General features: G+C 36.1%; 9 protein-coding genes across 13 annotated transcripts; 6 read left to right on the plus strand and 3 right to left on the minus strand.

The window, feature by feature from the left end:
• Positions 1 to 2265: 2265 nt before the first annotated feature.
• Positions 2266 to 11358, minus strand: LOC147537582 (uncharacterized). Of its 3 annotated transcripts, XR_015226364.1 has the most exons (3): positions 10210 to 11358; positions 3246 to 3329; positions 2266 to 2831 (listed from the first exon to the last, which is right to left on the minus strand). XR_015226364.1 is itself a non-coding variant. In XM_086644674.1 (2 exons), the coding sequence occupies exons 1-2, from the start codon at positions 10901 to 10903 to the stop codon at positions 3298 to 3300; spliced, it is 726 nt and encodes a 241-aa protein (XP_086500800.1). In that variant the 5' UTR covers positions 10904 to 11358; the 3' UTR covers positions 2266 to 3297. The 3 variants fall into 3 exon arrangements, 1 of the variants encoding a protein (XP_086500800.1); XR_015226365.1 differs by lacking the exon at positions 10210 to 11358 and adding an exon at positions 4461 to 4683 and having other exon boundaries at positions 2266 to 3329; XM_086644674.1 differs by having other exon boundaries at positions 2266 to 3329.
• Positions 11359 to 17469: 6111 nt separating this feature from the next.
• Positions 17470 to 20764, plus strand: LOC147537583 (zinc finger protein GAI-ASSOCIATED FACTOR 1-like). The gene is made up of 4 exons (XM_086644675.1): positions 17470 to 18352; positions 18457 to 18853; positions 18946 to 19187; positions 19614 to 20764. Exons 1-4 carry the CDS (start codon positions 18211 to 18213, stop codon positions 20360 to 20362), a joined length of 1530 nt encoding a protein of 509 aa, XP_086500801.1. The 5' UTR covers positions 17470 to 18210; the 3' UTR covers positions 20363 to 20764.
• Positions 20765 to 36005: 15241 nt separating this feature from the next.
• Positions 36006 to 40122, plus strand: LOC147537584 (uncharacterized). Of its 2 annotated transcripts, XM_086643522.1 has the most exons (7): positions 36006 to 36318; positions 37129 to 37227; positions 37389 to 37476; positions 38264 to 38328; positions 39195 to 39263; positions 39339 to 39388; positions 39816 to 40122. In XM_086643522.1, exons 2-7 carry the CDS (start codon positions 37150 to 37152, stop codon positions 39925 to 39927), a joined length of 462 nt encoding a protein of 153 aa, XP_086499648.1. In that variant the 5' UTR covers positions 36006 to 36318; positions 37129 to 37149; the 3' UTR covers positions 39928 to 40122. The 2 variants fall into 2 exon arrangements, with proteins under 2 accessions (XP_086499648.1, XP_086499649.1); XM_086643523.1 differs by lacking the exon at positions 36006 to 36318 and having other exon boundaries at positions 37021 to 37227.
• A 22229-nt stretch (positions 40123 to 62351) lies between these two features.
• Positions 62352 to 64302, plus strand: HAM4 (GRAS family transcription factor). Its single transcript, XM_086640636.1, has one exon. It carries the CDS (start codon positions 62580 to 62582, stop codon positions 64251 to 64253), a length of 1674 nt encoding a protein of 557 aa, XP_086496762.1. The 5' UTR covers positions 62352 to 62579; the 3' UTR covers positions 64254 to 64302.
• Positions 64303 to 65644: 1342 nt separating this feature from the next.
• On the plus strand, positions 65645 to 69262 carry HVA22K (HVA22-like protein K). Its single transcript, XM_086641337.1, has 8 exons — positions 65645 to 65943; positions 66292 to 66350; positions 66608 to 66705; positions 67110 to 67161; positions 67470 to 67533; positions 68260 to 68355; positions 68530 to 68602; positions 68709 to 69262. Exons 1-8 carry the CDS (start codon positions 65911 to 65913, stop codon positions 68822 to 68824), a joined length of 591 nt encoding a protein of 196 aa, XP_086497463.1. The 5' UTR covers positions 65645 to 65910; the 3' UTR covers positions 68825 to 69262.
• A 6852-nt stretch (positions 69263 to 76114) lies between these two features.
• On the plus strand, positions 76115 to 78577 carry LOC147537587 (arabinosyltransferase RRA3-like). The gene is made up of 2 exons (XM_086640638.1): positions 76115 to 76773; positions 77078 to 78577. Exons 1-2 carry the CDS (start codon positions 76591 to 76593, stop codon positions 78194 to 78196), a joined length of 1302 nt encoding a protein of 433 aa, XP_086496764.1. The 5' UTR covers positions 76115 to 76590; the 3' UTR covers positions 78197 to 78577.
• Positions 78578 to 79280: 703 nt separating this feature from the next.
• On the minus strand, positions 79281 to 82354 carry LOC147537588 (serine/threonine/tyrosine-protein kinase HT1-like). Its single transcript, XM_086640637.1, has 6 exons — positions 81916 to 82354; positions 81402 to 81537; positions 80649 to 80844; positions 80448 to 80566; positions 80218 to 80376; positions 79281 to 79986 (listed from the first exon to the last, which is right to left on the minus strand). The coding sequence occupies exons 1-6, from the start codon at positions 82311 to 82313 to the stop codon at positions 79645 to 79647; spliced, it is 1350 nt and encodes a 449-aa protein (XP_086496763.1). The 5' UTR covers positions 82314 to 82354; the 3' UTR covers positions 79281 to 79644.
• Positions 82355 to 86302: 3948 nt separating this feature from the next.
• On the minus strand, positions 86303 to 87382 carry LOC147537589 (homeobox-leucine zipper protein ATHB-40-like). The gene is made up of 3 exons (XM_086640639.1): positions 87191 to 87382; positions 86761 to 87077; positions 86303 to 86651 (listed from the first exon to the last, which is right to left on the minus strand). Exons 1-3 carry the CDS (start codon positions 87285 to 87287, stop codon positions 86397 to 86399), a joined length of 669 nt encoding a protein of 222 aa, XP_086496765.1. The 5' UTR covers positions 87288 to 87382; the 3' UTR covers positions 86303 to 86396.
• Positions 87383 to 115652: 28270 nt separating this feature from the next.
• LOC147537590 (uncharacterized) lies at positions 115653 to 119580 on the plus strand. 2 transcript variants are annotated; one of them, XM_086641743.1, is made up of 5 exons: positions 115653 to 115860; positions 115953 to 116453; positions 118069 to 118210; positions 118302 to 118443; positions 119045 to 119580. In XM_086641743.1, exons 2-5 carry the CDS (start codon positions 115964 to 115966, stop codon positions 119396 to 119398), a joined length of 1128 nt encoding a protein of 375 aa, XP_086497869.1. In that variant the 5' UTR covers positions 115653 to 115860; positions 115953 to 115963; the 3' UTR covers positions 119399 to 119580. The 2 variants fall into 2 exon arrangements, with proteins under 2 accessions (XP_086497869.1, XP_086497870.1); XM_086641744.1 differs by having other exon boundaries at positions 115655 to 115872.
• Positions 119581 to 129368: the final 9788 nt, after the last annotated feature.

Below are 129368 nucleotides of genomic sequence, written 5' to 3' on the forward strand. Positions count from 1 at the left end.
CCAACTCTAAGTCATGAGTTGGATAGTTTTGCTCATGTGGCCTCAACTGCCTAGAAGCATAAGCAACCACTTTATCTTTTTGCATCAATACACACCCTAAACCCTGAATAGAAGCATCTGTATAAATCACAAATCTGGTGCCACTCTCTGGAATGACCAACACCGGTGCCGTAGTCAACTTCGTTTTAAGTTCTTTGAAAGCCTCATCACACTTCGTATCCCATGAGAATGTCACTCCCTTCTTTGTAAGATTCGTCAAAGGTCCTGCAATACTTGAGAACCCCTTGATGAACCGTCGATAATACCCAGCCAATCCCAGAAAACTGCAAATCTCAGTAACCGAGGTAGGCTGCTTCCAATTAAGCACAGCTTCAACCTTAGAAGGGTCAACCAATACTCCGTCCTTCGAAATAACATGGCCTAGGAATTTTACTTCCTTTTGCCAAAAATCACATTTCTCGAACTTTGCATATAACTGATGTTCCATCAGTCTCTCTAACACTAATCTCAAGTGATCTTCATGATCCTCCTTAGTCTTGGAGTAGATAAGAATGTCATCAATAAAGACAATGACAAATTTATCCAAGAAGTCCCTGAACACCCGATTCATGAGGTCCATAAACACTGCAGGAGCGTTAGTCAAACCGAAAGACATAACAAGAAACTCATACGAACCATAACGTGTCACAAATGCCGTCTTAGGAATGTCCTCCTCTCGGACTCGTAACTGATGGTACCCTGACCTCAAGTCAATCTTAGAGAACCACTTGGTCCCTCTCAGTTGATCGAACAGATCGTCAATCCTTGGTAAAGGATATTTATTCTTCACCGTAACCTTATTGAGCTCTCTATAATCAATACACAACCTCATTGACCCATCTTTCTTTTTAACAAAAAGAACGGGTGCACCCCAAGGGGAACTACTCTGACGTATGAACCCCTGATCTAGTAATTTCTGAATCTGGTCCTTAAGCTCTCGCAGTTCTATCGGAGCCATTCGATAAGGAGTTCGGGCTATAGGTTTAGTACCCGGTTCCAACTGAATGCAGAAGTCAACCTCTCTGCGTGGTGGCAACCCTGGTACATCTCTGAACACATCGTGGTACTCACTAACCACATCAATACTATCAAGCCCCTCACTCATTACCGGATGCTCTTCTAGCTCTACGTGACTCAGGTGAACCTCTCTCATCTGACAAGTCAACGCTGACACTGTAAACACTTCTTCCCCTGGAAGAGAAAATGTGACTGTCTTGGCATAACAGTCCACAAGTGCATGGTATGAGGCAAGCCAATCCATGCCTAAAATCACATCATACCGCACCAACTCAAGCACAAAAAGGTCTGCAGCGAAATCTCGCTCACCCAATCTAATGATACACCCCTTACAGATGTAGTCTATCACAATCAAACCACCCCAAGCAGAAGACACCGAAAAAGATCTCCCACATCGATCTAACTCTATGGGTAACTTACGAACAAAAGAAACAGAGATAAATGTGCCCATGGCACCAGGATCAAATAAAATTTTACCCATTCTAGTATGAATAAGGAATGTACCTTCCACCACATCAGTAGGTGCGCGGTCATCTCTAGGAAGGATGGCATTCAACTGTGGTTGTTGCCCACGTCCCTGTGGTCTGCCCTGTGGGTTACGCTCATGATGGCGCCCCTGATTTCCTGTTTGAGCTCTAATCCTCCTCGGACAATCAAAAGACCTGTGTCCTACTTCCTGACAATTAAAACAAACTCCTCTAAATGGTCTCTGTTCCACACCATCAACACTAGCCACTGGCGGTTGCCTACCTGTAGTCACCACTGTCATATCCCTGTTGCCTCCCTCGATCCGAGGCCTCTTACCATCCCGTTGACCATTATAGTTGTTGCGCTGATTCCAACCAACCTTCCCATAACTGCTACTGTTCCCCTTTTGTTCACCCTTGCTTTGCACTTTGATTCCTCTCTGCTTCTTTGCCTCCTGTATCCGAGCATCGTGAACCTTAGCACAAGAAACCACCTTCTGATAGGTGTCGAAACTAGGTTGCCCTGCAATGTACCTAGCAATGTTGTCACGCAACCCATTGACAAACCTCTCAATCTTTTCCTCCTCTGTGGGAATTAGTTGAGTAGCGAAGAGGGAGAGTCTGTGAAACTCATTCTCATACTCCAAAACTGATTGATTCTCCCCTTGCTTCAACTCCTGAAATTCCCTCTTAAGTGTTTGTTGTGCCGAGAAAGGAATAAAGTTTTCCATGAATACCTTCTTAAATTCTTCCCAGGTGAACCTCAACGGATCCACTAGCCTAGACTGAGTGTCCCACCAAGTAGCTGCATTATTCTTCAACTAGAACACTGCCATCCGCTGCTTATATTCCTCAGAGCAATCAAACGCCACGAACATCCTCTCTATCTCCTTACACCATTCATATGCCTCTACCGGTCCTCCAGTCCCATCAAATGTCGGCGGTTTCATTTTCATAAACTCATGGTAGTACTTCAACCAGGTCATCTCAGTCGGTGGCCTCAGATTCACAGCAGGACCTTCCGTCTCTAGTGTCGGATTCTGCGTCCGAGTTTGTTCCCTTGTTTGAGCCTCTGCTGCGATGTTAATCAAATTTTGCAATGCGGCTGCATCAATTGTCACTGTCTCTCCTCCGTTCAGATTAGGATTTGTAGTCTCATGACCCCCTGACTGTCCATGTGTACCCTCTGGTGCTGTGGAACCCCTTTCCTCAGGTAGGACACCTCGACCTCGACCTCTACCACCCCCTCGGGTGCGAGCACTGCGACGACCTCTGCCACGACCAGTAGCCCCTTCGCTAACCATAACTCTATTCAAATCCAAAAGAGAAACCAAGTCAGAACTTAGACAGTCAAGAGCTCCGTACAAAAATTTACTACGTACTATGCGCTTAGAGGGGTTGAACCCTACACACTGATCCTAGGATTTATGAACCTAGAGCTCTGATACCACTTTGTAACGCCCCAAATCTAGATTTCCACGTCGGCCGCCATGAAAACCTAAACTCAAAGCATTTCTCCGCAGAACAGTAAACATAGTCGATATATCCATCAAAAGAGACAAATAATATCAAATGTGAAGCTCATAAGAATCAATAAATCATCTAAAAGAAATCCATTAAACTGTCTTAACTCAAACAATGGTTCTGAATCATCGACACGTAGGTCGGACAATAACGAATGAAACAAATAACTATCTAGAAAGTGAAACTCCAAATAACAACCTAATCTCGAAAGCGAAAACTAAGAAAGAAGCTCTGAGCTGACGAACTGGGATCAAGCTGGTGGCGCTCCCCGATCTCTATCACCTGAAAAATAGTAGGCTGGGTCAGAACCCAGCTAGTAGATTTCTAATTACCTAAGGTCTAAATAGACCAATTCAACACAAAACCAAGTATCGAACAACAGAACAATAATAACAGTCCATTATGTTACACCTTTCGTGCTAACACAATTGAAGTCAACCTGTTACATGGTTGAAGAGATTCATACAATACAACTTCCCTTTTGGAGGGGCATAACCAATTTTGAGGTCCACAAGATAGCGTCACTTACCATTCGTGTTTGCATCGACTTAAACCTCTCAATAGACAAAGGATACCACCCAAAAAGGGAATCCGTGCAACACGAGCACAGTGCAACACGAGCACTTTACATATGAGCAGGAGGCGAGCCAACCTCTAGTTGGTAGATTACTTCTCAAACTAGAAGTATGTGGTCCACACGAATGATCTTGTGTTTGCATCGATCATCCTGTCGAGCCAACCACCTATGGATTACAACCGTCAATCCATATTAGAACCCAAGCCCCTGGTCCACTAGGTTGTCCAATATCAAATCGACAAACTCGTGTTTGCAATCGACCCACATGTCGAGCCAACCAGTCTTAGTTCAATCCATTAACGAAACTCAAGATCATGGTCCACCAAGTTATCCAATATCGTAATGGTAACTAGTGTTTGCAATCGACCCACATGTCGAGCCAACCATTCTTGGTTCCGACTAGCCTATGCTTTCTAGGTTAACAACCTAAAGCAATATATCACACACAACTATTGATAGCACTTATGCTCCAATATCATACACATCATCTCATACAATCAATTATCAACATAAATAACATAAACACAAACAATTCTTAATATCTAGGCTGCTGTCCGGGTGTATATATATACCATATTTATATAACCTAAATAACCTAGGTTGCTGTCCGGGTATATGTATACTCCATTAATATAACAATAATGATCTAAGGTTACTATGTTGTTGTTGTAATTAGTTTCTAATCATAATATATATCTATGGTATCACTAATTAGTACTAATTTGATGATAACCTAACACAAATTCATGGCTTAAAGTTGTTATTGTTCTAACCATTCAAATCTAGGTTTAAAATTAAAGAGGGCTATATAAACCCTAGGGAAAAAAGAAACCTACTTGATAATGAAGCACAAAGATGAAGAAACCAAACCCTAGCAAAGCTTTTTGATCTTCTTTATCCTTCTTCTTCACTTTCTCTCTCTAAACCCTACTCTCTCTCTAAACCCTTTTCCCACTCAATCACCTCCCCACTTCACACTCTCGGGTAAAGGAACAGGGAAAAAGAAAATAAAAGGGGGGAAAGGGTTAAAGTGGTTTAAGGGTTTATAAGGGTGCTGCTATTTGCACCCTCGTTTTTGCTAGCAGCACCCTTATAAAGTAAGGGTGCTACAATCTCCCCTCCTAAAAGAAAATTTCGTCCTCGAAATAAATGTACCTGTCGAGAGAAAAAGGTGAGGATAATGAAGTTGCATATCATCTTCACGCTCCCATGGGACTTCCTTGTCATTGTGGTGATTCCACTGAACCTTGACCATGGGAATCGTATTTCGTCGAAGGACATGCTCTCTACGATCAATAATCTGAACTGGTTCCTCTTCATATGATACATTTGGCTGGAGCTCCAAATCATGGTAATCTATCACTGAATGTTGATCTCCATCTCTCACATGTTTTCGAAGCATTGAAACGTGAAAGACATCGTGGACCCCTGTGAAGCTTGCAGGCAAGTCAAGACGATAGGCTACTTTTCCCACCTTCTCAACTATTCTGAAAGGTCCAATATATCTAGGAGCCAACTTTCCTTTCTTACCGAATCGTAAAACACCTTTCATAGGTGACACCTTCAACAAAACTTCATCTCCAACAATAAACTCCAAATCCCTTCGTCGGTTGTCGGCATAACTCTTTTGACGACTTTGAGCTGCTTGGAGCCTACTTCGAATTAAAGCAATTTTCTTAGAAGTGTCCCGAATCACCTCTGGTCCTTCTAGTTTAGCGTCACCTGCCTCTGTCCAACACAATGGTTACCGACAAGGTCTCCCGTATAATGCCTCAAAAGGTGCCATGCCAATACTAGATTGGTAGCTATTATTATATGCAAATTCCACCAAAGGCAAGTGATCTTGCCAACTCCCTCCAAGATCTAGTACTGAATCGCAACATATCTTCAAGTACTCTGTTAACTCGCTCTGTCTGCCCATCAGTCTGAGGGTGAAAAGCTGTACTGAAATGTAAAGATGTCCCCATAGAAGTTTGGAAACTCTTCCAAAACCGTGAAGTAAAGGACGAATCTCTGTCTGAAACAATAGACACCAGAACTCCGTGTAACCTGACAATCTCCTTAATGTAAAACTGTGTCAGTCGGTCCCCACTATCTGTCGTCTTCACTGGTAGGAAGTGAGCCGACTTCGTCAACCTGTCAACTATCACCCAAATAGCGTCAAAGCCTCTACTAGATCGCGGTAAACCCGTGATGAAGTCCATTGATATATTCTCCCATTTCCACTCCGGAATGGGTGATGCACCCGAAAAGGTTGCACACCCATGCGGAGGTATCAAGTAGTAATCCGGCAAAGCCGGGATCGATCCAAGGATAGGAAGGTAGTTTGGATATCGAAGGGTCTTATCCCTCGGTCTAGATATTAAACGCCAACTTAAACTAAAAAAGGAAAGGAAGAAACATTAATAAGGGGTTTTGATTGAATAAGCAATAAAGAAAACAAATAAAACTACTAAGCAATCAAAAGTAAAACGGGCGAGAGAGATTCGAGAGAAGAGTCGAAGGAACAAGAGTCGGGAGGCAAATAAGACTCGATTCGGGCAACAATAAGTGATAGAGGTGTCGAACCGGGAATCCATAATGATAAATCTACAACTATGTATGGTCCGATCTAATGTGCCTAATTATAATCGATGTTCGACTCCTAAGGTGATGTCTATAAGCACTACGTATATCCGGAGATCATACTTAGTCAAACAAACATCATAATCGGTTTATCCCGAGTCAACGAAAGTGTTGTCTAGTCGCCTAACTATGTGAAATGCATGACAAGACACATGAAATTATGACTTAGACTACAATCGATATCGAATACTTCGTTTCGTCTATTAACTATGCGAAGTGCTTGACAAGACACATGAAAATACGATCAAAACGATAATCGAAATAAATGAACATCAATTTATAATCAAAACATCAAATCATATTAAATATAATCACGAATTCATCACATTTCATCTCATATAATCGACAAACTAAAGTTAGCTAAATATGGTGATTGAATAAGAAATGGAAAGGAAATGATAAGAGAATCCCCCTTTTCCGATATGGTTCAAGGATAGGTTCGTCGGAAAATTTGAGTCTTTAAGGTGCAGCCGATCTCCCCTTAGCAAATTCTGGGTTCCCCATAGCGACCACCATCATCTTCTCCATTTATCACAAACCTCCATTAAAGCTAAACCTAGCTTTCTCTCTCTAGAAATTTGTAGCCCAAAATCAAATCAAATCACATGGGAAGCTAGCCAAGGACATGAGAAGTAAAAGCCCCATGGTTTCGGATCAAGAAGGTTGCCGGAAAAATCAGAAAATCCGGCCAAGTTTCCGGCCAAAAATGCATAAAATCCGGCCAACACAAGCTTCTCCCGAGCCGGTAGCTGCTGTCCCGAGCATGTCCGACCTGCAGCCGCGTCCCATGAACAGTCCGAGCTACAGCCGCACGTTCCCGAGCTTGGAACATTGGACCCGAGCTGCTGCCGAGTTCCGGACAGCTGCTGTTCCGGCCGTGCTGTGAATCCCGAGCAGCAGCTTCCTTGCGTCCCAAGCTGCTGCTGCCGGCTGGTGCTGTGGATCCCGAGCAGCTCCCATGTAGTCCGTGAAGTGTGCGCGTCCCTTAATCTCCCGTGCATCCTTCCCGAGCAGCTGCCGGCCAAGGCTAGGCCGGCCCTAGTGTTGGCCGGCCTAGCTTGGCCGGCCACCTTCTTCTTCTCTCCTTTTCTCTCTCTAGCAACTCTTTGAAACCCTAGATCTCCAAGAGCCCTCAAACCCTAGCCTCCTTCTCTCTCTCCCCTCTTCGTTGTTTAATGAAGAAGAAGATGAATAGTGTATTTGACTCAAACCCTAGACTTAGTCAACCTTGACTTTGACTCAAACTTGAGTCCATTGGGTGCCTCCAAAATCTCTTCCTTCTTTCATCTTCTTTGGGCTTGGGTTTTAGACTTGGGTTTTAATCTTCACTTGGAAATCAAGAGGGTGTCTTCTAGAATTATAACCAAAGGAGGGTGCCTTTATAGCATCTTTGTTTTAAGACCGAACCTCGACTTCTTTCTTTCACAACTTCCCCGTCCGAACTCGGAATTGACTTCCGTTTTCACCGTTGGACTCGTCTTTGACTCCTCTTCTCATTTGATTTGTTTGAAGTCTTTTTCTCTCGTTTTGGGTACATGAAATGATAGTGATGATTCGCTCCCTTTATTCCGATTTTCATGTCTAACTCCAAAACAGGTACCTAACATGAAAAACACATAAAATATTATTGATAACACTCGAAAAGGAATAATTAGTCTAAGTTAGGCTCTCCAAATGTGACATTTTAGTGTCACATCAATGGGCAACGGTTCCAAGAGTCCGGATGGATGTCGATTTTCCGCTTTCACCATCTGACACACATTACACTTCCTCACATACTCCCAACATCTTTCTTCATCCCTGACCACCAGTACTGCCTCTTCAAGTCTTTGTACATCTTGTTACCCCCGGGGTGAACTGTGTACTTACTTCGGTGTGCTTCATCTAATATATCCCGTCTCAAGACCGGATCTGCCGGTACATATAATCTCCCTCGAAATCTCAATACGCCGTCCTGCCCGGTACTGAACTCAGTCTCAGTCTCTTGCATTAACGAAACCTGTTTCTGGCACCACTCATCATCAATTTGGGCATCCACAATACGATTCAACAAAGATGGTCTAACAACCATACTACCCAGAAATAACGAGTCAATTCCTGACCCAACCACGTCAATGTCGTATGTTGCTACATCCTCCAACATCTTCCACTGGTTCATCATCAATGTTTCCACGATACCCCTCGGTTGTCGGCTTAGTGCATCGGCTACCACATTTGCCTTACCCGGGTGGTATTGCAACGTGAAGTTATAATCCTTCATCAACTCCAACCACCTGCGCTGACGCATGTTCAACTCCTTTTGTGAGAAGAGATACTTGAGGCTCTTATGATCGGTAAAGAGATCGAACTTCTCACCATACAGATAGTACCTCCAAATCTTCAAAGCAAACACTATAGCTGCCAACTCTAAGTCATGAGTTGGATAGTTTTGCTCATGTGGCCTCAACTGCCTAGAAGCATAAGCAACCACTTTATCTTTTTGCATCAATACACACCCTAAACCCTGAATAGAAGCATCTGTATAAATCACAAATCTGGTGCCACTCTCTGGAATGACCAACACCGGTGCCGTAGTCAACTTCGTTTTAAGTTCTTTGAAAGCCTCATCACACTTCGTATCCCATGAGAATGTCACTCCCTTCTTTGTAAGATTCGTCAAAGGTCCTGCAATACTTGAGAACCCCTTGATGAACCGTCGATAATACCCAGCCAATCCCAGAAAACTGCAAATCTCAGTAACCGAGGTAGGCTGCTTCCAATTAAGCACAGCTTCAACCTTAGAAGGGTCAACCAATACTCCGTCCTTCGAAATAACATGGCCTAGGAATTTTACTTCCTTTTGCCAAAAATCACATTTCTCGAACTTTGCATATAACTGATGTTCCATCAGTCTCTCTAACACTAATCTCAAGTGATCTTCATGATCCTCCTTAGTCTTGGAGTAGATAAGAATGTCATCAATAAAGACAATGACAAATTTATCCAAGAAGTCCCTGAACACCCGATTCATGAGGTCCATAAACACTGCAGGAGCGTTAGTCAAACCGAAAGACATAACAAGAAACTCATACGAACCATAACGTGTCACAAATGCCGTCTTAGGAATGTCCTCCTCTCGGACTCGTAACTGATGGTACCCTGACCTCAAGTCAATCTTAGAGAACCACTTGGTCCCTCTCAGTTGATCGAACAGATCGTCAATTCTTGGTAAAGGATATTTATTCTTCACCGTAACCTTATTGAGCTCTCTATAATCAATACACAACCTCATTGACCCATCTTTCTTTTTAACAAAAAGAACGGGTGCACCCCAAGGGGAACTACTCTGACGTATGAACCCCTGATCTAGTAATTTCTGAATCTGGTCCTTAAGCTCTCGCAGTTCTATCGGAGCCATTCGATAAGGAGTTCGGGCTATAGGTTTAGTACCCGGTTCCAACTGAATGCAGAAGTCAACCTCTCTGCGTGGTGGCAACCCTGGTACATCTCTGAACACATCGTGGTACTCACTAACCACATCAATACTATCAAGCCCCTCACTCATTACCGGATGCTCTTCTAGCTCTACGTGACTCAGGTGAACCTCTCTCATCTGACAAGTCAACGCTGACACTGTAAACACTTCTTCCCCTGGAAGAGAAAATGTGACTGTCTTGGCATAACAGTCCACAAGTGCATGGTATGAGGCAAGCCAATCCATGCCTAAAATCACATCATACCGCACCAACTCAAGCACAAAAAGGTCTGCAGCGAAATCTCGCTCACCCAATCTAATGATACACCCCTTACAGATGTAGTCTATCACAATCAAACCACCCCAAGCAGAAGACACCGAAAAAGATCTCCCACATCGATCTAACTCTATGGGTAACTTACGAACAAAAGAAACAGAGATAAATGTGCCCATGGCACCAGGATCAAATAAAATTTTACCCATTCTAGTATGAATAAGGAATGTACCTTCCACCACATCAGTAGGTGCGCGGTCATCTCTAGGAAGGATGGCATTCAACTGTGGTTGTTGCCCACGTCCCTGTGGTCTGCCCTGTGGGTTACGCTCATGATGGCGCCCCTGATTTCCTGTTTGAGCTCTAATCCTCCTCGGACAATCAAAAGACCTGTGTCCTACTTCCTGACAATTAAAACAAACTCCTCTAAATGGTCTCTGTTCCACACCATCAACACTAGCCACTGGCGGTTGCCTACCTGTAGTCACCACTGTCATATCCCTGTTGCCTCCCTCGATCCGAGGCCTCTTACCATCCCGTTGACCATTATAGTTGTTGCGCTGATTCCAACCAACCTTCCCATAACTGCTACTGTTCCCCTTTTGTTCACCCTTGCTTTGCACTTTGATTCCTCTCTGCTTCTTTGCCTCCTGTATCCGAGCATCGTGAACCTTAGCACAAGAAACCACCTTCTGATAGGTGTCGAAACTAGGTTGCCCTGCAATGTACCTAGCAATGTTGTCACGCAACCCATTGACAAACCTCTCAATCTTTTCCTCCTCTGTGGGAATTAGTTGAGTAGCGAAGAGGGAGAGTCTGTGAAACTCATTCTCATACTCCAAAACTGATTGATTCTCCCCTTGCTTCAACTCCTGAAATTCCCTCTTAAGTGTTTGTTGTGCCGAGAAAGGAATAAAGTTTTCCATGAATACCTTCTTAAATTCTTCCCAGGTGAACCTCAACGGATCCACTAGCCTAGACTGAGTGTCCCACCAAGTAGCTGCATTATTCTTCAACTAGAACACTGCCATCCGCTGCTTATATTCCTCAGAGCAATCAAACGCCACGAACATCCTCTCTATCTCCTTACACCATTCATATGCCTCTACCGGTCCTCCAGTCCCATCAAATGTCGGCGGTTTCATTTTCATAAACTCATGGTAGTACTTCAACCAGGTCATCTCAGTCGGTGGCCTCAGATTCACAGCAGGACCTTCCGTCTCTAGTGTCGGATTCTGCGTCCGAGTTTGTTCCCTTGTTTGAGCCTCTGCTGCGATGTTAATCAAATTTTGCAATGCGGCTGCATCAATTGTCACTGTCTCTCCTCCGTTCAGATTAGGATTTGTAGTCTCATGACCCCCTGACTGTCCATGTGTACCCTCTGGTGCTGTGGAACCCCTTTCCTCAGGTAGGACACCTCGACCTCGACCTCTACCACCCCCTCGGGTGCGAGCACTGCGACGACCTCTGCCACGACCAGTAGCCCCTTCGCTAACCATAACTCTATTCAAATCCAAAAGAGAAACCAAGTCAGAACTTAGACAGTCAAGAGCTCCGTACAAAAATTTACTACGTACTATGCGCTTAGAGGGGTTGAACCCTACACACTGATCCTAGGATTTATGAACCTAGAGCTCTGATACCACTTTGTAACGCCCCAAATCTAGATTTCCACGTCGGCCGCCATGAAAACCTAAACTCAAAGCATTTCTCCGCAGAACAGTAAACATAGTCGATATATCCATCAAAAGAGACAAATAATATCAAATGTGAAGCTCATAAGAATCAATAAATCATCTAAAAGAAATCCATTAAACTGTCTTAACTCAAACAATGGTTCTGAATCATCGACACGTAGGTCGGACAATAACGAATGAAACAAATAACTATCTAGAAAGTGAAACTCCAAATAACAACCTAATCTCGAAAGCAAAAACTAAGAAAGAAGCTCTGAGCTGACGAACTGGGATCAAGCTGGTGGCGCTCCCCGATCTCTATCACCTGAAAAATAGTAGGCTGGGTCAGAACCCAGCTAGTAGATTTCTAATTACCTAAGGTCTAAATAGACCAATTCAACACAAAACCAAGTATCGAACAACAGAACAATAATAACAGTCCATTATGTTACACCTTTCGTGCTAACACAATTGAAGTCAACCTGTTACATGGTTGAAGAGATTCATACAATACAACTTCCCTTTTGGAGGGGCATAACCAATTTTGAGGTCCACAAGATAGCGTCACTTACCATTCGTGTTTGCATCGACTTAAACCTCTCAATAGACAAAGGATACCACCCAAAAAGGGAATCCGTGCAACACGAGCACAGTGCAACACGAGCACTTTACATATGAGCAGGAGGCGAGCCAACCTCTAGTTGGTAGATTACTTCTCAAACTAGAAGTATGTGGTCCACACGAATGATCTTGTGTTTGCATCGATCATCCTGTCGAGCCAACCACCTATGGATTACAACCGTCAATCCATATTAGAACCCAAGCCCCTGGTCCACTAGGTTGTCCAATATCAAATCGACAAACTCGTGTTTGCAATCGACCCACATGTCGAGCCAACCAGTCTTAGTTCAATCCATTAACGAAACTCAAGATCATGGTCCACCAAGTTATCCAATATCGTAATGGTAACTAGTGTTTGCAATCGACCCACATGTCGAGCCAACCATTCTTGGTTCCGACTAGCCTATGCTTTCTAGGTTAACAACCTAAAGCAATATATCACACACAACTATTGATAGCACTTATGCTCCAATATCATACACATCATCTCATACAATCAATTATCAACATAAATAACATAAACACAAACAATTCTTAATATCTAGGCTGCTGTCCGGGTGTATATATATACCATATTTATATAACCTAAATAACCTAGGTTGCTGTCCGGGTATATGTATACTCCATTAATATAACAATAATGATCTAAGGTTACTATGTTGTTGTTGTAATTAGTTTCTAATCATAATATATATCTATGGTATCACTAATTAGTACTAATTTGATGATAACCTAACACAAATTCATGGCTTAAAGTTGTTATTGTTCTAACCATTCAAATCTAGGTTTAAAATTAAAGAGGGCTATATAAACCCTAGGGAAAAAAGAAACCTACTTGATAATGAAGCACAAAGATGAAGAAACCAAACCCTAGCAAAGCTTTTTGATCTTCTTTATCCTTCTTCTTCACTTTCTCTCTCTAAACCCTACTCTCTCTCTAAACCCTTTTCCCACTCAATCACCTCCCCACTTCACACTCTCGGGTAAAGGAACAGGGAAAAAGAAAATAAAAGGGGGGAAAGGGTTAAAGTGGTTTAAGGGTTTATAAGGGTGCTGCTATTTGCACCCTCGTTTTTGCTAGCAGCACCCTTATAAAGTAAGGGTGCTACAATGGCCACGTGTGGCAACTCAATTTTGTTTAAAATGAAACCCTCTGCATGTGTACCCACGTCCTCACCTCATTCCATGGTATAAACCAAACTTACATTTGATTTGAAAATCAATTTCAAAAAGGAACCGAGCCTTAGAGGAGAAAAGTGGGTTATGGTCGTGAAAAGTTCTCGAGTTTATTTCGTCGATTTCTTCGCGCTTGGTCGTCAGAATTTAATGAAATTTCTTCCAGGTAATTCTATTCGACTTGTTCTACATATCTATCCGTTCAGAATTTCCAATTTCGTCCAAATTTGATGGTTATTAAATGGTTATTTTCATAACTGTATAGTTGTACTAATTTCATTTGGAATCGAAATTTGGAGCTATTTAGATAATTATTATTCGATTTCTTCTAATGATTTATGTTCAGGATCGTGTTTAGAATGTTATGGACTATTTTGGGGTGACCATATATAGACGAGGTGCTGCCGAATTATTTTACGACTCAAATTTCAGATTTGAACTAGTTTTGGGAATGAATTGGAATAGAGATGGTTACACAAATTTTGTCGTATTTCATATAAATGGACAATTTCGGTTATAAATTTATATTATAAAGTTCATTATATGATTTGTCAGCTTATGAAGACTCTAACATGAAAAATAGAATTTATGGGAAGTCGGTTGGTCGGTTGGTATGCATTTCAAGTATTCTGTGGACATGGCTATGAAAGTTATAGATCAAATCGATTATTCGAAGTCTTCCAGAGTTATTGATTGTTTTTGTGTTTTAAGTTTTCATCGTTTTCTCTTTGATATTGTCTTTATTGTACGAAGGTTCTTCGTTTAGAACCTAACGTTTCTATTCGTTTTTGTTATCCTTCCTTATCCCAGAGTATGCGAATGAGGAGGAATAGGTCACTGGTAGACGGGAGGTCTTTGGTTATGTAAGGACTGAGGTAGGGGTTTTGAATCCTTTATCCAGCATGGTTTTATAGATAATGAATATGCTAGATTCTATAGTTATATATGCACCATTATAACTAGAGTTTAAGTAGCATGAAACTCGATTTATGTGATGAACTGAAATATGCTTGAAATGGTTTGATGCGATATGAGAAATGTTTTCGAACTGATTTAACGATGATTGTGACCTACTGGGGATTTTCTTGTATGTACTCGACTGCGGATTATGTCAACCTACGGGCACGTAGCCATTGAGGATAGGTGACATGTGGACACGGGTGTGACCCGTGTGAGATCGGTGAGGTGGGCGACACTAGTCATGAGACCTGTGGGAGTAGAGTGCTTCACTTGCTGGCCATTGGTGTTCGTGCCTCCAGTTCGAGGCTCAGGGACGTACTCCTGACCGCTCGTTTGGGAGGTGACATTGATTGGGAATCCCTCTGCTTTATGGCGATATGACTCTTGGTTGTTCCACTTCCGTGTTTGATAAGATAATGAATCGAATATGAGAATGTGGTTTTGAAATACGAATGAAATTAATTTTGAAAGATCGCATTAGATGCATGACAGGGTACCGAAGAGAATGAGGTTCAGGTCCTTCCATGGTAATTGGGGGACGGCTATCTTATTCGAACTCGGTGATCAGAAAAATGTATTTAGATACTTAAGGTATATATGTATCATGAGGTAAACTCTTCAATGATTGCGGAGTCCCTTAATGGGAGAGAGGCTTACCGGCTAGGCGTAAGTTTCATTCTCGAGGAGACGTTAGTGCATTAGCTAATGCCATAAACGAGCTGGTACTATCTAACGCACTCTAGGTTCTCCTGAGGAACTCTCCTCTTATTGGGAACGCACCATGGGTGAGCAGCTAATCACTGCTATTGCTTGCTAGATTAAGGAAAATGGTTTTGTATATAGTATATACAGTAACTGGTTTGATAACTCATTTTGTCATAATGTTTACAACTTATTAAAGGAACTTTTGAAAACGTGATGGGTTTTGGATTGGTCTTCTACCAGAATAACTCGTGTCGGTGAGTATTCTGACCCTCTACCAGTTGTTAGTGTGCAGGTGCTTGGTAGTAGTCTCGAGGCGGAGTTGTATTCCAGCCGGTGACCTTGTCTAACGAGGCTAGAGGTGTTGCGTCGTTTTCTTTAGTTTTCGTGTATTGGCTTTCCATTATTTTAAAGTTATGTAGTTATTGCAGAACTGAACTCTCATATGTATATAATATATAAGACTTAGATCTGTTTATAAGTTGTATCGTTGTTTATGAGGCTTTTATCTTTTTGTGGTTCGGGTTTCGACCCGAAACTGAGTTGAGTTTGTTTAGCTTCCGCTCCATAGTTTATCTTTGGTGTATGCGAATGTATGGTTTGCATGACAGGTTTACAGGTGCAACCGGTTCGATTTACAGAGGAGACTCTGTCGGATTTTTGTCTCGTCTGTGAGTTGTCGGGGCGTGGTCGTGTCTATTTTGGGACACGGAGCGTCACAAAAGGTCTGCGAACAGACTTCTCTCTAGATCTATTTAGAGAGAGAGAAGAAAAAAAAACTTTTTTAAGAAGTGAGAGGAGAGAAGAACAAAAAAAAAATTTAATGTTTGAAGGTCGCCGACCAACAAAGTGGTTGTCGGCGACCTTTGTCGGGGAAGATGATGAGGTGGCGATAAAATGAGGTGGTAGAGAAAGGTGATGAGATGGAGGAGAGAAGGTGATGACTAGTTAACAGAGTTATAACGTTAACTGAAAAAGGGGGCCATCTAAGTATTTTTGACAAAGTAAGGGGCTAGACAGGAAGCTGGTCACAAGGTCGAGGGCTATTTGGGAAATAACCCTAACTTAAATCGGCCTCCCCAAAATAAACTTTCATCATAAAACAGAATGACCAATTCGACATTCGTAGTGAACCTAAGCAGTAGTAATAGTTGCAAAACCCTAAAATATCATTATCAATTTATCAGAACTTAGGAAAAGAAAATATTGAGTGAAATACATAACTAGGTTGCATTTAGAAATTCTGGATTACACAGTAGTTGAAGGGAAAAAAAATTGTGTTAACTTTGAATGTATTAAGATTTTGCTAACTTGAATACTTAATTGAGTTGCCGACGACGAATATGTGTTTAGGGCTAAGCAAACAACAAGCTTAATACAGGCTCCTAAGAAAAAAATTAAAACATAGAGAAATTACTTAACTACCCTTATTACCATATTTTTTTTACAAATTCTGGACCCGACATTAAGGGTGGGAATCGATCCGAACGGGCGGGAAACGGACACTAACTAAACCGGTCCGGACGAGCGGGAAACGAACACTAACTAAACCGGTCCGGACGGAACGGGCATAAGTCCTAGTGTCCATTCGGACATCTGGACAAAACGAGCAGACATTTCAGATTTTTCTCCAATAAAGTGTCCGTTCGTGACCGTTTTGATAGTCGGACAAACCGGGTATCGGTCGGTCGGACATTGATCACTAATGAACAAATAAACAAATTTTTATTCGAAACTAAAACTGTTTAATAGCTAAATACAACTTTCTCTACTTTACAATTCCAAAAAGTAAATGAATACAAAATTAAAAAATATCATTGAGATTTCTCATGGATTACGATTAGTTCTATTCTTCTTCTCATGGATTATAATCGGTGTATTGCGGATTCTTGGGTTACTGATGAGATATTGAGATTTTTGAGAAGAGAGACTAGAGAAGTGGAGAGGCGAAGACAATATTAAGAAAAGTGATTTCAAGGGTTATATATTTTTACTCTTGATATCTAACTGTTATAGCTAAGCCTACAATTCTAAAGGCTTAAAATCAATCATATAGGGGGCGGGTATAACGTGTAGGATAAACGGACGGGTTCAGTCAGACGGACTATATAAGCGGGCGGACTCGGTCGGATCACCGGGTAAGGACCTTTGCCCGCGTCCGTCCACCTAAGCTCTTCGGTCGGGCGGGTACGAACCGATTCGGACATCGCACAGTTACGGATCCTTCGGACGGTCACGGATCCTTCGGACTCGGACGGTCGTGGGCGGGTTCCGGATTTCCGGGCGAATATCCCGCCCCTACCCGACATCTGCCCCGTCTGGTATCTTAATAGGTTTCCCATGCCGTAAAGTGTTTTGGATGCGTCAAAGCCAGCCTTTCTAAATCATTTTTTTTTTACCATTGGTAGACCGTTAGCTTAATGGAGACATTCATACGAATCGTGTCAAATTTAGGTCTACCTAAGCTTCTTCCGTAAATTGTTTTTTCCCGTTTCAAACGTGTATTCTTTCTCTCTCTCTCTCTAGTCACTAGACTCCACTACTCCAAACGAGAAAAAGACCAAAACTTATTAGAGCCGCGTTTTCGAGCACCATCAATGTCGTACTGAAACCTAATCAATCTCAATTTCTTCCCAAAGATTTATCATCTGAATTTGAGTGAGTTTTGTGTTTTTGTTGTATGGGAAATGTTGATTAACTGAATCAGGTTTAGGAGTTCTTCGTTTTCCTGGTGATTTTTCAAGCTTTTTTCACGGGAATCTGATCTTAACTTCGCTAGGGTTTGACTTCTTTAGATCATTGTATCAAGGTTATTGTAGCTGGAAACAAGATTTAGAACTTAATTAGGTCACTAGAATAAGGTACTTTTTCAGTTTGGCTAATCGATAGTCAATTAGGGTTTTCAATTTAGAGTATTGGGATTTCAGTATGTGTTTTCAGCTTAGAGTAAACAGAAATGGAGATTGGTGGTTTGAGATTTTGAGTATTGAAATTTGAAACCCTAAAGTTAGAATCTAGTTTGAGAATTGAAAACCCTAGAATTTTGAGTCGAGAGGTATTTGGTACTTCTTTGAAAACCCTTAAATTTGAAGTTAGATATGCCTGTTGATTTGGAGAATTCGCCGGCAGTGAGTGTTTCTACAGCTTCTGGAGAAGCTAGTGTATCTTCTTCTGGTAATCAAACTGCACCTGTAGCGATTACAACTACGAAGAAGAAGAGAAATCTCCCTGGTATGCCGGGTAAGATCAAAATTTCAAAAACCCTAAGAAAATAATTTATATTCTCAATTTGTGTTTTAACAGTTTTTGCTAAATTAGGTTAGTTTTTTCATCTATTGGTGCAGATCCAAATGCGGAAGTAATTGCCTTATCTCCAAAAACATTGATGGCTACTAACAGATTTGTGTGTGAGATCTGCAATAAAGGGTTTCAACGAGATCAAAACTTGCAACTTCATCGCCGTGGACATAATCTTCCATGGAAGCTCCGGCAGAGAACGAGCAATGAGATTAGGAAAAGAGTATATGTTTGCCCTGAACCTTCTTGTGTTCATCACGATCCATCCAGGGCATTAGGCGATCTTACAGGAATCAAGAAGCATTTTTGCAGAAAACATGGAGAAAAGAAATGGAAATGTGAAAAGTGTTTGAAGAAATACGCAGTTCAATCTGATTGGAAAGCTCATTTGAAGACTTGTGGTACTAAAGAGTCCAAATGTGATTGTGGAACTGTATTCTCCAGGTCTTTCTCTCTCTCTCTATGTCTATGTCTCGCTTTAGATTTGAGTTCTGAATTTAGGGTTTTTATTGAAAGGGGTTTTTGGTTTGTTGAAGGAGGGATAGTTTCATAACACATAGGGCTTTCTGCAAAGCTATAGCAGAGGAAACTGCTCAACCTCATCCAGTTCAGAATTCGATATCTCAAGAAGTTCCCAAGATTCAGGCGGCTGTTTCTTCACCATCTCCTCCTCCTCCTTCACCACCACCACCTCCTCCTCCTTCACCACCACCACCTCCTCTTTCTCCTTCTCCTCCACCATTAGCCACAGTTCTGCCGGATCAGAATCAAAATCCAGGTGAAGTTATTAATTTTGAAGTAGGAAATGGGGCTAACTTAGAAATGTTTTAGACTTTTAGTTATTTTTTGACGGATTTGCTTTGTTCAAAATTTTAAAAAATTGATCTTGGGGTTTATGTCTTGGTTTTAGTTAACAGTCATTTCTAGGGATTCAAATTTTGGCTTAACACCCACCCTCTCTCTCTCTCATGTCCTAGTTAAATAATTCAATCTTTGTAATGGATAAAAGAAACCCACTTTTGTCTATGTATATGTAGACTGTAGAGAGAGAGAGAGAGAGAGTCCAAGTCCCCCACCCTCTCCGCCGACCTATTAGAAATCAAACTGAATAGAAAGAGAAAGCTACTTTCTTTCTGTTTCTTTCTAATAATTTAAAGTTTCTCTTGGCGTTTTCTTCTAGCTAATATGATTTGGATTTTGACAGAGTCACCAAAGAACTCCACCGGAAGCTTACAACAGATTCCTCCTTCAACCTGTATTGTAAGTAATTCCAGCTCAAGTAATGTTAGTAGCAGTAGTAGCATCATGTTCAATAGTATCTTTGCATCTTCAACAATGGCTGGACCTCTACAACCCCAAACTTCATCATTTTCCGATCTTATCTGTGCAATGGCACGATCAGAGCGTTCAACCAATCTGCCATCAACTTCAGCCATAGAACCCACATCTCTTAGCCTCTCCAACATTGGGTCTACAACGTTTGCACCATTAAAACAAGATTGTCAACAATATCCGACACCACCACAGCCCATAATGTCCGCCACCGCTTTACTTCAGAAAGCAGCACAAATGGGTGCTGCTGCAACAAATGCTTCATTGCTTCGTGGATTTGGGCTATCAGTGAGTTCATCATCGATTGAGCAAGAAAACTTACAATGGAGTCACCGAGTAACTGACAATGAGCCAGGCCCTGCAGCCACAGGGCTTGGACTTGGGGAATTGATGATGGGTCCATCTTCATTCTTTGGTCCTACACCGACGACTCTTGATCTTCTTGGTCTTGGAATAGGTAGAAGTGGTGCTTCTAAAGGTGGGCTTTCAGCTTTGATTACAACAATAGGTGGTGGTGGCGGTGGTTTTGACGTGGCTTCTGCATCGACGGAGACATTTGGAGGTGGGAATATTGTGGAAAAGACATGGGAAACAGATGAAAGAAATTCCAGCATGCCATAAACTATAATTTTGTGCAGGATAGAAGGTGTTGCTATTTATGTTTTCACCCTTCTTTACAGATCTTTCCTTTAGTGGTTTTTGCTTGTTTCTCCTTTAAAACAGAGGAGAGAGAGCTAGATAGTAAGGTCACTGGTCACCTCCTCCATGTCCCCTTCTCAGGTAAACTAATTTCATTTTGTGGATATAGATGATGGATGGTTAAGTAGTTTGTCTTGGCTGTACTAACTGGAGTAGTGGTTATTAGTAGTCATGGAAAGTCCGAAAGAAGTTGGATGTTATGTGGACTGGTTATTTCAACTTTTATTGTAGATGTTTGTAGGTATCTCTCTCTCAACTGTTGTTATAGATGTTCAACCAATTTACCGAGCATTTAAGAGCAATTTATAGAGCTGGTTATTTAAAGAGCGTATTTTTTTTTTGGTATTTACAGATATACACAACTCAAGTTATTTCGTATTTAAAAGTGGTTAACTTCGTTTTGGTCTCAAATTTGTGACCAAGGGGTCGATTTGGCCACCAATTATGTCCACAACTCAAAAGTTATTTCGTATTTAAAAGTGGTTAACTTTGTTTTGATCCTTGTTTTGATCTCAAATTTGTGACCAACGGGTCGATTTGGCCACCAATTGCGTCCTGGAGTTTAATTTGACTCCCAAAATTTGTCAAAGTCTTCCAATTCCACCATCATGCCATGTTTAGCTTACCTTTTATTTGTGATGTGATCGAGGACATTCAAGCACTTTAAGGATAAATACAAGATGATTAGATAACTATATCAAAACCAAATCAAGCAATTCTGCACATGATTTGTTTGGGATATTGAGTTTACATTATTTTACATACAAACATGCTTCAAATAGTTTATGTGTTATCTAACCAAGAATATAAAAACACTTGGGAGAATTCCACAAGGAAGAACACAATTTCAATAATATTCCATCTCACCTGATTGCCCATTGCTGTAGCCTTCATGATCTTCAAAGCTTTCAATTTGGGTATACTTTCTTGACAGACTACCGTGGTTGAGACTTGAGAGAAATTCCCAAGAGAGTTTCTGCTGATTGAGGATTTAGTCCAACCTCCATCCATCAAAATGAGGTGTAAATAAAATTTGAACTTTTTGGGTGGATGCCGAGAAAAATGAACCCAACAAATTCAACCCACTTGGTTGACAATTAAGTTCGTCACTTTTAAGAAAAAAGAAATTAAAACTAAGATAAAATTCAACCCACTTTGTTGACAATTACAACTCGTCAGTTTTAAGAAAAAAGAAATTAAAATTAAGATAAAATCCACGCCAAATACAAATCATACACTCATGTTTCATTTTCCTATATGAATCTTATTGGGTATAACCAATAACCCGTGCTAAGCTTGATAAAAAATCCTAATCTTCTATCTTTCTGGTTTCGCTTTGGTCTTCGGCAACTCACAAAAACACGTCAAAAAAGTGAAAGAAGATATAAACACAATATTATATGGAGACGTATAGTTTTCTTTTATTTAATTGTCAGCGTGCCTCGAACCCTTGACCTCTAAGGTGGAAGGTTAAACTTCTTACCACTCCAACCAAGGGTTGTTGCCGAAACGTATAGTTATTGAGGACGGAGTAGAAAAATATAAGAACAGTTAAAGAGAATAATGTGAAGAGGAATTGTTGGATATGTGAGTTAATGCACTAATTTTTAGGAACATGTCAGTTTAACTGTGAAGTGTAGAATTTAATAAATTTAGTTTTGGAAGGATAAATGAAGGATTCATCTACCAACATCACGTATGAGCCTAGTTCTACATCATGTTAAGTCTCCTAGGCATCGAATTCAGAACCAATTGATGGAATATTATATAATTCGTTACATGACTCCCTTGGTTCATGTTGGACTGTAACTACCAACTTATCCTCATAATTCTAATAAAATTCTTCTAATCAAGACAAAATTGTAATAAATAATCTTAATTTTTTTTTCCTAATTGAACTGTTGTGCAAAAAAGCAAAAATTAGAATACCCCTTTTTCAACGAAAGGATGAGTCTGATGTCCCTTGAGGAACAAAACAAAAAAAGCAAAAATTAGAATACTCCTTTTCCAGCGAAAGGATGAGTCTGATTTCCCTTGAGGAACAAAACAAAAAAACCACTTTGGGGTTCCTAAGAGCAGCTCCAACGTGGGTGGGGCTGGGGCTCCCAATTCAAATTTTGGGAGCCCCAGCCCCAGCCCTCCAACCCGGGAGCCCCGGGGCTGGGCTCCCGGTGGGGCAGGGAGCCCCATGCTCCCGGGCTCCCAAATGGGAGCCCGGGCTGGGGGGCTCCCAGCCCCAAATATAGCCGTTGGGGGTCTCCCAACGGCTATTTTGGGGTGGATCCCCTAAAAAGGGGATCCACCCCACCTTATTTTATTTTTTTTTAATTTTTTTAATTTTTTTTTAAACTAATTTTTTTTTTAATATTCTTATTATTTTAAATACTACTTTTTTAAGTATTTTTCTCTAATTTTTATTTTTGTGTTATCTTTTTGAAATTATCTCTCTCGAATAATATCACATTTTAATTCATAGTCGAAATCTAATAATTTATAGTCGAAATTTAAAATCAAAATTTCGCACACATACTTCGCACACGTATAATATATTGATTTGGGAGCCCCGGTTGGGAGCCCAACGTTGGAATTGAGGAAAGCCCCGGGGCTCCCAAAATTCAGGGGCTCCCAAAATTGGGAGCCCGAGCCCCACGTTGGAGTTGCTCTAAGGAGTTATCATTAAATTTCAACAAAAAAAAAAAGAGGTATCATTAACCTATTCTTACCTCGTCTAAGATAAAAAAAAAACATTATATTCATTATTGTCAAATTCCGTCATAAGATTATTAAATTGTAACTATATCATTTTAGATTTGCAACAATAATGTCTCTCATTTCTCACTATATATTGGATAAACCCACTTCCAAGTAAATAATGAAATCCAATACAATGCCAGCTTACTTCTTAAAGGTAAATCAGATTAAGAAAGGGACGGGAGATTTTACCTACCATTAGTATGAAATTAACTCTGGAAACCTGTCATAATCAAATGTTTAAGAATAGTTACATGACGAAACAAATTCAAATCTAAGAAATACTCGCCTTGACAAGTAAAAAATGATTGAAATTCAAGAGGGATAAAGTATTTACTAGATTCCAAGATAATACCTTGATAGAGTGACCATGTGGTTACTACGTTTTTGGTTCTTATTGATTTTAGGTTTCGACGACATCTTCTTGTGTTACTGTGAAAAGGATTTTCGTATGTAGGTCTTCGTGTTTCGGCGACTTCATCATCTCGTATTACTGCAAAAAGAAATTTTATAAATAAGGTTTTTGTATCCGAGTAAGAAACGAAAATTGAAATTCCTTCTCACAATTAAGGGGCAAGGCTTGATTCAATGTAAATGAAGAACTTGTTTCTCCTTTGTCTTATTTATAAAAAAAGGAGTAGCATAATATGGTATTTAAGTCAGAGTGCATTTACACTTCAAAATTATTTTTCTTCCAAATGAGACTAAATCAAATTATTTGGTTGATTATCAGTCAATTGATTTATGAAATGTTTCTTGCAAGGTAATCACTAATGTTTTGACAAATTGGTTGAGATCATACTTTCTGTGAAACTATCTAACATCAGAAATAATTGACTCTGCCCTCAAAATGGATGTGACTAAGGTTTATTTATTTATTATTTTTTTTTTGTTGAGAATGTGACTAAGGTTTATGATTGAATGAATTGCAAGTTCTTAAATTGTACTCTTAATTTTTTTTTTTGGTCTAATGCACAAGTCGTTCTATCAAACAATGCATGAGATTGCGCAAAAATACAAATAATTAACTAAGCGGCATCTATAAGTCTCTTCTATAATACCTTTGTACAGGGCTTTTAGTAATCAACTTTTAACATTTCCTACCAACTTAAAAATAGGTAAATACATTTAATAACCCGTTCAATAAAATGTTTTCTCTCAAAAATCAATTTTTCACACAACAAAATTTAGTAATGAACATAGTTGTCTGAGGCTATTCTTAGATTCTTCATAATAAATGCAGCTATTTACTGAAGCATAACGAATGAATTTATGTATTGCTTCCCTTAACGACGGTTGCCAAATATTTTAATAGATGTCTCTTCTTCTTCATCCAAATTTGTCTTAGCTTTAGTAACTTTGGGATAAGTTATCCATAGCCTGAAATTCATTGAAAGTTATAGGTTGAAAATAATCAAATAAAAATTTACACTAATTGATCGGTATTAGAGTACATCAAGATTGAATGCCAAACTTCCAATTTGTTTTTGGGGGTGATTTTTTGAAGAAACCGAGGCTCTTTTTAGTTGTTTTAACCATCCTTTAAGATTCACCTCTGCTTAAAAATAAAGTAATGGTATTATTAATAATATTTCCAACCACTTCTTTTGGGAAGCTGGAAAAATTAATCCTTATAATTCAACCCATTTCAAAGTTCATTTTAGTTGAAATTCATCATAATTCTTAGACCGAATAGATCCCTTGTTGTACATTTTTGGAATAAATCAAGAGACTGAAACAAATGATAAATCTGTAAGAAACTTCGGTTAATGAAACATTCATATTACTACAATCTATTATACAAAACAGATCCTTGTGACTGGGACACAATTAATACAAAAGAATGTGACTAGGATATGTGATTAGGACAAAATTAATATGATTGGACCTATGATATGTGATTATGTGATTAGGACATGAATTAAATTACTTTTAATTTCTTAATAATTATTATCCCTCCATCTTTATCTCTCCCTCTTCCATTATTTTTTATTTTAATATCTACTTACTCCTCCCACATTATATCAAATTTTTATCCTAATTTGTCTATTTCTCCCTTAGTTTAATTTCACTGTAATTATTTCTCATTTTAATATCTACTTACTCCTCCCACATATATCAAATTTTATTCTAATTTGTCTATTTCTCCCTTAGTTTTTTCAATCTTGAAACACCGGCCATTTTAGTTTCTTTGGATTTTAGAATATATAAAACTTCATATGAAATTTCTCATATATAAAACTTCATTCGAAATTTCTCACTACATCTTTCTATCTTTGCACAGTCTGCTTGGGAAAATTTCGAAGTGAAAAAATTAAATATGTTCTGATGGATAGTTGTTATATCAATAACTCCAAATCCCTGTTATGTCGAATGCTATATTGAAGAGTCAAAAGATCTAGATGAATTTTTAATCGATGAATTACAAATTTCATTGTTGGTGCATGGACAAATAATGATAATAGGGTCAAGGCTTCCAACTCATGTGAAAAATTCTACAGGAGAATACTAAGAGGTTGTCGTACAATTAATACTAATTAACTCGTAAGAACCTTGAAATAATAATTGATTTCCATGTATAACATGATATGAACTAAAAATCTAAAAAAATTATATATGTTTGATCGAGTTAACTCTTATGCTGCGAGACTAATGTCTCTATTTTCCCACTTTCATAAATCATACCATATAATACGCCACCTCGAGTAAAATCCAACCGTATTGGTCCTTCATTTCTCTCAAATGTCACACTTCTCACAAATCAAATTCCCACGTTGTCACAACTCTTTCGTTTTTATCTTTTCCTCTTCTCCTCCGTCATGAATCTCAAATCTGTAGATCCCAGTTTGAAACCCAACTCTATTTCTCCTCAAAATCAAACATAATTTTCAAGTAGTCAAAGTTACACTAACAAAACTGTCGTCATCACCAGTTTATAATGACAAAAAATGACCAACAGGTGAACAATTTTTATTTCTCACAAATCAAATTCCCACGTTGTCATTATTTTTTAGTTTTTCCTCCTTTTTTTTTCTCTCATGAATCCCAAATCTGTAAATCCGAGAGTTCGGAACCCAACTCCATTTCTCCTCAAAATTAAACACAATTTTCAAGTATTCGAAGTCACACTAACAAAACTTTCTTCATCGCCAATTTAGAATGACAAAAAATTACGAACAAGTGAACAATATCTATTTCTCCTTTCTCCCGTGAAATAAATTGGTCTTTGATTCATTGCATGCATGACAATGCTTTCTTCGAATTTCTTGGCACCAAATCCTTCAGCTTCTTGTTTTGTTACAGTTGAAGTATGCAGATAAGAAAAATAGAGATCCTATCAGTGAAGTACATATCAAGATTTTCAATTCGAATTGAGTTATCATTTTTTTAGCTTAAAGATTAAATATGTTTGTTAATATCCTCCGCCACTAGGCTTACCACTTTAACTCGTAGAGAAGGATTCAATTACTAAGATGTACAACGGGAAGACGATAGAGTGTGTGGCCAGTTACTTGAAATTTTGTAGAGGTAAACTTAGCGCTGTATAAAGAAGATATGATCTTTTTTTTTTGCACTTTAAATTCCTTATACTAAACATTGTTTTCCTATCGTTGCAGGATTATCCAGGTTGGTAGTCGTATCTTAAACCCATCTTACCGTGTGAGTGAGACTCTTTGTTTAGCGAAATTGTTATGTACAACAAACGCAACTAAAATTTCTTATACTAAGCTTTTTCTTCTTGTTGTTTTAGACCATTTTGTTTTGTAATATAGTCTAGGCAAAAAGAACACCAAATACGGAAACATTCAAAATTACCTTGGCAAAATGAGCAACAAATACGGAAACATTCAAAATTATCTTGACAAGACCTATTAACTTGTTAAAGTTGAAAATGTTGCAAGCATTAGATTCCTTGAAACTTTAAAAATTAGGAGCTTGGCAAGTAAAAGGTAGAAACTAAAACTGGGTAAGCCATCTGTTATAGGAGGATCACTAGAGATATCATTTGTTCTTTAATCAAGAGTGTGCATCTCTTGCGAAGAAATTAAAAGACACCCCTACAAGGTTCTCCCGCAGTGTAATTTCTCAATTCATCGCCTTTCGCAACCTTTTTCTTTCTTTCCCTGCAAGCTTCTTCATTACTTTTCGTTTATCTGAAACTCTCACTTATTATCATCCCCTCCTAAGAAATTAATTAGTTTAGTTATGGAGTTGTCACAAATTAAGTTCAGTACGTGTTCTTCTTCAATTTTTAGCCATTTGTTTGAACTTATGGTTGGAATTTCCTTGATTAAATGTTACATACAAATTAGTTTGTTCATTCTTTAGACCGTTGACTGTAATTTTGGTTTACATAGAGCTTATTCATGATATACCAACTTACCAGGTCAATATATTTTCTCATAAGTCTTTCTTGCATAATTCCATTTGTAGTTTATGTCTTTCTCATGTTCTATCCTTGTTTTTATTTGTAACTCTTTCTTTCGATCTTTCTCTCACTCTAATTGTCTTAAAACCATTTACATCCATATACTTAAAAACTCAGTTTTTCCTAATAATTATACATTTCCTTTTGTTGTTTTAGATGTATTAAACAAGTGCAACATATTCAAACCCATGTTCGTAAATTGGTTATTTTTAATGATAGTATTTATATTCAACATTCTATCTTCAATCTTTACTCATTTTGTGGTGAATGGGTAAATGTCACGAACTGTGTGTTGAAATACCACAAAGAGATTTTGAATCATGAACAACGTTAAATGAAGCTACTATAAATGTTGTTGGTGTTTTGTTTTATGTTGAACATATGATACTTTCAGGAGTTTAACCTAATTAAGTAACAATTAGATTTAGGTTTTTATTCGATCGTCATGGTTGTTCATATTAGTTTGCGTATATATGTCAAACAAGATAATTTAACACAACAAATAGTTTTGTTTACTTTGATCGTCATGGTTGTGCATCTTAGTTTGCGTATATTAGATCAAAATTTGTGACTTTCGTCTATAGGGTGGATAAATAGGACTAACAACATCGGTCTAAGAACTTCATTTAATTAGCATCTTGCGTTAACTCGATCTTTTATGCTGAAAAACTTATTTTATCTTTCCCTTTTAGTAAAAAAAAATACTCCACAGGTAACAAATGGATAAATGTTATTCGATTTCAGGTATTTTGATCTTTAAATTTTTAATCAGAATCCTAACATACTTATATCAATATATGTCAAACAAGATAATCTGATCAAAAGGAACGTTTCTATTTACTTCGATGTAAGTTGTTGTTCATATTTTTGAATAAGTTTGATACAGTTTCGTGATTTTCTTGTATATGGTGGATTGATAGGACACGGCTGATGTTGATTCAGATGCACGTGGTAAATCAAGTATGTTCGTTAAGCAATGGTATGGAAAAATTTCATCATTTATGTTGTAATGAGCATTACGGTAGCGAGAAATATATTTTCTTAACAGATTTAAGAACGTCAAATGGTTTTGTAGGCTCAAATTAAACCTTAAATACCTTAAGATAATTACGACTTATACTTCTAGAATACTACACATATATTTAGACGATCTGAAAAGTTAAAAATTACAATGAGAAAATATTAAACGCGGAGAAAAAGAGCAAAGTTAAATATTCAAATATCGCTTCTATATTTGGCTTAAAAGGCATTTCCCCGCCCGTAGGGCGGGGATTATGCCTAGTCTATATTACAAAACAACTTGGTTGTGACTAGGACAATCTGACTGGGACAATCCTTTGATTAGGACAAGCTGACGGGGACAATCTTGTGACTAGGACAATAGCCAAACTTTACTTTTGACCGTAAAAACCTTTCACTTCCCACCCAAACTTTACCTTTTCTTTAAAGTAAAAAGCCCTTCATCTTTAACCCACCCTTCACCTCCAACCAAAACTTTGTCTTTTTTACATTCAAAACAAGTCATGTAACTTCTGAAATTAAGAATCAGTTACTGAAATTGTTATCTACCTTCTCATTTGCCATCAAAATCACTATCAAACTTCTCATCTTACTCTATAATGGTTGAATCATATCCATTCTGACCTGTTTTAACTTCTCTAACACTGTATTGAGATACGTGTGTAAACACGTGCTATAAGAGACGGATCAAGATGAAGAGATCCGACTATCAAGACTATTCCGAGATATTTGAAGATATGTGAAGATCCACAATATTTACTTTCATATGTTTGGAATATCTCTGTATATATCTAATATTATTATTAGATAAGTTTTATATTATTTCCTAGTTTAGTTAGGAGAAACTAGGAAACCCTGAACCCTAATTTCTCTATAAATAGGAGAGGGTTGTAGGGAATCAAATTCATCGAGTTATTGAGTTATGTAACCGATCAACCCCACATACAATTGTATGTGATGATTATTAATAGTGAAAGTATTTCTCAGTGGATGTAGGTCTTGAGTATTCGACCGAACCACATTAAACATTGTGTCTTTCATTTATTTTTATATCCCCGATTGTTATATAATCGTGATTTTAACACACTGTTAATTGAATTGTTATTTTCATCTTCCTCCACAAATGTCATCTTCCTCCCATGATTAGCTATGTCTTATTAATTTACTGTTTGACTTGTTATAGAAGTTGCTTTACTTCTCCAATTTTTGTGAATGTCTTGAAACAGATTTGCGTCAAAGCCTAATTCCAGGAAATTCAAATTTGTGTTGTAAGTTTGATTCTATTTAATCTGTTTTTTGGCAATGAATAAAAAGTAATGCATCCATTAACTAAATTAGTTCTTTTGTGAGAATATGATTCTTTGATTTCGGACTAAATCCGTGCAGATAAAAAAATTGTTCAAACTTTTGAATTGTTTCTAGATTTCATATTCATTTCTTAATCTGAGTCTAAATGAAAATTAGCTACTTCCAGTCAGTAAAATCTTTAGTACGTAAATTCTAGGTTAATTTTTTGAGTTTACACATTTAAAGAATTTTCAGCTATTTATGTTTATTTGGTTAATCAATGGTTATGTTTAGTTTTTGGTTTTGAGTTTGATTTGTGAAGAATTCATTGAGGCATCGTTTTTTTTTTGTATTGGACTTGTTTAGAAAACATTGTCATTAGTTACGCTTGAGGTATCAAAGTCCCCTTACTCGCCGCACTTCCTTCATAGTTTGTAAGCTTCTCCGACTGCTTTAAACAATAACTTTAAATGAACGGAAATCCAGCCAGTCTTGCAAATTCTGAATGTCACATTGAGCAAGTTAGTCATTTATTGATTGTTATCATTGTTTATCTAAGTTTTATTCCTTTGAAGAATTTACTATCTTCTGATTTATATCTCTACATGATATTATGATTTATATCTCTACATGATATTATGATTCATATGCTTTGTCATAATTCTTTAGTGATTCTTCATAGTTGAAACTTGTAATTTATTAAATTTCATTTCTTTCTTATGTTAATTATTGATTGTTAATTTTGAGTATCTGAGTTGATAGTTTAATATCTTGAAGGTTGTTCTCCAATTCTGATAGATAAGCTTAGGAGCTCCTTCCCTTCCAAGAGAACCCCGATTTTGAGTAATTCAAATCTTTTGAAAAGGCTACTAATGGGGTACTCATAAGTAATTCGATTTTTTCCCCTTGTTTTGATCTTAGAATTAACCTCTTTTAATACGGTTTACGGTCATATATAGGTTTTAGTCTCATTTGTTCATCTTTAATTTCAGTTTAACCAAGTGAGTACTTGTCTGATTTTTTTCATTTCTCTACTTGTGCTTATATTTCTGTTCTATTTTTTTTTTGTTTTATCAGAACTATGAAGCAAATAAAGAGAACTATGAAGCAAATAAAGCAAATTGCTTCTTCCGTTGCTGCTCATACTCTGACACACTTGTCAAGCATCCATCTTTATGTAAGTTATTTAACTTTTTTTTTTCTTTTCTAGTTATCGATTCAAAATTTACTTCTTATATGTTGATTTTCATCTATTTTGAATTCTTTTTTTTTCAAAATGTCAGACAGAGTTTAGGAAAACATTTAAAGAGGATCATCCTAATAATAATTCAATTACTTTACTAAGATTTTAATAAAACATTTAAAGAGGATCATCCTAACAATAATTCAATTACTTTACTAAGATTTTAATATCTGGCTCCATTTTTAGTTATTGTGGTATATTCTATTTCATATATATACCTTCATTTCTTGTCATTAGTAGCTATTGGTTTGGTGTATAGCCGTATAGGGATGTCATAATCAACCATTACTTACCTTTATTTTTTAGTCTACTTAATGGCTCTATCAAGAAATAGAAACATAATATTCTGGAAATTGTTATGATTTTGGTGATTGGAGTTATTTGCACTTACCCACTATTCGGTTTATTTAACAAATAATGGCGTTCAATACATTGCTTCTCTTGTAGATTATGGTTGATGTTAGTTGTCTAGTAACTGATGACCATACTTGTTTCAATAGTTGACATAAAATGCAATATAGAGGTTAAGTTCACTTGAGCGAGACCTCTAACAAACAATTTAGCAGTAAAATATGTTGGTGCAAGGACATGAAATAGCTCGTGTCGGAGGCACGGGTCATGCCTAGTCTATATAACAAAACAGAACGGGTGTGACTGGGACAAAGTCTGATTAGGACAAAATAAATGAAGTTGACTGGACCAAATAAATGACATCAATAGTTGGCAACCAATTTAAATGTTTTCATCTCTAACCTTTTGAATCCTTCGTCTTCCCCTCACTAAACCCTTTATTGCCCATTAAGCCTTTACAACCCATTAAGTTTAAAACATCAATTTTTCTCAAGTTTCTTCGTCTTCCCACATGATTTCTTTCTTTTTTTCACCTTATGGATCTTTCTATTTTTTAGATTTTTTTAATTAATAGTTTCAGTTTAATTTTTCATATTTGTTGTTTTAGATCTCTCATGGGTTTTCATGGTTTGATTTTTTGGCAGAAATATGTGAAGATTCATTGTACCTAGAAAGCTCAATAACGGTAAATAGATTTCAGCAAAAAACGAAAGAGATTTCTCATAGTTGATCCTCAGTTAATACACTAATAATTGTTGATTTCTTTTCTTGATGTTATGGTGGATGCAAGGCTTTCCATCTTAAGGTAAAGTTGATACCAAAATATATCCTTCTAAAATTCTCTCTCTTACCACGATCACATCTCTCTCTAAATTTGTAAAGCAAAAGATCAAATATGGATGTTGGGTTTTTTAATTGTTCGTTACTCCCTCAGTCCCAAAAAGAATGACCTATTTTGAAAACCCAACTTTTTAAGGGAACATCATTAATTGGAGTTTGACTTTAAAAAATAAAATGGTTTTTCCAATTGTAACCTCATTAACTTTTGTAATTTACAATGAAAAAGTTGAATTTACTTTTAAATAAAGTTGTCATTAAATTTATAGTAATGGGTATTGTTGGAAAGAGCGAAAAGTTCTTTTCTTTATTTTTAGAAACAGGACACTAAAATGGGACAACCCAAAATGAGAGTGAAACAAAAAGATCCATATGTCTAATTCGTCTCTTGTCGAGTAATCTATTTTGTTTCACTCTCATTTTTGCAGAAGAATGTGGTGGTTAAAGCATTTGTATTAGCTTTAGCCGCAATCGAAACATCTTTATTACTCTCTATAGGTTTAGATTTTGGAGTCCGACAACCTAACGGCACTTTAGATTCTCTGCAGATCAACTACAATGATTTAGTACCTTTTTTCATTCTCTCACTCATTGTTACCGTATTTCTTATTTAATAATTTGGTGGGTATTACGAAGAGACTGTTGGAGGATGATAGATATTTAGAATCAAGAGACAAGAATAGGGAAGACAATTATATTGTTCAGGAGACATCATATGAAGTTTTCTTCTATAGCCAATCAAGAACGAGCTTTGTTTATTCTGAACAAATATCTCTAAAATTACTTATTTTCTATAAAATTTTGAACGCTTTCAACCTCAACTTTTTGTGAGTTCAGTAGTTTTTGTCCTAGGGTAATATGAAAAAAACTTATATAGAGATGATAAAACAAAGAAAAAAAATCAATGTATACAAATTCATGGGAATTAAGAAATGTAGAAGTTTGTTTGTTTTCCTAAGGTAATGGAGAACCTATATTTGTATATATTAGTAAAATCCGAATTTGCAAGATAGTAATTTCGCAATTGTACAACTCTTCTGGGATTTCTTATAGTGTGGATATCTTGTTTTTGGGTCAATAAGAATAGGGCTACATCGTTACCATTCATTCACATTGCCAACTCATTGAAGAAGCAACCTAAAACATAATGGTAACAAATTATGCTTATACTTTTTATGGCTCCTTCTTTCCCCCCAACAAAAAATCAACTTAATCATATTTTTTTGTCAACTTTATATTCTTCACATTTACTATAACTTTTTTGCCTATTACAATCAACAGATATTAAACGAAGTTGAAGAGAGAAATTCGAAGAAGCTGATGAAAAGTATCTGACCATGATTTGTTACACATTGTGTAGAACTTTTTATTTTTTGAAATCTATAATTACCGCAACTATTTCTAATTTTTGAGAAAACTTAATTTCTTTGTTTTTTATTATTTGTTTTTGAAGATCTTCTCCTAAATCTTTTGTTTGATTTATGTCAGTCAGAGAAGATACAATAATTGTGATAACGGAAAGATCACCGATGCAAATTAAAGACCACCCATTTTGATGAAGGAAGGTCCACCACTTTATAACAAGTAAAGTGTTCAACGGAAGCGTCCGTGTCGGAGGCACGGGTAATGCCTAGTGAATTCATAAACCACAACTCAAAATTTTGACTTCAAACTCAAACGGTCTTCACTACCATGTTTACATATGTTTGCATAAGAGTGATTAAAACATTCATATTATTCGAATATCTGATGGCAGTTGCTATATTTAGTGAGAAACAGAAACTTACCAGGACGAAAGATCTCACCTTATAATGACTTGATATGCTAAACTGAAATCCTAAAAATGTTATGAAGATAAAACCCCAAGCTATGCTTTATCTGTCAATCCTGCGACTCGCGTCTCCTGCCTACATTTGAACAAATAGGAATACTTTATATCAAATACATAGTTATTTCAAATGAAGGTAGAAGAATATGTAATTGATTTGATATAAAAAATGAAGATATGCACACGACTATGAGACGACTTTTGAAACTACTCCTTTCATTTTTTTTCTTCCCTCTTTATTGATACTTATTTCTCTCTCTAAAACTACAGTCCGTCTATTCTTATTCTCTCGTTTTGAGGCCTTCCGCACCCTTGGTTTCTTTTGCCGATAGGAAAGTTTTGGTAACTGAATGAGAGAGTGGAACAAAGAAAAATAGTGGGCAGAGATTGTGAAGATTGTTGATGAAGGTAAGTGAAAGTGGTGTAATACGAAAATTAATGGAAGAATACGAAAAATGAGAGATGGGAAAACCGTTTAATAGAAGGGAGAGAAAGTAAAGGAATGTGGATGATTACTGGAATGGGAAGATAAATTGTCTGCACCTAATTAGTCTTCTCTTTTAAAGATATAGATTGAGGTGGGATGGTGGAGACGATTGAAAGTTAAGGGACATGGTGATTCATCCTCTTAAGCATCGACCTTGTCCTTGTAAGCATGGAATTCATCTTATTAATCATGGAAATGCATTTATTTTGTCCTACTCAATTTGCATTCATTTTATCCTAGTCATCAAAAACCCATTCGGTTTTGTTGTAGAGATTGTGTTATAAATGTAAGCTTTCAACAAAGAAAAAAATGTGGGTGATATGGGAAATAAGAAAATTATGCAGGGTACAAAGTTTTGAGTGGAAACAAAAAAAAAAATTGACATGTTTTGCTTACTCCAAACACTTCAACCTGTCAACTTCTTCCTCAACTAAAATTCTGGCAACCCCCATCATATTCCGGCGACGTCCACCATTAACGCCGACCACCACCATGACTCTTCTTCCTTTATCTCTCTCTATTTTCTTCCCTCTTCCTTTTCGCTTTCTTCTTTCTCTCTCTCTATCTCTTATTGTGCTTTTATTCCGGCAAAGGAGCTCTCCCCTTCGCAGGAAACTCGTTTAGTTTTCCAGGCGAGCTTGCTTCACCTGGATCTGGAAGAACCAGATCTGAAATTCAGACGAAGGATTTCGGGCGAAGGGGCTTTCCCATTCGCTAGAACTTAGAGAAGCAAAGAGAGAGAATCAAGGAGAGGGATGGAGAGAAAGATAAAAAAAAGAGGAGTGAGAGAGAGAAAGAAAGAGGATGGAGAGAGAGATAGAGAAAGAGAGAGAGAGAGGAGAGATGTTTCCGGTCGTCGCCGACTAAGAGGCAAGAGCTGTGCCGACGACTCTCTGCGGACAACATGGGAGGGTGTGTTTGGCTTTTTCCTTCACCCTTTAAAAATTTGCACTCCGGACACTTTTTTTGTTTTCCCAAATCACCGGTACAAAAAAAAGTAGGAAATTAAAAAAACTGGTGAAGTTCTATTTTTTGTCAAAAGCATCCCTCAATCTTCAACTCTTAATAGAAATAACATAAAGTAAAGTTTTCCCGAGTAAATTTTGTACAAATTCGCACGTATTTTGCATTTTGTAAAAGGCGACCAAGCTAAATTTTTTTATTAAAATATCGTTCTAATCTAATTTTTGGGTGCAAAAATTTTGGATACCTCTCTCCGGCAACTAATGGAGTCCGTGAAGACGGCCCCAATTCTAAAACTTTTATAAAAGAGTATGGATAATTTGGGTATTTTACCGCCTTAAATTTCTTACATTTTTCTCTTTTGAGGACGGGCAAGAAAGGGAGAGTTTCAACTTCTCATATCGAGAGTCAAGCCTAACTGGTCGCCTAAGTGATTCCAAGGTGTTGACATAAACTCCAGAAAAGCCCTCGAGGTCCCAAGTTCAAACCGGAGAGTACGTTGATCTTAAAAAAAAAAAAAAAAAACTTCTCATATCCACAACAGCAAGAAGGAACCGAGCAAAGCAAGCGAAGTGTGCAACTCAAGCATTAGGGTTTTATCTTAAATCTTCACTTTCTCAAGGATTCGGTTAAACCTTTTATTTTGGAATACTCTTAACGTTTGGGGATACTCAGATTTCTGGTAATTACTCATACTTGTTCTGCTTCTAACCTCTTTGATGTGCCATTTGTAAAAGATTCTGAAATCTGGACGGTCCTACTCATAGAGATTATTGATCCTTATTCCTTTAAGTCTTAGATATAATTTTGCTTCTACTTTTAAGAAATTCATCAAGAATTTGATGAGTCTCTTTGAGAATTGTAGAGATGGTTTAGGTTGTAGCCCAACTGTTTGATGAAATTCCTCTTTTAAGTTCTTGTTTGCAGATCACTTGAAGGTTAGAGAATTGCAAATTAAAGACTTCAGTGTTCAATTGATTGATGATTATGATCTATGAACTGTGATTCTTAGTATCTTATAAGTTATAAATCTTGGATTAGTTCAAATTTTTGTTAATTTGTCATTTATGAATTATGGTTTGTACATTTTCTATAAGTTATAAATCTTAGTTAAGATCAAATTTTGTTAATTTAATCAATTATGATTCTTACGTTCTTATAAGTTATAAATCTTAGTTCAGTCCAAATTTGTTAACGAGTCGATGTTCATTTGTCGATTGAAGGTTATTATTTATGAATTATGGTTTCTTTACTTTCTTATAAGTTATAAATCTTAGTTACGTTCAAATTTTGTTAATGAATTGATGTTTCTTTGTCGATTGATGGTTATGATTCTTACTTTTTTATGAGTTATGAATCTTAGATAATTTCAAATTTAGTTAATTAGTTGATATCTAATTGTCAATTCCACCACCTAGATAACAATTGGTTTTCTCACTCACTCTTCCCCTCTCTTACTTGCATTCTCTCTCTCTTCTTTCTGCAACTTCAGTTTATCTCTACTACTCTGCATATGGGGGAGCAAAAAACAAACCCTTCGCTGCAACATCAGGACAACTCTACTTCCGACAACATCGACGCCTTACTTGAAGTACTCTCTCTCTCCCTCTCTTTAGATGTCGACCTTGTATCATTGATTTAGGGTTTTAGCTCTATTATATTACTTCAAATCTTAATCAAAATGTTCATATTCATAAATCCTTAACCTGAAGTATTTGTGTGTATTTTTTTTTTTCATTTGCCTTTAAACAGGCAGCTAGATACAATGATATTGAAGATGTCATAAGCTTATCATCTCTCGGTGTTTCTCTTGATTCTAAGGATTCTCAAGGCCGAACAGGTTTTTTTATCACTCATTTCCTATAATTTTTCCCCATTAGCTGCACGCAGCACGCCTGCACAATTCATATATCTCATCATGGTAATGTTTTTTTTTTATGGTTTTAGACGTTTAGTTTTCAAGGTTGAATTTTTAGACCTATTTATCCTTGTTTATTTGTCTGCTAATTAAATTAGTTAATACTTTTAAATTCCATCTTCTTCTATGAAAAATGAAGAATCCTCCACTAATTTCATTCTTTGCAATCAGGTAGAATGTTCAATTTGTGACTATTTATTGAACATTAGTGTTACACGTTCCTCTCGGCAATGTGGTTTATAGTGCTTAAAAGTACAAAAAGGGATGCGCAGAGCCGTCTCCGGCCGATACGACCCGTTAGTGACTTTTTCTTTAAAGTACATGATCACGTGCAAAATAGACATCATACATCAAATGGTCTGGATACATCATAAGGATGGAATGCTTGTTTTGAATCCATATGCATCTTATAAATGAAGCTTGTACAAAATCTGTAGACGATATTGTTTCCCGGTTTTCCTATGTCATTAGTTATAGGTTCATTAGCAGGAAGTTGCACATCTCCTCAAGAAGGCGTAGGAATTGTGATCATCTTTTATGTGTAGGTGGTCTGTCATGTACACATTTGGACCTTATTTGCCATCATGAAAACTAGGTTTTGTTGTGAACAAATATACTGGAATATATATTCAATGCTCGTTGCCATAATCACTACATAAACTGCATGACTTCGGTATTCTTTTAACTTGGTTTTGCTGCCAACTTTCAGCACTTCATATGGCTGCTGCTAATGGGCATCTTGACGTTGTGGAATATCTAATCAGAAATGGAGTGGTAAGGAGTTTTGATGCAAAAAATTCATGTTTTTACAGTTATGAACTTCATTTCGTAGTTGCTGGCATTGTGTGGGAAAAGTCGATGTTTGTATTTGTATATTTTATGTTTTAGTTTTTTCTTTCTCTTCTCTTAGAATTGTTGTTCCTTTTTGTAAATAAGATGTTGGTTGATTCTAATTATCGGACTTTCGGTCCACCAATGGACAACTTTCAATGCCTTAGAGGGTATTCCCTGACACTGCCTGGGACACGGGCTCCTCTGAGCAAACATGTCCTAACTTTTCAGAGAAATTTCGACAAACAGGATGAAGTGCATACGGTATACCACTATAAAGCTAGTTTATGATTTTACGAAATAGATGAACCAAACCGTGGGTTATGATTAACTTCTTTTCCAAATAAAGGATGCTTACTAAATACTAAATAAGAATGAAGCTCTCCAGAACCAAGCTTCAAAAGCTTTCGTCAAATTTTTTTACTTGCTAATTATTCTCATGCCTATGCTATGATTTTTATTTGTTGCAAAACGCTGTGGTGCTTTGTTATAGTGACACATTTTTCTAATCTCAATGCTTTTAAATTTTAATACATTCCTTGATTTTCAGATGAATATATTAAATGTAAAATTATGATTCCCCCGGTCATTTGCCTTACGTTCTTCTTTCTTATTTACCTACAGATATTTGATATAACCTAAAGTATTGTGCTTATCATAATTGTCAAAAAATTTAAAATCTGTATGTGGAGCTCTAATAGAATTTCTTGGCTATTGATATTGGAGGATATCAATTTGCATCTAGTTCCAATTCAAACTCGTTAGAAACATCCTATACAACTCCTCAATCTAGTGTATCTCCGATGCAGGATATAAATGCTACTAATGTGGAGAAAAATACACCTCTTCACTGGGCTTGTCTGAATGGACGTGTCGAGGTGATAAATCTGCATCCTAAGTTATATTGAATCTGCTAGTATATCACGAAACTCATAGACAAGTGACCTATCCAGGTGGTTAAGAATCTGATTTTGGCTGGAGCGGATCTATCTATTCTTAACAGGTGAATGGTTTTTAACTTGTAAATTAGTATTATTCTCGATTTCTTGTCACTGTTTTTTTAGTTGTTGAAGATGTTTCGAGAATAGGTACATATAGACAGAAGGAAATCTTATGACCTAGAAAACATAATATCTGGACCTAATCCACTCGTAGTCAATTGCATGTGAGTTGGGCGCTCGCGGACTTAATATGATATCAGAGGTTGGCCCAAACATGTTATGCTCAGTAGTGAGACGTGCTCCACGTCACCCAAGAAAGAAATGGATGTGTGCTGATAGTCCTACATAAACCAAAGCAGAATCTCATTACTGTTGAATATAATGTCTAAGATCTCTCCACTCATTTCTAGTTGGTTTTAAGTTGGATGTGTACAAGTTTAACAGATGTTTGTGTTTTACTAAAATGCTTGGGTCATGGGTTTTGTTTAGTTACGAAAGGACTGCAGTGGACGAGGCTGTGAGCTTGGGTAAGATGGACGTAATGGACGCAATCAATCTTGCGGTTGCGCAGCTAGAACTTAACGGGACTGCAGTGGCCTAATATGGATTACAGCTCCAGACATATATCTTTGAACAACTCATAATTTGTGACTTCTGTTCAAGTAGAAAATATGCTGAAATTTTGGGTTATAGCAGTTTCATAAATCTGAATTACCGTTACTTTTGGTGATTGTTTTCATATTTCTTTTGCTGGAAAGTAGTGAAATCTAAGTATAAATAATACGTTTTTGTTTCACTTGACAGATCTATATTGTATAGTGAAAGAAAGAGTGGAGAGCAGTTAGTGAGAAAATGTGTTTTTTTGTTGATGAAAGGAAATGTGGGTGGTTGATTCATATGAGAATGGCCAGTCTCGTTTCTTTATTTCTTTTTTTACAAGAATAACTCTTGTAATACTTCCTACTCCAAATCTCTATCAACAATAAATATCTATTTTCTCATGTTAATAGAATCAATTTAAACCACGGAATAAAATGTCAAAAAATTTCGACCATTTCGATTTTAGAAACAACTTACACGAAAGGTAACTAAAGTATATTTCTTGCAAGATTTCGGCTGAACATAAATTTCGGCCAAAATTTTCAGATTTCTGCAAAACGCATAAATAACCAAAAATATATTAGAGATTTGAATCGTTTCTAAATATGATTGATTTCTTCTTTACTTCATCTTCTTTTGGGTGTAATTGTCAGCATACTTTAAGGGGTATGCCGTCGTGTCTCGAACCCATGACTTCAAGAGTGGAAACCAACTTGGTAACCATTCCAACCTAGGGTTGTTGACACATCATCATGTGTTCTTCTTCATCGAATCATTTTTTTCTGATTTATTCTTTACTTCATCTTGATTTCTTCTTCTTTAAGAGAAAATATAATTGATTTGAGGAGAGATTTGGAAACCTTTGAGAGAAAGGCGACAGATTTTTGTAGTGAAGAGGGAAAAGTGGGGAACCTTATCTTTTAGGGTTTCTAAGGATTATATAAAGGGGAGATAATTTTTACTGCAGGTGCTTCATGTGTTATTTCAGATTAGCTCCCTAACTCTTATTATTTATTGCAGATTAGACCATTTACACTTGTATCAATAAAAGGTTACGAAATTTATTCTTATATTTTATTGAGAGAGAGATTTTTATTAGTTATTATTTTTTGTATTGTTTTTTTGTTTTTTTTCTCTTAAATTAGTTATTATTTAATTGAGAGAGAGAGATTTTAATTTCTTTTCTTAACCTTTGAAATTTATTTTGTTTCTTTTTTTCTTAAATTAGTTATTTTATTTCTAAGAAGGAAATGATTATTGTTTTTTAAATAGGTAACTTTATTTCTACGAAGGACTATATTTTAAATTTTGAGAAGGACTTCTAGACAATATGCTTTATTAAAAAAGGATGTTTGTCCCAGTCATCGTTTTCCCTTCTGTTTTATTATATAGATTATTTTTTTTTTTCTGTTTTCTTTATAGATTTTCTACTCAAAATCCTTCCATCTCTAGAACTTGATCTCTCTATAACTTCACTTCTTACATCATCTCTCTACAACTTCACCTCTCGGATCATCTCTCTATCTACAACATCACCTATTGGATTATCTCTCTATCCACAACTTCACCTCTTGGATTATCTCTCTCTTTGCAATTTGATCTCTTGGATTGTCTCTTTTTACCACTTACTCTTAGATCATCCATATCCTTCTATCTATAACTCCACCCCATAGATTCTAGACCTGATAATCAAATGGTCTATCTTTTAGATAACAACTGTAAATGTCTCTTTGCAATTTCACCTCTTTCTTTTTCTTCTACATGATAAGGTGAGGTTGTGAAGAAAGACAATGTGGCTATATCTAATAGAGGTTTTGTCATCTACTTTTGAAGAATAGAACAATCTAAAGAAAAATAAAAGTCTGTAAAAAAATAGTCGAGTAATCGAAAATACTTTCTTTCGTGTTTCTAATAGAGATCTCGTATGGATTAGTGTAAATCGCAGATAGTGGACAACAACTTTTATTTATATATTTATAAAGTTTTTTAATTTGTTGAAATTATTAAGATCTACTGTTACTTATAAAACTTTTTTAACTCTCAAGATGATTATGTATTAATGTCTATAACTGAGTTTGAATAACTTAGACATATCATTTTGGTATATCTGATCTAGTCCATGTTTTCTAGGCTAGCCAGGCCTAGGTTTGGATTCTGGCTCCGCCCTTGGTTATTAGGGTTAAATAATTCAACTTAGCCCCTAAATTAATTGTTTTATTGCAAAAGTTTATTATATTTTAGGGTTATTATGGTTAAATAATTTAATTATGGTTAAAGAGACTTATTATGCACAATTGCATCATATTTATGTACGTTCACAGATTTCCAAAATTTTCATACTAATAGAAACGTTTCCACGTAGCGTTTCCACTTTTGGACTAACACGAATTTCCACCGAAATCGACATTTCATTCCTTGATTTAAACTTAAGTTTTTTGTTTTCTATAAGAACCTCAATAAAAAATTTGAGTTTTAATTATGTGTAGTTTACTTATATGCTTTGAGTTTTGTATATATTTATCTTTCAAATAATATTATATCAGAATGTAAGCTTCTTTTCACTTCTAGACTTATTTTTTGTACAAATACTTGTTATATGATTTAACTTTAGGGTTTAAGATCCAAACTTAATGTAATAAGTCCAATTTTTTTAATACTAGGTTTGCTACGGACGCGACAGATCGCTCTTGATTAATGTCGGAGATGACGTTTAAATCATAAATAAGGAAGGAATATTAACCAACTCATAAATAAGTTGTAAAAATCTGAGTAGGGAGAGAAATACTTGGGTACTAATATCCTAACCGATTTTGGTCAATTTACACTAATACCTCTCTGTTTTGATTTAATCTACATAAAGAGAATTTTATACCAGCCGTCGGATGTAATCTCTATCAAACTCTCAATAAAAATAGACAGTCGGACTTATCCCTCAACTAACCGACTGACCTGTTTTATTATATAGGATATTTACCTTTCAAATAATATTAGATCAGAATGTAAGCTTCTTTTCACTTCTAGACTTATTTTTTGTACAAATACTTGTTATATGATTTAACTTTAGGGTTTAAGATCCAAACTTAATGTAATAAGTCCAAATTTTTTAACACTAGGTTTGCTACGGACGCGGCAGATCGCTCTTGATTAATGTCGGAGATGACGTTTAAATCAAAATTCCTAAGAACAATCCTCTAGAGATGAAAAAATAGAGAACAATTAGTAATAAAGATAATGTTGATCTGGGAAAGAAAATAAAGAAGATAAGGGAGAATAAATAGGGAAAGAACATTAACCAACTCATAAATAAGTTGTAAAAATCTGAGTAGGGAGAGAAATACTTGGGTACTAATATCCTAATCGATTTTGGTCAATTTACACTAATACCTTTCTGTTTTGATTTAATCTACATAAAGAGAATTTTATACCAGCCGTCAGATGTAATCTCTATCAAACTCTCAATAAAAATAGACAATCGGACTTATCCCTCATCTGACCGACTGACCTGTTTTATTATATAGGATTTGTTTTTGTCTCGTACAAGTATACAAATGTATCACTAATGTGTTGATTGTTTCGTGAATGTATAAATATGTATAAGAAAAGGTTTCTTTTGTATGCAACACAAACAAATTGTGTGAACTTCAAAAGTAAAATGTATAGGGTTATGTATGTTTGTTTAATACAATAAGATAACTATGTCCTACAAAAATGATTTCTTTGGTGAGCCCCCAAAATGGTATATACAAAAATGATTTGTTTAGTACATTTTAAAATTTGTAATTTTTTTGGACTTTTAGTCTATTATATGTTAATATTGGACTTGTTGTGCTATTAGGGTCTATATTTTGGACCTTCCACCACTACTTTGTTAACTTTATTAGGTGGCTAAAAGAATGTCAACCAATTAATACACTGAATTTCTTCCTTCAGCTAAAGAGAGCGAATGATGCATGAACTAGCTTAGGTTTGATTAAGCTGATCACAAACATCCGTAGCTCGGGTTAAGCCTATAATATTTGTCGTTGCCTCTTTGGAGAGAACATTACAAATGATCGACAAATTTAGGTGATTTATAGTTAACCGAAATTCATATAGAGCGTTAATAGTTAACGAACCTGTAGGGGAAGCAAGCGTGGGTTCAAGTGGAGAGACCTTGTTATCAAGATATGACGAACCAGACGTTGACTTTCCAATAAGAATAAAATTTAAGGACGCTATAGCAAAAAAATAATTTGAATCAAGTTCAAGTTGATCATAGAGCTAAGGTGCAGGTAGGATTTCATAGTTGGTGCCGAGGGAGAAAAAGTTGCACTTGAAGTAGAAGCCCTTGTGAAGATTTCATTACAAACAAATCAATAACAAAATCTTGTGAAGGGATTAACCCAAAACCTCGATATTAAATCAGATAGAGAAATAACTCCAAACACTAGAAGAAAAAGAAGACCTCGGTAAAGATAAACCAGACAATATAGTAGTGATGTCGGTTGGAGATAACTGGGGAAAAATCTGCAAGGATCGAACTCGTTAGAAAACAACTCTCACTACCACAAAAAAAAATATGAATAGGCTTTGTGTATGAGTTAAACCATGAACCTCCCTTATGTATTTATAGTGTTAACAGTTTACATAAATATTAATTTATACTAGATAGATATTACATAAGAGAGGAAAGAATATACAAGGTAAGAAAAAAGAAATACAAGATGTTAATATGCTGGAAAATATGGAGTTAATCTTCACAATCCTTATCAAATATTCTCTTGAATTTTACTGTTGTTACTTCTGTTACGTGTTTATCTGCCACTGGTGACTTGCATGCTCTTTTGTGGGCTTCAGACGTACTCGCTCAAAGCTTTATGTCTTCCTTCCATGAGACGTGTTCGGAAACAAGTTTTTCATCTTGGTCAGGCTTCCTAACTTCGTCTTTCCACAGGGCCACAGTAACAAATTGCTTGAAGCCCAATTGCACGCAAACTGGTCAAAGATTTAAAGCTTATGGATTCAGGATATATATATTTTCTTTGGGGCTTCTCGAAGAAGTTTATTTTTATTTATGGGAAGCTAATTGGATTTGGCTCTTTTTCAGTATGGGTAGGCTTTTTGACACAAGGGAACTCCAAAGGATTAAAGAACAACTACACTCAAGAGCATCTGTTATTATCATGGCAACATCAGACGATCAGATAGTGTGACGCCCCTGGCCTTAACAGTTAACGATATTGTTTCTGTTTTGGCACCTCAGACCCAAGCTCACAGATACGGGGGTTTTTTCTTGGTGAAGGCTCCACGAGCCCACCCACAAGACTTCTCCACTTACCAAGCTTAGGAGTATATTTATAGTCCTGACTCCAGGCGCTCTTGTAAGTGATGGCAGACTTTCACACCTAGCATCAGTCTTCTGGGGGGGGGGGGGGACTTTCATAGACAAAATGTCTCGTAGACATTTCAAGACATTTCAGATGACTTATTATAGACAACATGTCTTCATAGTCATTTTCAAGACATTGAGTTTGTAGACAAAATGTCTTTATAGACATTTCAAGACATTTGATCCATAGACAAAATGTCCTGGGGACATTTCAAGATCTGCAGTCCAATTGACAAAATGTGTAATGCATATTGCATTATATTTGTACTAATCAAAAATATATTTTTCGACTTTCATAGACATCTGTGAATATTTGTGGACATTGGTGGACATTTGGTAGACATTTATTATTTTAATATTATTATTATTGTTTAATCACATGAAATAATATTTTATACTAACATTTCAAAAATATATTTTTCGACTTTCGTAGACATCTGTGAATATTTGTGGACATTTGGTAGACATTTATTATTTTAATATTATTACTATTGTTTAATCACATGAAATAATATATTTATAATAAGATTTCACATATATATTTTTCGACTTCCGTAGACATCTGTGAATATTTGCGGACATTTGGTAGACATTTATTATCTTATTGTTATTATTATTATTATTATTATTATTATTATTATTATTATTATTGTTTAATCACATGAAACAATATATTTATACTAACATTTCAAAAATATATTTTTCGACTTTTATAGACATCTGTGAATATTTGTGGACATTGGTGGACATTTGGTAGACATTATTATTTTAATATTATTATTATTGTTTGATCACATGAAATAATATATTTATACTAACATTTCAAAAATATATTTTTCGACTTTCGTAGACATCTGTGAATATTTGTGGACATTGGTGGACATTTGGTAGACATTTATTATTTTAATAATATTATTATTATTGTTTAATCACATGAAATAATATATTTATAATAACATTTCAAATATACATTTTTCGACTTTCGTAGACATCTATGAATATTTGTGGACATTGATGGACATTTGGTAGACATTTATTATTTTAATATTTTTATTGTTTAATCACATTAAATAATATATTTGTATAAACATTTCAAAAATATATTTTTCGACTTTCGTAGACATCTGTGAATATTTGTGGACATTGATGGACATTTGGTGGTCATTTATTATTTTAATATTATTATTGTTGTTTAATCACATGACGGATTTCAAATGTCTCTTGTTTTTGTAAAGACATTTTGGGTTCCAAATTTGTCTCAAATCCTTCACAAAATCCATCAAACTATGAAGTCTACCAAAGTCTGGGATATTTTGTCTATAATCGAATGCCTCAGACTTTCGTAGACCGTCAAATGTCGGGATTTGAATACCTCAGACTTTCGAGGTCTTTCAAATGTCTGAATTTGAATGCTTCAGACTTTCGTAGACTCTTAAATGTCCGGATTTAAATACCTCGGACTTTCGCGGACACTCAAATGTCCAAGAAAGTCCCAATGCACTGCCCCTAACAGGCAACTCATGAAATACGTTGCCTCCTTGACTGGAGAAAACTTGACTTGGAGGTGGTGTTGGACATGGATTTTAGGAAAGGAAGAAGGAGCCGTTTTAGGAAGGGAAGCCGCTGACTGCACTCCCCCTAATTGACCCAAATGAAATTCGTTTGCTTGATACGTGTGCGCATGGGACCCAGCTGATCGTGTTAAAACCCTACTGATTATTTTGAATAGGACCCACACGTCGGCTTTTGTCGGTATGGTCTGAACTTGAGATGCATGTGGCCATCATGCATATGGAGCTCTTGTTTAATATCATGAAGTAATTTTGCGCGTAGATAGTACGCCGATGTCACAAAAAGGAAGTCCTTAAGAGAGGAAACAAAGAGAGAGAAACCAATGAAAGAAGAGAGAGAGAAAGCAAGAAAGTGAATTTTTAGAAAGAGAAAGTGAAAGAGGAATATGTTCTTTCATGGACATTAAGTTATGAAATCAATGAATCCAACCCCTACGTTTAATAGATCTACGTGCAACAAGTAAATAAATAAAATGAAATGGGCTTTTAAAGAGAGAAAGTGATTTTAATACTAAAAGAGTATCAAAATTATTTAGCACTCATGTCCTTATCATGATTGTAGTTTTTATTTAGAATTTATTTTTAATGGGAAACTCCTTTTTGTTAATATAATTTATAATGCCAATGATTTAGTATTTTTCTAAGTTTTCCTTTTTATTTGTTGTATATTCAATGTACTATGTGTTTTTTTTTTACAAAACCAACCAAGAACTTTCTAGGGATCATAGTTTAGTACTAATTAATTGTATGTGAGATTAATCTAAAATCTCTAGAATATACAAGTGTTAAATTAGTGTTTTCGTTTGTAGGTTTGTAGACCAATTTTGTTGATATAATTTTAAAATTATAAACCATATTATTCAAATTTAAGTTTCTTAAGTCAACCATTATACGTAACTTTGTCTTTTAGTATTGACAATTGTTGTGCAATTCTTTTGTTTGGAAAACGATTAATTCTTAGTATCATAATCCCCTTTTTCTTGATATTTGTCTTTTTTCTTCATATGCATGAGGACATTGGAACACAAATGAACATTTGTTCTGTTATTACATTCCTTTTTCGGATATAGATGTCATTGACTTCTTTTCAATGGAAAAAAGGCAAATGTCAGACGAAGTTGCATAATTGTGAAGAGGTACTAACCTCTTGATGATCGACTCGGATGAAGCCGAGGGTGATGTAGCAATATCTCGGTTGAAGCCGAGAAGTGGGAAGGAGATGCTCTCGGTGTGAACCGAGAGGAGGAGAAGTAACTCTCGGCTGAACCCGAGAGCTATGATAATGGCTCTCGGGTGAAACCGAGAGCGAGAGAAAGAGTAAACTCGGTTGAATCCGAGAGGACTGTGTAGCAGCTTCGGGTGAGACCGAGAGATGGAGTGAGAGAGCTTCGATGATGTCGAGAAGAAGAAGATGTTGATCGTGAGAGAGATTAGGTAAAACCTTTGTTTATTCACAATAACATGATTATTACATTATGGTTTGATCTCTTTATATAGGTTTACATTGAAGAAGTTTTAGAAATAGAAAATAGAAATAGAAAAACTAATTACTACAACATTCCTAATTAAACTAGGACTAGGATTCCTAATTATAGTAGGAAACCTTTTCCTAATCAATGGACTAATCCACTCGGTTTAGCCGAGTGGAGTAGACTCTCTAACACTCCCCCTCAAGTTAGAGCGGGAATGGAAGTAACGCCTAACTTGCCAATAATGTTCTTGAACGGTTCTGCCCCAAGTGGCTTTGTGAAGATATCCGCTAACTGATTTTCTGTACTGGTGAAGCGTGTGGCAATGACGTTGTCTTTAATCTTTTCACGAACGATGTGGCAATCTATCTCAATGTGTTTTGTACGTTCGTGGAAGACGGGGTTATCAGCAATGTGGAGAGCGGCCCGATTGTCACAGTAAACTGTCATCGGGTCAGAGTGATTGATTCCAAAATCAAGTAGTAAATACTTGAGCCATTGTAATTCGCATGTGAGGATGGCTAAAGCTCGATATTCTGCTTCTGCCGAAGATTTTGCAACTGTGGGTTGCTTCTTTGATTTCCAGGAGAGGGGGCTGGATCCCAACATTGTGAAATACCCAGTAGTAGATCTACGGGTTGAAGGACAGCCAGCCCAATCCGAATCACAGTATCCTGTAATATGGAGAGAGCTGTCTGCGGATAAGAAGACTCCTTTATCAAGAGTACCCTTCAAGTATCGTAGAACGCGATGAGCTGCGTCTAAGTGTACTTGGCTAGGTGTTTGCATGAATTGACTGAGGTTGTTTACGGCAAAGGTGATATCCGGCCGTGTAACCGTTAAGTAAAGTAATCTGCCTATGAGACGGCGGTAAACTGACGGATCTGGTAAAGGTGTACCGTCAGTGGGACTGAGGCGGAGTTTTTGTTCCATTGGAAACTCAGAAGGACGTGCAGCGGTGAGTCCAGAATCTTTCAAAATATCAAGCGCATATTTTCTTTGACATAGAAAAATGCCTTGTGATGAGCGAGATACTTCGATACCAAGGAAGTACTGTAGACGGCCCATATCTTTTAGTGAAAAAGCTTTATTTAAGAATATTTTTAACTGGGAAATAGCATGATCATTATTTCCTGTAATAATTATGTCGTCAACATAGACAAGGACATAAATTTGAGTGGAGTGAGATCGAAAAGTGAAAAGAGAATAGTCACTTTTAGACTGAGAAAAGCCTCGTTCGATGAGAACGGAGGAAAACTTGGAAAACCATTGCCGGGATGCTTGTTTGAGACCATAAAGGGATTTATGGAGACGACATACCTTAGACTCCCCCTGAGATGAAAAACCGGGGGGTAATTTCATGTAAACCTCTTCATCGAGGTCGCCTTGAAGAAAGGCGTTATTGACATCCAATTGATGGAGATTCCAACCTTTAATGGCGGCAATTGAAAGAAGGACACGAACGGTTACTAATTTAGCAACCGGAGCAAAAGTGTCATGATAATCCAACCCCTCGATTTGGGTGTATCCTTTGGCTACTAAGCGGGCTTTATATCGTTCTATAGAACCATCGGATTTGAACTTAATTTTATACACCCATTTACAACCGATGGGCTTTTTACCGGGTGGTAAAACAGTGATTGTCCAGGTTTTATTTTCTTCCAAGGCTGAGATTTCCTTGGCCATTGCCTCTTTCCAATGAGGGGACTTCATTGCTTGAGTGAAAGAGGTTGGTTCGGTAGTTGATAAAACCGAAGAGAGAAATTGTTGATGAGAATTTGAAAACGAATTGATGGAAAAGTAGTTTTCAAGAGGATATTTAATATTGCTTGTATTGGAACACACGTAATCATCAAGGTGACTAGGTGGTCGGCGGGACCGGACTGGTCGGCCGGAATCGGCAACAGCGGTGTCGGAAGAAGGATACGGCAATGAGGATTCATTGCTCGTCGGTGGAGTATACTGTTCTGGAGGCACTCCAGAGACTGGATCCCCATCACGGTCTGCTGAAGGCACTCCTGATGGGGAAGATGGTCCTGTGTGAACAGGGCCTGTAGGCGGGTCATCGGGGGTGTCTGAAGGCACCCCCTGTCCCGAATTCAGACTCGCCGGAACAGCAACAGCAGGTTCATCGTTGAATCTGCTGCTGTCCGGCGGTGATATTGATCGAGGTTTATCGGTTGCCGGAAACTCGAATGTGTCGTCGTCGTCGATGGAGATGAAAGGTGTCGGGCGCGAGCTAGACGGTTTATCCGTCGGTTCGGTTGACATCGGAAAACGATTTTCAAAAAAAATCACATCACGAGAAGTATATATACGTCGTGTGGAGATATCATAAATTCGATAACCCTTTTGTCCATTAGGATAACCAAGGAAGATGCCGGCGGAGGAACGAGCGTCCATCTTGGTGTTGACCAAAGGGATTCGGGCGTAACAAAGACAACCGAATACACGTAAGTGTGTAAGATTTGGAGGAGAACCCATGAGGACTTCATGAGGTGATTTTCCATCAAGGATAGGTGTAGGTAACTTGTTAATGAGATAGACGGCGGTTAGGACGCACTCTCCCCAAAAGTAAAGCGGGAGATGAGCTTGAAGGCGTAAAGAACGTGCCACTTCAAGAATGTGACGGTGTTTGCGCTCAACAACTCCGTTTTGTTGAGGTGTATAGGTACAACTACGTTGGTGGGAAATTCCTTTTTCAAGAAACCAATGTTGTAAAGAATTGTTCATAAATTCGGAACCGTTATCCGAACGAATTGTCTTAATATTGCAATTGAATTGCGTGTTAACGTAATTAGAAAAATTTATAATTAACGTATTTGAGTCCGATTTGGAACTCATGAGAAATATCCAAGTGCAACGAGAAAAATCGTCAACAAGGGTCAAAAAATAACGACACCCGGAGGTGGAGGGAACCGGAAAAGGACCCCATATATCGGCATGAACTAACTCAAATATATGAGTAGAAGAAGAAGTACTAAGTGGAAAGGGTAGCCTAGTTTGTTTAGAAAGTGGACAAACATCGCACGGTACTTTATTCGATAAAAACTTAAAATTTAAACATGGAAGTTTAGAATTAAAAAATTGAAAACGACTAAAGGATGGGTGTCCCAAACGGGAGTGCCATAAAAGAAAAGACTCTTGACTAGAACTATCTAAACTTGAAACCGAAAGGATGGGACGCTCCGTGCGAAGGAAGTAAAGATCATCATGAAGACTACCATGCCCAATCTCCGTCCTCGTTGATCGGTCCTGAAAAACACACAAATTGTGGTCAAATAGGACGGTACAACGAAGTGATTTAGATATTTGAGAAATAGATAAGAGATTAAATTGAAAAGATGGAATATGAAGCACATCTTGTAAATAAAATTTATTTGAGAAATAAATTGTACCAATATGATCAACCTTGATTCGGGAACCATCCGGTAATCGAACATAGAAATCCGGAGGTGCAAGAGAATAAGAAGAAAATCGAGAAAGATTTGAACAAATATGTTTAGCGGCTCCCGAATCAATGACCCAAGGAGGATGATAAGAGGAAGAATACGTACCCGTTAAGTTGACAAGAGGATCCTTGTTGGTGCCCTTAGAATTGGTAGATGTGGGCTGTTGAGATCGTTCCAATAGAGCAAGGACGTTTTGGTATTGTTCATTGGTTAAAGAAGTTGCTGTAGGCACCCCCATACTTTGATCTAAAACCGAGTTGGCCCTAGGGTCTTCTCGAGTGCGATTTCGATTGCGTTGGCCATAATTGGGTGGATAACCATGTATCTTATAACAAGAAGTGACGTCATGACCATGAATCTTGCAATTGTCACAAAAAGGTCTAGGTCTTTTTGTGCGTTGCCTCTCCGAACCGTTGTAACGGTTTTGATTATATTCATTGTTACCAACGGCAAGGGCAGCATTGTTGGAGTCGATATGCATAGGAGTAATGAGATTTTGTTGAACCTCTTCTTGTTTAATAAGGGAATGAATACGTAGGATTGATGGGAAGGGTTCAATCAATAGGATTTGACTCCTAATTGACGAGAATCGGTCATTAAGACCTTGGAGAAATTCCATAGCTCTATCTTGATTTGTTCGATCAATCAAGGATCTACCATGACCACATGTACAAGGCTCGGTAATTAGCAAAGAGTTGAGTTCATCTTGAAGAGCCTTGAGTTTGGTAAAGTATGTGGAAACATCAAAATTATCTTGTTTGAGACAAGAAATAGCTCTCTTCAATTGGAATATTTTGGGAGCATTGCTTTGGTGAAAGCGATCATATAGATTGTGCCATATATCAAAAGCCGATTCATCATATAAGATTGAATCACGAAGAGGTGGATCAACGGAATTGATGAGCCAACTAGAGACGAGATCGTTACATCGTCCCCATAATTCTAATTCTTTTGGATCGGTGGGTTTTTCAATGCTTCCATCAACGAAACCAAGTTTAGCTTTAGCCCTTAAGGCCTTAGTCATTCCTCGTGACCATGAGGAGTAATTGTCACCGGTTAGAAGCGGTGTGATGAGAATAGTAGTAGGAGAATCCGAGTGGTGAACATCAAACGGCCCACTATTGGTGCTAGGATTAGCTTGAGAGATTTCCGAAGATTCGGCGGTAGTCATCTTTCAAAAAAAAATTTGAATTCTTTAGGCTCTTATACCATGTGAAGAGGTACTAACCTCTTGATGATCGACTCGGATGAAGCCGAGGGTGATGTAGCAATATCTCGGTTGAAGCCGAGAAGTGGGAAGGAGATGCTCTCGGTGTGAACCGAGAGGAGGAGAAGTAACTCTCGGCTGAACCCGAGAGCTATGATAATGGCTCTCGGGTGAAACCGAGAGCGAGAGAAAGAGTAAACTCGGTTGAATCCGAGAGGACTGTGTAGCAGCTTCGGGTGAGACCGAGAGATGGAGTGAGAGAGCTTCGATGATGTCGAGAAGAAGAAGATGTTGATCGTGAGAGAGATTAGGTAAAACCTTTGTTTATTCACAATAACATGATTATTACATTATGGTTTGATCTCTTTATATAGGTTTACATTGAAGAAGTTTTAGAAATAGAAAATAGAAATAGAAAAACTAATTACTACAACATTCCTAATTAAACTAGGACTAGGATTCCTAATTATAGTAGGAAACCTTTTCCTAATCAATGGACTAATCCACTCGGTTTAGCCGAGTGGAGTAGACTCTCTAACAATAATTGCTCCACGAAGTTATTTGCTAGCTAGACACAACCGTTGTTTTTTATTAACTTATAAAAAAACACCAAAAATCGGTTTATTGGTTTTATCTAGCAAATATTTTGTTGAATCTTTAAATAGAACTATGGTTTTAACTCCACACAATTATTTACTAGACAAAACCTTTTCTTGTATTAAATTATTAAACAAAAAAGAAATTTGTTTTATTGGTGTCATCTAGCAAATATTATACTGTATTGTGAATCTTAAAAAAAAACATTACTACAAATTAAAACCGAGAAATAATAAATACAAAATAGATATATTTTTTTTTAAAGAATTACTAATCTGACTATAACACAATTTATTTTTATATCTATATAACCTTGACATTGCATAAAAATTATTACGGGTCACCAACTCATAGGTGGATTGGCCACACCCGATCCATGGAACAACCGATTGACCCCCAAAGAGACCTAACTTTACTAAGTCATAGTAGTTAGGATTATAGAAGACTTTGTGATTTTATGTATATATATCCCTTAGACATGATAAACCAAACTCGTAATCTATAAATACTCATTTGATTTAATGAAATATACCCAGAAAATTAACCTTTACTATCTCTATCTATATCTCTCTCAAGCTCTCGGTTCTCTCTCTCTTTAATCAACAAAAAGGTTTAAACCTATCACAAAACCTATTATAAGAAAATCATGAAAGAAACTTGTTGGATTAGACACAACTATGTGATTATATCTCTCTCTTTTACTCTTAAGAAAACATATACATCTATATAATAAAACAGAAGGAAAAAACGTTGACTGGGACAAATATCTTTTTTTTAATAAAGGATATTGTCTAGAAGCCCTTTGAAAAATTTAGAATATAGACTTTCTTAAAAATAAAATAACCTATTTTATAAAAAATAATCGTGTCCTTAGAAATAAACTAACTAATTTAAGAAAGAAACAAAAAAAATTGCAAGGGTTAAAAAAAGAAATTGAAATCTTTTTCTCTCCCTACATAAATAACTAATCTAAGAAAAAAAGGAAACAAAAGAAAATAAACAATAAGTAGAATACCAAAAAGTTAGAGTATCCAGAATATAGCAAATAATAATACGAAAAATCGACTGACATGTTTCGGAAGAGCGCCTAGAACAATAGTATGAGGCACCTATGGAAGTACTGGATTAAGAAAAAAGATACAAAATTAAACTCAATCAGTCTATGTTGGTTTAGCAATTTAGGACAATATTCAATTAGTTTTATTTAGTTATTTTTGTCCAACAATTTTTTTTTTTTTTGGGAGTTGTGTATAGCATGGATGAAAAATTCAGCTATATTTGATTTTTGTTTTAAGTGTTCGTTAGCAATTTAGGACACTATTTTAATTAGTTTTAGTAAGTTATTTTTGCGCAATAGTTAGCTTTAGTAAAATTAGAGTTGCTTTTAGTAGCATAAAAAAAGACTTCAATGACTCATCGAAAAAATATAGACTCCATTGACCATACTTTTAAGATAATATGGCAACATGGTGCTCTCAAAAATCTAACTACTAACAAAATGAATACCGAATTGTATGAATACCGAAACAATTGAACATGCTCTTTTACACTGTGCAATGGCAAAAAATGTTTGGTTTAATTTTAATATTATTTCTGAAAACATTATATCTATCTCAGATTGGATCTTCTCGTGGCAAGACAATAACCAAAATTGTTACACTAATGAAGAAATTCACTTTGTTAGTATTCTTTGGATTTTATGGAAAGTAAGATGTGACCACTGCTTCCAGCATGAGATTAATGATCTCGATAAAATCATCAGAATGATCAAAGCATTTCCAAAAATCAACAAAAAACCTGAGAAAATCAATCAAAATCCTTCTGGAAAATGGCAACCGCCAACAGTTCCTTTCATTAAAATTAATGTTGATGCATCATTTACTAACGTAACATCCAATTCTGGAACTAGCTTAATTTCACATAATGCAGATTCAAAATTTATAGCAGCTCAAGTGAAATCCTCGAGGGCAAGAAATAGTGAAGAATGTGAAGCAATAGCCATCTTAGATGGTCTATGTTGGGCGAAAGAACAGAATCACAAGTCAATAATCATAGAAAGTGATAATTCAAATCTCATCAAGCACATCCATGACAAAAGACATCCAATTCACTGGCAATCTTTGATCTATATCCGAAGAATTCAAGAAATAAGAAGAGAATTTGAAATAGTTCAATTCAAATACATCAGAAGAGAACTCAACATGCATGCAAACAAACTGGCGAAATGGACAAGAAAGAAGAATAGAAGTAAAATGTGGCAAAATGTTCCTTGTACTTTAGTTGATAAATATTGTAATAACGTTTATTCCGATTAATGAAAGGATATTTCAACAAAAAAAAACAAAATGAATAAAAAAAGTTCTACTAAATTTGCATGTTCCCATAAACATTTATTCATGGCTATATGCTAGATATTCACAAGTACCCTGTTCCCACATAATAGTGAGATCTTATATTCATATAATAGGATAAAACTCATTATTAAGCACAATTACTTGACCTCTATTTGGTTGATATTCCATTACATGACCTATAAGTTGACTGCAGTCCCTTCTTCTAAAAGGCTTCAAATGAAAAAAAAAGTGTTTAGCTTGATCACTTGTATTTTTTTTTTTTGTTGAAAGTAGCTTGATCACTTGTAGAAGCAGAATATTTTACAAAATATGAAATTATGATACAACAGAATAGGAATAATGGTACAACAATTTTTCTAATAAACACTGTATTTGAATAATTTTATTTATTTTAATTATATTGTGTTAGTAGAATTACTTAAAATTAATTTAGTTGGTTGAGCCGTGGATTTATAAAAGTCACAAATTCAGGATCTTAGAGTATCTCAAATGGGAGGTTCATAAATTTCTAAAACTTAGACTGCCACATAAGAATGATTAGAATTTTTGTTAAAAAACATATTCAACGGGACACTCTAATTGGATCTCAATGATAATGTGGATGTAGTTATTTAACAAATCCCTAAAAGACACTATAAACTTACAGTGTCATCTAATGATCTTTAGGTGTCCTGTATATAGTTACCAAATTTTAGTTTGAAGGAACATAAAACTTTATTCTTCTTCCAATTAAGTTTAAAAGTGTCATGTAGTGTATTAATTCTTTATTTTGTCATCTAGAAAAGAGATTCTCAATTGAAACTTGACACATGTAAACTTTGTTATATAAATAATACGATGTTGTAGCTTTTGAACTCATATTTTAACCAACTGTGTACCCAATATTGTTTGGGGTCAATCGAATGGTTGGTTCTTCTTTGTATCTTAAAACTTAGTTATCCACTTAAAATTCAGCCACCTATGAGAAGTGTTTGAAGGACACCTTTGTTGACTCCCTAAAACATTGTTTATCTTAGGTGGAATAAGATGAAGGGAAATATTGTCTTTGTATCTTTACAACTAAGTTCTCCTACGTGTGAAAAGACAATATTATCTCTTGTTTTATTCAAGACGATGCGATGTTGGAAATATAGGATAGATCAATGGAATAATAGAATAGATAAAACTTTCTTCGTTGGGTCGTGGAATGAAGACCACTGTCTTGAAATTGATTTCAGAACAACCTCGGTGCAAATTGCTAATTCCGGTCACTTCCTAAAGATTTACAACAGTTTCCTGTCTTCAACTGCATTGAAGACGATAGTAATGGAGATTGTAGAATTCTAAACTCAGTATTCAGAGAGAAGATGATAACCAAATTTGTGTGTCTTCTCTGTTGGATTCGATCAGAATATATAACAACAGAGGAAGACTTAACTGACTAGGAATCGTGCTAGACAAGATAGGGGAGTTAGAGATAAACTCGGAAATAGATTAACCCCGCGAAATGAGTTAGAGATAGACTCAAACCCCACGAAATCAGTTAGAGAATACGGGCGCACGGGCAATGGCCCAAATGCCTGCCCGTCGCGCGTGTGTGTGCGCGCATGTGGGGATCTTCTCTACTCCACTAAGTTTTATGAGTTGTCAAGCAACTCATTGTAAATAGTTCAAAGATGTTGGATAATGAGTTATAAGAAGAAATGACTTTGAATGCCATCTCCTTTCTAAAGGTGGACACCTCCCATGTGCTAGCTAGAAGACAAGAGAGCCTTGACTAGTAGCAAGTGGGTGATGCTCACTCTCAATTAATTTCAAAAATGAAATAAATCTAACAAAAGATAAGATCAACGAGGTTGTATTCTAATTAGGAATTAAGTTGGTCTTTGATAACACAATAGAAGCATAATCTCCAGCATTCTTTAAACACAATAGTTTCCTCAAAACACATGTTAAGGAACTTCTAATCCATAGAATATGTCACTATTTCTTTAATTCTCTCCTATTTTACAATGAAATGAACATTTAGGTATCAAACTTTGGTAACTATAGGATCTATGAAGGCACGGGCCTCAAGCTTTGAGGGTTGAAGAGTGTGAGGCTTCTTGTTTACAAAAGAAGAAGATCATAATTTGGATTCTAATTTTATCTATCTTACCCTAGAAAAGGGTACTCACACTAGCTACAGGAGCAGGTTCCAGGTATATTTCTCCCTTTCATACGTCACAAAGCCTTAAGCACTCAACAAAGTATATCAACATGTTTGTATTAGGTGTAAAAGTAACAGACCAACCAATTGCTTAACATAGGTGTTACTATGTATATGTATTATTCAAGAATACATTTGTTGCAATTGTTTCTTTTTATTAGACATATATAGTAGTACTATAAATGAAAAAATGTCTTCTATTACGGATATCTGGTAACTGCTATGGCCGATGACAATAACCAAAGACCGTTTGTTTTGTAGTGTTTAGTCTATATGTGCATATATCTTGCAACAGTACAACTCAGTATGTGAATAATTTGTATTGTATTAGGTGATATTAGGACGTGGGATATGGAAATTCTCAAGGGTAAAAGGTGTATCAACAGTTGAAACCCTAATAAAAGTGAACGATCGATCCTTGGGATATTGTTGAAATTAGCTTTATACTTGCTTTCCTTCAATCCTATCAATTCACTTCTTCCTTCTTTATTTTTTCCCTTTATCTCTTTTAGTGCTAACAATATTATTCTCAATTAGTATCATCCGTTATTTACACGTTGTATATGCTACTTGTCTCTCTACTTCTTTTTTTCCTCCCTCTCAAACTCTCCAATAAACAAAAGCTCAACCTCGAAGAAGTTTTGAGGGAGAGAAAAAAGATTGAAATAAAGAGATGAGCTGAGAGAAAGAAGATGCCAAGTGAAGCTCTTAAGGAAACTATTAAAGTCTTAAGATCAAACCAAAATATTCGAATTTAGGGCAAATTTGGTACTAGTGGGTCCACGATTACTCACAAGATGATGAACCAATTACAATTGTTTACTTAAAAGTTTAAACCAAACTAGATTTATTGATTTTGCATGGATTCATTGTTAAGTAATGAAAAGTAAGATTAAACAATTTAGCCATAAAGTAATTTTAGACCATATATGGATTCATTTGGTTTAATAACATATTCCAATTCCTTGGAATTAATTACTAGTATTTTGTTATATTATGAGGACTTTTAAATTGAGTAATAGAATATGGATCCTTTTTGCCTTTTCTATCCATCTAGAAATGGCATTTGCTTCCTTTTGGTACGCAAAATTCCATTGTTGCAGCGAGTCATAGTTCTCGCGAACATTCTACTAATTTCATTTTGGAGGATAGTACTCCAGTAGACCGTGTTGATGAATAATTTGATCCGACGATGGTACTAAATAAATCAGATTTGGGTAGCTCTCTATAATTTGTTGGCTAAGTATATTTTGTGTGAGTAGACTAGATTGATATATTGTGTCCAGTGCATTTCTCAAAGTGTTGTTTTGATAAGGTCCGGGTAATTTGAGTTAGGTAGCTTCATATCTACCATTAGAGGATGGCACACTATATTCAGCTAATTAGAGGGTTAATGAAAAATACGTAATAACAACCAATAAGGATTTAGCCAACAACTGTTCCGTGAATTGATTGTACATCTATGATCTACCCCAAAATTTTTAAAGTTATAATTTCAATCTACGGAGATTGTGAAATCTATTATTTTTTGACTTGTGTTAAAGAGAATAAATAAAGTAAAATAGGAATGAGCTTTCATACTCCTAGGTTGATCTCACAGGGTTTTATATATAACTTTTACGGTTCAAAATGTCTATGATGGTAGTTATTGGACTTATTCAATCCATGTATTTATTCATGATGTATCCGTACCATATTAAATGTAACATGAGCTTTCATTCAAACTTTTGAATAAAATTTGATCACGTTAATAGAATTTGTTGTTTCATACACTAAAACATTGTTGCCAAGAGTTACTAAAATCAATGTTTTTCTTGCCTCTTTCTAAAATCTCAATTTTTTTTCTTCTCCAAAAAAAATCTATAATTTAAAATTTAAAATTTAAAACTAGAAACATCCATGTATTATCCACTGAACTATTGTTTTCTTCGTTCTAGTAGTTGTATTCGGTTTGATTTCTGACTTTAATAGAGTAGCTGTTAAGCATTTTTTTTCTTTACTTGGTGCATCTCGTATCTTCTATTGTTGTTAACCATCTCGACATGAGATAACTAACCACTAGTTCAATCAAATTATTATACAAGACAATTTTTTTTAGCATAACACCAACAATTATATTGTTTCAAAAAAAAAATTACGAGAGTAGTGGTAAAATTTACTAGGCACAAATTGTACAAAGCCTATCATTATGTGTTTGTCAAGTAAAATATTATCATAAAACCAAAACAAAAATGAGGGAATGGATGAAAGGCCCAAAACCGGACTCAAAATAAGAGCCCAGTCCAAACTCGACCAAAAATGTAAACCCAGTCCACAGGGTCAGAGTCTTACTGGAAAGTACTGTAACACCCTTGTTTTTTCATCAAATTTACAAAAGATGCCACTCATAAATTTACGGAACTGCCACTCTGAAAAATCACGGATTTTCCACTCCGCATTTTACTTTCTCTCTCTACTCTTTTACTTTCTCTCTCTAATTCTCTTTCCAGATTTATTTATTTTACCAATTCCTATTTTATCTCTAATTTTTAACCAATTTCTAACAAATTTAGAATTTTTCTCTCTCCAATCTCAACAAATTTCTCTCTCTTTAAAATTCTCTTTCCAATCTCAACAAATATTTCTCTTTAAATTTCTCTCTCCAAAAATTCGAAATTGTTTTTTCTTTCTTTTTTTTTTGTCCAGATTTGTTTCTTTTCTCTTTACAGTTAAATTTTCCTCTTTTTTGGTAGTTTTTCATTTAAATTTAAATTTTCCTCATTTCGAATTTTTCTCTCCAACTTTCCATATTTATTAATTTAACCAATTCCTAATTTCTCTCAAATTTTAACCAATTTCTAACCAATTTCGATTTTTCTTGGTTATGTACTACTCGTATACTGGGAATTTTCTTGTTTCCTGGAAATTGTTATGTTTACTAGCCATTTTTTTACTGGAAATTTACTTGTTTCCTAGAAATTGTTCCGTTTCCTGGAAATTGTTCTGTTTACTAGCCATCTTTGTACTAGAAATTTACTTGTTTCCCAGAAACTGTTTTGTTTCCTGGAAATTGTTCTGTTTACTAGCCATTTGTGTACTGGAAATTTACTTGTTTCCCAGAAACTGTTCTGTTTCCTGGAAATTGTTCTGTTTATTACCATTTTTGTACAGGAAATTTTCTTGTTTCCTGTAAATTGTTCTGTGTACTGGCCATTTGGTTAATGTACTAGACATTTTTGTATTGGAAATTTTCTTGTGTACCGGAAATTGTTCTGTCTACTAGCCATTTGGTTATGTGCTACACACTTTTCGAATTTCTCTCTAGATTTTTCCTATTTTCCTCTAAATTTTATTCCTTTTTCATATTTTCTGCCCAGATTTTTCTCTCTCTATATTTCCTATTTTTATTCTTTTTATTTATGTTTAAACATATCTTCTCTCTCCAATCTTACTACTTTCCTTTTCCCAAAAAGATAGAGATGGCAAGAATATAATCGATTTCGAAATATTGATATAGAGAGAGAAAATTTCCAGAAAATTTACAGATCTTCTTCCTCTGTTTCTCTCCAAAATTTACAGAATTTTTTTAGAGAGAGATATTAGAAGTTTAGAGAGAGGGGAAGAATTTTCAGAAAATTTTTAGAGAGAGAAAGAGAGGAAGATTACTTCAGAGAGATAGAGAGGAAAAATATAATCAACGTCCATGGTATTCTGAAGGTTTTAGAGAGAGAAAGAAGAAAAAAATCCAGATTTCGAAATATTTATATAGAGAGAGGGGAAGAAGATAATCAACATCCATGGTTTTTATAAAGTTTTACAGAGAGAAAGAAAACGAGAAGAGAGAGTTTGCTCGCGGGATTCCAAAATTTCATTTGAAAATTTTGAATTGTCAAACCAGGGGCAAGAGGGGGAGAAAAAGAAATGAAAACCAGAAAAAAATGAGCTGTCCTGACATTTGGACTGGAAGCTAATTTCTGGCCGAAAATGGTGTTCCCGCTCATTTCTCCCCCAAATTTTGGATCCATCACTCATTTTTTGAACAAAAATATATAGAAAGAAAAGGAAAGGCTACAAAAGATAAAAAAAAAGGGAGACCTTTGTTTGACTCATTTCTTTTCATCCTCCCATAAGAGATATGATGATGGGTCCCTCTTTCATCACTTGTCATTGAGTTGTCAATCACCCCCACTCATCTCAATTCCCCCACCACTACTACCACTACCACAACCACATCAAAACCCATACCATGCCATCCACACATCATTTCATCACCCCATACACATATCATCCATACACCCCCAAGATAAAAAGCAAGTTATGATACCCACCAAAAGCCTCACTCATTCCCCCTTCCATTTCCCAAGACAAAAGTTAACATTTGCAAAAATCTAGTGAGAGAAGAAAGTTAGGGAGAGGGAAAAAAAAAAGAACAATCTCCTTCCACTCCTTTCTCTCTCTTAAAACTGCCATGAAATCTCCCTTCTCTACACCTCAAAACAACCAATTCTTTGACTCAAAACCACTTCTTACTAACAACAATACCACTTTTAACCGACCTAATACCACCAATACTAATACCACTAATCACTCTGTATCTACTTACGAACCAACCTCTGTTCTTGATCTTCGTCGTAGTCCAAGCCCTTTCCCTTGTGGTTTTGATTCCACCGCCGGTTTTACAGCTATCTCCACTACCATCTCCGGCGAGTCTCCTCTTCACTGGGAAGAACATCATAACAATTCAAACCCTAATTTGTTTCCACCTTCATCATCAACTGAAGATTGGGATGATTCTATTGTATGGAACCTTGATTTTAAAGAAGATTCTAAAAATCTTCCTCAATTTAGTCCTGTATTGTTTGAAACTAATTCAAACCCTAATAATTCTTCTTCTCATTTTCCACCACAATCCGACCCCCCTTTATTCAATCATCAACAAGATACAAGTTTCATGAATTCATCAAGCAATTTTAATTTCCATCAAGGAAACGGTGAGATTCTTGATTCTAACATTGATCATCAATTTGATTGTTCACAGTTAGATCAACTAATTCAAGCTGCTGAATCTGTTGAATTGAATGAATTACACAACGCTCAAGTGATATTGTCGCGGCTCAATCAAACCCTAAAAACCCCAACTGGTAAACCATTACAAAGATCTGCGTTTTACTTCAAAGAATCTCTTCAAAATTTCTTAACAAATTCGAATTGGAATACAACAATTCATCTCTCTGCTTCTGAAATTGTTCAAAAAATCAGATCTTATAAGATTTTCTCAGAAATTTCCCCAATTCCTCTTTTCGCTAATTTCACTTCAAATCAAGCTCTTCTTGAAGCTTCAAATGAATCGATGTTCATCCATATAATAGATTTTGATATTGGATTAGGAGGTCAATGGGCTTCATATATGCAAGCAATTTCATGTAAATCAAAACCTAATGATACTCTTTCATCATCATCATCATCATCTCTTCGGATTACTGCTATAATACCTCAAGAATCATTAACAGAAGCTAATTTAATTAAAGAAAATCTTCAACAATTTGCTCAAGAACTCGGAATTCATTTCAATCTTGAATTTGTTTTCTTTCATTCATTTGAAGTTTTATTGTTTAACTCTATTAAGTTCATTAATGGAGAAACAATAGCAGTTAATCTATCTCCGAAGATTTTCAGACTTCTCTCAGCTTCAGATTCAATCACCGGTTTTCTCCGATTTCTTCGAAGAATTTCACCTCAGATCGTATTGTTTGTTGATAACGAAGGATGTAAAGATTCACAGAGTTATTCTTTTCGTCGGAATTTCATTAACGGACTTGAATTTTATTCGGCGATGTTAGAATCACTTGACGCTGCTAATTCCGGTGATGTTAATTTAGTGACAAGAATTGAGAGATATTATCTCCGGCATAGAATTTCCGGTACTGTATCTGCCGGAAGGAATTGTATTTTGCCGTGGCGTGAACTTTTGATGGGTGCTGGGATGATGCCGGTGCCGTTAAGCGAGTTCACTGAATCTCAAGCTGATTGGTTGATTAGGAGGACAAATATTAGAGGGTTCCACGTGGCAAAACGCCATGGGATGTTAATGTTGTGTTGGCATGAGAGAGAACTTGTTGCCACGTCAGCTTGGATGTGTTAATTAGACTAGTTAATTAGATGATTTTTAAATAAACAAGTATATAAGTAAATCGGGTTTTGTTTTTGGATCCCGATCTTTTAATCTCTGCAAAAAGATCGAAATGGTAGTAGTTTCAGTGAATTACTTGTTTCTTGTTGAACTGAAATGTCGTATAAAAACTGACAATTACATCAAAATGTACAAATGGGAAAAGATTAAGCGAACTACTACTTTCTATGATATAAGAGAAGGAAATAGAAATAAAAGATGAACTTTCTAGGGTACAAGAGAAGGAAACACGAATTTAATTTGAAAATCATGTTCCAGAATCACCTGAGAATGTCAGTGACGGTTAACTTTCTTCTTTTGCATACCATGAATGAGCCTTCAGTTGTCCGAATGATTGTCTTTGCTGTGAGAAACTAGATTGATAATAATGTATAACTAGGTCATAAGAATTAATGTGAAGATTGTCCTCTTTACTATCATCTGTGTCTCCATAAGATTATCCATCGAGTTAATGAGTCAAATTCGTCCGCATTGATATTAATAAAACCATAGATTCCTATAATCACAATGTAGAAGGGTGTATTCGATTGTTTCCATATGATTAATGCAGAATGTGAATTGAAGATCATTACATATACATTTTTCTATATTTCGTTCTCTTGATAAAGCTTTAGTGCAACATTTCTATATGAATAATTGAATCTTAGGAATTGTATCAATATGCCATATAAATGTCCAACCATTGTTGGAAATTTGTGTTTCATGAATATTTTTGTACTATATTGTTGTTATTGTCCAGTTTCCAGATTGTGTGAAGCTCCATGTCATTTGGTCCATTAATGTTGATTCAAAGTAAAATATTGAATAAGCTTACAATTAAGTGCTTTGAATAACCTATAAATCTCATTTAAAATTACTAATGAATTACGAAACATGTTTGAGTGATGAGGTTTTGTGATAGAATAATGGAGTTGGATATTAAGAATCCAATGACTTGTCCATATATTGATATTATTACTTCGGTGTATCTCCCAATTTAAATGAGGCGAGATGATTACTTCTACAAATATACGAATGATGAGTTCTGATTAAGTAGTGCTAAATAGTATTACAAAAACTTTTGTCTTTAAGAAGTTGTATGCAAGGAGAGTTGTTTCGGTTTTGATTCTCCATGTAAGTTTGATCCAAAAGGTCATGTTATCCCAGTGTTTGTGTAACCCTGGACCGCCATCTACTATTTTACACTTGCTGATAAAGGTCATGGTTAGTAAAAATTAATACAAGGGTAATTTTGAAAATATCGAAAAGGGTAACAGACAATGGATGATCGGTAGATGAAAACTTTGAAAAAGGGAACATATAGGTATTTTCCTACAAATAGGGGCCAAACAGGGGGAACTTGCGTAAAGTAGGGGATCAAACAGAAAACTTGTCCAAAAACAAGGGGCCATATGGGTTGTTGAAAAGACAATTAAAATTCAACATCATCTTTTGCCCTAGTGATTTTGTAACGATTCGTGAAGGGGAATAAAACTCCACTCTCTTCAAAGATTAAAATTCTTTGCCCTCGTACAGAGAGGAAGACTCGTTGAGGGTTAGAGAAGGGATTAAGAAGCAAAGAAGAAGATAAAAGCAAAACTAGGGTTTCCGAATACCCATACAAATCCATATGGCTCTTCTAGGATCTTCCATCACTAGCGAGGTGAAGATCAATTTGCATCTTAATTTCTGTTTTTACTTGTTTCTGTTTTTCATAATTTAGGGTTTTCGGATTAGATTAATTATACAACGTTTTAGACATTCTCAAGTAGAATTTTTGTTTGACTTTTTCTTTTTTTACTTTCAATTTAATCATGATCATTGTATTTAACATTGTTTTATGGTGGTTTAGAACAATTTGATATAATGTTTTGTTTTTTAGAATACAAGATTTATCTGATGCCTAAATAAATATTTGAATGACCCAATCTCCATATATAGCTATTGACAAATTCCCTCCTTTATACTGGATAAAGATTCTATTTTTGATGTTTAATTTTTGGGAATGCAGGTTGGTTTGAGATTACTTCTTTCGCCGCTTGGTTCTAATATTGTAGTGAGAACTGCTTGGTGAGTTCTATAGTTTTTCATCATATTTATGTAGCACTAGTGAAGTACAATGTTAGTTTTCTCAAGACTCCATTAGTTTTAATAGTGACATTCGATAAGATTTAAGAATCTCAAGGAGATGGGTGTAGCGTATCTGGGTTTTCTTTCTAATATCCAGATTTTCCATTATGTTGATTTATGAAGATGATTTATAATTAGGTTTTCTACTTAAGCTGAAAGAGAACTTATTTCATCATCTTCCTGCCTTGGTTATGCAGTTGCACTGTGGGGATAGGTTTGCCCGTGTACAACACATTCAAGGCTATTGAGAATAAAGATCAGAATGAACAACAAAAGTGGCTCTTATATTGGGCAGGTTAGTGGCATGAAGAATATTTTTTGGGGTTTGAGTGTATTAAATTTGAACTGCGTTTTGGAAATAAACCTTCGATATGTCATACCTATAGGGAATTTTATATCTTTTGAAGATGGTAGAACATTGTAAGAATCCTTGCTCAGTTGCACATCCTGAGTCCATGTCTTGCCATATACAAATATTTAATAGTAAAGACCCCTCGAATCCCCTGATGTGTAGCCTGGGACTCTCAAGTGAAAGGCCCGTGGGAGATAAGAGTTGGAACCAGCAATGCCACTTAGCCAGTATGAACTTCTATTACTGTCTGTTATAAGACTTTGCGTAGTGGATACCAATGAATCCCAGAATAATTGTCACTCTGAACGTTTTAACAAACATACTTATATTCTTCTGATTATCTGCAGCATACGGGTCTTTCAGCCTCGTGGAAGTTTTTTCTGACAAAATTTTATCATGGTAAATGATACCTGCCGCTAAATTTTATTTTATTTTCTCTAGTTATATGGTATCTTATTTGAAAGCTTTTACTTATTCTCTTTGTGACTGGAACTTTTTCCATTTGTGTTGCTTGTTTCCCTGAGTACCATACTGTAAATCGTCACTGCCTACTGGGTTGTTTGCTTCTTGAATGATTACCCCTTTTAGTATCTCCTTTGTATTCTCCTCTGTTCCTTACTTTACTTGTCAGGTCTTGCTTTTTTGTTTTTCTAAATTTGATCCATGAACCTTGATGCTCAAGTTTACTAATTTCTGTTTGTTTTCAGGTTTCCGTTGTACTACCACATGAAGTTTGCATTTCTTGTTTGGCTCCAACTTCCATCTGCTGATGTAAGCATTACTGGGTGCCACTTAGCCCTAAGTATGTAGTGGGTCATATATAATTGCACGTTTATCAATTGCATCTTGTGGATCTAAAAGAATCGTGGTAGGTAGAGATGAGAGTTAGATATGTAAGCCAAAACTTTTAGTTGATTACCTTAGAGTGAGTCTTTAAAAACGAATCTTGTCGAAAAGCATGATATGAGTTTTTTTTCCTCTATCTACCTATGTGATATCAAGAAATGCGTATTCATTTGATTTCTCCATGGGTCTGTGTGTTCGCCTGTTACGCTAGTTTGAGCTCCAAAGGTGGTTGTGTTATTGTAAGAAGTGTTGATTTATTATTCGCCTTTCATCATAATCAGTTATACCTTTTACCCTTTTAGAAAAGGATTTTGTCCCGACAAATGCTATTCTTCTGCATACACTGCATGTAATTATCTGAAAATAGTTTTGTCCACCAAAGTAGCAAGTTCACTTTTCTGAAATAAGGTTTAGTAGAAACAGTGCTTTTGGTGAGAAGCAGGTTGTTTATTCTTGGAAATTTCCGTTTTACCATTTGGGTTTAAACCTTTTCTACTTACATTTGTCAATGAGGTCCGTGGTTCTGACCTGCTGTAGGTTCTGTATTGATAGGCTGAAAGTTTCTCTATCTTCATCTTTCCTTATTGATTCAGACGAACATTTATTCATCTCCTACTGCCATATCTTATTCTTTTTCATGCTCATTATCAGGGGGCAAAAATTCTATATGCGAGGCATATACGCCCATTCTTGATGAGGCATCAGGCCAGACTAGATCATATAGTAGATGTTTCATACACTGAAATGGTAAGCTTGTGCTTTTTCTGAGCAACACAACCTAGTTGTTATAGTTGTTGCTATATTATTATGGATTTTGCTCTTAGGTACCATTGTTTTCGTTATTGACTTTACTCCTTACTCATATGCAATCTGGCAATGTGAGCACTAACTACCGATAAAAATCTTCAATTGTTTGGTCAGGCCAAATTTATTAGTTCCCACCAAGCAGAAATCCAGATCGCGAGATCAGTGATTGGAAAGATTCTAAAAACAGGTATGAATTTGCAGCTCCATATCTGCTTTTATTTCGGAGCTAGGGGTTGCTAAAAAATTATATTTTTTGCATGGATCGACTGACTTTGTTTTGTTTTGAAAATCAGGAAACCAGATGGTTTGTGACATCATCCACCCAACTAGCCAAACGCGAGAGCACAATGCAATAGAAGCCCCACCTGCGAGACAAGCCCATGATTCAGAGTCGGATGTCGAGGAATGAATGATCTCGTCCCAAATTTTTTGTTCCTTCAGTCTTCGTTGACTTTGAAGGATTAGGTGCAGGTTCTGTTTGTAGGAAGATGCTTTCTGGTATTTCGTGTGAAGTTAATATAGGACTGAATCAAGTGACAGTCTTATGAAAAGAAGCTGACCGTCGTATGGATTGACCTGATGTTGTGATCTATATTATATGCCGCGTTGATAATCCGAAACCCTCGACGCTAAGATATTGCATTTGATCAAGTTTGGACTTAGGTAGAAGGTAGTCTTTTTTTCTTATTCTAATTTGAAATCTGACCCAGAGGTCTGAATTAACTCGAGTTAGATTTCTATTTTCTTTTTGTCTGGCTTGTGATATATGGTTGTCCGAGTGGTTATTTAAGTTGTATGAAATTTGACTAGGCTCAAGGTGGGTTTTATAAGGTTTTCTTTTTTCCAATTTGTATTTTATTTGACTAGCTGAAAATGTTGGACTTGACATAATAAATAGGCCTTTATATATCTCTAGTATATCTATTTGTGGAAAAGGAATTCCGATATTTGTTGGACTATTTTTCGAAGCGAATGTAAAAAACGCAGCTTTTAAGGCCAAATCGTGTCTTTAGGCCATTTTTTGTTTGCTACAATGGAATGTTTTTTTTTTGTTGAAAGGACAATTGAATGTGGATTACCAGGAACTGGTAGGTTAAGGGGGAAATTCTCTTTGTGTGGTGGGTGGATTAGGTTTCTACAAGCCATGTCTCGGCAAAAAAAATTAAATAAAAATAACAAGTTATAGGATATCCTTCGGAAGGGATTAATGTTTTTGGGTGGATAACTGGATATCTCTTTGCAACCCCTTCAGGGGGCTTCCTTCTTAACCAAGATCAACTTTGAGTAATACCAAGTAGGATCTTGGCCTTTGGCATAGGAAGAACAATTTTTAGCAAAGGCAGTGCATTAGACAGGGAGAGCATTTTTTTTAGAATAGAGAGAGACAAACACTGTAATGTCCCTCCTCTCAAACTATTTTAGATCAAAAGACAGATAAGAGAGAAAAATCATGTTCGACAAAAAACTTGTTTGTTAATCAAAGGGAAAGAAGAGAGATGAACATCCTAAAAACCTATTCAACCAAAGGAGAGAAAACTCTAAATCTGTTAGTTTCGATCAAAGAGAGAGAGAGATATAAAGATGGAAACCTAAATCCAAGACGACTAACACAACACTCATCTCCATAGAGGGGTTTGTAATTCTTGTTATTGCTTCATTTCTCCATAGATTTTTAGGATTTTAACACTGATTAATGTAACTTTTCAAGATTCATAAAAGAAATTTCGCTTAGCATAAATAAAAATTCATGAATGAAGGTAGTGAAAATTTATCCAGAACAATTGAAAATTTAAACAAATTTCGTCCAGAGCGGATGAAAAAACAAAACAATTTTAGCCGGCTCAGCCAAAATTTATTGTTTTTTCAGCGGACCCGACCGAAATTTGTTGTCTTTTTCGGCCATTTCGATTGAAATTTGGTGTCTTTTCCAGTCGACCTAACCGAAAATCCTTTGCGAAACAAAAACAATCTAAAATCCTAAAACGTTTGTTCAACTATAGAGGAAGACAAGAAAATGATTTTTCTTTATCTGAGACATATTATCTTCATTATATATGTCTTTGTTTAAGTCGATATCTTTGTTAAAGTCGGTATCCTCGTTTAAGTCGATGGTTTCGTTTAAGTCGATGTCTTCATTTAAGTCAAAGGACTCTTCTTTCTTGATGTAGGTTGCCTCCTTCATTAATAGTGGTTCCTCATCCATGAGATCTTGAGGCATTAGTAAAAGCTTGAAACTAAGACTACAATGAGGGTAAATTTTGCAAGAATTTAATACTAATGGTGATGTTGACAGTAGTGACGATAATAGGGTTGGGTTGTTTATATGAGAGAAAACTACAAAGTCGATGGAATATTAGATTTAGGCTTTTGGTATAGGAAGAGCACGATTTAGTAAAGGCAGTGCGTTACAAAAGTCAATTTATGAATTTACTCTTCCTTTCCAAATTAGTTTAAAGAGGGCGTTATAAAGATCATTTAATAAATAGTGCTAAAATAGAACTTAGATAAAAATTAAGAATAAATCTAATATTTTATTCACTTGTAGTTTCTCTCACATAAACAACCAAACCCCTAATATCGTTCCTACTATCAACATCACCATTAGTATTAAAAAACTTGCAATGTTTACCATCACTATAGTCTTAATTTCGAGTTTAATGATGCCTCAAGATCTCATGGATGAAAAACCACCGTTAATGAAGAAAGAGGCAACCTACATCAAGAAATAAGATTTCTTTTACTTAAACGTAGACATCGAATTAAACAAAACCATCAATTGAAACGAGGACATCGACTTGAACAAAGATATCGACTTAAACAAAGACATTTATAATGAAGATAATATGTCCCAGGTAAAGAAAAATTATTTTCTTGTCTTCTTCTATGGTTGAACAAACGTTTTAGGGTTTTAGGTCGTTTTTTTCGTAAAGAATTTCTGTTGGATCAACTGAAAAATACAACAAATTTAGGTAGGTTCGGCTGAAAAAGACAACAAATTTCGGTCGTAACGGTTGAAAAAGATGACAAATTTCGGTCGGTTTGATTGAAAAAGATAACAAATTTCGACCGATCCCACTGAAAATAGTAATACATTTCAGCTGAGATGGCTGAAATTAGTTTGTTTTTTCAACCGCTCTGGCCGAAATTTTTTAAAATTTTTAGTTGGTATTCATGATTTTTTATTTATGCTAAGCGAAATTTCTTTTATGTAAACGTCGCTTATATAATTTTCAGATGGTTGAACAGTTTTCTCTCTCCTCTCTCTTTTGATCGAAAACTAGATTGAGGGGGAGGGACCAAACATTAAAATTAGGATATTTTAGAAAAAGTGGTTATCTCTCCCTATTTTAAAAAGAGTGCTATCCCTATCTAATGCACTGCCTTTGCTAAAAACTGCTCTTCCTATACCAAAAGCCTAGATTTATTATTAATTTTTATCGAAGTCTTTATATCTTAGCACTATTTATTAAATGATCCTTACAAACGCCCTCCTTAAACTAATTTGGTAAAGGAAGAGCAAATGCATAAATTGACCTTTCTAACGCACTGCCTTTACTAAACATTGCTCTTCTTATACCAAAGGCCAGGATCTTCTATTGACCTAAATCAAATTAAGGAACTAATGAAAGAAAAAGGTGGCAGATCGGTTTTCTCAAAAACCTAATCACTTAGTTGTGTTTGTCTACTTCTAGCAGTCACGGTCTGTGCTTTTAAAGCTGTGAAGAAAGTAACCTTGCTTAGATAAATAGCCGAGAGAGGAAGTGAGAGAGAAACCAAGAGAAGAGAAGCCGAGAGAGAAAAAGATTAAAATATTTTCTCTGTATATCTTAATTAAGGTAATACAAGGGTTTATATAGGTTACATGGACTAATAACTAACAACATTTGAACTAAGATACAATCTATACAATCTTTGACCAAGTCTAACTAATCTAATCGGGTCAGTGAGACCGGATAGTTGGATGACTGGGTTGGGTCTCATAGTGACCCGTAATACCCCTCAAGTTGGAGTGGACATGGAGAGAACGTGCAACTTGACTACGACATGCTTAAAGGCATCTGCACCCAACGACTTTGTAAAAATATTTTCGAGTTGATCCTTTGTAGGTGTGTAGTGGGGAGCAATTAGGTTGTCTTTGATCTTCTCACGAACCAGGTGTAATCTATTTTTATATGTTTGGCTCGTTCGTGGAAGACATGATTATCAACAATGTGCAAGGCGACACGATTATCACAATGAATAATTATTAGAGAGGAGTGGTCCAAACCAAGATCTTTTAGGAGATATTCGAGCCATTGAAGGTAACATGTTAAGGTGGCTAAGGCACGATATTCGACTTCAACAGAGGAGCGGGCAACGTTGAATTGTTTCTTTGATTTCCAGGATAGGAGGCTAGAACCGAGCACATTGAAGTAGCAAGTTGTGGACCGCCTAGTAGAAGGGCATTCTGCCCAATCGAAGTCACATAATCCATAAATATAAAGAAGACTTGGAGCAGAAAGGAGATCCATGTGGCCAAGGGTGCCTATGAGATACTGAAAGACCTTATTAGCAGCATCGAGATGCATGGTTTGTGGAGATCGCATGAATTGGACTGCAAATGTTCATGTCTCCTGACAGTGAGATAAATCAGACGATCAATGAGATGACGAAAAACTGATGGGTACGGAAGGAATTTTCCATCAGTTGGATTGAGGCGAAGCTTTTGTTCAATCGAAAAGGGAGATGGATGAGGAATTGTTAAGTCAGATTCATGGCGAATGTCAAGTGCATATTTACGTTGACAAAGAAATATTCCTTTAGAAGAACGGAACACCTCAATACAAACAAAGTATTGAAGGCGTCCTAAATCTTTGAGGGAAAAAATGGTGCTAAGGAAGTTTTTTATATCTAAAATGGCAAAGGAATTGTTGCCGTAATGATGAAATCATTGACGTATACGAGAACTTAAATGGAAATAAAGGATATAGTGTGGGAAAATAACGAATAATCAGAAAGGGATTGCTGGAAACCTCGTTTAAGGAGGACCAAAGATTATTTTGGAAAACCATGGTGAGAGGATTTTTTTAAGGCCACATAGAGATTTTTGCAGGCGACATACTCGAGTCCCCCCTTAACTGCAAAACCAGGGGATATTTCATAAAAACTTCCTCATCAAGATCACCTTGTAGGAAAACATTAGTGACGTTAAGTTAATGGTGGGACCAAACTTTGACGGCGACAACAAAAATGAGAACTCTGACGGTGACAAACTTGGCTACCGGAGCGAAAGTGTCATGAAAGTCCAGTCCTTCAATTTGGGTATAACCCTTAGCAACTAAGCGAACTTTACATCGCTCGATCGACCCCCCCCCCCAAATCGAAATTTGATCTTATAGACCCATTTGCATCCAGTTGGTGCTTATTGGTTGGAAGGTCGGCGAGGGACCAAGTGTTATTCGATTCTAACGCATGGATTTCTTTAGCCTCGTCACGCCAATGTGGAGATTTCATTGCCTGAGAGAAAGAAGTGGGTTCAGTAGCAGACATTACTAAATTGATGAAAATTTTATGAGATACAGAAAGCGAGTCGTTGGAAACATAGTTGACAAGAGGATAAAGAATATCTCAGTTAGTGTCTGAAAAAGGAAACCGATGAAGTCCCCATAAATGAAGTCGATGGGCCAGACAAAGGAGCAGAAGTGCAGTCGGTGGTAGGGTGAGGGACCCGATCGAGTGTGGGCATAATATCGGTGTTCAAAGGAGGTGTCGGTGAAATGGGTTCAGCGGTGGTGACCCTAGACAAAATAGAAGACGATGGATCAAACACCTGGATACGGTGCTTGTAGCCGAAGCAGAGGAAACGAGGAGGGAGGAATAGCTGAAGATGTAGTAGTCGGAAAGACAAAAGTGTCATCATCTTAAATGTGGAGAAAAGGGAAAGAGGGTGATGGTGGTGAGATGTGATTTGTTGGAGATGTCATTGGAAAAGAATGTTCGAAAAACGTAACATCACGAGATATTAAAATCCGTTTGGAGAGAGATTGTAGACTTTGTAACCCTTTTGGCCGTGGGAATAGCCCAAAATATGGCGGGGTTGGCGCGAGGATTCATTTTAGTTTTCGGTAAGTTAATTCAAACATAATATAGACAACCGAATACACGAAGGTGTGAAAAGGACGGTGGTGTGCTGAGGAGCTTTTCATGGGGGGATTGACCATGAAAAATAAGAGTGGAAAGTTTATTAATCAAGTAAACGTCGTTAAAACACATTCTCCCCAAAAGGAGAGATGGGGATGAGTTTGAATGCGGAGAAAACGAGCCACGTCAAGGATGTGGCGGTGTTTTCATACTACCACTCCATTTTGTTATGGAGTGTAGACACAACTATGTTGATGGATGATGTCATTATCGTGGAACCGTTATCGAATATCCTTATGAAAGAATTTCGTGTCATTATCGGACCGAAAAGTTTGAAGTTGACGAAACACTAAGTTCCTTTACCGGTACGTAAAGAAGAGACACGTGAGTGAAATTGTGTCATAACAAAAATTTAAAAACGAGATAAAATTTCTTAGTGTCCGATTTTGCGGTCATTAAAAATAACCAAGTACATTTAGGAAAATGGCCAACCAAAGTAAAAAAAAATAATGACATCCGAATGTATATGGGACAGAAAAGTGACCCATACATCCGCATGAATAAGTTCAAAGGACGGGAAGAAATAGACGTGCTTAAAGGAAATGATAAACGACATTGTTTAGATTGAGGACAAACAACACACGAGTTTAATCGAAATTGAATTCATACACGGAATCTTAGAAACAAAATACTTGAAACGAGCTAGAAAAGGAAGAGTGGCCTAAACGCCAATTCCAAACATAACTTGCAAATCAGAAATCTCTCCGACGCCCAAGTCCGTAAGGTGTTTTTGCAGTTAAAGAATTGAATTCAAAGCCTGAGTTTAAAAGTTGAACTTTGCATGATTGATTAGGGCTAACCTGTTACCTTTATATAGGCTCGGTTGACCGACAGTGATGATCGGTTGAGAAGATGCAATGGTGAATCACCGACTTAGATGAGAACATGCTTCGATGGCTGTAACAAGGATAGTTTCCTTGCTTGCTTTGTCTTCGTATTTGATAGATTCTCTTGACGATTTCGTACATCGCATACGGAAAGTTGGCTTTCTACTTTGTTTTAACCTTTCATCTTACTTAGATTTGTTGCTTTCTCTGCTCCAGGCCTTAAATCAGGTCAAGCCTTAGGTTGGGTAAACCTTGACCTGGATTCGCCTTCTCATGCCTTAAAGCGAGACGGGCTTAAGCACCGAGCTGATTTTCGCGGACCTCTCTTACTACTCTAGGACTTAGGGCAACGTTATGACCAGAGCTGACTTGATTGGTTTTAGAACCAGAGCAGGACTTAAGGCGCCTAAGAAACTCGTGCAGACCTCCCGGTTTGAGGCTTAGGTGACAGAACTCTATGGATTTACCTCTCTAATGACTTAGACATGGGTTGATCCACTTGATTCTTGGTCTTTTGTTGACTTATTGACCAACATGACCACCTCCGAGCCCCGTCACCACCACCACCACCACCATTTCCTTCGCCATAATCTCTCTTTTCACGACCTCTCATTTCCTAACCTCTCGTTGGGAAGTTGATCATTTTCGCCTTTTTGGAAGCCTATTTGGGGAATTGGTAATGTATAGGGGCCAAAATGAAATTGACCTAATTATAAGTCGTCGCTGCTGTTGGGAGAGAGAAACATGTGCATTGGTGTGAAACGACGATCTCTCCACTTACAATGAACCCTCCTTTGTCAGTATTCTACTCTGTAGATAGAGAGAAGACGATTAAACAATTTAAACATTGAATTATTCCACAATATTAATAGCATCTACTACTTAATACAGATTCATAAACTTAAAAAAAAAAAAAAAAAAAAAAACAAGAAGACTTTCTTCTTCTTCTTCATCATCATCCTTTTGTTTTTTCTAGGGTTTCTAAACTTCCCTTATTTCCCTCCCTCATCCTTTATATACAAGCAAGATCATTTATTCTCTCTCTCTATTTTTATCTGAAATAAGCAAAGCATTAATGACAAATATCTCCCTCTTGCTTTAAAGAGAAACAAAATTAAATATCTTCATTTATATACTTCCAGAGTGAAAATCAACAAAAAGTAAAGATATGATGTCTGGTCGCAGAGACGGATCTCTGATGAGAAATACCGGCCAGTCATTCCGTGGATCTAAAATTGCCATCGCCATTGGAATTGGTATTCTCCTTGGTTGTGTTTTCGCTTTCTTCTACCCTCATGGTTTCTTCAATTCTGATCCCCCTCTTCAGTATCGTCGTACTTCTACTATTCAGGTACCTAATTTTGCCCTAACTTCTTAACTGATTTCTGTTCTTTCTTCTCATTTATTATCTGTTTGAAGTTGTTGTTGAAATTTGATTCTTGGGTAGTTCTTCAATTAGTTCCTTGATCTATAAAAGTTATATCTTTTTTAGGCAAATACTTATTTCTAGTAGTACTGATTGAAGCTAAACTGTAAAACCCTTGATTGTTTTTGAAGTTTTTATACTGAAGCTTTTCTTTAGATCTTATAATCATTTAGGTGCTTAGAGTATGATGAAATTTAGTTGTGTCTTGATTAATTTGTTGGAATGTTAGGGTGGTTCATCAAAATGTGAATCAGCTGACCGAGTTAACATGTTAAAATCGGAATTGATATCGGTCTCGGATAAGAACGCAGAGTTGAAGAAAGAGGTAAAGGAATTAACTGAAAAGCTACGATTATCGGAGCAGGGACAAGATCAAGCTCAGAAGCAATTTTTAGTGTTGGGTAATCCACATAAAGCTGGACCTTTTGGTACTGTAAAAGGGTTAAGAACCAATCCTCCTGTCCTTCCTGATGAATCTGTAAATCCAAGATTAGCGAAAATTCTTGAGAATGTCGCTGTCAGAAAAGAGCTAATAGTTTGTTTAGCAAATGGGAATGTGAAAGAAATGTTGGTTGTCTGGTATGCTAATATCAAGAGAGTGGGTATTACGAATTACTTAGTTGTTGCATTAGATGATGAGATTGCAAACTTATGTAAAGAAAATGATGTTCCTTATTATAAGAGAGATCCTGATGAAGGGGTTGATTCGATTGCTAAAACGGGAGGAAACCATGCTGTTTCAGGGTTGAAGTTCCGTGTGTTGAGGGAATTCTTGCAGCTTGGTTACAGTGTTCTTCTGTCTGATGTTGATATCGTATACTTGCAGAACCCATTTGATCATATATATCGAGATTCTGATGTGGAATCTATGACTGATGGCCATAATAACATGACCGCTTATGGGTATAATGATGTCTTTGATGAGCCAACAATGGGTTGGGCTCGATATGCACATACAATGAGGATATGGGTTTTTAACTCGGGTTTCTTCTACATGAGACCTACAATTCCAGCGATCGAGCTTTTGGACAGAGTGGCTAATAGGCTTGCTAATGAAGCAAACGCATGGGATCAAGCCGTCTTTAATGAAGAACTGTTTTATCCATCTCATCCTGGTTATATTGGTCTTCACGCTTCTAAAAGAACAATGGATTTCTATAGCTTCATGAACAGTAAAGTCCTCTTCAAGACAGTGAGAAAAGATGCTAATTTGAGCAAGTTCAAACCAGTAATCGTTCACGTCAATTACCATCCTGATAAGCTTCCAAGAATGAAAGCAGTTGTGGAGTTCTACGTTAATGGCAATCAAGATGCTCTGAAACCCTTCCCAGATGGGTCTGACTGGTAGAATCATGGTTCATTCTCTCAGCCTCAGATGTCCTTTTTCCCTTCGATATGATTCATGGGATTTGCTGCAAATGCCCCAAAAGCATCCACAGGTTAGTCGATTTGGTTTCACGTTTTCGAAGCATATGCGAAATATGTTATCTTTTTCTCTCCACCATGACCCCAGTTAATTGAGAAGTTAGTTTCGTTTCTATTTTCACTATAATAACACTCGTGTTTCGTTCATTTAGCTGGTACTGTCATATAGTTTTTCGTATCCCTAATATGTTGGGGTTTTATGATTTGTTCTTTTTGTTTTCTTTTAGTAGTTGATTGAATGTTCTTCTAAACTCTAAATTGTAGTTTAAACAATCTCATTCTGTATCAAGTTTTAGTTTTGAGTCGAGAGGATAATTCTCTAGGGTCTTATTACTATCATCTAGCAGTCAATTGATTTGAACCATCTAACTGGTATAGCTCTTCCTGTTTCTGTTAATGGATCGCCATCCTTGATGCAGGTTATTCTATCCAATCAACGAATTTTCTCAGCTTTTTCACGTTTCACTCGAACATTCTTCTGTCTAAGTAACTCCATTAGAAACTGACATCTTCGCCTCCCTCTCTCTCTCTCCCATACGTGCACACACACACATACACATATATAACATAATTCCTAGTTCAAAGTAGGTAACTGAATGCGAAACAAGGTATAATATTACACCCCCTTTTGCTCTTCACGTGACGAAACTGTTCCAATTTGACAAGAATACGCGAAAATCACAACCCCCCAAGTATCTCCCGGCCAACAAAGACATTAGACTACTTAATATCGAAGATGGTTGCATCCAGGGTATCTGCCCGCTTTTATTCCTTCGCTTCCAGATTAACCAGGGAACAAGAAAGAAAGCTTAATTTTATACAAGAAACTACAGCCAGAGTATCATTTTAGCAGATATACATACATCAAATTCTCCTAATCAAAACGGTAAAAAAAAAAAACCAATATATTTCCCTGTAAGATTCAAATCGTACCCTTTGATTCCTGCGATAAAACGACTCTCATCAATCTTAACGGATTGAGGTAAATGAAACATCAAGTCAAATGAATATCGAATAGCACATTGTGTTCTTCAATATTACTCCTCTTCTCAATCACATTGTGTTCTTCAATATTACATCAAACAATTGTAATGAAAAACATGAACATAAAAGAGTCCAAGCTTCTTATTCTTCATTCTTTTCCTTCTGTTCATTGTAAATTTTGAAACTTCAGTGATTAAAAGTTCCTATATACAAAACCTGTACTATTTTCCACCAAAAGAAAATTAAGAGAAAAAGAAAACGACTATACGATGTCAAAACTTTATCTGCATTCTACTGCCTTTTATGAACCATGCCTCATTAGAAGTAAGAAGATTCGGGGCGCCAGTAAGGTGGGACTCTGAAAATAATTTCAGTTTTGTCAGTGAATTACCCCAAGCAACATTTATCGAAGCAACCACGAGTTTTGGGCGTTAAGTTCCTCCTCCTGGATTGCTGTGTCAAATTTACAACAGTTCCCGGCGTATCAGTAATCAGATGAGTGGTTCCCTGTAAATCTTCTTCTCCTTCAGTTTGTTGTTGTTCAGTTGTTTGAGCTTCCACCCCTTGAGGTTGGTCTGTCCTCGCCAGATTCCGGGTTGTGTTGAGGAACTCTACCAAAGAGATGATGATTTCTGTAAACTCTGGTCTCGAAACTGAATCTTCAGCCCAGCAAGATTGTAAGAGAGGCACAAGATCCATTGGCACGTTGTCGATGCTCGGCCTTAGATTCTGAAATTAGTAGTAATTACAACCTAATCCAGTTATAATAACAGAAGTACTCCAAATTCTTAGCTTTACGAAGAGAACAACATCAATAGAACAGATTTTAAAATCCATCTATCTTTTAACTTATTTTCGAAAGTAACCAATTTTCTTGAATCAAAATCTGGTCCATATTAACCAATCTTAGATAAAGAATCGTTCATCATTAAGTACCGTTAGTTAGAGAAGATCACATACCTTATTAACTACAGCAAATGCAGTCTGCATAGTGGTCATCCCTTTGAACGGCGTACAATTCGTGAGCAACTCCCAGAAGACTATACCGAAGCTATAAATGTCGACTTTATGATCGTAATGTTTCTTCTCGCCATGTTTAAGTGGTTCTTTGCTATATAACTGATTCAAAGCGGATGAATCGGTGAAGGTCATACAAGGAAGATTAGCCAAATAGTTAACAGAGACTATACCTCGGGAGCCATCCATTTATAAGTCCCAGCTTCACAGGTCATCTCAATGGTCTCTTCTCGAGCTAACCCAAAGTCAGCAAGTTTAAGCTTCGACTGATCTTCTGTGAGTAACAGATTTGCTGCAAAAAAATGTTTTAGTTCGTTAACGGAATACTTGATTACAAGTACAGAAAGATATTTAGAATCCAAATATTAAATTACCAGGTTTTAGATCACGATGAATGATTCCATTTGAATGTAAGCATTCCATTGCTCGACAGATATCTAACGCGAAGCTAATAGATTGTTCAAGATCAGGACAAGCAGGACGGATTTTCCACAAAAAACTTTTTAGTGAACCACCTTTCATAAGCTCCATGACTATAAGCATACTTGGTTCTACCGAAGCGCCAATAAACTGTTTCACAAATTCAGTTTCTTAGCTTCTGAACTTTAAGTTTTCGACCCTTTCAGTCCAAAAAGTTACTTATATCCATTAATGAAGTAATATTGAGGTCAACGATTATAACAATCATATAAGAGTACGCATCATACACTAATATGTTCAAAAGTCAAATATACTCGCCAATGTTAACTCGCTATGCTCGATACGAGGTTTAAAAGATATGCATAAAAGAAAAGAATATTGCTTATTGCTTCATTATATAATCAGAAGGTTTAAATATATCTAGATCACAGACTCACATGTCGAATGTCGACTTTGTATATAGAAAACATTTAAGAAGGGGAGATATCAATGTTATGTTAATATCACCAAAAGATCAGTCACTAGGTCTTTGAAAACGAAATCGGCATATGTTTCATGTTCATGAGTTCATCATGCACATTGTATTAATAATATGAATGTGTCCTTCATTTTCATTTAGAATCGGGTTAGTTCGAGTAGACTAAACATCGAATGAATGATTCTATTTGATATGCTACCCGATCAAACGAAATACACCAAGAACATACCCTAATGAGATTATCGTGTTTCACCCGTGAAAGCATCATTACTTCCCTTACAAACTTTTCTTTCCGTTCGGTGGGTTTCATGGAAGCTGTTTCACCTGGGTGTATTATCTTAATAGCAACTTCCATGGTTTTGTACCTACAAAAACAAGTGTCTGGTGAGCATTTACAGATTATTAAAGAAGTAATGCCAAGAAACAAGAAAACCTAATTTTAAAGCCCATTGTGGGGATCATAGAATAAATGCTAATTGCACATAATAAATACCATTTAACTCATAAAAGAAACCTAATTTAGTATCAGCCATAATTACTCAATTTGAACAGAAAGAAATCAAGAAAAGACCAATCATTCAGTAAAACTTCATATCAAGTATAAATGAATCAACCCAAGAACTCAATCATAAGAAATTCCAAACCCCAAAATGCAGAGTAGTAAACAGAGCAGAAGAAAGAAAGATAGAGAGAGAGAGAAATGGGTATTGGGTAATAGAAAATAATCAAGAATTGGAACAAACCGGCCTTGGTGAACAGTGGAGTGACCGCCATTGCCAATGATGGAGGTAATGGAGAGATGGTTTAGGTCTATCAACAAGCTTTGATCGATCATATTTGTAATAGAATCATTCGCATTTCTGTTTTCATCATCTTCTTGTTCGTTGGGATTAATACTATTAGAGGATTCTCCATGAAGAGATATTCTTTCCGCCATTCTTGATTCTTGATCCTTTATTGCAATAACCAGAAACAGCAGCAAAAGTAGCGTCCTAGAGAGAGAGAGAGAATGAGAGAGAATGAGAGAATGAGAGTAGCGGGTTCTTGCAGTATTTAAATTTGAAAGAGAGAGAAAGAGAGAGAGAGAGAGGGTGGAGTCATCCGAGAGGGAATATCTTATTCGGTGGAAGGTTCTATTCATTTTTGCTTGGGCTGAAAACAGTAGCTGCAATCTCAGCCGTCCGATTTCGCTACACACAAATCTCGAGGAATTTAAAAGTACCCAAATGTATAGAATGTTTGACTATGTGAAGTTGATTGTCCACAATTACATAGTTTGATTATTAATATATGTGCAAGTACAAATTAATGGTGATCTAATCTTATTCGAGAAGTTGATTAGTAGTGTAATTATTTGTAGTCGTGAATAGTAGTAAATGGCCCTTAGTAAATTAACAAAGAAGACACATCCTAACTTGTAATTTCATCTTCATAAAAAAAAACTAGTAATTTCATAAATAAATTCGTCCTTCCGTTTGGAGAAACAAGAATATTTTCGCAGTATAAAGGCAACACGACTTCGTCTTGTTCCTCATTTCCTTCCATCTCTGACCCTCCTCCTGAGAGAGATGAAGAAATAAAGAAGAATGAGAAGAGAGAAGAGAGAAATGACGGTGGTGGTGGTCAGAGGATGAGAGAGAATCTGAAGAAAAAAATTAAAAATCGTTTGCAATGATATTTTATCGAAAAAAATTACAAGTTTCGCTTGGTTTTCAAAAAAAAAATGATATTTTATCAACGATTTTTACCGGCGTGGAGAAGTAAAGGTTGTGAGGACATGTCCTAGCCAAGTAATTTTTTTTTTTTTTTTGAGAATTCGACAACGATCTACGTTAGTCGCTTCAAGGCATTGATACATCATGAAGATGTGATAAGCACGATAACCGCCTAATTCAAACATCAGCGAAAGAGGTCTAAAGCCCAACAATATGAAAGAAGCGTAAAGCGCGAAAGGTAATTACATTATTTACTTAATGTATAGCCTAAATTAGGTGGGATAAATCTTGATGGCAAACTGTTTCCACCGAGACTCGATCCCACAACCTTATGGTCTTGAGAGGGGTGTCCAACCGTTTACACCAAAGGCTGGTGGACTATCCAAGTAATTGTAGTAAGCAATTATGTGTCTCATGCCACTTATAATCACCAAAGATTCTTCACTTTTACCTCTATTGAAGTGAAAAAGGTTTATGATAAGTTGATAACACTTACCGAGAGAGAACTCTACTTGAAAGCAAATCCAATATTCCTAATTACCTCTTCCATTTTGCATTGTTTTATAACAATTAGGATTTATCTTCATTATTGGTTTCAGTTTCGAAGATTTAGTGTTTAGTTGGGAGTTATTTCAATCATGATAAAGTTAGACACCGAGATTGCATGCTAAAATCCAACAAAGAGAGAAAGAAGTTCCAACAACTGCTGGCTTCTCTCCCTCTCACTCCTCTTACACTAATGGGGTGAGAAACCATTCGAAGTGGTCCAGGAAAAACGATGTTGATCTATAGTGATCCCTGTCTCCTGTAGAAGAAGGAAACAACTGATTATATGTAGTGACTGTATACATTATAGGGCAAGGCCATATTGGGCCTCTGCAGGTACGCCCCTCGCCTCCTTTGTCTCATAACAAGCGGTAATCGCTACTTCCATAATTTACTCCTTACCGGTTGGGTGTCTTATTTATATTCATTTCATTGCTAGTACAACTGATCATTCTTTGGGTACAATTAGAAGGTTAGAATCATGAGGCATTTCGTTCCCTCGCTATCTTATATTAACATAAAAACCAAAACAAAAAGACACCCTCTTTATGAATAGCTGAACATATCTAGCTACTTCCGCCGGTTTTCATTTATTAATAACGGATTCTACTACCCTACGGTTTACTTTTCATATTTGCAGGCTTTGGATGACTTAATGCACTCACTAGCTTTTGTTTGATACAACGTAGTTCGCTTCGGTACGTGTATTAGTACGAGGTACGCTTATGCCTCTATTTTAGGGCCCGTCACGTTTTGGACTATTTTTACTCGACAATAAGTACTCTGTATGATGCAGGTTCACCTAGTCAACAATTTTATCTCTACTAAACTTAAGACCACAACTAGTTAACTAAAAAACCTTGTAGTTAACTAAGGCTGGACGGAGACTCCAGTACGCCAATTTTGGAGTATCGGATTACGAACCTACCCAAAAAAGGTACCCAGAATCAGATACGCTGTCGCATTTTGATTTCCCACAATGTTATAGTGCAACAATATATATCCTGTCTCTTTTATTTGTTGCAAATATATCCTGTCAACAGAGTAATTAAGGTATCTGATTTGACCAAAAAAAAATCATTTGTTGTGTTCTCAATTTAAAATCAGGCTTCTTGGAATTACTACTACTACTACTACTTCTTGTGCCCTTTTCTCTGTTTGTCATCTTTGAAACACCAGACTTTTCACTTAATATTATATTTTTACTTCATTCAGGTTGCTTTCCCCCTATATGATCAGAAGGAAGGGCAGAGAACTTCATTGAGATGTTTCTTCCATTCTCGGCACGGCAAAAACAGTGACCAACCTTACCACTTTTCCTGCACTCTTCTTGAATGGTTGCTTCTAAGTTCTAATTTCTGCAATTAGGATGGGAAAAGGCTTCAAACATGTACGTCGTAAACACAACTATGTAGGAGGATTTCTTTCTCCCACTAAGAAATTAAATTTGTCGGGTGGTTTTGAAATGAGAGAAGAGAGAAATTGATGTATGGATGTAGTGTTTGTGGTATTATCTACCTGACGATGGAGTTTGTTTTTTCTTTTTGAGAAATCAGATAACGATTTGCGTTAGTCATTACAAGTCATTGATACATCATTAAGATGTGATAAGCACGATAACTGCTTAAGTTAAAGCAATAATTAAAGAGGCCTAAAACCCAACAACATCGAGCCTACTATCAACCACTTGGGCAACCAAGTGTTCACAACATGGAGTTTGTTGGACATGGAGTTTTGAGGTGTAACCTAAATGATTTGGGGGCACTCCTTAGTTTGGTAGAAAGGAAAACACTATCACTGAGAGGATTGGAGGATTTGGAAAAGAAACACTATCAATCCTTTAGAGGATTTGGAAAGTCTCACCTCATCCAATTTTATGTCTATCTTGTAAACAAGATATAAAACGGTTTGCCAGGATTAGATTAAGGTGGCAATGCTTCATTTATTTTGTGCTAAGATGAAAAATTGGGCAAAGTCCATCCCCTTTGACCAATTTTGCAAATTATTGCAATCTTTTCCTGTCTGTAAAGATCCCACGAGAGTGCCTTCTACTTCTACTCGACCATAAAGTAGATGAGAATCATTCTCAACAAATCCATAAGCGGATATTTGACTTTGTACATGGTCATCTAAGCCATTGATAGTTCAAATACATATACGTTTCATACGTACAAAAATTCTAAAAATACGAATCATGGCACATGGAGTCTCGCTATAGCGCTAGTGCACCCTTCCACAAATCCGGATGTCACATGATCGACTTACTTGGTAGGAGATTAGCTTAAATGACTTTTATGGATTAAGATTGTCCTCAGAAAAGTTTCAGTTGTAATCATATTTTATCCATAGGATGTATCAAAGTCATTTCATATATGTTGTATGATGTTTCATGTACTCCTGTAATCATGTATTTTGGGTTTATGGGTGGGTTTAAGTTTGATTAACACACTGCAAAATTTGAATGAGTCTTATTTTGTGATGGTCATTGATTGTCTTTTCAAAGTGAAGTTGTTTTCTTTGAAGGGCAAAAAACACAAATTATTATGCAGTGTTGATGAACTGGATGACAGGGGTTTGTGTTATCTACCTAGTGAGCTATTGGTCCTTTAGGTTAGAAATTAAAGCCTATGATAAGATAGCGTAAATAGCCGATTGGGCCGATATCACATCAAACCGAGAAATAAACGCGTACGTGTTTCTATTATGGATCACCTACTAGCTCGCCGTACATAATGACTCATTCACAAAGTTTCGGTCGGGTTACTTAAGTGGGAAAAAAAGACTAGTATCCGAAGTAGTCGAAGGCGAAACAAAAAACCAATGCTACATTCTTAATTTAGAGATAATGTTTAAAACTAACATGAAGAAGTGAAGAAAAATTACATTAGATTATGGATTAAATTTACAGAATGAGCTTAGGTTACATAATAATGATCAAATAACAACTAAATTGATGATAATTTTTACAACCCATATAGATTGTCAACCCACTCCATGCCATAAACATTGTTGTAGTTATTTTCTTCAGGTACATAGAAGAAATTATCAAACCCTCCTCCAAATTCTTGTATAAGAATAGAAGAATCAGCCGCATCAATCGAAAACCCACTAGATGAACTAGGACTACCGGATGAATGAACGCCTTCGTCGTTTCTTCTCTCGGATATCTTCTTTTTCTCATTCTCCACTTTTAATATCTCTTCTTTAAGCTTCGTTACCTATAAATAATCATAATTATTCATTAATTATCTAGAGAGGGAGTACGAAGAAACAGACAGACAGACAGACAAACAGACAGACGGAGACTGACAGAGAGAGGGAAAATACCTCAGATTCAAGACGACATTTTTCGAGGACAACACCTTCATGAATCATTTGCAATTTAGAGTATTCTTCTTCAAGTTTCTTTGTTTTCCATCTGACTCTTCTATTTTGAAACCAAACAGCTACTTGTCTTGGATCTAAACCTAATTCTGAAGCAATTTTGTCCTTTCTTTCAGATTCCAATTTATGTTCATTACCAAAATTAATCTCCAATTGTCTCACTTGTTCATCACTTAATTTTCTTTTTCTAAAACTAACTTCATCGTTCGCTTCGATCTTGTTCTTCTTTCGCCTTCTGCTTCGGCTTGACCTTGATTCTTCTACACATACAAACACAACAATGAATCAATTAGATAGAACATCAACATAAAAAAAGAGGGTAAACTCCATTTCTCTCTCTATGTGTACATAATGAGGGACATTATAAACTAACCTTCTCCTTGTAGTAATGGAGTTGTAGTAGAAGAGTAAAATAAACTTGGGTTTGGTTGAGAAAGGAGAAACATTTGATCTTCTTCTTGATTCATCATCTTTCTTTCTCTCTCTAGATTGATTTTTTTGTGTTTGGTTTGTAATAACTTGTTTCACTTTAGAAGAGGAGGACAAGAGGGAGGCTGTAGCAAGTGAAGAGTGAACATGTGGAAGCTTATATTTATAGACATTTCTGTTACCAAAATGCCCCTCCTATTCTAGTTAATGGCAGTGGTTTTTCAAAGTACTAGGTTTTGATAAGGGTACATAATGACGTTATTAACCTTTTGATTTAAATGGAAGGGTAGTGTAGTCATTATCAGTGTGAACACAATATTTAATTGGAGTAGAAAGGACAATATTACATGGCGTGGATAGGTAGTGCTTAAGCAATACCAAACGAATTAAAAATAGAATTATTTTCCAAATAGCCCCCAACTTTGTGACCGGTTTCCTACCTAGCTTTCAACTTTATAGAAAATATCTAGATATTTTTCTTTGAATAAGTTGTCTATAAAGGAGAGGGGAGACATCTAAGTTCGGGTGGGAAAATTTTGGATGTCCTCCCGCTAATAAGGGCATATGACGAAAATTTTTGGATGTCCTCCCACAAGTCAATAAGCGAGCATTGCGAAATCGTCGACCACCATTAAAAAAATATATATATTTCATTTCTTTCTCTACTGATCTCACCACCCCCTCCAACTACAACCACCATTATTTTCTTTATATTCAACGAAGGAAATGGTTATTTTACCAGTTTCGTCTGATATAAAGGGGAAAGACTTTCGTTGAAATTCTTTTTGAGGATTTCGTGGTCGGTCGTCCACGAGATCAGTCACGAACATATCGTGATCCTTAGAACACGAAATATAGAATAAACATCTCGTGGTCGAGGTACCACGAAAAGTTCAATCAGGGTTGCGAAATTTAATTTGAGGGTCTGAAACCCTCGTCGAGGGATTTAGGGTTTTGTCTGAAACCTTTCTCCTTCGTCTCATTTATTTCTCTAATTTTTTAGAGGGTCATTAACGATGGCGGTCTGCCAATGACTCTTGCCGGTGTGGAAAAAGAAGTGGTGGTGGTTATAAGTCATCCAAATTTTTTTCACCCAAAAATATTCGATGCCACGAAGATTTTGTTAAAATGTCTGAAGGTAGAGGCGTGCACATAATCAAATGTAACTCAACATAAAAGATATGTCTTAAACTCAAAAATATTGCACTTGAGAGTGTGTATAATAAAAATTTTGTGACAATATATAAAAATATGTTTTCTATGTTTGGTAACTAATAATCCAAATTTATATAACAACTATTATCATAGCATTCCTTTGTATATCTTTTTATACAAAAATCTTTTAAACATCGTAATAATTCCTTTGAGATTAAACTCTTTTTGTGATTTCAAAATAATTTTCTAAAACAGTCAAGTTTCTACTTTCTTCAAAAAAAAACATTATAAAATTTTCTCTCTAAAATTCTGACTCCACCTATGTATGGATTCAATTCAACATAGACAATTTTCAAAAGCTCAAGTCGAAACCAACCTATAACGGTTGGGTTGGTCGATATACTAATAGAACCAAGCCGAACAGTGTTTGGTTGGGCCTAAAACCTACCGGTTCTATTTGCTCGAGTTTAATTTGGTCTATTTGACTATTTTTTGCTCACCCCAGTCTCAAAGTTAGGGGTGGGAATAATGCCCGTGGGTACCCGTGGCATGCCTGCCATGTATGTTGGGACCCGTTTCCCGATCACGGGTACTACCCATCCGTACTGGTTAGGAAAAACGGGTGGGCTCGAGTGAGAACATTGTTTCGGTTATCCACCCATGCTGGTCCGAGTATTTTGTACCCGATCATACCTGTCTCTACCTGCCCGTTATTTCACCCGGCCAAACCCTACCCTGAGCATTATCAATAGGTGGCTAAGCCTAGACCGCCTTTAGGTCGGCGAATGACCTTGTGGCTTCTCACTTTCAACCTGTTCTTCTTCTCATATCTTCATATCTTCCTACCTCGTATTCAAATTAGGACAGATTCTTTTGATCATATAGTCACACGACACTTGATCATATTTGGGAGTGGTTTTTTTTAAGTCCTACTTTTTAAGTTCTGGCTTTACCATTAACAAAAAATTATAATTTCTTCAGCCAAAATAAAATTAGTACGAATTTGGCTTTTGATCATAGGACTGTTGATCATATTTGGAGTTGTCTTCTTCAAGTCCTTTTCAAGATCTGCCTTTACCATTTACAAAAAAATATAATTTCTTCAGCCTGAATGAGAAAATATAATTCTTTTAACGGGTTTGCCCGATCCATACGCATTTCGCGCCCTATGTGTTCGTCACAACAAGCGGGAACAGACAGGCTTTGGCAGACAATTTAGAACCTTACACCCTCCCGTTCCGTCCTTCTACCCTAATGGTCATATCTTCCAATTGCCCGCACCTGCCCAGCCCGCCATTTATTATGCGTGCAGGCTCCCCCGCTTGTCGCAATTTTCACCTCTACTCAAAGCACCAATAATAATAGTAGAATGGTTTTTATTTCTTGTAATTAATGACTAATTATTCCTCGGATTTGTACAGAAACCTTTCAGGAAATTGGGCCGGAGACCCAATTTCTTGTTTTTTTTGTTAAAAAGACAACGCATCTTTTTAACTAGCTAGGCCCCAAGTAAATTATAAAAATAGGTTTGAAGGACATTTTTAAAGGCACCAACTTTTTAAGAGTCAAAACTACCCTTCATTCAATTAGAAATACCTAGTAATGATCTAACTAATAAATCAAGAACTTGAGTTTTTCTCATGAACGAACAGAGTTGGATTGTCGACGCCGGTTAAAATTTCTAGGGTTTGAATCAATTTTGGCTATAAGATAGGTAGATGTTTTTAGGTTTTGGTGATTTAATCTATTTGCTTGTTGTTTGAAGAGGCTTTTAAGGGGTTTGATTTAGTTTTTGGTTCTAAATTCTAGAGAGAGAAAGTTTTATATACTTTCAATGGAAGGAGAATTTGATTGTGTATCAAGGTATAATCCAACTTCTTCATTGCTTTATTTTCATTGAGCTATGAATGATGGATGACAATTTGTTAGTTTGATGTTTATGTTCAAACTTATTTGTTGGATTTATATGGAAGTTGTGAAAGTATAGTTGATGCAAGCAATGTGTTTGATAAAATGCTTGAAAGAGATGTTGTTGCTTGGAATGCAACGTTAGTTGCTTATACAAGACGTAGGTTGGTTGAAATAGCTATAAAGTTGTTAGATGAAATGCCTGTGAGAAATATTTTTTTCTTGGACAATCATGATTGGTATTTATGTTCAAATTGAGAATTTCATGAAAACTTTGGAAGTTTTTCGAACAAAAGTAAAATGATGGTGCTAGAGCTTATAAAATGCCTATTAAGAATTTGTAGGGGTTTTAGCTAGTTTTTCGATACAACATTCTATTAGACAAAATATAATAATTTGTAACAAATTTCATGTTAAATCAATTCAAAAACTAATTTGCAAACCATTTGCATGGCATTGCAAGGTGTTTGCAAGGATCTGCAAGGTGTTTGCAAAGCTTTGCAAGGCTCTGCAAGGTGTTCGCAAGGTTGTGCAAGGTATTTGCAAAAGTCATGCAAGGTGTTTGCAAGGCTCTGCAAGGTGTTTGCAAAGCTTTGCAAGGTTCTGCAAGGTGTTCGCAAGGTTGTGCAAGGTATTTGCAAAAGTCATGCAAGGTGTTCGCAAGGCTCTGCAAAGTTTTTGCAAGGCTCTGCAAGGTGTTCGCAAGGCTCTGCAATTTGTTTGCAAGGCTGTCCAAGGTGTTTGCAAAAACCATGCAAGGCTCTGCAAGGTGTTTGCAATGCTTTGCAAGGCAGTGCAAAGTGTTTGCAAGGCAGTGCAAGGTGTTTGCAAGGTATTTTTTTAGACTAGGGTTAGGTTGGTCTTTTTACTGAAATTGAAAATTACATAATTGCCACCAGGGAGGTGAAACTTAAAAAACTTTGATGAATCCTTTTTAACCAAAATCATAATTTCTTAGGGAGTTTTGGCCAAATTCCCGAAACCTTTTCCTAGTTATTTTTTCTTATTGTTAAAAGAACCTCTTTCCTATTCTAAGATGTGATTTTCAGCCTTTGTGGCACCACGAATTTGGAAAAAAACATGTGGTTTATTTATCTTTCCCTTTTCATCATTGACCGACTAAATTTTACAAGAGGTTTCTACTTGTCTGTGTTGGCTACCCTATAACCTATTAGAGGTTCTAGCTGTTACCTAACTGTACCCAAATTCAATAAACAAATACTACATATTTAACCAAAGACTTAGGATGGAAACAAAATTCAAAGATTAGTGTACATTGCCTTCACTATTTTAATGAGTATTTTGATTTTTCTTTCAATAATAAGATTATATAGGTACATTATACAATCATATATAATATATGAATTGACTAATTGATAAATTATATGATGAAATATGCTCATAATGTTATTGAACCGTCCAAAGGTATTTTTTTTATTTAACATGAAGTCCAATACATTCAACATGGTAAATTATACTGAATAAAAATGAATTTTCAACAAAAAAAAATAAAAATAAAATAAAAATGAATTAAATAAGTTTATAGTCAATCATTTTGAAAGACATCTTTAGTTATAGGTCATGTAAAGTCTCTTATGGCTATGTTACGAGCACAAAAGCTCACTCCCACTTTTACTTTATTTGCACCTTTAACACAAGTCAATAAACGATAGATTCCACATCCATTATGACCCGGAACTGTAACTTTCGGATTTGCAGTGTAGATGCACAACCAAGTAGTCAAACAGTTGTTGGCTCGGAAGACATTTATTGTATATCTTAAAAATTATTTTAAAGGTTATTATCATTACTTTTTTAACGCAGAATCAATAAATGATAGATTTTCGATCTTGTAATTTTTGAATTTTCAGTGTAGATGCACTATTGCGATAGCAAAATTCGAAGTTACTACCACAAGAGCTAGACCCAAAATCAGCTAGAAATCTTTTATTTTATTTTATTTTATTTTATTTTTTTGAAACATTTAAAATACTAAAAGCGTAGAGAAAATTTATTCATCAAAATCTAAAAAACAAAATATTAATATCAATTAATTTTTCTTAATATTAATTGACACTTGACATTTGACATTAGAAGCAAGTATAGTTTTTTCTTGAGCAACATACTAAAGGAGCTTTAAGAATTTGGTACTCCTTAAATGTGAGCAACAACAAAATACTAAGTAGATAAGCCCAAAATAAATAGAGGTGTACATTTAGTATCCGAACCAACCAAATCAATCCGATCTAAACGGATTTGGGCTATTTGGAGACCGATCCAACGGTTATCAGGATTGGTTCGGATACTACAAGTCAAAATCGAGGAGTTTGGTTCAGTCCATGAATTTGCTTGACGGATTACCGAACCAAACCGTTTACTATTATCTTTTGTATATTATACTATATAATATATGTAAGAATATATGATTGGACATGATGAATGGTGGAGTTTCAATTGTTTATCGTTTTCTTATCTTCCTCGAATGTTGATAAACTTCGAGTAGAGCATGTACATGTATACTTAATAGTTTGTGAGATAATACTAATTTTTAGCACGTTCTAAGTGTAATTGTAGCAGATCTTAAAGTCGAAAACTCAAAATTTTGTTCTTGGCAAAATTTTAGTCTTTGGTTCAGTTATTCAACCGAACCAAACCTTTCATGCATAGTTTGGTCCAATAACTGCATAGTTAGGCAGTTGATCATGTGAGCTATGGTGAAAAAAAATCCGGAAAACCGTCACCTGACCCCTTCGTCCGAGAAAAATAGAGCCCATGGGTACCCGATGGTCGTGTCGGTCAGAATCTGATCGATCCCACGAAAAAGGCAACCGGACTAAGGCAACTTTTTGCACCGAGTGGTCGAACGGTACTCGTCCCCAACCTATCTCCTATATAAACACTACCCCTAATCGTAAACCTAAATTCTCTCTTTCATTTTATTCCTAAACGGCTAACCATTCCTCATTCTCTTTCTAAATTTCTCTTGCGTGTTAAACTCTTCAAGAAACTCACTTGAGTTTATGATTCACTTGCCATTGTTGTTGAACCAAGTCAAAAAAGACCTAATCAATGTGAATTTCATGTCAATTGTACGAACTTAGTTACGATCTTTTGCTTCGTGAAAGATGCTTATTAGATACTTCAATTTAAAGTTTTTAGTTTTAGTGAATATGAGTCCAAAAGGTTGGATGGATAGAGGTAATGCGCGAGTGATAGATGCACTTTATCTTCTTCGTAGGAGCAATGGAATTGGTGAACTTTTTCACTCTCTCAAGCCTGAACCAAGATCGTTCGGTATCTGACGAGTACGGTGAAATTGGCGGGCTCGAACAGACAATGGACCAAAGATTCCTTGAACATGACTGCCCGACTAAACTGACAATCTCTAACCTAAGATGCCTGAGCCGACCAATCGGATGAAATTAGATCTCGATGTCGTCCGCCACAGACGGATTAATTACCACAAATCTCACCTATGGACTCTGGATTCAAACTCCTTAAAATTTGTTGGATCTTTAGACCAGACAATAGAACCCACCCTTATAAAATACCCTAAGATACCCCTAAAAGAAGGTAAAGGATAATTTAGTAACTACAAACCAAGCAAACAAAAAATAAACAACAAATGAATAAAGGGAGGGGTGGATCGAGGTTAGGAAACTCCTCCAAGGAAAAGGCAGTGTGAAAGGGACAATTTACTCTCTACTGATCTGATCCCTTCCCCCCACATGCTGTATCATTTCCTCACACGTGTAATGATTCTAATCCCCCTCCCACCTTGTAGGGGACCACATCTCAGTTTTACGCCATCTGTCACTAAACATTAAAAAAGAGTATAAACCTTTCCAACCTGCAGGTTCCCCACCAACGAAATTTTTATAAGTCAGTCGTCTCTGGGCCTTACCGGCCCGGCAGCCGCCAACTTGATTTTTTACCACACACATATTAACAATTTAATATACACATATGTTAGTGTAAATCTTTTGTTAAATTAACGGTTGGTAGTGTTAATATAAACTCTAAAATTCTTGTATGTGTGACAAAAAAGACGTCTTTTTGCACAGTGTGAGAGGTGTTAAAAGGTAAAAATACCCCTTGTAGTTTTTATAGATAGCATTTTTCTAATATTATTTTTAACCACACATTAAAAATTTACGGGAAAAAGAATAGAAAGAATTACTGGACTTTGTTAGACAAAAGTTGCATTATTATCAACTAGATTTTTATTTTATTACGTATGAATTACCTCATAAAATTGATAATGTTGGAGAGCTATTAAGTAGCAATGGTTTAATACGCTTAGAAGTGAAACCAAATAATCGGATATTTTATTTTTTTGTTGACATAATAATTTGGATACTTGGACAAGCTAAAATTTTAAATGCTCCTAGTATAGATAAGAACAACTTTGGATGACCCACCAGTACGTATACTAAACAAATTAAATTTTTAAAAATGAGTCAGATACACTTAGAACTGAAACCACACAAGCTATATATTCGTGAAAAAGACTACTCTTGTTAGATGATGTTGTTCCCAACACAAGTACATAAGATGACAACATCAAAAAAGCCATGTATCATAATGCATTGAACTTGGGATAGTAAGTAGAGTGTGAGAGTTTGCATGTATGCATGCATGTATTTGTGAATCGAAATATGACCATTTAGTGGGCTTATAGTTATATTTGTTAAGTTCTATCCATGTTCTTTACTACTTTGACTTTAACAACTACCCATGTAAGGAAATTTTAGGTGAGATATGGATTTGGGTTTACAGATAGACAGGACCATTCATCTTTCCCATCCACCACTTCGAATTGTCGATTGAGAAAATAATTTTCACTTTAGTCCAACAAGGTTAAATTCAAATTCTTTTATCAGATTCACAAGCGTCCATTAGAATGAGAAAACCAGTTCGTTGGTTGATTACGTCTCTTAGACGATCAAAATGGGAGCCAGTACAAGTCAGTCACCCCTGGCTAAATGTCAATCCAAATGGTCGAACGAACTGGGTCTTTTTCTATTTTCTATTTATTCTCTCTTAAATCTTTATAGTATGATTCTGCTACTTTCGATCGATTCTAGATAGTAGGTATGACTGAGATGTTTATTCTTGTCACGAATTATGTCAGACCAAAGAAGACTTTTAAACCAGAATGGGGATTCATTGCATCGGGTGTTCGCCTTATTAAAGGATAACCAAAAAAAAGTGCAAGGGATTTGTTATTTAGACACGTCATATACTTACTTGGTCTATAGGGTTTTCCCCAATTGAAACCCTAAGTCATAGAACCTTTTAAAAAAGAAGCATTTCTTGCTCCATTAACATATACTTCGAATCCAGCTGACAAATAGGTAAAATCTAGTAAACAATTCTGGTACCAGCCTTAGTGGCGCTAGGTTTCTATTTTAAGCTGAAAAAAATATAAAAAGGTGAAATCATTTATATATGTTGGGACTGGTTTGTCTAGCTATTGTCTAGGGTTTATTAGGGGAGGCTTTTGCTACATCACTCTCTTCTTTCTAAAAAACAAAAATAAATTTATCCATTCAAAAAGTAAAATAGGGATTTTACTTGCACACCCACCCTCTTTTTATTTTAATAATAGCAAGGTCAATTATGAAATGGGAGAATGATTATTGTATTCTTAATTACTTAGGGACTTAATAATGAAGAGTAATAACAGATAAAGTTGAATTGAATGATAAGTACACACTATAGGCAGAATCCAGAGTAAATTTTCATTTTGTGAATAAGAACTCAATCGATTTTTGAGTTTTGGAATATAATTTTTTGATGAAAGGCCCAATTTTTTAGTCCAAATATAAAAAAAAAATCCAATAGCGATTATTAACCCACCCAAAACCCAAAAATCAACTAATATCCTAAATCAAACTCAAATACACATCCCTATGCTCAATCTGGACCTAACTTGTATCTCTAAGACCTAATATTTTCTTCTAATCCTTCTTTTGCCCTCCTATATATATCCCACAACTCTCTCCCTCTATAAGAAACCATATTTTTCTCTCTCCAAAATATCTCACTTCCATAATTCAAATATCTTTCTCTCTCCATAATCTGTTTTCACTTTCTCTCTCTACCATATTAAAAGCGAACCTCACTGACCATCATCTTCTTCAATCATCATCTTCATCTCTCTACAGTCATCATCTTCTTCAATCATCATCTTCACTTTCTCTCTCTACCTAAACCGAAACCGAAACACAAACCCAAACCCTCTTTTCTCTCTCGAACCTCACCGACCATATTCAAACTTTTCCACCTTCATCTCTCTACAGTCATCGTCTTCTTCAATCATCATCTTCAATCATCATCTTCAATCATCATCTTGAATCACCATCTTCGTTTATCGCCATATTCAATCTTTTTCACCTTTCCCTATCTAAATAAACCGAGACACAAACCCTTTTCACGTTTGAGCGACCTTCATCATCTTCTTCGTTTGAGCAACCTTCATCATCTTTTATCTTCAATCATCATCTTCTTTAATGGAGGTTAAAAAAAACTTCAAATATGGTTTTAGGGTGTTTTCATGGTGTTTTCATAGTTTTGTAGAGAGTTAAATATATAGATTTGTAGATCTACTTATTTGAAGCTCCATTGGTGAGGTTGTTCTTGGTTTTAGGGTATTTTCATGGTGTTTTCATTGTTGTTCCGTACAGATTTGTTAACATTAGCAACCACTTCTTGTTTTGTAAGCAACACTTTACAGTTTGTCTAAACATTTTACGGGATGTGTTAACACTATTCCGTACAGTTATGTTAACAGTAGCAACTAGTTCTCATTTTGTTAAAAACGCTTTACAATTTGTGTTAACATTTTAAAGGATGCGTGAACATTTTGAAAAATGTTCACCACAATTTTGTATTAAAGATGTTCAGATCAGTCTAACGTTTTCTAAGCATTTTAAGTAGTGCCCAAACATTTGTTAAATTCCAAAGCAGAATTCAATTTAAAATACCTACACTTCTCCGCTGATGAGAGAACTTTTGATTTTGAAACGGACATACTCCGCCGTTGTGTAACATTTCCGAATTTGCCTTAACATTTGTTAAATTGTTTGGCCACTACCCAGACAAACTAAACATTCCATATAATGGCGTGACATTCATCTAGATGTTGTAACAACACTCTTGGATGTCATTCGACAGAAGATTATGAACAAGATGACGCCGCTATTGGATGGAATACATTTCTTTGCCCCTCCATTAATTATGTTCAGGATGGGAAATTCAAAGTTGCCGAGACGTGAGTTACGTCGAGGCAGGTCCACTTATTTTTGAAGTTTATTCCACTCTTACATGCTCTTGCCGGCGTTTGCAAGTAGACATTCTGAAAAATGTTGAACGAATGGATTGTGCCTTGATATATTTTCTTAAACAAAAATGATATTTATTTCTCTTAATCATATAATGTTATCAACATTCCTCAATATGTCTATATATCTTTGGTTGTGTCTTCCCATTTTGTTTATTTCTTTACACATTCCGAAAAATGTTGAAAGAATGGATACTTATGTGGTTAACTATTCTTTTGTAGATTTCTTTTTCATCCAAAACAAAGGCAAAACAGTAGATTACATTCATAATAATGTTAGAAATGGATGAAGATTAGGTAACTTGCATGCTACATTATACATAATGTTTGAGGAACAATTTCTGCAATGTAGACAACATTTTCCAAAATGCCGGGACACTACCAATAATGCGTAAATATTATACTTAATGCTAGACCACAATATTGAGAGGACATTTCAAAAATCTGATGCCACTATTTTTCCCAAATTTCAACTTTTTTCACAGAACCTTATGTCATTTCCTATGCATTCCTAAACATTATGCAAAATGTTTAGGAATGCATCTTACCTTGGTCTGTAATTCAATCACCTTTAATATTTTTTTGCCTTTTTTACTAGGCCCTGCAGTTGTTGTCTCTTCACTAGCCCTCTTTCTAGAGCTAGCTCTTTGTACAGCCTATTGTCTTGCTGCTGCTGCTTCTCCTTTTTAAATGTTTTGCACAAAACATTTCTACACAACCCAAAATGTCGAAAACATATCAATTTTTACTCATTAATAACCACAAAATCCATCAACACTCCACTAAATGTTAAAACATAAACCAAATTGTCTGCCACATTGAACCAAATTGTCTGCCACATTGAACAATAACATCACTGTAATAATCAAGTAAAACTCTCAAAAATCATAAACAAAGTACTAAATGTCTCAACATAACCCCAATTTCTGGAACACAAACCAAAAGGTTAAAACAACCCATTCATTTCATCAACATTCCAGAGAACAAAAACTGGACTACAAATGCTTCCAAATTGTCCCTTGCTACCTTGTGAACTGCTTTCAAATTACATTTGTTATTTCAAGAATTTTTCTTCTTTTGCTCCCTTGGCTCTGTACGTTGAGCCTCCACCATCTGCTCTTTCGATTTGGATGTCGCATATCGATGCTTCAAACATACAATAATAGATATGTTAGATCATTCAGCAAAATGGTCCAACACGACTACAAATGTTACAACACTGTAAGCTGATGCCAATGGTTTTCAGAACTTTTCACAAAACCCTAGGAATAAGAGTAGGAATAAGTGAAGCACCATTTTACAGAATGACAACACACTAGCAATTATGCCAAAACATTATACGAAATGCGAGACTACAAAAAATACAGAGAGGACAAACTCCAAAATGTCTCGCAATTACGTAAAATGCTTAAAAATTATTTGAAATATTTATAGAATATCATACCTTTGTCTGTGATGATGTCACATTCATCATTTTCTTGCCTTTTTTACTAGGCCCAGCGGTGGTTGGCTCTTCACTATATTTTATATGTTTTCTGCACAAATTGAAATGTTTGTAAGACACCCCCACATGTTTGAAACAAACCAAAAATGTTTCTACACAACCCAAAATGTTACAACATATCAATTTTCAGGGGTAAAAACCACCAAATGCATCAACACTCAACAAAATTTTTTATAAAAAAACAAAATGTCTCCAATATTTACCTAGAACAGAACCCAAAATGTCTCAACATAACCCTAATTTCTTTAACAGAACCCAGAATTCTAAAACAACCCATTCATTTCATCAACAAAGACAAACAACCAAAAATCGAAAACAAAGTACTAAATGTCTCCACAGAAACCTAATTTTCTGATCACAACCCAAAATGTAACAACAAACCCATAATTTCATCAACAAACCTAACCTAAAAACTTGATGAAGAACCATAAACCCCAAAATTACCTTCTGTGAAGATGCATGATTCCGAAATCAAAAACAAAATCCATAAATGTTTTATCACAAACCAAAATGTTTTCAACAATCACGAAGAACAACTTAAGAGCAAGTTAAACCCCAAAAATCAGAATCAAAGTACTAAAGGTGTGAAACGAAACCCTAATCTTTTGAAAACAACCCGAAATGTCAAAACAAACTCATAATTTCACCACCAAAAACCCTAAAACTTGACCAAGGTGTTACATCATATCAAGTTTCAGGAGGTAAAACCCAAAAAATGCATCAACACCCAACCAAATTTTTTTTTTTTTCTAAAAAAAAAGCTCTCCAATATTTACCAAGAACAGAACCCAAAATGTCTCAACATAACCCTAATATCTTTAACACAACCAAGAATTTTAAAACAAACCATTCATTTCATCAAGAAAGACAAACACCCAAAAATCGAAAACAAAGTACTAAATGTCTCCACAGAAACCTAATTTTCTGATCACAACCCAAAATGTTACAACAAACCTAACCTAGAAACTAGATGAAGAACCATAAACCCCAAAATTACCTTCTGTGAAGATGCATGCTTCCGAAATCACAAACAAGATCCATAAATATTTTATCACAAACCAAAATGTCGACAACAATCACGAAGAACAACAACTTTAGAGCAGGTTAAACCCCAAAAATCAAGATCAAAATACTAAATCTGAAAGACGAAACCCTAATTTTTTGAAAACAACCCAAACAAACAACCCTAAAACTTGACCAACAACAGAGAGGAAGAAGATTTAGAGAAAGAACAGAGACGTACCTGTGTGTTAAACTCTGACGAACAGAAATTAGGGTTTGATGATGCTCGAACAAGAGAGAGAATCACCGGATCTGTTGAAAGAGAGCGAAATAGAGAGAGAGATGAAAAGATCAAGTTGCTTTTTGAAAGATAGCGAAATAGAGAGAGAGAGATGAGAAGATCAAGATGCTCGAACAAGAGAGAATCACCAGATTTGGCTTCGTTTGATCGAGATAGAGAGAGAGAGGCACCAAAACATTTTGAATGAAGAGAGATAGAGAGGGTTTTAGTTTTTAATCAAGGCTGTAGAGAGAGAGAGCGTTTTGAGAGGAAGGACGTTTTGAATGAAGAGAGAGAGAGAGAGAGAGTCTTAGGGTTTTAGTGTCTAATCACTCAGACTAGAGAGAGAAAGAGAGAGGCATGTGTTTGGCTGACGCAATGACAGAGAGGAAGGATGTTTGGGCGGGAAATGGGTGAGGGACATAAGAGGTAAGTATTTCTTTTGGGTGGATAGGAAGGTAAAATCATTTTTTGGTTTTTTTTTTAGATATCCTATTGGGTTGGATTTCGTATTTGAGCTCCTTTTTTGGGCCTTAGATTTATCCTCTCTTTGGAATATTTAGTTAATATGTGACCCATGCAGGGCCGGCCCAAGTATATCGGAGGTCCCAAGCGAAATGGTTATTAGAAAAAAATTAAATAGAATTTTAGCAATGCAAAGGGTAGGAATCGAATCCCTGACCGTTTATCCAAGATCTAAACTCTTTATCACTAAGCTACGCTTTAAATTATGTTTGAAATTGATTTAAATTATAATTAGTTTTTTGAAAGTTACATATGAAATAGGAAGCATGAGGCCCTTGATTATTTGAGGCCCAAAGCGTGTATGTGCACTATTGGAACGTGAGAGAAAATTAATACAAAAGGTGTCTTTTACCAAGATGGCCTCGACTGATTAACTTCAAATACCATTAAATGGATAGACCTCTCAGTAATAACAAATTTACCAAGTTGACAAACTCCTAAATCTTATTTAACCACATGTTAACCTAAATTTTGTTTTTTAAATTACCCCTTTTTAAATGTGGTGTACTTCTGATATATAATTTGCAAGAAGCGCGCCACGATTTCAATATTACTTGTATTACCACGCTAATTAGAACTATATCTCTACCCCTAATAGAAAACTACCATCACCTTGATCACAACCTCATGACCATGTCTACCACCACCTCCACCACTGCACCTAGACCACCACTCCAATTATTATCAAAACCATAATTTAATCAAACTTGAATATCTCCACGAGAAAAGAAGATTTAAAATTAGAAAACGTTACACACAAACTTTTTTAAACTTGTAGGTAATTATTCTGCCAAATATATTTTTGATAGTTTTTTGCTATATTATAGCAAAAGAACTTCTACTAGCTTCTATTTTGATTTGTCAAATGATACCTAAAACTAATATATAAGGACCTTTTAGAAAATTCTATCGGGCTTAAAGCCTATTTACTATTTCACTTATTTTGTGAATATCTTATTAACACAAGTCAATGAATGACGAATTTCAATTTGGACAGTGAATCGTACGTATGACCTCTGAGTTTTCCGAGTAGATGCACAACCAACTGAGCAAACAGTTGTTTGAATGCAACAAGACGTTATGTAATGAAAAAAGTTTATTGATACAACAATAATCTAAGACAAATTTATGGAAATACTCTTTTACTATAGAAGTTGTTTCCCCTTTCAATTTATATATATATATATATATATATATATATATATATATATCATTTTCGTAATTTCTAAAGGAGAATTTGGCCAAAACTCCCTAAGAAATTATGATTTTGGTTAAAAAGGATTCATCAAAGTTTTTTAGGCTTCACCTCCCTGATGGCAATTATGTAATTTTCAATTTCAGTAAAAAGACCAACCTAACCCTGGTCTAAGAAAATACCTTGCAAACACCTTGCACTGCCTTGCAAACACTTTGCACTGCCTTGGAAAGCCTTGCAAACACCTTGCAGAGCCTTGCAAACACCTTGCATGGTTTTTGCAAACACCTTGGATAGCCTTGCAAACAAATTGCAGAGTCTTGCGAACACCTTTCAGAGCCTTGCAAAAACTTTGCAGAGCCTTGCGAACACCTTGCATGACTTTTGCAAATACCTTGCACAACCTTGCGAAGACCTTGCAGAGCCTTGCAAAGCTTTGCAAATACCTTGCAGAGCCTTGCAAACACCTTGCAGAGCCTTGCAAACACCTTGCAATGCCATGCAAATGGTTTGCAAATTAGTTTTTGAATTGATTTAACATGAAATTTGTTACAAATTATTATATTTCGTCTAATAGAATGTTGTATCGAAAAACTAGCTAAAACCCCTACAAATTCATAATAGTCATTTTATAAGCTCTAGCACCATCATTTTACTTTTCTTCGAAAAACTTCCAAAGCTTTCATGAAATTCTCAATTTGAACATAAATACCAATCATGATTGTCCAAGAAAAAAATATTTCTTACAAGCATTTCATCTAACAACTTTATAGCTATTTCAACCAACCTACATCTTGTATAACCAACTAACGTTGCATTCCAAGCAACAACATCTCTTTCAAGCATTTTATCAAACACATTTCTTGCATCAACTATACTTTCACAACTTCCATATAAATCCAACAAATAAGTTTGAACATAAACATCAAAACTAACAAATTGTCATCCATCATTCATAACTCAATGAAAATAAAGCAATGAAGAAGTTGGATTATACCTTGAAACACTATCAAATTCTCCTTCCATTGAAAGTATATAAAACTTTCTCTCTCTAGAATTTAGAACCAAAAACTAAATCAAACCCCTTAAAAGCCTCTTCAAACAACAAGCAAATAGATTAAATCACCAAAACCTAAAAACATCAACCTATCTTATAGCCAAAATCGATTCAAACCCCAGAAATTTTAATCGGCGTCGACAATCCAACTCGGTTCTTTCATGAGAAAAACTCAAGTTCCTGATTTATTAGTTAGATTATTACTAGGTATTTCTAATTAAATGAAGGGTACTTTTGACTCTTAAAAAGTTGGTGCCTTTAAAAATGTCCTTCAAGCCTAATTTTATAACTTACTTGGGGCCTAGCTAAGTCAAAAAGATGTGTTGTCTTTTTGACAAAAAAATACAAGAAATTGGGCCTCCGGCCCAATTTCTTGATTTCTAAACAGGGCCGTGTGGTGGGGGGTGCGGGCAGGGCACCCGCACAGGGCCCCCCACCACCAAAGCGCCCAATTGATAAAAAGGTTGATGTAATTATCGTATATTAAACGTAAAGATTGTATGTTAAACATATAACGTATACCAGCTCGGCTGGTCATGTGCGTGAGTTCTCACCCAATAGACCCAGGTTCGAGCCACATCCACGTCAATTTTTTCATTTTTGATTTTTGGGTGGTTTTATGAGGTTAAAGAGTAATATCGTTAAATCAACCTTTAGTTTTGCTCTGTTACACTTTTTCTTAACTACATTATCTAATGTGAGATTCTAAGCAATAGAAATCTTAATTTTTTATAAAATCCTAACAAGAGGTAAATTTATATAAGTATTTTTTTAATAAATATTATAACTCTTGTATTATCTAATGTGATTTTAAGCAATAAAATTCTAATAATAGGTAAATTTTTTTTAAGATCCAACATTTACGAAAATTTAGAACTTCATTATATTAAATGTAGTTATAAGTATAATAAGATAGAATAAAAAATATTTTTCGTTCGCAAATCTCTTATAAAAATGATAGCAAAAGATAGATTTTTTTCTACGACTATTTTCTTCAAAATGCATTTGGATTCATCTATAGTTTTCATCTATCTACTGGTAGATTATCTAGCATTTGGTTCGATTTTTGCTAGTTTTTTGTCGTTCGAAAGGCCTACAATCAAATTCGGCACGGGGCCCCGAAATTCTTAGGCACGGTCCTGTTTCTAAATAGTTAGAAACCATCTTGACAATGTACATACGCTTTGTTGTATAACTATGGTAACTTTGTAATATCAATAGAATTACTTAATAGGTGATTAAAGTAGAGATTAAGTTTTTTTGGAACTGATAACTTCATTGATAAAAAGAGATGTACAATACGAAGTTAAGAGTAGACAAAACGATCATCCAAACACAAAGGATGGACCAAAAATCAAGTTACATCAGATAGTAGAGATTAAGTTAAAAAGGAAGATGATAAGGATTATGAGAGAGATTCTTTTATAGGTTGGCAACTCTTGGTACTAGAAATAAAGAACAAGTTTAAGAATAGACCCATTTAGAGAGAGTGAGAGTTGGATTCCATATCACATGCAAATAAATTGTAGTTTAAGTAATGACCTAATCTGCTTTTGTTGACTAATTAAAACCCATTAAATATTAGCTGTCATGTTTATCCCGACACCTTCAACACTTGTTTCCCTTTTTCCAACTTCATATTACTCATCATCTCCCTCAATTCCTTTCTTTAACAAATTCTTTAACTTTTCAAATCTTTTAATTTACACAAATTTTTTTCTACTCTCTGGATTAGATTAAATAATAACCTTGGATTACGCCTTTAAAATCGCCTTAAACACTTTAATAATCACCACTTTTAAGTATGCACCAAGCTCAAGGGCGCTGCTTTTATGGGACTTTTAATTAACAATTGATGAGATTGATATCTTTGGTAGTAATGGATTTCTGTAGCCATTGGATGTTCTTACCCGAATACTTGTTTCTAATCTAATGGATAAAAATATTTCTACTCTAATGGATAAAAATATTGAGAAGGAATGGTGATTTAGGTACTTTGATTTGTAGCGAAAGTGGAGACATATCTGTAAATTAGTCTAGAAAGATTTTTAAAGCGTATAAAGAAATTAAAGAGATTCCCCATGACAAAAAAGGTTGATTAAGTGCCAACGTCTTTTTTTATTTAGCGCTAGTTTCCTTTGAGACCCCTACATTAAGATTAATTTTCTTTTTAGTCTTATTTTTCGTAAACTCAAATTTAACTCATATACTTGTAATTTTCACTGGAGAAATAAGAATAAGAGGGAGGAGAGACAGAAGGAAAGCGAAGAACAAGAAAAAGATGGGGAGAGAGAAATCATTAGAAAGAAGCCATTCTGGAAAGCTATATTTGTCATGGGTGAAAGCATAACAAAACGAGAACTAACATGAACATAAGAAAAGCAAAAGGTCGTGAATGAAGCAACAACTCCGGAAGATGACTTGAATTACTTTGAAAGAAACATCTGCAAGTGCTTAGTTGAGTGTATGACTCTAACATCCTTTAGAGTTTCTCTATAAACTAGTTTCTACTAATATAGATAGAGGCAAAAAAAAAGATGGTTAGAGTGACCAAAGAATGACATTTTTTGCACCAAGCACGAAGATACTATCCTAATTTAACTCTCATGAAAAATGTCATTTAGAGGGGTAAATTGAATTACCAGTTATTGAGGTACAAACTTAGCTACCAATCAGAAGAAGTGATTCAAATTTAACAAACGAAGTCAAAATGATTTTAACAAAGTTTTAATAGTAACAATGTCAAAGATAATTGAGTCAAATACTTCGATTGATTTGTACGAAATGTCCCCACAATACGACCGTCATTGAAGTGTGACCATTTCCCAACACCTATAACATTTGGGTGACCCAAAAACAAAAATCACTAATCAATATATATATGGTGGGCCAATACAAAGAGAGTTGAGGTTGGATGCTTGACAAGCATTTGCAGGGGTAGCTCAGGTAATAAGTGTGGGGAGTCTCTCTCTCTCTCTCTCTCTTTGGAATTTTCAATTTTCTATGGTTGTGATAGAGATCGGAATCTTGGGGATTAAATTAATGGAAATCCGTACAATGAGAAACGTGGTTGGGTTGGGGGAGGAAGGGAGGGGGCCAGGGGGGCCGAGGAGGACGATGATAAAAACAGTCAATTTAACGGTTAGCACGTTTTATTGTTCACATGATGAAGATGAAAATTATAATAAATTATCTAATTCATACAATAAACGAAGATTAGTATTAATCTTAATTATGAAGTATGATTTAATCGTTATCTTCATTGGGCTCCGAAGAAGGTTTCGAACGACTAGTCGTGCTTCACTTTGAAAGTTTATTCTCTTTTCAAGACATGACTAAAATATTTTGTTCATGCTTATTTATCTCTTTTTAAAAACGAGTAAAACATCAAATTTCGCATGTTTAGTTTGCGTCGCTAACAGTCTTGCCAAACATTTTAATTAGTTTAATGCATTTGATATCGGTGATGCCTTCACAGAAAGTGGACTAATCCATAAGTCCTACAATGCGAGAGATATGAGCCCAAATTTCGTCGGTGCTTCTAAAGGCACCAGGCTAAATAGCTGTTAGCATCCATCTCTGTTAGCACCAAGCCCAACCGCTCCTTTCTCTATTAGCACCGTCCAACTATGTTGGCACCGGTGAAGTGGAGTTAACCCTAAACATACCATCCATCTCTCACAAAATCCAACCAAAATTTCGGACAAAAAAACGATGCCCTAAAACGGGCTGGACCAATCCACCCATTTCTATTAAGTCACGGATTAGCCAATCCCTTACTCTTCACATACTCACGGATTGGCTAATCCGTTTCTCTTCACGTACTCACGGATTGGTCAATCCGTGAGTATTTCAATCCACAGAGAACAAAGATGTCAAATTCTTCTAATGGTGAAATTGATGATGCAAATTATTTTGGGGATGAGGATGTTGGTCAAGATAATCATATGGGTATGTACTTGTCAAGATTATCGATTGAGGGTTCGGATCAGGGAGATGATGCCGACGAGGAATTCTCAAATGATGAAAAATAGATCGAAAATCAGAAAACCTTCCAAATAAATTTCTAGGGTTAACATCATAAGTTTTCCAATAAAGATCTTCTTTCTACACCATCTCTCAATCGCATACCAAGATTTACACACAAGAGAAATTGAGTTTCGATCTTTATCTGATTGAACAAACGAAAATAGATGTTTAATACCTCTTCAGGAAATGAATACGCCATTAAAACCAGCTTCTTCTTCTTCCCCCACCACCACCACCACCACCACCACCAGCTACTACTACAACTAAAAGTCAAGTCAAAAACGATCTACTACAGTTACATGGGCTGATAATTCTAGAGAGAGAAAGCAAGATCTATGGAGTCGCCATTGACGGAAGCTTTTAGATCAAAAGGAGAAAGTTTTTAGAGAGCGATAGAGAGGTGTTTTCCTTGTTCGGGAGAGAGACGATCCAGAGAGGATAAGGTGGGCTTAAAATAATTAACCATGGTTAAGTTAAGTGGTGTGTGGTTTGAGTTTGATAGAGTTAGATGAGGTGCGGTTGAGATTAAATAATTTTTGTTTTGGTGAATAATGACAGTTGGATATATAACAAGAAAATTTTAGTAAGCAAATGAAGGTGAACGTCACCCACATTAAAAATTGGTGCTTATAGAGAAATCGGTCAAAAGTCGTTGACGCGAGTCAACAAATTTCTTGGATGCTAACAGCCTTTTGGCCAGGTGCCTTTAGAAGCACCCTTAACAAATTATAGAAGTCCAATGCGCCCCAGTGAGCCTTTAAGTGGTTGGAGGTGCCTATAGAGGGTCCCTAAACTTGGACCATCTTTCCATGACACAAATTTGTTTTGATCTGAGCCCACCGAACTTGATATACCGGTTTTACTTATCATACTCACATTTCACTTGACTTGGTCAAAGTTTCTCTCACAAAATTGTCTTGCATAGAATCCGAATAGTCCATAGGCATTTTTAAGCAAAAAATTACTTTTAAGTGAGTTAAGCTAGCCCCGTCTAGAATGAAATCCTGGTTCGCCCATGTCAGTGGCTATTCATATCCTTCATCTTTTCTTTTTCCCTTTTTGTGGACGTGGACCTAAAAAAAGACTTGGTTTAAATCTTCTGGCCAAGTTACAGAAGGAGGTGTGTACCCTCTATAAAACTCATATTCTTCAACACTTTCTTATAGGAGAATGGAGCGCCTATAGAATTCCTCACCCCCAGTCCTGATGCGCCCTATAAAAATGTGTCTTTAGTCATAACAATTTGGGAAGTTATATAAGCACCCTGGTAACACACCTTCATACTACACTTGGTCCATTGACTTGGACAAATCAATTGTCCCAACCCTATAGACAAAAATCACACGCATGAATATGACAAGGGTAGTTTTAAAGGGGACCCCTATAAGTGTTGTAGGGGCCTCCCTCAAGGCAAATTGAAGAGAGTTTGTGAAGTAAGAAGGCGCGTATAACACTTATTGGAGGCCCCTATAAAACTTCTCATATGACAAATGCCCGAGTGGTTGATAGTGTTGACATAAATCCAAAAACCGTGGAGGTCCTAGGTTCGATTCCAAGAGGAGGTGAAATACATGGTAATTGAATTTGAGTTATTAAAGGTATACATAGTAAGTTTGTCGGGCATTAGGGCTCTTTGGTATGTTGTCGGGCATTAGGGCTCTTCAGTATGTTGTGTGGATTTAAGCCTCTTTCATTCTCAGTTTAACTTATGTAGTATCGTATTTATCACATCTTGATGATGCATCAACGCCATGAAATGACTAACGTATATCGTAGTCCATATTCGAAAAAAATATAAAAAATATGACAACCACCACCACCACCTTTATCATCATCCTTCCTGCAGCCCCTCTCAGTCTTCATCACCTTTAAATAAAAAAAGGGATGCAACCCTTTCTCTCAGGGAAGGTCAGTTTCTTTTTTGTAGAATGGTGGTGATGAAGAGGGGATGATGGTGGTGCTAATAAAGATGAAAATGGTGGTGGTCAACGATGGAGAAGTTGTTGATGATGGTGGTAGGGAAGATGAGAGAGAGGTAGTCAGGGAGTGAAACATAGCGACGACAACATTTACTTCATCTTATAGTATAAAGTATACATGCAAGTAACATTTACTTCATCTTACGTGCAAGTAAAGTATGAAGGCTTAGGAAAATCTAAATGTAGGAATGTGCCTTTATCTGGATATAGAACTTGTAAAAACTTAGTGTGCTTATAACACTTACTTACCTTGCACAAAATGTTCATGGCTCAATAGCCTCATGGATGCTGGTGGAAGTAGAACAAACGTCTATTTTAGGTTGGGAAGTTTGGTATTAATGGAGTGAAGATACCGTTAGAACATCCAAAGACGTTGGTTTGTTAGGTCCCACCACATTTATAATAATTGTCAACCTCAATCATAGAATTAGGGTTAATTTCAATTTTGCCCCCTGTGTGTAACTAATGGCAAATTTGACCTCCATATCTATCCAAGTTTCAGGTTTGCTCACAATATCATTGTTCCGGCAGTCAAACTTAACCGTTGCTATTTTCTTCGCAATTTTATCATTTCATTTTAAAAAGTTTTCCTCTTTGTCATCTCGTTGGAAAATGTTACTGGCCAACGACCTTCTGTGAACGACTTTTAACTTACAAATAAGAATATTTCAATTTTCCTCTTCTTCATTTTTCTCTACTCCCTCTCACCACCACCATTTCCTTACCATCTTCATCTCGCTCTCTTTCTCTCTCACTTTTTTTGTCTTTCTCTTTCCCTCTTTCACTCTCCCACTATCTTTTAATATACCGGACCCCGTGGTTCTATAGGATTTCAGATAATGAAGCCCATTTCAGTTCAATGGGGTCTCAATCTAAAAAGAGATATGAAGATGGTGAAGGAAATGGTGGTGGTAGTCTTATAGGGAGGGAGGAAAGAGAAAAAATAAGTTGACCAGGTCAATAAGTTAAGCATTGACCAAAAATCCAACAGGTCAATGCATGTCAAGTCACCAAGGAGGTGAATCTGAATGAGTTCTGCTACTCAAGCCAGAATTGGGGGGTCGGTATGAGTGTCCTAGGCACATAAGGTCTACTTTGTCTCTAATATAATCAAAATCGGGTTTGCCTTGAATTTTGAAAAAGTAAAGAAGGTCTGCGGAAGTGGGGTCGACACCTTAATCCCGTAACATGGGGGTAGAAGCGTGTCTTATACTTTCCCAACCTAAGCTCGAATCATACACGAAGATCGTGGGCAGAAATTAAATATCTTAAGTATTTAAATAACTTGAAACTTAAGGATCCCCCGGGGAGAAACTATTCCTACAAAATCTACAAGATCGGCGATACGATATATCAAAAATACAAAATATCCTTGAGCAAGAAAACATAATGATTATTAAATATACGGGATAAACCCGAATGAGAAAGTTAAATCCCTTACGACTATGAAATAGTAGGTTCAACTAAATACGACGGATCTACGTCGCCTCAACACAACCGCCTATGAACAATTGGTTAACGAGCCTATACAAAGCAACATGTTCACCCTAAACGAAGTAAGCAAAAGCTCGAGCGAGAAACAGATCGAAGGTCCAATCTCTAAACTCGGAACTTCATACTCAATTAGTTTAACTACAAGATCCCCTTATTGACTTGAGCATCGGGAAGTTTTCAAGTTCTATGCAGGTTTCGTTCCCAGTTCGTGAAGAGCAGTTCAAGATTAAAAGCAACAATCTCTTTATCCTGAATGATTCCTAAAAGCAAAATTTTGACATCATCACATACAGATGCAACTACTCGAATTTCACCAATCTGCAAGGTACTCTCGATCGCGAGATCCTCCTTGTTTTCTGAATCTTTTGGAGTTCACCGAGTCTGATCGGGTCAGTTCCCCTCACTTGTCATTTCATCATTGGATATCTTACCATGCTTGGTACGAGTTCATTGCCTTGTCGTTCCAGGAAACAACCGACATTTCACAGTCTTCTGTTGAAGCAGAATATTATGCACTTGCTTCTCTGACTGTTGAGTTCCAATGGTCGAAATACTTGTTACAGATCATTTGCTTTGAATATCCAGAACCCTTTAAAGTGTTTTGTGACAATCAGACTGCTATCTGTATTGCTTCCAATCTAGTTTTCATGAATGGATTAAGCAGATCGAATTGATTGCCTCAACGTTCGTGATAAACTTGCTTATGGTCTTATTCAAAATCTTCGCCCCATTGATCAGGTACCCGATATTATCACCAAGCTACTTTGTTCTAACCGGTTTCATCGATTGTTATCCGAGTTGGATTTGATTCAGAGTTTTTCCCTTGCTCTAACCTGGGGAAGGGGGTTGTTATATAATGTACCGCGAGGGCGCCCAATGTTATTGACACCCTCCTTGCCTATCAAGAGGAGAAGAAGACAAAGATCCTTGTTAAGAAGACAAAGATCCTTGTTACTCTTTTTATTTGAATTTGTCAACGGGTTAATGTGCCCGACACTTACAATAAATAAACGGGTTGGAGGTCCCGACCCTAAATAAAAGTAATGGAAACAATACTAACAACTGCAAAAAACAAGCAAAGGAAACAAAGTATGTCCTAACTCTCACGGTACTATTTCTTGTTTCTGATTCTAATTATACCATTTTTATCTTCCAAAGCAATCTTTAATAAGTCAGCAGGTAACATGCTACCCTCCATCTCCTTGTTACTCTTAGTTCCTAAAATTTAGTGTTTCCTTATATATTTATAAATTCTTTATATGTTCTTTCATATGCAAACCCTAATCTACACTACTATATGTACTCTTCAAAGAGATCAATAGTTACTATCTTTTCTACCATTGTTCTTGCTAACTTAATTATTTCACATTACTGTGTTATTCATTTGGATTGAAAGAGGAGGATATACACAAAATAGAAAGAGAATAACTGGCTGAAAAAAATACTAACAAAAAAGTAAATCTAGAAGAGAAAAAAACAACAAACCAACCTAAGAAACTGACAATTAAGGGACCATATAAAATCAGGAGTTAGAGTTGTGAACAAACACAAAATTAATTACTTTTAGTAAACTAAACTTTATTCAATGTTAGATCCCAATAAGTGGTCCACAAATTTGGAACAATGACAAATGATCGATCAAACGGTCGACTTAATAATCTTATATCACATTAATTCACCAAGTGTTATTATAAATTATGTCCCTTACAAGATAAGGTATGGAATAATAGATTCATGCTTGATTAGGTACCAATTAATTAACCAACTAATATTATTATATATTATTTTATCAAGAAAATATGAAAACAAATGAAAAGAACAAGGAGAAATCTTTGAAGATTCCTATCTTATGACTGATAAAAAGAACCAAAAGATGTAGGATGGTGGAAAAAGTGAGTTTTGCCGTTGCAATATATAGCCGTTGCTTTACATATCCACTCACCCACTTCTTAGGGTGCCTCTAGAGGCGCCCTTACTTATTACTTAAGCTCGTCCTCGTTCTTGGCACAAACTTCTCGTCGCCTTTATTTGTATGTTGAAAACGGTTTGGACTGACTAACATTTTGGAGTCTACGCGATCATGTTTGTACACCCAAAAAAGCTATCAGTGCACAATCTTCTCATATGATATAACGAGTGTTATTCTGGAGTTGGCAATAGGTTCCGTATAAACGAAAATTGTGCTCAACTTACCACACAGATATCTATCTTGATATTTTTTGGATACTGAGATTCAAGTCTTAGTCTTTCTAATGAAGTAACATATGGTATCAATTTAAGTAATTTTCATCATCCTTTGTGTATGTTGTTCGCATGTACCAACTGGTCGGTCGTTTGTACAAACATAATTTTATAGAAATTTTGTTTATAATGAAGTGCTTAGGACCTTTGATGCCGATTGATATATGTTTAAATTGGTGTGGTGCCAAACACTAGCCAAATTTAAACTTTTTATTCAATTTGAGTATAAATTAACTTTGATAAAAATACAAATCTTGTTCCTCTCTCTCCATTTTGTATAAAAATTTGAATGCACCCTCCCTAAAAAGAAAATAAATTTGCATTGTGTTAACAGTGTAATTCTACCAATTGCAGCTGTATAAAATCTCAGATGAAGCCTGAGAACATACCAACCAATTGTCAATTTTGTTGAAAATGCATTATAGGTAAGGTATAGTCATAAACAAAATGAGCGTCTTCAATTACGAGTGAATTGTATCTACATATAAAGAACTCTATGTTTAACGGGGTGCACAAGCCATTGCTTAGGCGGGGAATATAGGTCAGGCACTTGGTGGATCAAAAGATCGATGGAAAATTTGAAAGAAACTGAAGAAACCTTGAACAAATTCGTTATTTTGATTCTTTCCTAGATCATCAAGCAAAACATCTAATTGCTCAACTAAATTTGCTTTTGATAAATGATGTAGTTAACATTTGGTGTGAAAATAACCCTAGACTTTTATCAATGAAGTTATCGTTTCAGACACTCTTTCAAATTTATCTTCTGATTTTATCAAATAAGAAAGTTAAAAGTCTATTCTCATTAATAAAATAAAATGAAAAACTATCTATGAGTTTGATCGAAAATCAATATTGATAATCCGAAAAACCAAAAAAGGGGAATTCTTTATCGTAACGGCATGGAACTGTAGTTGTTGCCAACCCAATTGTTCATTTGTTTGTTCATCCATATCGATTCTCTCTACCTTCCGATGAGTGGGACGTATTGCCTAACTAACTAGCAGCTCTTAACATTTGTCCACTCCATTCCCTCTACTAGTTTTCATTTCCAATCTTACCCCTTTTTCTAACAAATATTACTTTTCTATTACCTTGATTTACAAACCTTTTTTTAATCATCCCAAATCCGACACATCAATCTTTATTAATCTAAACTAAAGTATTGTTTTTCTAATAATCAGTTACATCAAAATGATTATTGTTTTTAAAGTATTGTTTTTCTAATAATCAGTTACATCAAAATGTGATTCTAGTGTTGGTATATGAGTTAGGGGAGATGAATTATCTAAAGCTAACTCTGCAAGTCAAAAGGAAATGAACATAAGGCATCATAGTTTTCGTTACGAAATCAATTGTACGTTCATTTCGAAAGTCGGGAAGTTGTTCTAATACTACATAACTTAAATATCATATGGTATATTAGTTGAATAGTGGAAACAAGTTTTGGAGTTTTTGCTGAGTTTTGAAGCTATTTTTTTGTGGTTATTATAAAATTTGTAGTCCGTTTTGATGTATATTATGAACTTCAGAGTAATATATTATATGATTTTTTTTTTGTTGAACTAATATATTATATGATTTTGATCTAAATAAACATATTGCATATGCCTTCACCTTCACCTTCACCCACCTTTAAAATTTAGATTTAGTATGGTTTGATATTGATAGCTTTGATATTGATAACTTTTGTCCTATATCATAGAAAAAAAAAGATCAAATGATAACTAAAAACAATAATCAATTAATCACTTGTTAACAGTTAGCCATCACTAGTATACAAGTGTTAAATTTAAATTCTCACACATTCCTCAAGTGTGATATACATTTGAGCGTATCATGTCTTGTCATCGAATTGCTTCAAGCACGTGTGACCCTGGTAACAAATATTTTATGATGTTACAAATGTGAATCTTCAAACAAAAATGGATATAAAGGTTCTATAGAAATTCCAAGATACAGATTGTTTAAACTCACAAATGAAAATTGTACTTATAAACTTTTTAATTTGATCTCCATCAAATTTTTTTTGTAAAAATATCTTTGTAGTGCTGAAAATACTGCTTCTATTTATAATGTTGTTTGTACTTACTAATAAATTATGTAGCTTCAGGATATTATAGCTATCCTTGGATTGGACGAATTATCCGAAGATGACGAATTATGTAACTATTTGTGCCTTCGCCATTACTGTTGTTATCATCATATATAGTCATGGGAATGTTATATTCATCAAACTGTTTTAAAATCAATATATAATCAGTCATTAGAAGGTCAGAAAAAATATCTCATATCTTTTTCAGACGAAGAATATTAAGTGAGAAAATGTTAGACAATCCAAAAAGATCGACCGACCCTGAGTGGATAGCCGACATAGTCGACTCTCGTTGGACGATCCCTATTGAGAGAGAAACGCGACCGTACAGTGAAAGCCGCCCGCGTGGACTTTGAGCCTGTAGTCGGACCTATTTTGAGGAATTTCTAATAATTGTAAATTGAGAAAAAAATGTCGTGGTTTTTAGTGGGCCCATAGTGCTATGACAAATAGCAACTGAGGTGGAGTATAGTTGAAATGAAAGTATAAAAAGGACAGTTGAGGTTATTTTGAAATTTTTATTGGTGATAGGGGGCAAAATAGTCTTTTAATCAATATCTCCCCACCCGTTTAAAGTCAGTGACTCTCTTTCTCTCTCTAGAATACATCTCTTTCTTCCTGCTCCCACAGTTCCGTTTTCGTGAAACCCTCACAAACTTTTGAGCTTCAGCCAGTGCTTCAGATTTCGTTATTTTAGGGTTTCATTTCAACTGGAAAATCTAGGGCTAGACTTGGATCTCTCAACAATCTCCCACTTTGATACTCAAATCGAAGAGATTCAAAGATTTGCAGTCATCGTTGATAGGTAATTTGTATTGTAAGTTGAATTTTTTTCCCTTTTCTTCTACTTCAAGCTCTAATTTGAGAGAAATTGAACTAATTTTTCATCTACTTTAGGGTTTTGAGCAATGTCTGTAGATGCAGAGTTCAAATCTTCTCCAGAATCGGATTCTGAAACTCGACCAGTTCTTGGTCCTGCTGGAAATAGAGTTAGGGTTTCAGAATTTCCAGAACAGAAACGAAAGAAAGAAAGCTTGAAAAAATCTCAGCAAGTTAGAAGAATGGCTACTCGATTACCTGAATCTATTCTAAGGGCTAATGCTTCTGTTGATAGTTCGTGTTCTTCTGATTCATCCTGTAGTGTTTCTTCTTTGAAGAAGCTGAATTTACGAAGAACTAGAACAATGGAACAGAAAATACTCACATCTGTAAAGATTATTCCTCAAAAAGTCGATCTTCCGACTGTTTCTCGGTCTCCATCTCTTTCTAGGTCTCCATCTGTGTCTAGTTCTCCCTCTGTGTCTAGGTCTACATCTCTGTCAAGGTCCCCATCTCCATCTCCGGCACCATCTCCGGCAGCTTCTCTTAAACGGTGTGATTGGATTACACCTAACTCCGGTAAGCAAGCTTAAACCTAATAGTCATAAAATTTCTGTGATTTTCAATTTTCTGTTTCCTTCTATGTCTTAATCATTTTTTAAAGATTTGTTAATATCTCTCTCATTATGATTATTCCTTTCATAGTTTCATTTACTACATTTTATTTGAATCTTTATCTCTTACTTCCATCTTTGTTAGAATAAAATATGATCAAGTCAGAAGAATACTGCATAGAAATGTCTGTCTTGTGAACTTCTAGTATTTAGAAATTTGAATTCTTAAGCGATTGTTTGGTAACAAAAACAGGTCTTTCTAGAACATATAAACACAGATTAATTAATGAAAATTTCCCTGCAAGATGTCACCTTTTGAACATTGAGAATGGGGAAAAGAAAAAAAATAATCATCATTATCCCACTACTCCCTCCGGGGAAAGCGGGCAACTAGTTTAAAACTCAACTCTGGACTTGCATTTTAGTTGATAGATCAAAAATAATATTAATCTCTTTCCCGAAGTTCCGGTTTCTTAGATGAGTTCACAATTTATATCTTTTTTGTCGGAGGGGTACACTAGTATTTAAGCATATCATAGTAAACGTAGAAATACTACAGATTAACGATTTTGATATAAATGTAGTTCTGAATCCAATTTGAGTTAGAATAAAACTAAGCTACCTCCAAGAACTCGCGGCATATGTCCAAGAACTCGCGGCATATGGTCAATGCTTATCAACAATAGTTATATTTAGGGCAATTGTAGAACTTTTTGTGCCCAAAACCTTTTGATGATTTTCCTACATGTCACTGAGTTGTCTGTCATTTACTTTACCAATTATATTTGTCTCAGTAAGATAATCTTGTATATATCAATCCTTAATGAGTCAAAAGATAACTGATAGTATGATTTGAAATTGACTCTCTCTTATGGGTAGATCTTTAGGGCCAGGTTGGACATTGTCTTGTTTCTATAGACAGATTTGAGCTTTCAGAAGCAGTACGGATCTGATTGAGAGAGAAATTCAGTAACCTGTGGTCAACCAGTTAATGTTATCCGCTAGACATGGCAACGTTCTCGAAAGTTGTTAATTTAGAGTGAGCTTGTCTTAAACTAGAGAGCAGAAAAGAGATGATCCAATAGACTGCAACATCAGCTGGAAACCTGAACTTAGCCTTACAAGTCCACTTTGCCTCTTTCTGTTAGTCAATGTAGGAGTTAGCGAGGTTAATTTGAACTTTTCAATGTGGTGAAGTGTTTGTGGATATCTCTAAATTGCTTAATCTGCGAACAAGTGCTACTGCACCAGAATATTGTTAGGGAAGAGTTTGCATGGATTCGGAGGCATACATTTTTTTTCTTCCCTGAGCTGTTGGTATATGTGCTTGCTCATAAGAAAAGAACCTTACTGGTTTATCTCTAGTTCAGTTTTATCCATATGCATTGGATTATGTGGTGTTTTCCATACTATAGATATCTTGAGAAACAAAGATAGTATACAACTGTTCTTCTATAGTCTATCTTCTTATTGCAATTGTAGTCTTTAAATTCTATCATTTGCCAGTCACCAATTACTCATTCCTCAATATATTTCTTACCCTCTAAAACTTGTCATCAATGTAATATTTCTGATTGTAGATCCACTCTACGCTTCTTTCCACGATGAAGAATGGGGAGTTCCAGTGCACGAAGACACGAAGCTATTTGAGCTGCTTGTTTTAACGCAAGCACTTGCTGAGCTAAACTGGCCCACTATTCTAAACAAGAGAGACGCATTCAGGCATATTACGCTTTTACTGTCTCTGTCATTTTGCTCTACCAAGCTTCCTCTTTGGTTGTTTAATATGTTGGTTTTCTGATTGTTATGGCAGGAAGCTTTTCGACAATTTTGACATAGCATCTGTTGCAAAGTTCATAGAAAAGAAAATACTGGCGGTGAAAGCAACCGGCAAAACCTTGCTATCTGAAGCAAAACTCCGTGCTGTTGTTGAGAATGCCAAACAGATACTCAAGGTAATTAATATACTGGCTAGGAATGGAACCCCACATCTTCGCCAATCTCAAGTGCATTACTGAAATTTTTCTTATTAGATAAAAACACATTGTTTTGGGAGTAAAATATCCAATCCCTAGGTCAAATTTTCTTCTGTCAAAAAGGAATGACACATTTTTTCAGGCTTCACCTCTCTATGTGAACTTAGCACACAGTAGTTCGCAAGAAGTATGCAAGGATTGACCACAGTCTGCACAGGTTTGTAGTGGAAATATGTGTCAATTACATAATAACGCATCACTCTTCTAAATCACATGTCAGTGTTCATACTGACTTTCAATGTTTTGAATCCATGGTTCACAAGATCCACCTCAGTTAGTAACTCTCTTACTTAGTGAATGAGATAAGCATTTCCGGTTTTTCTAGGGAGCTGAAGCCTAAAAAACCTATTGACACAGCTTTGTAATAGAAACCAACATGAAATTGGGTCTTTACCCATTTTTTCTTTCCTGAGTTATGTTCAGTTTGAGTTAAAACTTGTATAATATTATGGGCCTTTTGCACAATGAACAGCGACCCAAGTTTGTGGAACTTAGGCTGGCATCTGTTCTTGTTTTGCAGATTCAAGAGGAATTTGGCTCATTCGACAAATATTGCTGGAGTTTTGTGAATCATCAACCAATAAAAAATGGATTCAAATATGCACGTCAAGTACCGGTTAAGACCTCAAAGGCCGAGGTGATGAGCAAGGATTTAATGAAGAGAGGCTTCCGATGTGTCGGACCAACGGTTGTTTATTCATTCATGCAAGTAACAGGGATAGTGAATGATCATCTTCTTAGCTGCTTCAGATACCAGGAATGCAATTCAAATGTTCAGAAGGATTGTGAAGAACAACACCATGTTCAGAAGGTTGAGAATATGGAAGTAGTGGTGAAAGCTTTGGACAAAATGTGTTTATCCCCCCCTGTTTGAAATGTAGAGTTATCATTTTTTTTCCTTCTTTCCTTTTGGGGTTTCCTTTGGCAAACAACATACCATTCTAGTGATGATGATGATGAGTAGAAAATGTAAAAGCATGTATGGATATGACAAAAGCCGGTGTCTCTGATTCTGGTTGGTAAAGAAGATATTGCCTTGGTCTGGGTGTTCCATTCTCTCTATATATGTATATACTACGTGTAACTCGTCCGCTTAGGGTACTCTAGGTCTGCTTAACACGATTAGTTTATCCAAGTACATATGTATGCATATGTTGGTTGCAACCAAGGGAGGAGCCAAAGCGAGACTGTCACTGGCTGTATGCTGTACTATTTTCTTAATGAGTAGGATTTATTTCATAATTGCCACTTTTTTGAGTTCCACCAAAACTAAGAGCGATTTCAACTCTGAAGATGATTTTGTTCCGTATCATCGGAACAAACTTCTTTCTTAATTGGGTGGGACGAATGAACTTCACGATTCTTCCCTTTTAGTTTGAAGAATTTTCAGTGTTTTAATCTACTTCGTCGGTCTCTCTCAATTTTTAGGATTTTTAATTTCAATCATTTTTATTTGGTATGTATGTTCAAACTCCTGTGGTATGATCAAAAGTAGAATTTATTACATGTTATAGGTTAAGGCTAAAAGTTTGAGAACAAAGAGAAGAGCAAGAAATTGCTATAGATGTTCCAATATTAATGAATGACCTCGTTTAATAAAGAAGTATAGCTTAATAATAAAATACGTTTGTCTACACTTGTTTGTCCAAGTGGTTGAAAGTGTTGACATAAACTACAAAATCCTATGGGTCCAAAGATCGATTCTCACAGGAGATGGAATCCATGGTTATTGAATTTGGGTTATGTAAGGTATAAATAATAAGTTTGTCGGACTTTAGACCTCTTTAGTATGTTGTTGGGCTTTAGACCTCTTTCATTCTTTTATTTTTGGTGAAGGTAGACATCCGCCTAATAATTATTCAATATTAAAAATAGGAATGTTAGCTTTGTCAGTCGCTAACTGACTTACAGTATAATTAGGAAGTTGAAACATCTCATTTGATGAAAAAAATTCTGAAATAAACGCATTCCTATCTAGTAAGTGCGCCACTTTATTAGCTTCACAAAAACAATACATGAACACAGTCTGTCGATCATTATCTCCACCCATTGCAGTTTCGTGCATAATTGTTCGAATTTTTCGTGGGGGATTCTCCTCAGAACCAGAACAAGTACTTACTACCATCATTGCATCACCCTCAATAACACAAGGAGATTGGGTTAATATCCCAACTATTCGAACAACAAGAAGCGCCGGTTTAGCCTCATCTTTTAAGGCATTTCCGGCTGTGTTGTAGCTCGTATATGCTGATATGAATTCACCATTGCTATTACGACAAATCACCCCGAGAGCTGCTTTCCCGTCTTTATAAGCCGCATCATAATTAATTTTGATCCCTCCATGCTCCGGAGCTAGCCGGATGTAGAATGTTCTCATCGATCTCTTGCTCGGTCATGGTATCCTTAATCCCCTCAAAATCCTGCATCATATTCATTGCTTCCTGTACAATCTTACGACTATTTGGAGGTATATTCTCAAAAACCATTTTATTTCTCACCATCTATATAAACCAAGCGTTATATAACCGCAAAAGTATGACACAATCATCTTCATCACTATAAATCAATCGACATAATATACCGGAAAACGACTCCTCATCCTGGAATTTTACTCCTATTGATGGTAAAATCCTTAATGCTCTCTTTTTTGTGGGAAGCGCATTTTGGAGTAGACGCCATAAGGAAATGTTTACTCTAGGTGCAACTCGAGTTTTTTTTTTTCCAGAATTGATGCCACGTTAGTCCATGTGATAACGTCGAAGAGTATAAAAATCTCTAATGTCCATCCTAATGTCCCTCATATTCAAGATTCTAATGTCCATCCTATGAGAACTCGACTAAAGAGTGGTATTGTTAGGCCTAAAACCATTCCTGACCATGTGGCTCACTTTACTGTTCCTCATGCTCTTATCTCAAGTGTCCCTCTACCCTCTATCATAGAACCTACAAGTTACAAAGAGGCTAGTAAGAATGAGCATTGGAAATAGGCAATGGAAGAGGAGTTTCATGCTCTTGTAAAAAATGAGACATGGTCTTTGATTCCTAGAGAATCACATATGAATGTGCTGGGTTGTAAGTGGGTATTTAAGGTTAAATACAACTTTGATGGTTCCTTACAAAGGTATAAGGCTAGGCTTGTTGCTCAAGGGTATAATCAACAAGAAGGCAATTACTCAGACAATTAGAGTTGTCCTTACTTTAGCAATTACTCACAACTGGCATATTCATCAATTGGATGTGTCTAATGCCTTTCTCCATGGGCACTTAACTGAAACAGTATATATGAAACAACCTCCAGGCTTTGCTGATCCACAGTGCTTTGATTTTGTATGACACTTACACAAAGCTATTTATGGGCTCAAACAGGCTCCTAGAGCATGGTTTACCAGAATAGCTACATATCTTCAAAGTTGGGGTTTTATCAAGAGTAGTTCAGATACATCAATGTTTTTTTTCAGTGTGATGAGCAAATGATGGTTCTCCTCCTTTATGTGGATGATATAATCCTCATTGGAACCACTGTGTCTCTCCTTGATCAACTCATAACTGATCTCACTAAGGAATTTGCTATGAAGAGGTTGGGGTTCCTTCATTATTTTTTGGGGTATTGAAGTTCAGAGACATGACTCTTCTTTGGTTCTCACCCAAACTAAATATATTCATGAATTGCTTGATAGAGCAGGTCTCTCTGACTCTAAGCCCAGTGTGGTGCCAGTATTTGTGGGCAAGAGACTTTCCAAATTGGATGGTGAGCTCATTGACAATGGTGTGTTTTTATAGGAGCATGGTAGGGGGTTTACAATATGCAACAATGACTCGACCAGATCTCACCTTTAGTGTAAATTACTTATCCCAATTCATGCATGAGCCTAGGACAAACCATCTTGCACTTCTCAAGAAGGTACTTAGATATCTGAAAGGCACAATTGGGCCTGGTATTGAGATTAAAAGAGGAAACTTGTCTGTGTTAAGAGGATATTCAGATTCAGATTGGGGAGATTGTCCTGACACTCATAGATCCACTAATGGCTATTGTATATTTCTGGGTTCTACTTTGATTTCTTGGTCTTCAAAGAAGCAGGCAACAGTTTCTAGATCTTCCACAGAAGTTGAGTATCGTGCTCTCTCTCTCTAGCAACCTCTGAGCTATTGTGGGTATCCTAACTACTTGAAGAACTTAGTGTTTCAGTCGTCACTCCTATGTCTTTGTCTTGTGATAATATGGGAGCAAAATACCTTGCTTCAAATCCAGTGTTCCATGCTCGCACGAAGCACATCGAAATTGATTATCATTTTATTAGAGACTTAGTGTTGAGTTCCACATTGGAGATTTGCTTCGTGACTTCTGAAGAGAATTTGGCTGATATTTTTACCAAGGGCATTTTGTACTCTCAATTTAACTATATTAGAAGCAAACTAATGCTTCTTCCCTTGCTGAATCATTAGTTTGAGGGGGGTTGTAAGAGAGTACAGAGTTAGAGAGATGATTTGAGGAGAATGAGATGAGAGTGATGAAGCTAACAGATTTACCTAACATCATAAGGATGTAGGCACTCTCGGTTATAAGAGAAAGCACTCATATGTTTAAGAGAAGAGACCCTTCATTTGGGTGTAGTTAGTAGAAATATTGAGTTATAACTAATTCTTGAATTAGTTACTTAATGGGGTTTTTTTCTCTCTAAACTCCTTTCTGTTATTACTCTTTCTCTCTCTCTTGATTGACTATAAAAGAGGGGTTGACTTCTCATTGTAATTAAAATTGAATTGAGAAGTTAATAAGAGTATTTTTACTTCAAGTAATTCATAGTTTTTCACTCTCTTTCTAGAGATACAAATTGAATTTGTCAGCAACCCTTGCTTGGAGTGGCAAGAGGTTTAATCTCACACCTAGGAGGTCAAGGGTTTGAGGCACATTTGAGGCACGCTGACAATTTAAGAAAAGATACAAAATTGAATTTTGCATCGGAGAGAATTTTTATAAAAAACTCTAAAAATCATACGCGACACTCAAAATTTTTAAGATTGGTTGTTGCATTTGAGATGCTATCGTATAAAACTCTAACGATTCGCAAATCGTATAAAACTTGAAATTAAAATTATTACAACTTGCACGCATCCATGCTTAAAACAAGAATGAAAGAAAACAACTTTCTATGGCCATACTAGTTTCTGCATTCACATGCATTCATATAATATTCAAGGCTAATAATTATATATACATGATTATGAGGGAGATACTTTTGTCGACATCTCTATGTCACATATGAACCTTAATTCTATATTCGAAGAATTTCGACTAATGGTGCGTTTCGATTTTATCTTTAATGATTTCCAAAATCAATTTCAAGAAAAACTCCGTTTGGACCTTCGGAGGGCCCAGGTCAATTTCGGAAAAATTAGTTTAACTTTTAATGATTTTAAAAATCAATTTTAAGAAAAACCTCTTTCGGGCTTCGGGTGGCCTGAGACAATATCGGTAAAATTTAGGTGGAAGCGGGAGAAAAATTGGATTTTCGTCGGAAAAACTCCCACTCGGGTCAAGACTCGTAAAATCTCGGCCCACATGCCTAGATCAAACTCAGAATGGCCCGAGACATTCTTTGGTCAAGGCCCAAAACTATAAGGTCAAGACCCAACAAAGTGGTATGGGCCAAAAAAAGCCTAGGTAGTGCTTAGGTTCGGTCCAAGCATGGTTCGGCTCAAGGCCGAGAGTTTGGGCAATGCCTAGCATGGTCTGGTCGAGACCAGCTGCGTCTGAGCATAGGCCAGACTCATCTGCGTCTCGATCTGGGCATAGGACGCGTGCTAGACGCGTCTGGCCTAAGGCGAGCCTAATAGGATGTCTCGGTCAAGACCGATACCTCTTAGGCCGTCGCATCCTAGATGGCTCTATCCCATGGCCGACGTCCTAGGCCATCTCGGTCCAAGACCGAGATGCCTAGGGCACTCCAGACGCGTCTGGGAAGCTTTCATGCATCTCGGTCTGTCCGAGATGCACTGGGTCACCTGGGCGCGCCCCAGACGCGCCCTTAGCCCAAGACGCTCTCGGGTTTCTCTCGGGCGCGTCTTAGATGCGCCCTTGGACCCGAGACAGTTTCGGTCTACTGACCGAGACGCCAACAACTTTAGGAAACTTCTAAAAACATGTTTCCATATTTTTTTTTCTTCTCTTTTATGCCCCGACCCAAATACCCTTTATTCGGGCCTTTTGCACTATCTTTGCCTAAACTTGTTTAAGGCCTTTGAGACATATTTATGGATCTTACCTATACATATATGTCTCATCCCTCTAGTCATATCATCCGATCAAATTGCCATTCTTTGGTGTAACCCGATGTAGGATCCGGTCGAAGTTAGCCAATTACTTAATAATTCGACGATCGTAGTTACTTTCTACCTAAACATTACGATTAAATTGTCCGAACTAGATGATCTTCTTCATCAATTGTCCTATCCGACAAATTGCTCGCATTGCATATTTGGTCGAAGGACATCTCCTTCAACCTCCCACTTGTACTTAGAACAAGTGCAATGCTCTGACACTCTAGGATTATGTGGTCTCCTAGTGATGGTAGCGGAATCTCAGACATCTAATATGTCTAACACTAGTATCCCCCGGATATCATGCATAAGCTAATGATCAACTAAGAGTTGGAGATTACCTTAATTGCTAAATTTTCCCTCGAACCTTTCTAATCGAATGTGAAGACCAAGAGCTCCAATTGTTGCTCTTCTACTCAAGACACCCGAATAATCAACTTGATTTCCCACCTTGTTGCTAGCTTGAACTCCGATGGTCGTTTTATGAAGAACACTTCTTCTTTCGACTAGATAGATAGTTTGGGAATTATCTCTCTTTCTTTCTCTTCCTGATGTTGTAGAGCAAGAAAGCTCCTTGAAAATTTTCCACACCTTATTCAAGTCTTAAGAGACATTATATAGAACCCTAAGTTAGAGTCCAATCCTAACTAGATTTCTTAAAAGTCTCTTTTGAATAAGATTTAGGAAATAGTCAAAAATAGAAACTAGTTTCTATTTTGTCAATTCCCTAACTTGTGGCCGCCCAAACCATGCCCAATTGGGCAGATCTGGCCGGCCCTAAGAGGGCAGTCGACCAGCCAAGACCGACCCCCTTTTCTCAATACCCTTTATTCGGGCCTTTTGCACTATCTTTGCCTAAACTTCTTTTAGGCCTTTGGGACATATTTATGGGTCTTACCCATACATATATGTCTCATCCCTCTAGTCATATCATCCGATTAAATTGTCATTTTTTAGTGTAAACTGATGTAGGATCCGGTCGAAGTCAGCCGCAAATTACTTAGTAGTTCGACGATCGTAGTTGGTTTCTAGCTAAACATTACGATTCCTTAATCATCCGAATTTGATGATCTTTTTCATTAATTGTCTTATTTGACAAATTGCTTGCGTTCCATCTTTGGTTGAAGGACATCTCCTCAGTTTAACCTAATCAACACAAATCTTTGTGTTTTATTTTATAGATGGTATAAGTATATTATTCTAATAATCACAATATGAAACTTACATTATTTTACTAACACCACATTTTAGTTTCTTAAGATACAAAAATACTGTTTATATAGCGCACCAAACTCCTAAAATGAGTTTTATAAAGACTTTTATCTAAAAACTAATTGAAAAGCTATTAAAATTAGCTATGTGTACTCAAATTAAGGGTAGCGACGAGTACTCGTTTACTCAAGAACTGAACCGGCCCGAGTCCTAATGGGTGGGTTCTGGGCATAGGTTTGAGATCCGTTAAGAAAATCGGGTCTTCAATGGATATACCGATAGGACCTGATTAGGAGGCGGGTCTTAATCGGGTATATCTATCGGGTACCCGACAGATAATGGGTACTCGAGATAATATGAAAAACTACCCTAGATTATATAGGATTCTTTAAGTCAGGGTTTTCCCACCAAGTTACCAACTCACAAGCCTCCAAAAGTTAAAACCTAAAAGTTATTGAAAGTTATAAAATTTCTCAAATCCTCATTTCCTTGGTTGAAAGCTAATTTATGAACCCCAAAGGTGAGAAGTGTTAATATAGCATAAAAGTTCAATTCTTGTTTCTTGGTTTCCCTAATCTCTAATCTCTTATACTCATCAACTATTGTACCCGAAATATTTGCTTATTTAAGGATTTATGTCATTTATGGTATTTCTTTTCATTAGATTCACGCAAATTCTTCTACTTTAAGAAATGTGTGATAAACTTTTGTGAATACGCAATGGGTACCCGAGAAATTTAAAGATTCCGGTTCTGGATCCTTCCATTGAGGTGCCGGTACGGAAACCGTCAAGAATTGAAAAACCACTACAATTTACAAGTTCCGATTCTGAGTAGTTAAATACCCGAACCGGGACACCCTTTGACACCCCTAACTCAAATGAAGCCTTAACATGCGTTAAAAGCATCATATTGGACGGAGGGCAAATATCCAATGTGAACTTGTTGATCTTCAACCTAAGAAACGAAGGAGGCTTCTAAAGTCACCTGGGCAAAGTGCTATTAGCATGCACACTATTAGGACCCAACCAAAGTTCTATATGCGGGCAGAACTAAACACCTTTTTGACATTATTTTTGTCATCTCATTATGTCTTCATTTTTTACGATTTTTCTTCTTAAATTTCTAATTTTTTTCGCATTTTAATATTACTACCATGCGTAGTTGGTTTTCTGAAATAAGAGATTGAAGAAATACTTCAAAGACTTCTATTTTTTTGTAAAATACCAGTTCTAAACGCAGTGATATATTCAATTGTTCTATCCTCACATCTAGTGTTTGGATAGTTTTTTAAGTGGTAAAACCCTTCGAAAACAGTTATAATCAAGAATTGGTTATCTTGAGTGATTTTGAAAATGATTTGAAAGTAATAACGAGCTAAAACAAGTTCGATCAAAATTTAGAACGTTTTGGACTGGTACAGTCCGAGAGAGTAAATAAAGTCTCAAACTGGACAATTCGATAGCGTAAGCAAACCCTTATATAAGACAATCCAAGGGGAGAAAGTTGTTAGGGTGCTAATAGGACCCTACTGGTCAAAGTTAGTTAGCCTTACTCAAATAATATATCTAAGAGCATCTCCAATGGGACACTCTAATAAACACTCTAAAAATCTAGTTGTCAAGTGTCAAATAAAGATTCTCTTTCATAGTGTCAATATAGAGACACTCTACATTTGTTTGGTCTCCAATGGAGATCTCTAAAATCTCTTACTTAATACACATGTCCCTTTTCAATTCAATAGATAAAAAGTAGTTGAAAAACAAAGTTTTCTATTGGTTGAAATTATAAAGTAACACTTAGAGAGTCTCAAGTAGACACTCTCATTTTAGAGTTTCTCTCTCTAGACACTCTATAATAAATGTGTCCAACTCATAATAGAGTGTCTAACAAAGTGTTCCATTGGAGATGATTTTTTAACAAAAACTCCAAAAAGTCATACGTGGCACTCTAAGTGTTAGAGATTGAGTGTCCCATTGGAGATGCTCTAACTTAACACTTCACTACGGTGCCTTTAACAACACGAATAAGTGAAAGTTGATTTATTTGAAGTAGAAAAATAATAAGTCAAAAGAATATCATTTGAATTTCGTGAAGTTATTGATAAAAAGATGATGATATTGGAAAGAGGGAAAGAGACTGAGGAAAGAGAAAGATGAATAGTTTCTTTTATGAAGATCAACGAGAGATGACCAGTGACCAGTCTGCCGAGAATCGATTCCAGACGAAAAAGAAAGAGAAAGAACATGGAGTAATTGAACTAAAAAGGGAAAGTAAATAGGAGTTGAAGTTAATTGACGAGAAATAAATCTTGGGGACCATTTTCGTGTACTAGGCAAACATACAAGGACTAAAATTTTTAATTGGTCACAAATTAGGGGGCCATCTTATCTTCATCAGTTATATCATCAATAAATTTGTATGAATCATTTTTAGGGGTTTGTCTTATATTTTCAACTGTTTTCTTCCTTCACTAAGAATTTCATCATTTTTAGTTAAATTTTATTGTATTTCCTTATCAGCCCAAGTGGTATGAATTTTGGTTTGGGTTAGGGTTTAAATAACTGGTTAGGGTTTAAATAACGGGGGATTGGGCCATTGGTCCAAAAAGGGGCCCAAAATGAAAATCCCACCTAAGGTTGCCTAAAAATGAAAGGAAGGTCCAATGTGTCAGTTTGGGGTGTAAAATTATTTAAAGGGCCCTTAGAAAATAAAGTATTTACCGTTCATGCCATCGAAAATTACAAAATTTCCATTGAAAATTACAAAATTGCCATCGAAATTTCTAGGGAAACGATTTTTTTCTGAAAAAGAATCTGACAACCCGTCCATCAGAATCTGTACTGTTCAGAAATTTACGGAACTGCAACCGAAAAATTCCTGGGAAACGAAATTTTTTTCGGGAAATTATTTTATTTACTGGAATTTTTTTTCTGTACTAGACACTTTTGCTGGGCGAGAATTTGAAATTTCGTAAAAAAATTTGAAAATTTAGGCGGGAATTTGAAATTTCGTTTGAAAATTTCGAAAAAAAGATTTTGTGATCGGGAAATTATTTTATTTACTGGAAATTTGGGCGGGAATTTGAAATTTCGTCAAAAAAATTTTGAAATTTTAGACGGAAACTTGAAATTTCAAAAAAATTTGAAAATTGGAATTTTTTGTGTACGGGAAATTATTTTATTTACCGGGAAGAGATGGTTTGCTGGGTGGGAATTTGAATTTTTCGTGTACTCGTAAATTATTTTATTTACCAGTCAGTTTTTTTTTTCAGGAAAACGTCAGCATGTCCCGTCCAAGGGCAAGAGGGGG

Source organism: Eschscholzia californica, unplaced genomic scaffold (genome assembly GCF_041429995.1).
Source record: "Eschscholzia californica isolate CP2 unplaced genomic scaffold, dmEscCali1.0.p SCAF_5, whole genome shotgun sequence".
Classification (NCBI taxonomy): Eukaryota; Viridiplantae; Streptophyta; class Magnoliopsida; order Ranunculales; family Papaveraceae; genus Eschscholzia; species Eschscholzia californica.

Bases quoted from the DNA above. Each gene is read 5' to 3' on its own strand.
- LOC147537582 (XM_086644674.1), bottom strand. From the start codon at position 10,903: ATGGAAAACTTTATTCCTTTCTCGGCACAACAAACACTTAAGAGGGAA. The intron at 3,330-10,209 runs GTACATTCCTTA...ACTATTTTTCAG, and splicing joins ACCTACTGATGTGGTGGAAG to GTGATAGAGATCGGGGAGCG.
- LOC147537583 (XM_086644675.1), top strand. From the start codon at position 18,211: ATGCCTGTTGATTTGGAGAATTCGCCGGCAGTGAGTGTTTCTACAGCT. The intron at 18,353-18,456 runs GTAAGATCAAAA...CTATTGGTGCAG, and splicing joins AAATCTCCCTGGTATGCCGG to ATCCAAATGCGGAAGTAATT. The intron at 19,188-19,613 runs GTGAAGTTATTA...GGATTTTGACAG, and splicing joins GGATCAGAATCAAAATCCAG to AGTCACCAAAGAACTCCACC.
- LOC147537584 (XM_086643522.1), top strand. From the start codon at position 37,150: ATGGGGGAGCAAAAAACAAACCCTTCGCTGCAACATCAGGACAACTCT. The intron at 38,329-39,194 runs GTAAGGAGTTTT...TCTCCGATGCAG, and splicing joins ATCTAATCAGAAATGGAGTG to GATATAAATGCTACTAATGT. The intron at 39,264-39,338 runs GTGATAAATCTG...TGACCTATCCAG, and splicing joins GTCTGAATGGACGTGTCGAG to GTGGTTAAGAATCTGATTTT.
- HAM4 (XM_086640636.1), top strand. From the start codon at position 62,580: ATGAAATCTCCCTTCTCTACACCTCAAAACAACCAATTCTTTGACTCA.
- HVA22K (XM_086641337.1), top strand. From the start codon at position 65,911: ATGGCTCTTCTAGGATCTTCCATCACTAGCGAG. The intron at 66,351-66,607 runs GTGAGTTCTATA...TTGGTTATGCAG, and splicing joins ATTGTAGTGAGAACTGCTTG to TTGCACTGTGGGGATAGGTT. The intron at 68,603-68,708 runs GTATGAATTTGC...TTTGAAAATCAG, and splicing joins TGGAAAGATTCTAAAAACAG to GAAACCAGATGGTTTGTGAC.
- LOC147537587 (XM_086640638.1), top strand. From the start codon at position 76,591: ATGATGTCTGGTCGCAGAGACGGATCTCTGATGAGAAATACCGGCCAG. The intron at 76,774-77,077 runs GTACCTAATTTT...TTGGAATGTTAG, and splicing joins GTCGTACTTCTACTATTCAG to GGTGGTTCATCAAAATGTGA.
- LOC147537588 (XM_086640637.1), bottom strand. From the start codon at position 82,313: ATGAATAGAACCTTCCACCGAATAAGATATTCCCTCTCGGATGACTCC. The intron at 80,845-81,401 runs GTATGTTCTTGG...TTTGTGAAACAG, and splicing joins AACACGATAATCTCATTAGG to TTTATTGGCGCTTCGGTAGA. The intron at 80,377-80,447 runs GTATAGTCTCTG...GCTTTGAATCAG, and splicing joins ATAAATGGATGGCTCCCGAG to TTATATAGCAAAGAACCACT.
- LOC147537589 (XM_086640639.1), bottom strand. From the start codon at position 87,287: ATGATGAATCAAGAAGAAGATCAAATGTTTCTCCTTTCTCAACCAAAC. The intron at 87,078-87,190 runs GTTAGTTTATAA...TTGTATGTGTAG, and splicing joins TCCATTACTACAAGGAGAAG to AAGAATCAAGGTCAAGCCGA. The intron at 86,652-86,760 runs GTATTTTCCCTC...GATTATTTATAG, and splicing joins AATGTCGTCTTGAATCTGAG to GTAACGAAGCTTAAAGAAGA.
- LOC147537590 (XM_086641743.1), top strand. From the start codon at position 115,964: ATGTCTGTAGATGCAGAGTTCAAATCTTCTCCAGAATCGGATTCTGAA. The intron at 118,211-118,301 runs GCATATTACGCT...TTGTTATGGCAG, and splicing joins AACAAGAGAGACGCATTCAG to GAAGCTTTTCGACAATTTTG. The intron at 118,444-119,044 runs GTAATTAATATA...CTTGTTTTGCAG, and splicing joins ATGCCAAACAGATACTCAAG to ATTCAAGAGGAATTTGGCTC.